Genomic DNA, 121,724 nt, shown 5'->3' on the forward strand with positions numbered 1-121,724 from the left:
TTTTAAAATTGTGGTGTCTAATCCTATCCTTAAATGGAGCAACACCATTTTCTAGAAAGGGCAAAGGACTTATTCCCCTGATGGGATTCAAATAATTTAACAACAGGTCCCGGTGGTGGGATTCAAATAAATTAACAACTGTTGTTTACAAGCACCATTTTAACAACTGGTTCTGCCGAAGTGGTGTGAACCTGCTGAATCCCACCACTGCCCCCATCTGGTTCAAGCCCTCTCCCCAGTCACCAACCCGGTACAATGTACCCCGTCCCCCCACCAGCTCCACCTCTGCTATAACCAAAAGGTTTTTCTCACTTGATTGGAGGGCTGCAACCTTTTCTTGTGTTATTAACAGCTATATGACAGGCAGAAATTCAAGAGCATCAATTTGTTTCAGTCTACAGACTGGAAAAGATTTCACTTCTTTTATTTTGGTAAGCAGCTGCCAGAGGAACAGGAGCTTAGGCATAAATGAAGGTGGCAACCCTTCATTCACCAGGTAAAGCTATCAAAGCAAGATAATTATCTAAAGGAGAATGTGGATACTGGCAAAATGACATCATTTCAGTCCTACTTTCTTCTGAGAGTGGATTATCATTTTTCAGCTAAACCAGGCTGTTTCTGGTTTGCAATTTTATAGGTTTTTTAAGTCATAAAGATAAAAAAGAAAGGCAAAATAAATAATTCTGGTTGGCGAGTTTGCTACTCAATTGAAATTATACACACCTGTTCTGACCTAGATCTATGGATGCAGCACTTCGGCACACTCCTTTTCCTGCTTTTAATTACATAGGTTGCCTCATTAATGAGAGACTCATTAATGAGAGAAAATGCCCCTCTACCCTTCATTGAGAAACAGTGCAGTGTAGCTGTTAAGAGTATCAGACTTGTGAGTCCAAAGTTCCCAGAGTCTCCACTGGACCATGGAAACTCACTTGGGTGACTTTGGGCCAATCTGATTGATTGTCTTGATAAAATATATTTATATTTTATTGCACTGTGCTTGGCTCTCATCAATAGAAAACTTTATAAGAATCCAGCACAGTTCAATAAAATGTATATTTAATATATTTTAACAGACATCTATCAGACTTCACAACCTCTTAGGGTTCCTAGTTTGTTTTTCAGGTTGGGTCTGGATTTTTTTCCCTTTTTATTTCTTTTCTTTGGCTGACTTTGGGCTTATCACACACTGTTAGCTTAACCTACCCCACAGGATTGTGGTGAGGATAAAACAGGAGAGGACGAAGCTCTATTGGGTCTATGATGGGGAGAAAGGTCAGTTGTAAATGAAGTAAATAAAATATATACATTGCAATTTATGCAATTACTTCCTTGTTACAGGACAAGAATAAATTGCATACCAGCGAGACTAAACAAAACTATATCTGCATACTTGAAGAACTAGAACAATTAAAAAAATTACTCTGAACATATTTTTAAAATGTTTTAACCACCTTTAATTACAATAAGTTCAGACACTGTACTTACTCAAAGTTACAAATATACATATGTAAACATTTACATTTATGATATCCAGAGGGACTGTAGAAAGACCAAAACATGAAACACTGAGAAAAGCATTTTTATATAAAGCTATTAACTAAGATTCAGTTTCTCATGGTTTTCCCAAAGCCAAGCGTGATAATCATTTAGTTTATGGTCTTGTGGCTGTACCTGAAAGGAAATCAAGATATCATCAATTTAATTAATAAATACATTTGCATATATGTTTAGAGTAATTAAGCATTCAACTGACATCCATTTTGTAGCTTATGGTTCATACGTACCTGGGAGTAAGTCCCACTGAACAAAGTTGAATGCTTAGGAGCAAGTTGTAGAGATACTGTAGGATTCTGGTATTGTATTGTAAAGCTTATTCTGTGATTTAGCAAATTCATTCAGCAAAACAAAAGACAGGTGCTGCAATAACCAAACTGGTATTCTGTCTCTGGGATATCTGCCCCGCATGCCGTATATCTGCCTTTCCACAGTGGTTTGTAGAGCAGCACATAACACATGATGCTGCCTTATAGCGAATCAGGCCATTGGTCTAACAATGCCAGTACTGTCTATTCTGATTGACAGCTGCCCTCCGGGGTCTCAGGCGGAGTTATTTCATGTCATTTGCCACCAAATCCTTTCAACTGGAGATGCCAGGAATTGAACCTGGGGCCTTCTGCATACAAATCTATGCTAATAATTTTTAAGGTAAAACTGAATGCATTGCTGATTACTCTGCTTTGGTCTCTTGTCCTACATTCAAAAACATTACATTCAATGCTGCTTCCTCCCCAATACAGAATAGGACAAACTATAGCATCACAGTAAGGATATATGGGATCCCTTTATACGAGTTCTGTTGCTACGAAGTGAACTGTGACTGCAGCTCATGCAGTATAAAAGCCAGGTCTAATTACAGCTGCCCTGTGAATAAACTCAGACCACAAACATCTTATTCAACAGGAATTAATGCTAAAATACATTAATCAGCACTTGACTCCCATTGTTTTTCACAGACTAGAGACACATTAGAGAGAGAGAGAGAGAGAGAGAGAGAGAGAGAGAGAGAGAGAGAGAGAGAGAGAGAGAGAGAGAGTATGTGAAGTGCTGCCAAGTCTCTTTCAGTTTATGGCAACCCTATGTATCAATGTCTTCCAAAATGTCTTATCATTAACAGCCTTGCTCAAGTGTAGCAAACTGAGGTTCCCTTTCTAGAGGCAAATCATCTCATGTTAGGTCTTCCATTTTGCCTGCTGCCTTAAACTTTTCCCAACATTATTTGTCTTTTCCAGCACAGAAGCGTACCTTACCTCCTTCCATTCATTGACACAGAACATTCTATAAGAATCATTTCCGTATTTTCCAATCCCATGCAACTCAATAGGATACTTCCACTGTTTGGTCAAATACTCATCTACGGAACAAATGCCCATATATTACCAAAAGGAGAGGAATGATTTAAGATTGATTGCTTTTACATTTGTAAAGCTCACTTTTCTGAATACAACAGAGTTTACAGTAGACTTTTTTTTAAAAAAAATGCACACACATTCAAAATGTTGCTAATTACAGGGAAGCACACTGTTAGTATTCTGGAGAAGCAAAGAAAAATGTATCATAAACTTATAACTGAATTAGCTGAAGTAAATACATCACACACAATCTGGAGTATTTATTTTCTGTGCACTAAGAACACAACCACATAGAAATTGCAAAACACAGGGCCATGGTTGCTATTATGAAGTCTCTTCCTATTAATCTCTATTCTATTTAGGGAGTGATCCACAGGTCATGCATGTAATTCCCACATACAAGGTGTTGTGGTTTCTTTTACTTTCTCCATATTACTTGTTTTAACATGCTTTAACTTGAATTTCTACATGAATGCTTACATGTCTGGTCAATTTTATTTTAAGGGTATCAGGGTAAAAATATACATGAGCACCAAACCCCCTTGTTTTTTAAAAAAATATGATGAATACAGGTTTTGGAGATTACTTCTGGGTTTAACCCCTCTGAAGCAAACAATGTATAGTTGTACATGGAACATGCATGTCAATTGCAGTCAATCGTAGTCTATACCAGGGGTCTCCCACGTTTTTGAGCCTGAGGGTAGCTTTGGAATTGTAACATAGGGTGGTGGGTGCAACCACATCATGGTTGCAACCACATAATGGTTGCACAGAGGGCAGAGCTAACCCAAAATGCACATACCAAAAATACCACAGGAGGCAGAGCCAACAACAAAATGAACCCGGGAGAGGTGAGGCATAATCCTTAAGCTGATTATTCACTGGTGCTCTGCCCCACAGTGAGAATAAGTTTCCTCCAAGGGAGAGATTTCTGTACAGATGCAATCCCATGTGTTGCACCAAAGATCCCAGAAGCCCCATGGTTAGTGAGAGCTGGGAAATCCTGATGTTTTTCCTCACTTTGGGGTTTCTCTCCTTCTGGGTTGCTCCTCCATCCAACACAAGATTATAGATTGCTGGGGGGGGGGGAGTTGAGCCCTTTCAATATAATATTGATATTCTTTATGTCAATGTTGAGCAGGTTGCTTTCCTTGTTTTTGTTCTTTAGGGAAATGCCGGCTGTTGATCCCTGCAAGGAGTGGGGGGAGGGAAGACCGTCTCCCCCCTCCCCCTCCTTGCAGGGAACAACAGTTGACATTTCTCTAAATAAACAAAAAAAGAGTAGCAGCCCATACAATATTGATACAGAGAATATTGATATTACATTTAAAGGGCTCAAAATCCCCTATCCCTGCAACCTTTAACCTTGTGTTGGATGGTGGAATGATCTGAAAGTGGGGTCAGGCATGTCACGCAGCAGGCAATGGGTCACCTCCTCGCATGTAAACGAAGAAACAGAAGGAGACCCCACTGCAAAGGCACTGTGGGGCAAGGAGCATCATGGGAAGAACACACATAATGGGCCACGATACTAGTTTTTCAGTATTTCAAGGTAGAAGCTGTTTAACAGGATGCCTTCTGAAATGAACGCATTGTTTAAAAATCTTTTCTCGCATATAAATAGCTTATTTTTAGTCACACCATGAAGATCCTTGTAACTTTTTAAAAATCTGCACAGCCAATCAGAAGCCCTGTTAAGCCCCACCTTGCCATCTAATAAACTTGTTGGGACCAGGGACCACGTGGGTACCACATCTGGGTCCCCTGCCCTGCACTTACAGCTAGTGAAATATTGTGGCTCATAATGTGAACTAAGAAGACCTTAGGCGCGCGCGCGCACACACACACACACACATGGGTAATAGGGGATAATTTTTTTTGTTTTGTTGGCATTCTCTCAGCAATCCCTTCCCCTTTCCCAGTGATCCGTTATTTTTATACATTGTTTTTTAGCTCTGGTTTTAGTGATGCGCTTTTGTTGGTTTTAATGCCTTTTAAGATGCAATTTTACTCTGTTAGATTCCTTGCTGGTTTTATGCAGGCAGACAGGGGGGCTGAAAGTTTTGTAACTAAAGAAATAATTTTAACTGCTTTATAGGGGTAAAAATAAAGATTAATGATAAAACTTATGCAAAGCACTTGGGGACAACCCACGATAGTGTACATTCTATGTGCTATTAGTATTGACTCATGTGGGAGAAAATACCTGAAAATTTGATAATAGTCTTTGCTCTGAGTTCATATAGACCAAGAGGTTTAAGTAGCTCTGACATTTCCTTGCAGTTGGCAGTTCTTGCTGCTTTAGGTGAAGGATATTTCTGTAAAAAATCCCAAAGAACAGGGATGGCCATCTTACCTAGGAAGAAGCAGCATGCTGTGAATGGCAATGTTTGCACTTTTTTTTAAAGTTGACATAAACAAGAGATATTCTAACCAGAGGTATTCAAAGTAGCACATCTTCACGCAATACAGGATTTCTTATACAAAAATCACTTTGCATTAATACTGGCGGCAGTGATGGCTTTCTCCAGGTGTACATACAGTGAAACTGACATGTGTTTTTGCCTACAAGCAGGATTAAATGACTTCAATTAATTAATCTCACATGGAGCGGTCCCATGATACAAACGTCACGATGCATTTTGCCAACTGAATTTTTAACTAGGTCCCATTATTTCGTAATACATTCAATAAATGGTGGCAATGCATCCTCATTTTGTGTATGTTAAAGTAAATATTGGCACTCAACTCCCAGCTGTATAAGAACTACGTGGTGGTGGGGTGATCCCACACTACTGGGGAATGTTCAGGAATCAAGTAATTAAGTGAGCACTGAAGCACTCCAAAGGAAATTGAACATAAATGCATTTCATGGATGTCTGACAACTCATAGTCTGAGATTATATAACAGGAAAGTGGCCCCAGGTTGTGGTGAGTCTGGCTTTGATCCAACAATGTTGGATGACTTCAACTTGTGGAGTGTGACTTCTCACCTTCCCCTACTCCCAACTACAGCCCAAAGTACCCCCCCCCCCATGCTGTTTGTTGGGGTTCCCTGTCAGTCAGGAGCAGAATTTCAGGGGCTGTGGAGAGGGAGAAAGTCACACTCTGTTGGTACAAATTGTTCCATCTGCAGAAATGCTCTGTTGGATCCAAGTCTCCCTGCATGAGAGAAACAAGGCCCTGTTTTTATTTACCTGAAGTTTTATTCAGAAATATGGTAGCAATTAAGAGTTTCCAGGGATTATGAAAGAGAGTTTCCTGGACCAAATTAAAGGGAGAACGAGGTGGAGTCCATTTCTGAAAAGCCTTCCTTCTTGGGGGGCTTGGAGCTGCTCACATACAAGATCAAGAAGAGAAAAAAGTAAACTGTTTATTATTGCATGTAAATACAGCATCACAATGTGTATCTGAATTTGGAGATGTGAAGCAATTTACACTGCCTCTTCAGGCTCTAGAGACCGGTATGTTAACAAAGCAGGCTTCCTAGGTTTCAGTAGCTTAGTAGCTAAGATTCAAAATATGTTTTTTGCTGGCCTCTATTTCCCAAATCTTCCTCTTTTGCTTGCCAATGGGAGTAAAGGGAAGAAGGGAATTTTCAGAAATGCTGCAGTTATTGATAACCACTTTGAACCCTTTGCTTTCATTTGATAGTGCAAAGGCAATGGGATTCCTCAATGCACTGCTGATCATTATTAAATTTCAGCAGAAAACACCTCCCAGAATTCATAGTGTCAATTTCTATAATATTGAGTACCTCAGCTTTGGGCTTACAGTTACCAGTTTTAAAAGGATTCCTTAAGATTCATGCATTATATATTCCCACAGTACTGCATACAGTAATTACAGACACATGATGGTAATAATACCATCAAATGATGGTAATAATACCATCAAATGATGGTAATAATTTGCTATACATTGGAATGACTATGGCGATTATCAGTATCATCTACCTAACAAACTCAAGAGTGTACATGACTTTTCAGGATTATGCTTTATGTCCAATCACTTCACAACTTCCAACCTCACAGGAATGGGAAACTGTTTAGTCCTATTTATTTTTACTTGGAACCAAAATTCACTTCGTTCATCAAGGCTTGTTTTTTTTTTAAAAAAAGTACAATCTTCGCCGGAAGTCTGATGGGACTTTGTTTTGAATCAACACTATTGGATGTGAGCCCTACAAAAATCACATAAGGCTTTTCCATAGGAAGCAAGTTACCTTCTTTGAGGAATCTACTGGAAAAATATGGACTGGTTTTCCTTCTCTCCACTTGAGTTCTTCGAACTTGGCCCTCTAAATGTTGAAAAATGAAGACAAATGCAAATATATGACTTGTTCCTTGGTGAATTTTGATTATAACACATGCTACTCTATGCTCTCTTTTAATGAATGCTAAACAATGATAATATTTGAATACGGAGGATACCCTCACATTAAAGTGTGTTGGGAAAGTAAGATTAACTTTCCGCTACAGTGCAAATACATTTCATAAGCTTACCTAAAACTGGTAAGCTTATGAAAATAATACAGAACACCATACAGTGACCTGACACTAAAGGCCCACTGATAAAATAACAACAATATAATCCTCTACAAATCTACCCGAGTCTAAGCCCACTGAAACCCAACAGGCTTAGACTGGAATGTATGGGATTGCTCTATAACAGTACCAAACTTTGGAGAATAAAGACAGATGCTTAAGATTCCTTTGTACCATCAGTGTTATATATCCCCATTAGAATTAACTTCCATTCACAATACATACCTTTTATTGAGGTAAAGTGTTTTTCATCACTGGTCTGTGAAACATTAATATTCTCCTTGGGAGCAAATTTAATATCTTGGATTTTTAAAGGCATCCAATTGTTCAGGCTTTCAGGTTTTGAAGGATTTTTATCAGTAGTTGTAGTCACAAACTCACTGGGACTCTTACCACCTTTTAAAACTTCTGCACCTGACTTGTATTCCAAGATAGGTACAACTGGATTAACATGCATCTCCACTGTTGGTTCAGAAATAAGCAGTTCATCCTTCGAGCATAGTTTCTTTCTTCTTGAGTCTAGCCAACACATTTTCTGATTATTTACACTCTCACCTTTCTTTTGTCTGCTTCTTTTAATACATCCCGTTCCTCGTTTTTGATGTGATGTTTTTCTCCGGCTTTTGTTTTGGCTATCATCTAAATTCTTAGTTTCACAGGTCTTTAAAAAACAGTTCTTTGAGTGATCTATCGTGGGCCCATCTTGCAAACAGATAGAAACATTTTGCAACTCCCTTGCATTAGTTTGCAGTTCCAAAACTTCATTTTTCAGAAATGTTCCATGTCCCCCCTCACTATTTTGCAAACCAAGATTAGAAATCTGGCTTTTTGAGTTGCAGATCTGTACTCTTGACTCCGTAACAGTTGATCCTTGGATTCTCAATTGTGCACTGTTCTGAACAGGAACATTAAAATCAAAATCCTCTGATTTAAGAACAATTTCACCATTCTTTTTAAAGTAATCTGAGAGAGCCCGTTTAGAGCGGAACTTCATTCCTTGAGGACTGAGGGGATAACAAAGCATTAACTATTTAGTGCAATATACACAAATGCTAAAAAAATGTACTTGGGGAAAAAAACAACCAACCAAACAACCAAAGCTCTCTAAAAATATTTAAGTAACATTTGCTACAATAAGAGGATTACATCCTTTTAAGTCTGTTGAAGTCAACAGGCTTAGCAGGGTATAAATCTGTTTAAGCGGCTTTTTAGTTATCATGTACACTTCAGTAGCTATACCTTTTTCAGCAAAAGGAAACAGCGCGGTTGTGCATTCTTTGGTGTAAGCCTTTGCAATTCCCTTTTAAGGCTAGAGAATTGTATTGAAGTACTGGCCACATCCAAACTGTTGCCCTTTGCAGTGGTAAACAAAGCACTTTCGTAAAAGAGCATTTATAGCGTTTTGGATGGCTTACAGCAACATTTCCGCTTTTCCACAGTTGTGCCTACCATTTTGTTTCCTGCGGCAGCACACAGTCTACAAAATGGCGGGCACAACTGCAGAAAAGCAAGAGTTGGTATAAGCCATCTGGAGCATTTATGAAAGCGCTGTGTTTAACATTGTGAAGAATAATGGTCTTGATGCAGCCGACGCTTCAATACAATTCTCTAGCCTAAAAGAGAATCAGAATGGGAAGGGAAAGCAAGCCCTAGGACCCCGGAGGCATTCCTCCAAGCAAAAGATGTGATTCCCACATCCCCTGTTGAAAAGGTACAGAAGTGCCAGAATAAATACTTCAGTAGCTTGCAGTGACTGTAGCATAAACTAATATTATATACATATACAGGTATGTATATATTTATACATAAATATAAATGAATCATAGTGTATCCATCTTTAATAATTTTGTTGATGCAATATAGTAAAAGTCAGACCTCCCCAAGGAAGAACACTGTACTTGCCAGGAAAAGAGGGGAAGGAAACTCTTCCTTGATCCAGCTCAAGTATATTTATCCTTCTATCCACTAAAAGCTACACCATGAACCCCTATGACAATCCAGAACTTGCTGCTAGCATACAAAAGATGTTCCGTTCCAAGAAGCAAGGCCGGGGTGGAAGGAACCACTAAACACAATGTTTATTCTTAATGTACATAAACTTCTCTCAGCTCCAGATTAGGGGAGCAAAATGTGTCTTCTAAGCAGGAGGACAACACTTTTTATACTTTAGAACAGCTTTTATTTTCCCTGGCTCCAAATAAATGAGGAGAACAAATGCTTTTTAACACAACCCTTCTAGACCTCAGTAAGTAGGATACATTTAGAGTTGTTGCCAAAGAAGCTAATGGATATAGTTTGAAGCTTTATCCAAAACGAAATATGATCATCTTGGAAAACTTAGTACATACTATATGGCTGAATAAATAATGTGAAACAATCCTATGAATATAGTGGATTATAATAATCAGATTCTACAGAGGCCATTTGTACGTGGAGTGTTAATATGCTATTTTAGCATATTCTTAAATGATACCCATAATGTCAAGTGTTACTTAAGCAAAGATAAAAGAACAAGCTTCAATCTGGACTCAAGAAACATTGCAAATTCTTTCCAAGTGTACACAGTAGATTAGATATTAAAAATGAATATTATATCCATCTATTTCAGGCAATATTTATTTTTTCTGTGCCTCTAAATAGCAGCTCAACGGGTAGAGCCCAAGTAGATGAAGTTTTTTGTTGTTAGAAAGATGAAACAATGGGAAAAGCTTCATCTGTTAAACTTTTCCATGCCAGGTCAGAGCCAGGAAAACTCACATATCAGCAATCCTAAAATTCATGTGCAAGAGATTTCTCTTTTCCTCTTTTTTAAAGTGATACTTTTATTCACATGAAACATTTTCTTACACCTATGGCCTGATCTCAGAAGCTAAGCAGGGTAAGCCCAGGTTTGCATTTGGATGGGAGACCAAGGAATACCAGAGCTGCTATGTGAAGGAAGGCAACGTTACACCATCTCTGAATGTCTCTTGCCTTGGAAACCCGGGGGGGGGGGGGGGTCACCATAAGTTGGCTGCAACTTGACATCAATCAATCAATAAACTGGCACACATCAACATTTTCTCACAATAAAATCCAATCAGTTCTAGTCCACAAAACCTTATGCCACAGTAAATCTAATGGGCTATGAGATGCCACAAGCCCTGATCTTGCTGCAGGAGACTAACAAAAGTATCCTTCTGGGATATGCAAATCTTGAAATATTACCTGATAAAATAAATGTCATATCTTCCTGCAGTTTTGCCTGCCTGCCTTTGCTTTATTATCTTTCCCCATCCTTCTGGGACACCTTTGCGGCCGAGAGAATCTGCTAAAGATATAGTTGCTCCATCCTCTTTGCATTGGACTGGGCTTTTGGCCAGGTTCTCAGAGTGTTCTTCGTTGGGACCAACATATTCTTCTGCTGCTGTCAGTAACTGACCCTTGTCTTTGTTTACATCTTTGGTCGTTTGTGTAGTACTTATATCCCTGAAATAAGATAATAACAAAATTAAGAGGGCCATGTCTCAGTGACAGGACACATGCTTTGCAGGTGTGAGTTTACATATCCTATCATATCCTGTTAAAAGATCTCAAGACAGCAAAGGTGGGGTAGATCTAAGGTGGCAAGTGTAATGGCAGACATTTCTGACTTTAGTAGACCCACAGATTTTTTTTGCTTTTTTAATATTGGGGGGGGGGGGGGGCATCCAATGTGCATTTCTCCCTCAGCTGCCTCAGTTTAAGGCAACTTTGTGCATTTTCAAATGACTCTCCTGTAAAATAGTTCCCAAGTAGCAAATGTATGAGAATTGAGAGTTCCTACTAGTGAGAGCAGGCAACGTGCGCCTAGGGGTTTATTCCTATGAATAATAACTGAAGAAAGTAACACAATCAATGTATTGTCGAAGGCTTTCATGGCCGGATTCAATTGGTCGTGGTGGGTTTTCCGGGCCGTGGTCTGGTAGATCTTGTTCCTAACGTTTCACCTGCATCTGTGTGTTTTCTCTCTGTGATACACCTCTGAAGATGCCAGCCACAGATGCAGGTGAAACGTTAGGAACAAGATCTACCAGATCACGGCCACAGTCTGGAAAACCCACCTAACACAATCAAAATTGTGGCTGATATACTTCTGTAAAGAACAAAAATTCAGCTCATACTCCTGGCAGGAGGCCTCTTTTTCATGCTCCCTAGAGCTCAGCGTTTTCCAAGGAAAATGATTGGCAGTAAGCTCCGATCCACCTAAAGACACTGCAAAGTTAATGCAACTTTAAGCTTCCTGGTGAATGAGACAGACGTGTGAGGTGGAGGAAGGAACACGATCACATCACATTTTTACTACTTCCTCCAGTGTCTACGGCTCTCCATTTTACCACTACAACAATTTTGTGGGGCATCTCAGGCTTGGAGAGTGATTGACTCCGGTCACCTAATGAATTGCCGGGCTAAAGAAGGACTGGAACCCGGGAACCAATCTGACACATTAACCACATCACCACCATCGCGCACGGTAGACAGGGTAATTGACTGGGAGATGGGGAAATGCATAAAGCACCCACTGCAAGGTCTCCGCTATAATACCCCCCATCCAGCTGGCAGCTCCCCACCTGCCCTGCAGAGGTCCCGACGCTTCCAGCGCTGACATCTTGCATAATCTTTCTCGCCCATCTGCCTACGTTCCCATCGCGCACGCGCATTCCTACCGAGAGTTTCAAGAACTTTCCCGCCAGAACGAAAATACGTCTACAAAGGACCTGCGAAATTAGGCCCTGCCTATGTTTTGCGCACGCGCGTTGTTAACGTAGCGCCCTCAACCCGGTAATGAGAGCCGAGAGTTAAGGTATCTCTGTCGTGTGCTGAACGCTATAGAAACCAGTACGCATGCGCAAAGGCTGGATTCGCGTACTCCTTATCGACACTTCCGTTGTTGAACAGATTTTCTACTGTAATATCAAGGGTATAGGGACCCCCACTATAGAGAGAAGAAGGCTGTAGAACGAAACTTCTCGGCGCGCTGGAGAAGCAAACCAACCGGCAGTTTCCCGTGGTTACCGGAAGTTTAGATTGAGCATCAGCATTTTTCCACTTCTATGTCTCTATATTCCAGACTACGATTTGGAGGGGAGAGAGCGCATGCGCGTTGCCCTGGCCGACTGCGTGGCGTCCTATGTAAATAAAAGTGGTGGGGGGGGGGGCAATAAAAGCAGCACCGTAAAGGGGGAGGGGAGAAAGGGGTGCCTTTCCACCCACCCCCGAGACGGGAGTGGAAGAGTACAGAAGGGGCAGCATGAGAGCCGCCCTGACCTGGAAGGATAAGGCTGATCAATGGTAAGAGGCGTTTCTTCTTTAAAAACATCGGCTGGACTATTTAATTTATTTAAAACGTGTTTTATTTTAGTAACATTTTGCATGTTTTTCAAGCAGCATCCATGCGTTTTAGTGTCCTTATACTGAAGTTTTACTTACCGGTATTTACAGATTTTAAATGGACGTTGCTGAGTAACGGTTACTCTCTAAGCAGCTTTGTAACGCAAAAGTGTGATATATGGTTTGATAACTATGTAGATTTGAGGGGCGGGTCAGCCAAATGGAATTGGCTTGAGCCATCTAAGGCTTCTTCTGTTCAGAGGTGATTCTCTGTGTGATTTTTGTTGCATTTGCACTGCCACCACGTGACAGTGTAGCGTGCACTTACCTTCAGCACCCCCTCCCCTACACACTGTTCCCACCCTCCATCAAAGGGCTCCTTTAAAAAACCCAGTGATTTCTAGATAGTGGTTATGTTGTATTGTCACAATCTATTCGTCCTGCTTTCATTTTTTTATTTATTTATTTATTTATTGTTTCGATTTATAAACCGCCCCATCCCCTGGGGGCTCTGGGCGGTGAACAACATTCACATATACAATTAATTAAATCGATAACAACAATATAATACTAAAAACCATTAAAAACTACTTAAAAACAGCGGTTAGCATCATAATAGGTGCCCTATTATGGCCAATTCAATTTAGATCACCCCAGTAAAAGAAAAGGGAGGGGTCAGGTTCCTCTCTGGGAGGATAATAGGTGGTAAAGTGCAACAGATGGTATGTGCAAGAAGATGCAGGGGGGGAAGGAGAGGGGGAGGGGAAGGCGGCGCCACTCAGCCACTGGACACTCCAAAGCGCCCGTGGAACAACTCGGTCTTACAGGCTCCCAAGGAACTCATCAAGGTCCCGCAGGGCCCGGGCAGCTGGAGGAAGAGTGTTCCACCAGGCTGGGGCCAGGGCTGTAAAGGTCCTGGCCCGTGTGGAGGCCAGCCGCATCATCGAGGGGCCAGGAACCGCCAGCAATTGGCCTCTGCTGATCGCAGAGGCCGAGTAGGGGCATATGGGGTAATGCGGTCTCTCAGATAATGCAGGGTCCCAGGCCGCGTAAGGCCTTAAAGGTTAAAACCCACACCTTGAAGATGATTCGAATTCCACTGGAAGCCAGTGCAGCTGGCGCAGCACAGGTTGAATATGATCACAGAAGGCTTCCCCTGTGAGCAAACGCTGCCGCTGCATGTTGGACCAGTTTCAGTTTCTGGAATCAGGCGCTAGCGGGAAGGCTCCGCCAGAGAGCGAGTTACAATAGTCAAGCCTGGAGGTGACCGTTGCATGTATCACAGTGGCCAGGTCTGCCTGAGAGAGGAAGGGGGCCAGCCGCCGGGCCTGCCGAAGATGGAAAAATGCAGTCCGGGTTACAAGGGCCACCTGGGTCTCCATAGAAAGAGACGAATCCAGGTGGACCCCCAGACTGCGGACAGAGGGGGCCGGCGCCAAAATGGTCCCCTCCCACTCCGGCGGCTGGAAATCCCCTGCCTCCCCCCTGCGGCCCAGCCAAAGGATCTCCGTCTTCGATGGATTCAGTTTCAGCCTGCTCTGCTGTAACCAACCAGCGACCGCCTCCAAACAATTTTAATGTTATTTTCATTGCAAAATTACAGAGGAAAGGTGCCAATTAAAAAAAATGAAAATGGCAATAGATGGTCATGATGCTATAGGGATTTAGCAGTGGGTGGAAACAAGGAATATATCACTAATGGGACAGAACCTGCAAAACATGCACTTTCCCATTCAAAGGGTATCCAGAGTTATTTTGCTGTCTTTCGTGAAGATAATTCCATGGAAGACACAGTAAAGCGATGGAAACACCAAACAGGATGCATCGAGGATGACACTGCATGAATACTTTTGAAAACTGCACTGCTTTCAAGGAAGACAACATGGATCAAAACATCATGTCAAAAAACCTTGCTCTCTGTGGGCAACTGCTTAACTGTCACAACATTTGTTGCCATAGACATACTAACGGGGAGATCTACTTGTAAACTGCTGTGGGCAGAGGTGTGCACATATGGCTCACTCTGCACAGTCAAGATCCCTACTTTCTGAGATTTCTCCATCACACAGAGAGAGCCCTGTGAAAAAACTGTCTGAGTCGTTTAAAAGATAAAACATCTTTGTATACAAAAGATCCCAGGTTCAATAACTGACTTTTTGAATTAAAAGACTGAGGCAGTAGCTGATGTTACTCTGCACAGCTTGAAACTGTGGAGAGTCGCTGCCTGTCAGAATAGACCTTACTAATCTTGGTTTGACTTAGAAGGTTAGATGAATGTACATAGCTTGGAGACTGAACTTTCTCCCATTATTCCCCCTCATCTCTGTTCACTGCATGCATTTTCAAATATCAGAAATGAACCTTCTTCCAAGCAATGTAGGAAGGCAGTCCAATTATGATTATTACTGATATGCCCTTCAATGACACCCACAGTTGATGTGGCTTTACTGGAAAGCAAATATACAATTGTAGAATTACAGTCCAGATGCCTTTTCAATTGACTTCATTGGTAGGTGACTGAATCCAAATTTTATCAAAGCATCAGTTTCTGTTCACATAATAGATGGTTTAATTGTGTTCATCACTAAAGCTGGAAAAAAACAGACTGATTGTCCAATAGTCTACATGCTGTCACCTAAATATTTTGATATTTCCCCTCTTCTATGCTGGGCTAGTAGCTAAACCTTTGGTGTGAGTTCTTTTAAAAAATAAACAAACCAAGAATTTGTCCCTCTAAGCCTGTATAAGGTAATACATTTTGACTATTTTTAATTTAAGATAAAATAGTATGTTTGAACTATCTTTTTTTGTAGAGCAGGGAACACTGGGACACGTATGTAAAATTATTGATTGTGTTCAGCATGGAGGAACAGACCCAGTTCTAGCACTATAAGCCTGACATATTGTGGACCCTTTTCTGATTTTTGTCTGGTCCTTCACGTTTGCATATACTTGCACCCAACCCAGCTAAAAACAGTAACTAACTATGCAATCCTAATGAAACTTTTGTTTGAGCAAGTAGGATTCTGATTGGACCTTTAGATTTGCTCTCTGAAATATCATTAAGCATCCATGCTTTGATTAAGGTATCCATACATTTCATAGCCTTGTTCTGACATGCCAAATAAAACATGTTGTGAACACCGTGGTATAGTGGAACTGTGCAAATGCCTAACTCTAGTATATAAATGTAATTTCTGAACATAAATGCACAAGTGAAATTCTTCTTTAAAACTTCCTGTAGAGTATTGTCCTATACTCGAAATATGGAAATATCATGTGGAAAAAATGTTGCTGATAGAGTCTTTCACATTTAAAAATCTTCCTTCATTTTAACAGCATTTATGATCTTGCATTTAAACCTGATGGGACTCAACTGATAATTGCAGCTGGAAACAGATTACTGGTATGTTGGAGTTTTGATACATTTTTTTCTCTAGCTTTTTCTCTAGACATTGTGGCATGTACGGTCGAATATTAAAAGAACTTTCATCCCTTCTCTGTTTAATTTTTTGTACAATGTCTAAAATCATGTCACTGTTGTAAACTTTGGTGGCTTAAGAAAACGTTTTCAATTATATCCTTTGTAAAGAGAGTATTCTTTCAGTTTTCATTGATTTGAGAAGATAGGTTGATGTTAAAACAGATGAAGAACTCTTTACAATAAATAGGCTTGGTTTATCTTTTTGGGCACATGTAAAATTTTAATTTCAAAGCTTATCTGTAATTTCTTGGTATGGATTTACAAAAGTTAGAAACTAAGTAAAACTGAGCCTACCACTTTGTGGGTGAGAGACTGTTTCCTTCCTTATTGACTGTGTAACAAGTAGTGCAGACAGCAAGCTGGAATCCTAAATATTCAAGACCTGAATGCAAGCACCACTGAAATAAGAATAATTTTTTTAATTTACTTCATTTATACCCTCATTTTCTCCCCAGTGGAGACCCAAAACAGCTTAGATCATTTTCCTGACCTCTGTTTTACCGTCACAATGAGGTAGGTTAGGCTGAGATTGTGTGTCTGTCACCCAGGAAGCTTCCTTGGCAGAGGGAGGGTTTAAACATGGGTTACTCAGGTGTGACACTTTAACCACTACACTGCTCAGGCAGCAGGAATGAAGTGCTATATTAACATACATTGATGAGATTGTGTAATTATAACTTTCACCCTGACGGTATTGATTTGTTCACTTAAGTCTTACAGTCTACTCTTTGATTTTGTTTGTACAGGTGTATGATACAGATGGAACACTAATTCAGCCCCTTAAAGGGCATAAGGAAACCGTATACTGTGTGGCTTATGCAAAAGACGGTAATTGAACATATTAAATTTCTTTGGCTGGTCAGTATTTGATCCAAGGCTTGTTGTTCCTCAGCACCTGAGTATTCAAGTAGGTCTAATATTATACATTAACATACAGCTTGTCCTTTTTCAGTCTTTTTGAAAGTGAAAATAATCAACAACATTAGCAACAGGCCACAATAGAGCTTGAAGTATGGTCAGAAGACAGGAAAAGAGTTTGCAGGGATGAGAGTTCTGATTATTGCTAACCTGATAGCCTGTTCAGAAAATAATGTCTTAATGTGTTCTCTTGTGATTAATAATAGTAGTAAACCTGTTTCATTACTTATGGGGGCTTCCACATTTCGTAGGGAAGCGTTTTGCATCGGGGTCTGCGGACAAAACTGTAATCATTTGGACGTCAAAGTTGGAAGGCATTCTGAAATACACGTGAGTGATTGCCTCATATTTGACCCATCTTTGTCCCATAGCAACTTTATGGTGATATTTGGGTGCTGTGTGGTTTCTGGGCTGTATGGCCGTGTTCTAGCAGCATTCTCTCCTGACGTTTCGCCTGCGTCTGTGGCTGGCATCTTTATGGTGATAAGTAAGTTGTTGATGTCCAACAGCAATGTTTAACAATAAATAGTAGGAATGTATACAAACAATATCAAATACCCAAACCTGTAGACTTCACTTTGATTTGCACACAATTCCTGATGATGCATCTGGCGAGGATGTTATTGAAGCAATGTCTGAAGTTCTTTGTTGATTCAGTCTGCCACTTTGCTGAATGTTTTGTTTCAGTTTTGTCTGTTGATCTCTTATAGGCACAATGATTCCATACAGTGTGTCTCATACAACCCAGTTACACACCAGCTTGCATCTTGCTCCTCCAGTGATTTTGGTATGTCTTCTGCATTTTTGATTTCTTAAGGCCCAATCCTGTGACTTGCCATACCAGTCAGGAAGGGTATGGTATTGCCATCAGGTTTCTGAGGCAATATTAATGTATAGATGGAAATGGGCAGATAAGGTGTATAGTATAAAGTCACCTTCTGTCAAGGTAAATGTAATCAAGAGGGTCATCTCCCCCCGCAAATAACTGTAAATAGAGGAGTTAAGCAGGATTGTGTCTTGGCCCCAACCTTATTCAAGCTGTTTTTAAATGATCTAGCTCTTGCTCTAATGGCAGTAAATGCTCATAGTCCCTCACTTGGTAGAATACCTATCTTGTTATTTGTGGATGATGCCATACTGTTATCCAGACAGAGAGTGGGGCTTGAAGCGCCTCCTTGATCAATGCTCCGAATACTGCAGTAGCAATAATTTGCACCTCAACTACTCTGAAACTGAGTCTATAAAGAGTTGTTACCTATTATGAATGAAATGTCTATTTTGACTTGGACAAAAGTATTATGAATGGGAATTTAGCTGTGTATTATACCACAGTAAAATATTATGAATGAGACCTGAAAATTGCTGTGTTACATTGTGACTAAAATATTGTTTCTCACCTAATATTTGTTGTTAATTATGAAATGATTTTTCTGTATATAATTCTTCTATGAAGCAATAGGTTTGTATAACTTTGGTACAAAGAAATTTTTGTTTATGTTGTTATTCCTATGAAGCAATAGGAAAATACATACATATGAAAATAATTTCCAAGTCAAGTACATGTTTTCATGTCATTATTTATTATCCTGTGGGTTCTGTTCAAATGTTAAAAAATATTAGATATTTCAAAACACATAACACCATTCAGTTTCTTAGGGTGTGAACTCGCTTGTGTTACTAGGGCCTGTATTGTAACCAAAATTGCGGACCTGGGTTTATCCCTTGAGGCACTAGCTTTGCTGCCTTCCAGTGAAATATTTTGTACCATCAAGAAAAAACTGTTTGATTTGGAACACCGGATGCTAATCAGCAAAGCAGAGACATTTTGCTCTCTTTTTCTTGGGATTCCCCTTAGTCCCTTTGCTATAGCAAAATATTTGTACTTATTTGCCGAACCCAAATTTCTCTCGCATGATGCAGTGTCTTACCCTCTGCCTTATGACAGGGGAGGGCCTTAAAACTTCCACATCTTGAAAGATACTGCATCTGCGCTATGAACTGTGAGGAATCTGGAATGCATGTCTTGTTCCATTGCCCCCTGTATAGTCGAGTTAGGGCAGTGATGGCGAACCTTTTAGTGACTGAGTGCCAGGGGAAGAGCGAGGGGAAACTGCACTCAGGGCATGCGTGCGCCCTGTGGCCCTGCCACACCACCATCCACCCCCGCCCTGCCCTGGAATGCCCCAAAATACCTCACCACACCCCCGGAACACCCTCACTACGCCCCCGCAGGGGAATGTGCCCAGTGCATAACGCACCCCTCTCCCCCTGGGCACTATGCCACTGCTGAGTGCCCAAACTGGGGCGACAGCGCACGTGCCCACAAAGAGGGCTCTGAGTGCCACCTCTGGCATGTGTCATAGGTTCGCCACCACTGAGTCAGGGCGAAGATATTACTCTCTCTACTTGTGGGCACTGATTGTTTAACTGAGCAGCAAAAGACTATTGTTTTACTGAACAATGAAGATTGGCATATCCTGGAGGCAGTGGCCGAGTTTCTTTGCTATGTTATTTCAATTCATTCCAAATGCCTCTAATCACCATTATACCTATGCTCTTATTTATAAGTGTATTATTTCCTTCTCAATCTGCTATTTTATCATTGATTTATTATGCCATTAAAGGTTATGTACTACTACTACTACAGGTGTATGGTAAAGGAAGGAGTAGTAGTGGAGATTTGCTGTTATTTAGGAGTTCTTATATTTCATGTCACTTTTCAAAATATAAATGCATCCTACAGTGATGAAATTGGTTTAACTCCTTCTTAACTACCGTTGTGTTTTTAAGGTCTTTGGTCTCCAGAACAGAAGTCAGTCTCCAAACATAAAGCAAGTAGTAAAATCACCTGCTGTAGGTATGTAAGTGCTCCATTCAGATATATATTTTATTTCTGCAAATTATAAATATTTATTATGAAATGCATTTGAATCCTATGTCTACACCAATGGCTTTATGTTTTAAAACACAGTAAAATTTAGACAAATATGTAAGTACAGTAGTATTGGACAGTGATGGCGAAGCAAGGAGAAACTATGTCCAGGGCATGCGTGCGCCCTGCACCCCTGCCTTGGAACGCCCTTGGAATGCCCCGAAACACCCCCACCACACCCCTGGAATGCCCTCGCCATGCTCCTGCAGCAGCATGCACCCAGTGCATTGTTCACCTCTGGTCCCCTTGGTGCTATACCACTGCAGAGTGTCCAAACTTGAGCAACAGTGCGTGTGCCCACAAAAAGGGCTCTGAGTGCCACCTCTGGCACGTGTGCCATAGGTTCGCCACCACTGGTATAGGATGATGATTGTCTCCTTTTTTTGCTGGTAAGTCACAGCTGATGAATGGTGAACTCATAGAATTTTTGAGACTTGAGAAAATTTGGAGGTAGTGTGCCATTGCCTTCCTCTGTGTCACAACCCTGGTGTTCCTTGGAGGTCTCCCATCCGAATACTAGCCAGGGTCAAGACTGAGAGTGTGTGACTGGCCCAAGGCCACCTTTGAACCTGGATTTCCCAGGTCCTAGTCCAACACTTTAACCACTACACCATGCTGGCTCCCTAGGCTAATGATACAGCAGTGAAAAAAGTGGTCTGTATCAAAAGTCTGTAGAATATGAAATGGAATCTGAGCTACATCAAAAGGTGCTGTTCTGCTGTTGTAACAGCACTTCCATTGGCTAAGGAAGGTCAGAGGACTGTAGATTTTATCAACTCACCCCTACCACACACCGTATCTCCTAGGTATTCCTGAGGGCCCTTTAATGCCCTGACCCCGACCCCCCGGCAAGAGCAGAATTTGGGAAACCAGGTTTAGTTGATTGCAGCAAGAAGAGGAAAGCAAGAAGTCCTATTCTGCAAGCTTCATCTCCCATGATGACCTGGATCCAACCCTCTATCATGAATTGGTAGAATTTCCCCCCAGATAATGATGAAATTTAAGATTGTAGCATTTTATGAAAGACTTTCAGGACTTGTTGTTCAGCTTAAACAGACATGTTCCTGTGCCACTACTCAATATATTTGCTTTACATATCCTCTAATGTTGGGGTCCCCAACTTGTGGGCACCTTGGGTATCAGACACAGTATGGTGGGCGAAACCACACAATGGCTGCCCAAAGTGTCTCCCTCAAGAGGCGGAGGCTGTTTCAAAACGACCTTCAGTCACACAGTGAAGATCCTTGTGATATGGTGGCACCTGCTGCCAAAGCAACATTTTAAAAAATTTGCACAGCCAAACAAATTCGCTGGGCAAAGTTCGCCTGGCCTCACCCATGATCTAAAATTACTTGAGCAGGAACCAGAAAAGGGGTCAGTGGGCACCCTGGGGACCCCTGCTCTAACCCATTCTTATCTATGCATCTTAAGGTGTAAATGAAACACATTCTGATCAGCTGGTAGTGGTGGTCTGGTGGCTCTTGTTCCTAACGTTTTGCCTGCATCTGTGGCTGGCATCTTCAGAGGTGTATCACAGAGGTGTGTAACAGACTTCCCTCTGTGATACACCTCTGAAGATGCCAGCCACAGATGCAAGCGAAACGTTAGGAACAAGATCCACCAGACCATGGCCACACAGCCCGGAAAAACCACCACAACCAGTTGAATCTGGCCGTGAAAGCCTTCGGCAATACATTCTGATCAGTTTGCGATCACATATGCTCATCTGATAAACAGTATAAAGAGTTCTCCCCTCACCCTTCCCTGGAGTCTTTTATTACATTGAATCTCAATAGGCCCCTGCAGTCTCTGTCAGGGTGAGGAGATGTTTATTTTTTTTCAGCCTGTTGTATGATGTTGTTTTTCTCCCCCCTCCTCTCACTTCAGTTGGACAAATGATGGACAGTACCTTGCTTTGGGGATGTTCAATGGCGTTGTTAGTATAAGAAATAAAAATGGTGAAGAGAAAGTGAAAATTGAACGGCCAGGTGGCTCTTTATCTCCAGTATGGTCTATTTGTTGGAATCCATCAAGGTAAACTTTTATTTATTTATTTTTAAAAAGCATTTACCATTACAAATGTTGGGAGGCCTCTAGAGTCTTTACTGGCTTCAGTAACTGCTTCTGCACCCTGATGTGTACATTTCTGAGGCTCATATCCTTAGTTTTCTGCTCAATTAAGCAAATCTGGATTTAATTCCTAAGAGCATATGTCATTCTTCTAGATTTGCCACCAATAACAAACTGCCTATTAACTCCTGTATCATATTTGTGTACATATGAGTAAAAGGGAATCCTTTTGTGACTCCTACTTTGATGAGGGGTAATCAAGAAAGGTTCTTTATGTTCCTAAGAGTTATGATTGGATAGCTGAAGTGTCCAAGATTGCTTTTAGCATCACCTTTATTTTCTTTGTGCATTGTAGAATCAGCTGAGCATGAAAGTTTCTTTTTTTGCATAGCAAAGGCTGATGTTTTTAATACATCTGGGCAACAACATGTCTCAATGTGGATGATTACATTGAAAGCTTAAGAGTGATTGCTCACAACTGATTGTGGAGAGATTTCACTACCCAAAAACTGACGCAGAAAGTTAATATTTTAGGATCATATGTGATATTTGATATATTTCATAGCACATCATCCTGTTTCAGTCTGGCCTTCTGCTTTAAAAGATGTCAGTGTGGCCAGTTTTTGTAGTTCACTTATTGAGATGGATACTGTAATGATAGACGTATTTCTCTACTAGCTTGGATACAAATGGTATAGACATTTCTTATCTGCCTTGCATTCTGTAGAACTTACTTTATCCAAGGTTCTCATGCTCCTATATCGTTTGTTGCCTAATTAATTAGGACTTCATTTTAAACACATTAAAGATAAGAATAAATTATGATGTGAGAAGAACTCGGAACATTGAGTTAATGCTTTTATTTACTTTCTGACAATATCAGTAAGATTTGAAATTCCCCAAAGGACAGTGGAGTTGGTGACTTTGGAATCATGAGGATTCAGTCCCAAATAAAATGGGAAGTTCTGCAGGGTTGGTGGTACTCTGATGTTTTGGAGTCCCATGGCTGAATCGCAAAGGCTGGGAGAGAACAACCCTATTTGAAAGGAGATCTCCCACTTAAAAGTAAATGAAAATAGCTGAAAACATATAATGCAAAAACTCCAAACTCTCTATCATTCCCCAAATTGATTGTATTAATTTTATTTCATTTCTACCCCACCTTTTCTCAGCACAATCTGGGCTCAAGGCAACTAACAACAGCGTAGTTTAAAATAGTTAATCAACAAAGTAAAAGTTAGATAGTAAAGTATGTGTGTGTATACACATTAACATTAAACCTTAAAAACCTAACTAAAAATGATGCCCAAATAGTGATTTCCTCTTGTATATAAGTTCAACCCCATTAAAAAAGGGGGAGTCAACCTTAATATGGGTGAAGATAATCCCAGGGGGTGATGACAGGGAGACCCTAGAAAATGACAGTGGGGAATCTAAGGATCTAATGGGGTCCAGCTGAAAAAAGAGAAAACAAAGAGAAAACAAGGGACGGGAAAATCGAGGAAAGGGGGCAGCAGATGTAGAATGTCACTGTCCTGAACCATAGGCTTGGTGGAACATCTCCATCTGTGGAACTGAGTCAGGCCAAACAAGCCCTGGCCCTGGTTGAGAAGACAGTGTATATTTCTTGGGCCAGAGAGCTCCTGGAGGTTGTTTCTGGTTGCTGTGTTCTGGTCCAGTTGTATTTTCTGTAGCAGTTTCAAGGATAGCCCTGAGTACAGTGAGTTGCAGTAGTCTAACCTGGAGGTGACCATTTCAAGGATTACTGTGGCTATATCAGGGCAGGACAGGTAGGGAGACAGCTGCTGGTTTGGCAAAGATGGAGGAATACAGTCTGGGCTGTGTTTGTGACCCGGGCTTCCAAGAAAAGGGAGATATACAGAGTCACCCCCAAACTGCTGACAGAAGGAACTATTGTAAGTTGAACACTGTCAAGAGTCAGGAGCTGACTTTCCTAACCTGGACCTCCATGATCCAGTCACAGGTCCAGATTCAGATGACTCTGCTTTAACTATTTCATCACAGCCGCCAGGCCCATGGTCAGAGCATCCATCCATCCATCCATCCATCCATCCATCCATCCATCCATCCATCCATCCATCCATCCATCCATCCATCCATCCATCCATCCATCCATCCATCCATCCATCCATCCATCCATCCATCCATCCATCCATCCATCCATCCATCCATCCAACCATCTGTACAACTGGGTGTCATCAGTATATTGATGACATCCCTGAACCTGGGCAAGGGGACACACATAGATATTAAAAAGCGTTAAGGAGAGGATCATAACCTGAACGACTTCAGTATCAAGGGGTATTGTGTTGAGACCTTTTCCACTAGTGACACCCTCTCTCCCTGATTCTGGAGAAAGGAGAGCAGCCATTGAAGGACTGTCCCACATAACCCAGAATTGGCATGCAAAGCTTCTGAAAGACGTTTGAGCTTTGCTGACTTTCTGTAACAACAGTGTTACTGTAGTTTATTAGGTAGCTGCCAAAAGTCTTTCTGTGTTTGCCTACATTTCCTGGCAGAAATGCCAGAGAGTTCTCTTGGTTAATCTCAGAGATAAAGTCTTGTAGGTCTGAGAAAATTAGGGATGTACAGTTAGATAACAACCTGCTGAAACCGGACTGAAATGAACTGTCTTTTCGTATCATTATGACTAAACCATGTCCATTATTCTGGTGCAGCCTGTCTGGCTTAGAGTCTGAGAATATGAAAGGGAGAGGAGAAAGTGAGGACACAGTTGCTGACAGTGACAGTTTCCTGTTAACAGAATTGCCAACAGTTGTTGCTGCTACAGTGGATTACACGGAGTAATTTGTGTTCCAAAAGGTTGGTTATACTTATCAGTGGCTCACAAGGAGGGCTTGGAGTTGATTCTGTCTAAGCAGAGACGACCTGTTCTCTTTTGGGCTGTCCTGGCAAAGTGCAGCACAGGGCTTTCACATGCTAATACCCGAGTACAGGTAGGCAGTGCTACAGAGCGGAGAAAGGGGTCAGTGGAAGCAAATGCTGCATTTCACACACACACACACATACCCCATAATGAAAAGCATCATTTTCCGCTAGGTAAATCTTCTTCTTGTCTCTGCTCGCACATAGGGAAGCATTGCTGCTGCTGTTGGCACTAAGGAAAAGGATAGAAGCACATGCCATGTTTGTCCCACCTCTGCTCACTACAGACAAAAAGCCTCTCCAGTGCTATCTTAGTGTGTATGCCATTCAATCAGTATCCATAGCACAATAGTAGTCCTAAACATAATTGCAACCTTCTAAGCCCATTGAAATCAAAAGGATTTAGCAGGGTGTAACTCTTCTTAGGACTGCATTGTACGTGACACAAACCCAGAGCCAAGCCAGGTAAAACCCAAGAAAGCAGTGAGGAGTTTGGATCTGAGGGGTCCTGATATTGCTTAATGTCATGCTGCTTTAATGTCAATCTATTGTCTGCCCCTCCCGCCTATGCCCTTTGTTTGGTTTGAAAATAGACCCTCCCCCAGATCCTTCTACTTCCATCCATTGTAGATATGAATGCTTGGTCTCTATTTATATACATATCTCCCTGTCACATATTTTGTGCCCAGTTCCTGCTTTCTTGGGTTGCCAAATATCTACCATTTTCCACACGGTACTTGAGAATTTTAATTGCCTAGAAAACAAAGACATTTCTCTTAATCTCCCTACAGCTTGGCAGGGAGGAAGCCTTCAGTGAGGAGTGCAATCCATGAGCATGTTATCTATGGTGGGGATCAGCTAGAGCAGAAGTATAGTTTCCATTGAAGTCACTGGGGGATAGGATGAAGCCTAGAACAGAGAAAAGAGATGCACATAACAATAGTCAAATAATAACAAATTTAAAGACTAGACTGAATTTTTAAAAAAAGGAATTAAAAAAAATATGCTTATCTTTACTGAGAGTAGTTTTACATAGTAAGCAGTGGAAAATGCTTCTTTACCGTTGTGTGTGCATATGCCAAGTTCCTATAGACGTTGCCAGGTTCGTGGCTCTCATAGTTGTACAATGTACATTGTAGGAAAAATATATCCTTTCTTTATGCATTTGTTAACCATCTTACGGGTACACAGGGAGAAAATCTTCGGCAAGCGCAAAATGTTTATTTCATCATCTTACTAAATTTGGCCCCTTTTTAGCTCTGGAGATAGATTACATTTTGAGGACTGGCAGTTAATGCTTTTGTATATTCCAAGACTACTATTTTCCTAAGTCTTAAAAAACAGAAAAAACAGAAACTTGCTCTGAAAAGGGATTTATCACTACCCTTAGTAACCTTAAGCAGAACTAAGTACAAAATGTATTCATCCACAAAAAGACCTTTCATGCTGACATAGTTGATCTGGGACTAATGTGTTTTGAAATCTAAATTCTGTCATAGCAGTAGGAAATGTGAATGATCAATTGGTATTTACAGTCGATGGGAGAATCTCTGGTCTACTAGAGAAAACGATGAAGAAGAGGAGGCAGTTCATAACTGCTTAGAGGAGCTACCAGTTCTGAAGTCCATCACGTGCTGTAGTCAGGGTAGTGAGGCAGAGGAAGAAGAGCATGAGGAAGAGGAGAGCCCTAGGGATGCCAGCTCGTGAGTGAAACTTCCACAAAATAAAGCTATGTTCTCTCAGAATTAACATATATTTCAGCACTAGCTCAGTGTTTCTCAAACTGGGGTCTGGGGACTCCTGGGGATTTACAAAGAGGCTCCAGGGTTCTTGAATGATTTGTAAATAACTAAGGTGATCCCTTCTTACACTCATCTGTCTACCATAAAACAGGCCTCTCTGTTTTTCTAGGAACAGGATTAGGTCCCTTCATGCTCTTCAAGGAAGGGACAAAGTCAGTTTCCCTCTCTTTTGGAGCTGCTGACAGCTGAACTCATCTAACTTGCAGGTCACCTCAGAGGGACTAGTCAGAAGATGTTCTGATTTAAATTCTAGGAACCAGTAACTCTGGTCTAGAAATGAATTGGTTGAATATCACCAAGCAAGTACACTTGAAAAGGTGGTTATTATAGTTATTTCTGATACAAAATCAAACTGGTTTTCATTTTGGTTTCCCCGTGAAAGATTTCACCATAGAGAGATGGCACTCTCTGTCCATAGACAATAATAGCCAGTGGTGGTTTTCAGTGGGCTACTGGAACGTCAGATTTTGAATGATGCTGGCCTAAATGTATTTCTGTGAAGAGCTCTGAAAGTTTTTTCCTCAAGCTCCTGCCTACCCTGTTTAGCTGGCCTCTGCAGCAGAGTGTTTAACCAAGAAGGAAATTTCTTCCTGATTCCAGTGCAATGTTTTTTCCACTCACATAGTGAAATTAATTCTGAGTTATGGCCCAGTTAGACATCTATGCTTTAAACAGGCGCTGTTTAGAGTATGGCACATGCTGGTAAGGGAGGAGGGTAAGTGTTGGGGAAGCTGAAGTTTGAGAACCGCTGCCCTAGATCATTTTGTTGATAATTTGTATTACTATCTGTAACAGTAAAGTGGGCAGCTCATGCTAGTCAGAAAAGCATCAAAGTCACAGACAAGTCTCTGTTTTGTGACTTTGTCAGTCAAAAGAAAATGAACAAAAATCTGAAGAGCGTGATGAGGACTGAACATATACCTGAAGGTATGAAATGTTGATGCTAATTAAGAGTCAGTGGGAAGGTTGGAGGGAGCTGGTGGGAGATAGGGGCTTCAGCGAACCAGTTTTCTCTGGCCTGGTGGTACATTATGTCTAGTGAGGCCCGGGTGCTGCAGAATTTGATGCGATTCTACAGGGCCTGCGAGTTGGAGCTGTTCCATCAAAAATATGTTTGAGGCTGCTAAGCTTTTCCATCAATCTGGCCTCCCCTCCCCCCTTTTTCTTATCTTTCTCCCTTTAATTTGAATAACTTTGCTATATTATTTGCTATATTATTGCTATCGGGATTTTATAATTAGTTTTAAATATAGAAGTTGTGATTATGTTTTTAGAACTGTTAAAAGCCGGCCTGGGGAAGGTCAGTGTATAAAACTAGTTTGGTAGACAGACAGAGTAACCTGGAAGACAGATTGTGTGAGGTGAAGGAATAATCACCCCGGTTCCTTATGGGTCTTAGTTTGTAATCTTAATTACATAATAAGCGGTATTACATAGGTTCTTAGAGTTGGTACTTGATCCAATTTTAAACCCAGATATAAACAGCAGCCCTACTATTTCTTCATACCATCACTTGATAGCAAGACCCCCACCAACCACCATATGCTGGGCCTTAAGTATTTTGGACTCAGCACAAATTCTTGTTATCTTCAGCAGGTTTCAGTCTATGATACTTCCCCAAATCTTGATGCTTTACACTATGTGTTCATAAAGCTTGAAGAAAGTTGTGGGCAGAACATGCTGTAGGGAGACGTGACAGATCCTCCTCTGTGATATGAACCAGGTGGAGGGATTATGCATGTCTGAAGAGAATTTTAAGTTGTGAACGCTCTTACTATGGAGCAATAGTAGTGGGCTGACTGGAAAAAAAGCCCACATTTCATACTAGGTATGGAATTTCTGTTGACCAGCTGAAATTGCATCCACATTTTCCATGATGTGACCTTGCTGAATCCAATTCATCTTTCAATCTGTTTTCCAACCAAACTACATCTTGCTCTTCTGAGAAAATCTGGAACATGGGCGAAATGATATCGAGTGAGCTTTTAAGAACAACAAATCTTCGCTCAGAAAATATTTTTGCTATAAATCTGTAGTGAGCACAAATTGCTATTTGATTCATCCATGAAATCTTGGTGATCTTAATATTGCTACTGACATACGTTATTGTAGTAGTGACAATTCCAGAGGTGATCTGGTGCTTATCTTCTCAGAATTGTTTACTACATTTCTTAATTGGCTTCTCCTTTTGTACTTGGTAGAGATGAACACAATGACATCTTAGCTGTGGCAGATTGGGGCCAAAGGCTTTCCTTTTATCAGCTCAGTGGCAAACAGGTAAGTTCTATGTTGGAAAGTACACCTGTTCCTTTTCTTGTTTTCAGGGAAATGTTGAGTTTACTATGGAAAGTTTTCTTTATCCAATCCCCAAATCTGTGAAACAGGTTTATATTTTGATTCTTTTATATTATTTATTTACTCCTTTTATACTGCACCTTTTTCCTTAATGGAGAAAGCAGCAAACATTTTTCTTCATTTTTCTATTTTATCATAATATGACTGGCACAAGGTTACCCTGGAAACTTCCATATCAAGCAGTCCATGATTACCATTTTTAAGTTGCTAGGAGATGAAGGAGGATTGTTGAACCAGTCTGTTTCTCAGACAGAATTTACAGTAGGTTGGCTGATGTGGGTTTTCTGGGTTGTGTGATCATGGTCACACACAGCCCAGAAAACACACAACAGCCAGTTGATTCAAGCTGTGAAAACCTACAACAATACAATTTACAACATGTTTACAACTGTGTTGAGTTGTGCCACCTATCAGTGTTCTAGTCTGTTACTGGCTGGGGTCCCTCCACTGGCTAGAAGAGCAAAAACGGCAAAAGTGTAGACTAAACAGATGTTGCTGGGCCCCAGCTCTGAGCCTCAATCTTTGATGTGCATGCATTAATTATGGCAAGAAAGCACTGGTAGATCAGACATAAACATCTGACAAATCAAATACAAGATTTCTAATTATGCTATGAACATTTATTGGTTTATCTTATTTTTAACCTTTCTTTCATATTCTTATAGATTGGAAAAGATAGAGTCCTGAACTTTGATCCTTGCTGTGTTAGTTACTTCTCAAAAGGAGAATACATCTTACTTGGAGGCTCTGACAAACAAGTATCCCTGTATACAAAGGATGGGGTACGCCTTGGCACCATAGGAGAACAGAGCACTTGGGCGTGGACGTGTAAAGCTAAGCCGGATTCCAATTATGTGGTAATTACATGAACATTTGTGAGAGCATTTTGTGTATGTTGCCTTCTTTTCATAAGGTCCTTGATTCTGTTGCCCAAAAGGTAGAAGATCCAAAATTTTGAGTCTGAGACAAAATCCCATCAACAAGTACACTACAAAATCACTGTTGCAGTGATAAATTCTTACAGTTTTTGGACCAACACCATTAGAGACCATTTCAAGGCAAACCCTGATTGAGTCAGGAGCCACGAGCAGTAATGAATTTCTGGGTTGGTAACACATTTTTGCATACGCTGTCATGCTTATATTTGTATTTTTAGAAGTCCACCTAAATCATTATCAGCAGAGGGGAGCTACCTATAGTAGACAAGGAAGTCTAGTAGTCCAACTGCATATACTCAGCAGCCTCCCTCCTACTTGGAATAAGACACATTTCACAAGCTGTTCATTCCACAGGAAGGCTTTACTTGATGGTTGCAGCATAACACAATACTATACACTATGCAAAGTTCTTAAGCTACACAGGACTAAGCACTAAGGTAAGCAAGAAGCCTAGAGATACATACAGAGTTCTATAAACTGCCTTTATAATGTTCAAGCTAGTACTTTGCCCAGCAACAGTCTTCCATAGGAACAGAGTCACAGTCTCTTGCACCAATTACATTTAAGGTCGACTATCACAAGTTGCTCCAGACTTTCTGGCTCCGATTCTGTTGCTGACCTAGGAGATGAACCCTCTTTTTTCATAACAATACCATAACAATCATGATGTGAAAAATGATGTGGAGGGAGAGAGATTGCTCTTGTACAAGTGAGTTGTACTCCAGAGGCAGGATATCTACCACGTCCTTCTCTGCTTTTTAGTTTGCCTCAGACTGCTGCATAGCCCCAAGTACCCTCTTCCTCCTTCTTATACCATTGCACTCATCTTGGTGCTCACACTATGGGCATTGCCATGGATGGCTTTCCTCCCCTTCAACTTTTGATCCTTTATAGCCTTCAGTTAAGATTATCCATTGTTGGGTTTCTTTTCTTCTTATTTCCACATGTCTCCCACAATGTAGCCCTTGAACCATATATTCATCTGCTCTGAACTATTGCAAAGTGCATGATGTATGGTACTGCACTGTGCAGATAGCAGTGAAATAATATGTAGCATCTAAGATTAACTCTGGTAAAAGAAGCACTGACTCCTAGGACAATTCCTTTGAATGTAGAACGGCTAGTCGGAAATTTAGCTGGCAAGTACATTAAAAACATAATGGCAGAATAGAAATAACTACTATGTCAGTTCTTTCCCAACCCCCATCTCATTTTTCCTGTGGAGGATTACAGTATTTGAAAAACAGATTTGAGACATTTTAATTGGCACATATATTTAACTAAAAGTCATATAAGGTCATTACCTTTCCCCCCATTTTTGGCACATGTTACTGTTCAGATGCACAAATGATCTTTTGGTGCTCTTTTGCCTTTTGCACAGGCAGTGGGAAGCCAGGATGGGACCATTTCGTTTTATCAGCTGATTTTTAGCACAGTCCATGGCCTGTACAAGGATCGATATGCTTTCAGGGACAGCATGACTGATGTTATTGTTCAGCACCTGATTACTGAGCAAAAAGGTAGCCTTCATCAACTTTATAATTTGGGGTTTGATTTTTTTTTTGCTAATTATTTATTTTTGTAAACAGCAGTTGTATCAAATTCCTTTATATGGAAACCTTGACCTCGTTTATATTTTTTAATACTCATGTTTTTCCAAAGGAATGTTGTGTTGGTCTGAAGTCTGCATTTCATTTTCACGCTACTTTTGTAGGCCCATTAAAATATGTAGTGTCTCATTTTTTTACGATATGGCAAAATGTGTATGCTTTCCTTGGCAATGGTTGACCAGATGTTTTAAGAATGAATAATTAATACAAAAGTAGCTATTAGAAGCACTAAGTTGCAGCAAACATCCACGAAAAGGTGTGGGTAGGAGTTAGTTGCTGATGTGCATTGTTGTGTTAACTTAATACTTAACACTGTCTTCCAAATCTGCTTGAAGCACCCAGTGTGGCAGAAATGATAATGCAGGAGGATGGAGAAGGCAAAAAAGAAGCACTGACTGTGTTCTTCTTTGCCTTCCTGTGAATAGCTGGGAGGTGGGTCTGAGAGCAAGTGGCTACTTCCACTGAGCTCCCTGCTTTTTCAATTACCAGAATCAGGGCCACTGACTGTAATCAATGAGGTGATGCGAGATGTAATGCTTAGAACGTCTCTGCTTACAGAGATGTTACAGCTGCCGCCACTTTCCTTGCTAAAATAAATGCATTCCCAAATTGCAACCATGCACTTAATTTTGAAAAGTTTGTATATTTTTATCTTTATCCTATCTTTCTGCTTCCTTCCACCTATTTCCTTTCCACACTCTCTTTGTTCTGTTTTGTATTCTAAAGGTGATTGTGATGCTCTTTGTTGTGGCTCATCATGACCCACCATTTGAAGATGAGTGGCCTGTTTGGCAGCTTTGTTGAGACTAGCTTGGTCTCCACTTGCAAAAACAAATGCTAGAGGAAGAGGAGTGGAGTCAGATAGGGATGTGGAGGTAGTCATAGAATGGGAAAAGGAGATTTAAAAAAGGCTGGTTGTGGTTCATGTGGGATTCATGAGCCCTTTGGGCAGGGGTAGGGAACCTGCGGCTCTCCAGATGTTCAGGAACTACAATTCCCATCAGCCCCTACCAGCATGGCCAATTGGCCATGCTGACAGAGGCTGATGGGAATTGTAGTTCCTGAACATCTGGAGAGCCGCAGGTTCCCTACCCCTGCCTTTGGGGGTAGGGCGGTTTACCAAATCGAATAAATAATAATAATAATTACTATTATTAGGAGCTGAGGGTGGCACAAAGAAGAACTCGAGCCTCCCTTCTCATACCCCACATCTTGCAGAATTTTCTATACCTTCAGTATAGGACAAAAGTAATGATTACTAAATTCTATCTGACGGAAAGATGTCAGGAGATGTGTCAATTAATCTGCCTAATGTCCTTTTGACTGCCTCCCCCCTCATTCCAGTTCTCTTTTAGCCTTAGAGAATCTTATTTAAGTGCTTCTTTCATCAAAACCATTATTATATGCAATAGGAAACATAGCTCTGTTAAAATAGCATTCATATTGCCCTGGTCAGCTATTAGCAAGACTTTCATTTTTATAAAGTTGAGCCCATTTTGTTTCCCATTCCTGCTGCAGGAAAAAAAAATGGTGGGCTTAACTTTACAAAAGGTGAGTCTCGCTAATAGCTGTCCAGGGTAATATAAATGCTTTTTTCCCCCAAAGTTCAGTGTTTAACAGTGCAGGCAATAATGGTTTAGATCAGGGGTAGGGAACCTGCGGCTCTCCAGATGTTCAGGAACTACAGTTCTCATTGGCCATGCTGGTAGGGGCTGATGGGAATTGTAGTTCCTGAACATCTGGAGAGCCGCAGGTTCCCTACCCCTGGTTTAGATGAAAGTGGCGCTTAAATAAGATTCTCTAAGGCTAAAAGAGAATCTGCGCTGTTTTCCCCAGCGGAAACAGGATCCTTTCACTTCTGTCGCACAACTGAACTGCCACCTTTTTCTTTAGAAATAGTACCACACAAAGGTGTCTGTACTTTAGCGTGAATCTAGATTAAAATGATCTCAAGTCTAATGCATTTGGGTTTTGACTCAGCAACTCGTTTTACTGCTTTCTTTCCAGTTCGAATAAAATGCAGAGAACTTGTAAAGAAAATTGCAATCTACAAAAACAGATTAGCAATCCAGTTGCCAGAGAAGATCCAGATTTATGAGCTATATTCTGATGATTCCTCAGACATGTGTTACCGTGTGAAGGAAAAGATAATGAAAAAATTTGAATGTAACTTATTGGTTGTATGTTCGGATCATATCATCTTATGCCAGGTAAGCACTGACAATCTGAAAACGAACACATGAATCTGCCTTATATTGAATCCGATCATTGGTCCATCAAGCTGCTGCTCTCCAAAGTCTCAGGGCAATTCTGGTATTCTCTATTATTTAAAAAAGCAAGAGTCCAGTGTTTTCCTTCAAAGCATGATAGACTATCTCAGGCACATTTAGTTTCATTAGTAGGTCCACACTAATTTTCTATGTGAGTTAGATTCCATGACTTTGTAAAGTATGCATCATTCTCCCTTTTATTTGCTTGCTTTCAGAATGAAAATAAAATAGTGTCAGTGAATCACCTGTCATTCTGAAGTGGTTTGTTGTGCTTGGTTTGGTTCTTCACTTGTTGAAATATCAGAAGGTTAAAGTAATGCACTTTTTCAATGCAATACAAATTATGGCACTTCGCATGTTTAGTGGTTGCTGCTTTGCAGCGATACACTCTTGGATATTAGTTTATAAAGTATGATTATAGCCGCTTGTGCTAAAGGGTGCTAGAAGAAACTTTCAGATTTTGTTTGGTTAAAGTACAACTTTGATAACTGCTTCTGTAGTTTATTGTGTCACTCAGTGAAAGTGCGTGGAGTCAGGTAGATGGCTGTGCCATGGGCACAAAGAACTATAGAAGTCTGTGTGTGCATTTCTCTCGGGCAGAGAGATCTTGAGGATTGCTTTTACCAATATGTGATGTCTTCCCACCCATCCTCCCTTTCTAGGAGAAAAGACTACAGTGCCTTTCATTCAGTGGTGTTAAAGAGAGAGAATGGCTAATGGAGTCTCTCATTCGTTACATAAAAGTAATTGGCGGACCTCCAGGCAGAGAAGGACTTCTAGTGGGTTTAAAGAATGGCCAGGTACGGTTATATGAGAAAGTTGTTCTTACAGTGCAGTGCTGATGGGTGTGTAGATGTGTCAGGGATGGCACAGCCACTAAAGAGACTTGCTGCACTGTGGCCAACCACCTGCGTGTGACACTTCCCCATCCCCTGTGAATGCGCCGTATGCAGTGCAGTGGGCTGTGCCACTTTTTTGCCATTGTAAGTTCACCCTGGCAAATGGGGGCATTCCTGGGCCAAAAGGACTCAGGAAGCTGACTAATGCTGTTCCCATCCCTGTGAATACCCCCTTCAGTGCCAGCAACAGCGCCTGCACTTGGAAGAGTAGTGCTGTCATGGCTGTTCTTGTGCATGGAAATTGCACTGCCACACGGCTCCCCGGTACTAGCGTAAATGCCCCTTACACTGGTGCAAGTGCCATTTACACCAGCACAAAGGTCAAAGGGCTCAAGAGCCAGACTGCTTCCTGAGCCTTTTTAATACCCCCTCCTTTTGGATTGCACTGGTAGAATAAAATATTTTGACTTGTATCTGTTAATCAGATAATAAACTGCATGTCTCAGGGTCTGAGTCAGGATATAATTGACATCTTTTATTGTTTTCTTTATTAAAACTATGTTTATGCCACTTTTCAGGCTCTTGCAGCAGTTCATATTACAGCAATCAGTAATTGATAAGAACCTTTATTAAAGTAATAAGCAGCAGTAAAAATCTTATAAAGAGTTCATTTATTAAGTAGGCCTTAATAATTTTAACACAAAACTGTCTGCATAGGTACTACCATCTAAGCCCATTCTTTTCAGTGACTTTCAGCTGGTGTAACTCTGCATAGGATTGCACTGTTATTATAAGAGCATGGAAGTAGCTATGTTTGATCAGACCAGTGTCTCGAACAGTCCAGAATTGTGTTTCCAACAGTGGGTAGTCAGATTCCAAAGGGTCTGCAAAGACAGCTTTCCCATGCTTGTCACCCCCCTCCCCCCAGCACATGACAATCAAAGGCATTCGGTTGCCCTGGCCAATAGTGAGTAAGAGAACCATCCTCCATAAATCTGTTCAGCCTCTTTTATATCCCAAATATTTCAGGATTATTGCTGTATCTTGGTTGGATTATGGGACTAGGACTGCGGAGTCCCAGTTTCAAATCCCCTTTCAGCCATGGGGGTAAACTGGGTGACCTCGAAGCAGTCACTCCCATTTGAGCTAACCTACCTCACAGAGTTACTTCAAAGATTAAATGAGCTAATCTAGCTCCTTGGAAGAAGGGCAGGATAAAAATGAAATAGATCAACAGATTTTAAAACCTACAACAGCAGAAAAGAACCCAAACAATTTGAAACAGATCAGTAATTTAATACAAAGATACAGAAGGCCGGTTCTTGGGGGATGCAACAGATGGCTGAATGCCTGAGACAATAACAGCATTTTCATAGGACACCTAAAACTTAACAAAAGAAGGCACCAGACATATAGCAACTGGTAAGAGTGTTCCTCAGTTGCGGTGCCGCTACAGGAAAGCTCCTGTTTCTTGTGACCAGTCATCTCACCTCAGTGAATGTAACACACATGACTGAGTCCCTCAGCAGATAATAATGTTCAGGCACAGGTTTGCATGTATTATGTTTGCTTCTTATTGTCTTAGCTGCTGTAACTGGCAAATTGGTTTGCAGGTTCGGTATTTGATAGGAACGAAAGACCAATATTCGGACTGAGTGGCTTTCTGCAATAAATCAGAAGCCTCTTTTGCAACTGTGTTTTCCCTTCATGGAAACTGGAGTTGATGAAATTGTGTAGTAAACTTGTGAAAAAGAATGTTCCAGTGAAATCCAGTGATACACAAGAGATACACTGCTTGCAAATATTACAAAGCTGTTCCCTGGATCAAGTCAGCACAGGGGCTTTCAAGATCCATTTTATTTTATACATCAAATCAATATGTTTGACGGAAACATGACTTAAAATTTGCTCCCAATTTTCCCAGAGCTGCCTCTTGTTTTCCCATCATCTTACTCGATTTTTTTTACTTCTACTATTTGTAATTGTTTTCTGGCATGTAATTGGGACAAAGTCACATGAACTGCTTTTAAATTTGTCAGATTTGTTGGGCTTTCATTCTCTGTAGCATCCATCTGTTCCAGCACATAAGGTTAGGCAATAAATAGTTGTTCTGCTTTTAATAAGTTGATGACTAGACTTTTTTGAATTTAACTGTGACCAGATTCTGAAGATATTTGTGGACAACCCATTTGTGATTGTGTTGCTGAAGCAGTCCTCGGCTGTGCGCTGCTTGGATATGAGCGCATCTCGCAACAAGCTGGCTGTGGTTGATGAAAATGACACCTGTCTCGTGTATGATATCAACACCAAAGAGCTGCTTTTCCAAGTGAGTGGTATAAAGTCTCACTTCTCCCCTTCTTTGTCCTTCCCATAAGTAACTAATTGCAAATAACTGTTGCAAGTAACTACATGGGAGCAATGGTTCTGTGAAGTAAATGTGTTCACTATACAATTGTTCCCTACCTGCTGGAGTAAGCAAATGCATTCTGATTTCTGTATCCTAGAGAAAAAAATAATTAAAATGGCTTTCCAAAACAGTGGGAAAGGAACCTTCCTCTGTGCTCTTGGCTAGCTGCTGGGAACTAGACATAATGTAGACATAATGAACTAGATAATGAATACTGTTTGACATTTCAAATAAAAGATTGCTCAGAAGATACCATACAGAGAGAGAAAATGCACATAGTGATGAATATGATTTGCCTTTTGGCCCTTGTCTATACAACTTTGTCCATTGTTACCCCAAATGGGCACACATGTGTATCCCCCAACGTTTGGTGCAATTGCCATGTGTATTAAGAGCAGGCACGTGTGTATCCTGGTAAAATTAAGTTATGGACTGCTGCTGTTTGCATACCAGGGTCCAGAATCTGGTAGTGGCACCTTACCATAGGAATGGGGAGCTCTGCAGAAAAAAAGCAGGCAGCAAATAGAATCAAAGTCTAAATCTTTAATTAGCAAAATAGATCATGGAAAGCAGGTTCCACTCAGAGAGCTGCAGGCTCTCACACAAGCAGCAAACCTTAACCCTAAACAACCTAACACATTAGCTCTAAAAGCATACAATAAAGGGGGTCAGATAAAAACGTAAGAGTCTGTCTGATGCAGTGAGGGGGTCCCGAAGATCCGGCGTGGAAAGAGAGCAAGGGAAGACACAGGGCTGAGACTGAGGCTGCCTCCAAGAGTCCTGTGTTCAAGCTACACAGGGGGAGTAGTAAGGAAGTCTGGGAGGAAGGCTGCTGCTGATACTGCAGAGTTCTGGGGTTTGGGGTGGGGGGTGGGGCTATGTTTATACTGTAAAAATGTGAGGGGTAAATGGGCTCCAAAACTGGCATTGGCTTAGAGTCAAAATTTTGACTCTTGCTGGCAGCTTGATTCTATCAGGTAGGAACATTATAGATGAAAAAGGTGACACACCAAAGGCGGGGTGAGTGAATAGATCAATCACTGTCTACTCTGGAGGGTGGACAAAGAACTGTATGCACTGATGATCATTTTGGGGGAAATAGTAGGCTTAAGGTAGGGATGACTGGATCTGTCTGTGCATTAACAATGTGTTATAACAGCTAATTGCCTACAGTTTTGAGTAGGGAAGGGACTAAGTCACTTGCCTCCCATGTAGAACTATTCAGGCTGCTTTCCTATTGCCAGGCTGGGAAGAGCCTGCAGGCTGAAAACCTTCATTTTATTGAAATATAAGGGTTCCTTTATGGGTGTCTGTTTGCCCTGCTATCATCCATTCATTTGGCAAACCTGGAAGATTCGAGGTCTGATCGGACCAGCAGGGTTACAGGTACTGAAAGGTGGGTTCTCATTCTCAGGTCATAGGGAATGTGTTAGGGGCAGACCATCTGGTGCAGTCCCACTTGGTTCCATTTGCAGTTACTTTTGCAAGCGGATAACTTTTGAACAGTTCAGTTATGTCTGTTGCATGCATAAACATGGGGCTGTAGAAAAGTGGGTCAAAATGAGACCGGGTAGATGTGTCTTTACTCTGCTTTTGAGAACAGCACTAACCGGTTGCAAGGAGCGCTGGGGGGAGGTGGGGGGGAGGGACGATCAGCAGCTATCTATAGCCTTCATAATGTAAAAAGTGATAAGTTTGTTATTTTAAAATGATGTATTTCACATTAGCCAAGCAGGTATACTGCATATGTATTTTAGAAAACCTTTTCACGCCAGAATCAAAGATTGAAAACAATACTGCTAGTTAGGGAACGATTTAGCATTGTTCCAACATAAGCAATATGCAATAACCCGATGAATTTCTGTGCCAATCCCGTAGAAATGGCAAAAGCTGTGTATGTCCTTAAACATATCCTCTTTCCAATTATCATTCACGTCACTGGAGCCTAAGCAGAAGTATCAAGTAAACTGTGTTAATGACTAACAGATTTATTGCCGTTTAGCAAGCATTTAATGAAGAGCTATATCTTTCTGAACACCCACATAAAAAAAATGCCCGCATGTACTTTTGACTCCAAGACAATCACTTAGCCTAAATGAAAACTGTCCACTTCTTATGAAAATGCAGTTAATTATTTATTGCATGTTGGTTTAATAATCTGTTCCATGTGCCCATTAGGAACCCAATGCTAATAGTGTGGCTTGGAACACGCAGTGTGAGGATATGCTTTGCTTCTCCGGAGGGGGATATCTCAACATCAAAGCGAGCAACTTTCCTGTCCATCAGCAAAAACTTCAGGGCTTTGTGGTGGGATACAATGGCTCCAAAATTTTCTGTCTCCATGTTTTTTCCATGACTGCTGTTGAAGTCCCACAGGTAATCTTGTTAATTGAACTGCTTTGCACTGCTGGATACCAAAATTATGTGGAGCCAATCAGCATTCTCCAAAGGTTTTGATTCATTCACCACAGTTTCTTGGCCCATCCTCATGATTTACATCCTGTAGTATTTTGTTTTGTGCATGTATTTACAAAAATTGTGTTCTGCCTTCCTGGCCAATCAGGCTAATGACACCTTCATTTTCATGCTTGAAAAGAATGGGTTGGAAGTGAAATTTGGATGTGATTCTTGATTAGCCTTTCATGCATATTCACAACTGATTAACATTAACAAAAGGAGTCCTGGGGGTGGGATTTAGTTCTCCTGAGTGTACATGATCAAAAGATATCAAAGAAAAAGGTATACTTCAGGGCTTTGTGGTGGGATACAATGGCTCCAAAATTTTCTGTCTCCATGTTTTTTTCACGACTGCTGTTGAAGTCCCACAGGTAATCTGGGTGGATTTGATTCAAATCACACTTACAATTACTAGTCAGTAAGACTTGATTTAAATCATGGTTTTCTACATAAGGACTCATTCTTGCTGGTATAATCTTAATATTTTCAACCAGATAAAGTTTTAAACTTTTAAAATTGGTTTTACAGTTATATAAAAAATGACTGACTAAGTGATACTATCAGAAGTACATGGACAGATAATTATGAAATCCTTGCAAGTCAAACTATCTTCAGTTTCATTCAGGCAACCAGGCCTTGCATTTCTTTGTTGTAGTGTTTGCATTTTGCCTGCCTGCCTTACGCATTGGTAGAGGGACTTTATTAAAATATTTCAAAACTGAATGGCTTGTTGCCATTATAGATTTTCTTCTCCAGTGCGTGAATAATATACAAAGATCCCAAGACGTGTGGAGTATTCTGCTCAAAAGGATTCACTTTCATTTTTCCTTCTTTCTCTTCCCCCCTCACACTTACCTCCTTGTGCAGATCTCTTCCACTCCAAACAATTTTCTATTTATTGAACTTTTTGGAATTTGCCAGTTTAAGAGGTAACGGGATGAGTCTGTGCTCCTAGATTTGCAAAAGAACAATGGGGTTAAAATCTGTATGTTTATTTTATAACATTTTTACTGTGGAGAAGAGGCATGTTATCTCTACAGATACAAATTCACAGTTTTGAGAACTGTAGAACCAAGCATCTGTGATAGTATCTTCTAGATGAAAAAAATGTCCATACCTATCTTACAGAAACCTCTGGACATGACATTGTGATTGGATTAATGGGATTAATTTACCAAAACTTTTAAATATTGCATGAATATACAGTCTCATGCTACACTATTAAAAATTAATCCTTATTTCATGATGAATAACCTTTGAAGTGTAATATATCTTAAATAGAAACTGTTTAAACTATCTTTAGACCCATTTACTCCAAAAAAGCATTTTATCTAAAAAAATTCCAATTTTTATTCTTTTAAAGAAAAATAATTTATTTTTATCCACCCTGGTCCTTTGGAAATGCTGTTTCTAGAACAAAAAGGGATTTGTAAGTTTTAACAGTTCCCATTTGGCTTTTATTCAAAAGAAGCAAAAGTGACCAGATAGAAAGTATGTAGTAGGTAGTGCTATATTCAAAGGTTTGGCTTGGATCTGGTGGTAGTCACTATTTGAAATAATAATTTGAGAACAAGCAGACAAACCAACAGGCATTCCATATTCCTCAGAGGGGAGAATTAAAATTGAAAATGAACTTGGCAAATTGGATTGCGGAATAAATTTTCTGAAAGGCTTGTTCAAAGGTCAACACACAAAAAGGAAATGCACAAATAGAATAGTCTTTCAGATCATAAACTGAGTTGACACTTGCAAAAACTATAAAATCCCATTTGGGATTAATTGTCAAGAAGGCTGTCTGGTGAACAGGGGTGGCAAGAAGATCACCATCTGGTATTAAGAAGACCTACACAGAAATCTTTTTCAAAATAAATATCTATGTACAGGAATAGATACATATATATATATGGTTCCACGTTTTATTTTGAATAATGCAATTAGGTTGTCACACTGTAGATGACAAAGTGCAGTCAAGACGAAATGGCCGAGACTGCAAGAGAAAAAGCTGGAATGTATTTGTTTTTAGTGCCATCTAGCACATTTTAATTCTCCCTTTCCTCCAGGGAGTTCAGGGTGGTATACATGGGTCTTTTTTCCAATTTTTTTCTCTTAACCCTGTGAGGTAGATTAGGTTGTGAGGGAGTGACCAAGGGACATCCAATAAGCTTCACTACTGAGTGGGGGTTTGAGTCTAGGTCTCTCCAGAGTCCTAACCTGACACTGTAACTACTACACCACACTCAGAGATTTCCTACCAGAGAAAGCATGTTCCCAATACCTATTTTTAGTTCATCTAGAAAGACACTACTTTGATCAGCTCTAGTCCTGTTTTAAAATTTTCATTTGTTTAGTTTTGCCAGGATGGGAATGAGCATTCCAACGAGCGTCCTTTTGGAAGTGATACCACAAGGACAGTAGCATGTGCACTTTGTGTCCCGCAAGTGACATGCACGCAGGTTTCCTTAATAGAATCAGGGAATGAAATGCAGAAGTGTCTTCAGATTCCACAGTCCTTTGATTTGGATCCTAAGATGCTAGTACAAGGAGCACTCCCACTGTGGCTACATTTTCATCAGTTCCCCTCCCCCTGCAGGGACCCAATGCTGTGCTTCAAAATTTTTGACCCCCCACCCCCCCTTATCGCAGGAGCTGTATTTTGAGATGTATGGAAGTGGGCTACACTGGGAAAGTAGGCAATAGGAAAATTTGGTGTTTGTGGTTCTGGGAATCCAGTCCCATAATTTTGGTTGTATGATAGGCAATATGTTTAGACTGGGTTAGATCCTACCAACTTTCCCACTGGTCCAGTAGTGAGGAAATGTCCCCATAAGATCATGCTGGGGTTGTGGGATCCGTGTCAATGAACAACCATGTGAGAGGATTGCAGCAAGAAGGAGATTTGGGCAAGATTGCCCCCTTCCCAATTGCAGCAACAGAAAAACTGGTAGGATCCAAATCATTGGTTTGGCAATTTCTACTATGGAATCTTAACGAAAGGAAACTTATTTGCGTGACATTTTTTTTTTTGCTTGAACATCATGTTCATAGGATAGAAACTAATTTTGCCTGTGTCATTTAGAAAATGTCACTAGTGTCATGACTCTTATCTTTGTTTCAAATACCAATTTACAGTCAGCACCCATGTATCAATACTTGGAAAGAAAAATGTTCAAAGAAGCCTTTCAGATTGCTTGTTTAGGAGTTACTGATGCAGATTGGAAAGAACTGGCTATGGAAGCTTTAGAAGGACTTGAATTCGAAACGGCTAAGAAGGTAAGGCTAGTTCATCTCTGTCTTCTGTAAATTATATTCATATGGTTAAGTAGAATAGTACAGACATGTTCTGCTTTGACACTAGGAACTGTGAGCTGTTCATTTTAACATGTTAAGAATTATTTCAAAATGTTTTGGAGTCAGCAGAATTTTGTAATATGTCCTCCTTTGTGTCCATTTCTGTTTGTTGCAGAATAGCTAATTCATTGACTTGAAGTTACAGCCGGTATTTATTTTTAATGTCTTGGTATCTAAAATACAGATAGACTTAATTCTTTTTCAACAGAAGACATAATTATGGGTCATAATTAAGTTCAATCAAAATAATACTTTCACTAGAAGAAAAACATCCTGTTAGATTTGAGTCCAGTAGGACCCTCGAGACCAATGAGATTTTCAGGATGTTTGATGGGGGAGCTTCCACTCTTGAAAACATATACCCTGAAAATCTGATTGGTCTCTGAAGTACTATTGGATTCAAATCTAACTGTTCTAGTGCAGACCAACACCACTGTCCCCTGAAACTAAAAAATCCTGTATTAGTCTTATATTGCCTGTGTTTACCACAGTGTGGCACCAAAGATTTGTTTTGCTATAATATGGTGTATAATATAGTATAAACTCATTATTATTGTGGTTTGCTGTTCTTCTCTCCAGTGTGAACCACACTGGCTTTGAATGCAGCCTTTGTATTCATTTTCTAATATCTTCTGCTTCAGAATAGTTTTGGACATCTCCTTTGCATGTTCTCCCACAGGAATTGGCTACACTAGTTTAATTTCAAATGTCATTGTCCTCGTGTACATCTCTCCTGACATCTGGTATCCACATGTCTGCCCCTTGGAAGGGGCATTTCTAGAGCAAGATGGCTTCAGTTCTTAGGACTGTAAACCAACTTACATGCATTTTTTTGCTTGAAAGTCTCTTAAATCCTTCCTTGTATTATTTTTTTAATATATTTTTTTATAAATCTTCCTTGTATTATCAAGTCATAGTAAAAAACTTTTTTCTATTTTCCATTGTTCTCCCCTGTTTTCAAGAGGTAGCGAAAGTCGATTTTGCACCGGAAAAATGAATGTAGATACTAACTGGTTTGGGAAAAACCAGGACTTTTTGAGCACGGTTTCAGTGTCCCCACTGCAGCTTCTGCCCCACAAACGATCCTTGTTCCCAGAAACACAGCAGCAACGAAGGATTCTCCACTGAGGTGGATTGAACACGCGATCTGCTCAGGGACTATCCTGATTGGCTGCTGCATTGTGTTGGGGCGGGATTTTTTTTAACCTTGCGGATCCACGTCTACGCGAGCATGCGCAGAACGACTCTACGCGGAGCTGAAGAAACGGGCGATTAAAGCAAAGCCCTGTTTCCACGCACCTCCATGTAGTTGGATTCACGTGGATACGACGTGTAGCACTGCTTTGTATTGCCTTCTACTCAGTCAATCAGTCAAAACTGGCCCCATGTTTCTTCGTATCCATGTGGATCTCTGGTCCGCGAAAAAAAAAAGGCTGCGTGTGCATCGCGCACAACCCACTGCATTCTCATTGGATGGGAGGCTTCACGTCACTACCAGAGGCGGGAAAAACTAATCCAGATTCACCGCCACAACTTCCCCACCACTCCAGATTGCCCACGTGTTTTTTGAAAAGGTCTACTTTCTTCCAGGTTCTAAAATAACACGTCACGCGGCGAAACGGGATGAAAGCGTGTTCAGCGCTTGTGCAGTGGGGAGTTCTGCTGGAAACCTGGATATTTTGTGTGACGAGCATGCATCTAATCCTCAGTGGGGAATCGACTAATAGCATCTAAATACCATTTGCAGTTGTACAGAAAAATATATTTATCTTTCTCCTTGGACAGTGTCCTATTAGTAAAAGGTGGCCTTTTGAAATTTTGCTTGAAATACAGAATTATGTACAATGTACAAGGAAGAAAATAAAATGTATGAGCTGGATTCAAAACCCAAGAGGAGGGGTACTTCTGCTCTTGTAAAAAAGAGGGAATAGTTTCTGCTGTCATAGTATAACCCCCCACCCCCCACTATCACCTTCCTACCTTGTATCTCAGTGTTCCCAAGAGTCCCCTAGACTTGCAAAGTGGATTTTGGATAGAAGCTTGGATCAAAAGTGATTGCAGTAGAAAGAAGGAAGTAGCAAAAATGTATTTTTGGAGTCAGCTCTGTAACCTTTTTAATACTCTTTCAATAAGCTGAGAATTTCTCTATATTTTGTACTATGTATGCATTTATAGAGTACATTTATACCCATTTGCAAAGAAGAGTTCACAAAATATATTAATTCCAATACTTATAGGGTACTTAAGTCCCCAGAACTAATATACTGTGTGAAATTTCATATGCAAATGGGTGCAATTTAAAGCAGTGCTTTGAAACTAAGAAGTGATGTCCTCTACTTAAGCATCGGAGAAGATTAATGTGAATGGAATCAGCTTCCGAGGCACCAAACACTTGTTCCACTCAGACTGTCCTTGTGTAAACAGCAAGAAATATTAAATATTGTCTACGCAAGAAATATTAAAATATTTATGTAAAGTTTTCAAGGCTTTAAATAGCTGTGATTAATTTATTGAGCTTCCATTTTAGTTGTTCTTACTTTGGGATCTGGAAGCTGAACAAATCCTCATTCGTTTATGTGTCCGATTTCCAGTGTTCAAGGTAACCAACAAAGGTTTTTAAAAGAAACAATAAAATCCTCACAGCCCCATCTAACCGGTTGGCTGCAGCTGCGCCAGCCTGCCTCTCCCAAGGAGGCTTCCTGGAGGCATGGGAGACTTAAAATACAAAACCCCCTCCCCGCTCTTGGGAAGACCTGTGCGGCAAACAGGACTTACGTCACCCAAAAGGCGGTATAAGTCTGAGGGCCAGGACGCCACGCTCTTGGCCCTCAGTACTGGGAGGAGTGCCCGGGGAAGGCAAATGCGCTGGTGTAAAGCCGCGCTGCTCCCTGAAGGCCTTTTGTATGTTAGAGTAAGAATGCAAAAAATGACCCAAAAAGTTTCATATCGGTAGCAGTATAAATCCAAAATCAGAAGGCTATGAGATTTTCCGTCTCAGATTTCTGAGGAAACAAAATACGGCACCTTCTGATAGCTAATGAAGATTAAATGGACCTGGTTCTCTACCCGAATGCAAATACCAGACTACTGAGGGCTTTCCCTGTCAGGTTCAGTTTATTGAATTGGGACCTGCTTCTCACAATCTGCCAGTGCATTTGTCACAAAGAGCCCCGGCTGAATATTCTCTTGCATTGTTACACATACCAAAAGCTGGATTGCTTCTGAAACATTCTCATGAAGACTCACACACATTATATTTAGGCAGTCCTCAAGGTAATAAAAGCATGAGTGACAGGAGTCCACTTTTAATGTTTCGTGCAGAGGGCTCTCCTGAGGCACAACCATCACATCGCTTTCCTGTAAGAAAGTTATATGGAGGAGAAATACAATGATTATTCTCGGTTGGCAGTATCTAAGAGGTCTCCAAAGACCAGGATTGCCCTGATTGCCCTCTGGAAAACGATTATTCCCACAAGGTTACCAGTGTTAACTCTGATCAAATTCTGTATTTCAAGCCAGACTGAAGTTGATGAAAGATGTGTTATCCAGAAAGCCTGGATTTTCTGTGCTGCTGCATAATTACTTTCTGAAAAAGCAAGGTTAGAAATTGGTCTAAAATTATGTGGATCAGCAGTACTTAATAGACGGATTTCTTGAGCAGTGATTTAAGAAGGCGGTAGTTAACCCTAATCCAGTGGAATGTGGATGGTTGTGGCTGAAAATTGCACAACTTACCCAAGCTGGCTGGGAAAATGCATTGATTTGCAAACAACAGTGCACTGCTCACTTCTCTCACCCTTGTTTCTCTCTCTTGATGCCTCTTTCTACTGTGTTGTGGTTGACTTGCTGAGTATGTTTCACTTGAAAGCCAGTTGCCGAAAACCCTTTTATCCACTCTAATCTTAAATGAATGTACTTAAACCATATTCACCCGCTTCAGTTGAATATATCAATCTTAACCTTGTAAACACACACTTGTGAATCAAAGGAGCCAAATCTGAGAACCGCACTGTGACATGCGCCCTTCATGTCCTCCACCTCTTTGATCTCCGCTGTGGTGTTGGTTGCCCTTTCTCTGTCCTCAGAATGGGGTCGGATCCACAACTGGGTATCTTGACTCTCCCTGGTTGCCTAGTTCTCTCCTCCTCAGGACCAGCCAGCTGCCTCCTCAGCTGTCACGGTGAAGGCCTTCTTATCCCCTCTTTCCACCACCAGTCCTGCCCCCTTCCCTCAGCTGGAGAGAAACTCCTTTGTGCTGTCTCTGCTGGCTTGCTCTCTGACTCTTTAATCTCCAGTACTGCCATTCCTGGCTTCTGTATGGGACTTCACCCCTCTTGGCATCTGGCTCCCCCCATCCTTTGCCCCTGGGCTTCTGTCTCTGTTGGCCCCAAGCTGAGGCTGGTTGATGCCTCTTTTTATCTGCAAGCCCTTTCCTCACCACACAGCCCTTCATTAGCAGCCCCCGCCATTGCAGCGCTTCTTCGTGCTACTGTTCACTGTCAGACCACCTCCTGCTCCTCCATGTCTCACTCGCCAGTCTCACCTGCCAGTAAATACAGTGTCGGCCAGCTTGGGCCATCTGGGGCAGACAGGAGGAGAAAGTCTGGGGAGGTCATTCCTAGACATGCACATCCAGAGTCCAGACCACAGTCCTCCTGTTTAAGATGAGAATTGATCCTTTTATCTTTTAATAAATATGCCTGTACTTAATTATTGTATCCAAAAGACCTAAGATAGCTATGATTTGCACCTACAGAACTCCCTTCCCCCCATCAGGGTACTTAGAATTTGGGGACTACGGAGGAATCAGCGAATATTGCTATCCCCCCAGTAGATAAATATTTTTCTACATGCGCGCAAAGACATTTTGAATGCAACTTTATAGATTTGAAATATGAAGTAGCTTAGTAACTTGTTATATTTTCAGAGTCTGGACTCTGTTTTTTGTCCCTTCCCCCCAGTTATTGGTATTATTTGAGTGGGGAACTAACATTGCAGTTTGCTCCACTGTGAATGACACCTGCTTGCTATAGGCAGTTGATTATGCCAGACGCTGGTAACCACTTGCCATAAATGATGATGACTAAAGCAGTTCCATCCATCACTTGCTGCCAAACTAAATGAACATAAATCAGTTGTCTCAAGGGGGCAGAGTAATTCTGGTGTGCAGGGACCCAGCTGTTAATAAGGCTGGACACTGTACAAACCGCAAAGATTTACTCTCTACTTGAATTAATATAGTACCTAAGCACATGTGCTGAAGTTTATTGCAGAGCTGCATTTGTTTAATGCATTTGCCATACCCTGATCACACGTTAGGTTAAATGAATTATACATATATATATTCTGTTTATACTGGACGTGTGGTTTGAAAATCATTTTGCCTCTTGCATGTACTCATTTTTGTCAGATATGGATTATAATTAACAAAACTCATTGCCCGTTGACTACTTATGCATAATTTATCTGTCTGTATCCTTTCTTCAACAGGCGTTCACCAGAGTTCGAGAGCTTCGGTATCTAGAACTGATCAGCGATATTGAGGTAAAGGGGAAAAATGTTAAATGGAAAGCGTGAATTTAAGAGAAAACCATTTGTAGAATTCATTCCACCTATATAAAGTGGCTATGTAGTATATAGCACCATCCGAATCTGTAAATTATAAACTAGGATTTCATAGTATTAGACTGAAATTATGCTTTTAAGTGTATGGGGGAAATTGTATATATTGACTGTGGGAAGTTACTCTCATCCCAGCTTTGCCCTGAAGTGTGTGGGGTAGAAATAAATAAAATAAAATCCAATAAATAAAATAAATATGGCTGCGTGTTAAAGTGACAGTGAATGTTGAATGTTTTGATTTAGACGTGATGACTGGTACATATTGACTTCTGATGGCAGAAATTTAATGAAGTCTTGGAAATGCCTTGAATATTCAATTGTAACCGTTATAAAGCTGTAGATTTCCTGTGACTTCTTTCAGAGTATTTTATAAATAGGAATTAATTAAATCTTACCTCATCCTCTTGAGATGGGTAATTATTTTTATCTCCACTTTGCAGACTGAGGGACTGGCACAGAGGTAATATGGCTGGCCCAAGGTCACATGACAAATCAGTGACAGCTGGGAGTGAAATCTGGGGCTTGCAGCTTTCATGTTGTGCTCTTAACCTGTTCAAATGCCTAGCCCATGAGTTGACAGATTTTTAATTAAAGAATTATTACTGTGAAGAATCTAAAGGAAAAGTAAATTTGTCACCACAGTGACCTTCCCATAGGATATTATAATAATGAAAAACATGTGGATCCACAATGAAAAGTCGAATGCAGATGTTAATTGGGGTTCCAGTCTTGGGACATAATCTTTGTTCTGCGGCGTCACCCCATGGGTTAGTAATGACCTGGTTCTTCCACAGGGGATTGCCTTTACTTTTTAGGCCCTAAGAGGTCATCAGATTTAGCATCCTGTTTTCCCCATGCATCCAGGAAGCCCCCAATCCAGACACTAATGTAACATCCCCATTGTGTTGTTTGATATATAAAAGTTACATTTCACTGATGAGCCATTCATAGATCTATGCTCCAAGAATCTGCTGGGTCCAGACATTTGTGTCACGATGGCATTTCAGTTGTAAAAATGTTGCATTTAGTTCCTCAGGATGGAGCATCCATAGCTGTTCAGAATGCGGTGTAGAAAGTAGCTACGTGATCTCACTAGTGTGTTATGCTTGATGGAACCAATGCCTCACCTCTAACCTTATGCTTATTGTTTGAAGGCTCTGCATTCCCTGTAATAACAGTCAGTGTGCTTCTCCTCCCCCGTACATTTTGTCAAGCTCATTTTGTTTTACTAGATTATTTTAATATAGCAGCTGTGTATTCTTTCCCCACCACTGTGCAAAAACCTGTGTCAGTTTTACCCCTCCACTTTTGATTAGCAGACGTAGAATAAAAAGAAACTCCATGGTACTCTGAGAGATCTGTTTGGGCAGATACGAAAAGGGTCTTCTAAGCGAAATACCCAGTAGCGTGGCAGTCCTTCCAAGGAAGACTGGCTCATTGTGAACAGGGTGTCACCCCCCCCCCCCCCCGAACAGTGGTCATGGAAACAAAGTACCAAAGAATTTTGGGAGAAGATCACACAAGAAGAAATATACAGTAGTTCAGATAAGCTTTGTAAGACTGGAAGGATACATTAAGGTGCATGGGGGAGGGGGGGGGGTGGATCCAGAGTTGGGATTCAGCAGGTTCTCACCAGTTCCTGAGAGTGGGTTACTAATTATTTGTGTGTGCCGAGAGGGGGTTACTAATTGGGTCTGCTTTTCTGTTAGAAATTCCATTAGGTCCAAAAATCATAAAGTCCTGTTGTTTCCTATGTGGCTGGTTAGCGAAGGTAGAAAACAGGATAATTCTCCCTGTTTTGCTGTTTTAAAAACATGTTTTAGAAATATGGTAAAGTTCCTTGTTTAAGGAAAGTATCCTTCTTTTGATTTCTAGAAACAAAATTAAGTATTTGAAAGTATTAAGTATTTGACAGGCAGTCAATTAGAGGAGTAGTTGTTTCTGTTGGCAGCAGACGATAGGACTTGCTATAATGAGTTTAAATTATGGACATAAAGATACCAGCTGGAAATTAGGAACTTTTTTTTTACAGTAAGAGTTTTTTACAGTAACAGAGAAATTATTAATGCCTCACCCCCGTCATGTCCCGTCCAGCCCCATTGGCGCTACGCCACTGTTTGAATCCCACCACCATAGGAACCTGTTACTAAAATTTTTGGATCCCACCACTGGGTGGATCCCAGGGAAGAGAAAACCTGGACAAAATCAAATCAACAAGCCTCCAGTACTGTGTTAACTGAAATTGAATATGGTATCTCTTAGCTGAGTTAAAGCACACATTGGAATGTATCACAGAAAAGTATATTTCTTCCTAGCAACTCCCCTCATCTCTATAAGGGAGCTCCTCAGTGGCTGTGTTCATGGGGTGATTAAGCATCCTACACCCGTAATTGTATAACATTAAGCCTTCCCTGCATTCGTGACATGCTACTGACTGCCGCTAATTAGCAAGAGGGATACCACTTCCAAATCTCCATGTCTTCTGTGTGATGTTCTCGCCAAGCTCAATGTACAAGAACTCAAATTAATCTTTTGGTTCATTCCTCTTTTATTTTGGATAGCGTAACTTTCAGCAGCAGCTTGATAAATTTCAGCACAGCAATTTATTATGATCTTGAAATGGAACAATTGCAAATGTTTCAGTCGTGTGTTTTTGCACATTTGAGAAGGCAAGATAATTTTTCCTTTTTTTTCCTTTGGGTAGTAGCATGCACCTGCTGTGTTTGCACATGTCTTTCGATGCAGAGCTAACTGGTGCCGAGTCTCCTCCTGTGCTGATTTCCTTGCTGACTAGAACACTTCTGTGCTGTTTGCATGAGGCATTTCCTTCCTGAACTGATTATTCCTGATTCTCTTTGGATTTTATTTACATAGTGACATGTGATACTGAGAAGCTATCCTTTTGTGGTATAATTTTCTCTGTATTATGTAAAAGTCAGCAAAAGAAGCCTTGACTAAAGAGACAGACCGAATGGCCCATTGTAGCAAAGAAGCTGGAAGTCCGACGATTCCACCACTAGGTGAAAATATTACCATGGCACATTTGGAATGGGATCTAGCACTGAAACTCATCTGAGGTCTGAGCTCAGTGTCAGATAATTCCCGTGTCACACTCACCCGCACCAGCAATTGAAACAAGAGTTCAGAAAATGGTTGGCATCTTGTATGATGCTTTAAAAAAACCCCAGCAGCTAGATTAACAAGATCCATCAGTCACTTTCATGTCTTCTGCCATTTATCTCTATAAAGCTGGTAGACATCAGACAAGACAGCGAAGTTACAACACTGTTTACTGCTAATGGCTGCCTTTTAAAGCTATCACATGAAACCCAGGTACATAACTTACTAAGGAAAGGAGACCATGAGGATATTATCTTGAGTTATTTATTGTTTTAAATGTCTTTTCTTTAGCACCCTGAAGAAGACAGGCAAACCTCAAGTTGTATTGCGTAGATGTTTTCTAGTTTTGCTCAAGGGCTTCTCATCTCTGCAAATCTTAGTCCCATTGTAGAGGTGCAGTGGGCAGAAACGGAGGAGAAGCAGTTTTCAGAATTAAATATTACTGCCTTGCACAACACTGAGAAATGGGGGAAAGGGGAATAGGACCCAATCTGTTCAGCAGATAATTAAAAATGAATGATATCCATTTCTGGATAATCTATGTGAAGGATTGGAGGGGAGAGAAATGGAGAGAAAAAGAGGGTACCAGGTGTTCACTGCCAGACAGATCCTGAACAAGGGAGATACGTGGTGAACAATGTACATATTAATCACTGCTCTGGCATCCTGTGTGACTTAAAAAACGTTTCACACAACCCAATTTTCAGCAAAGTCAGCTTTCAGTGTATCTGATGTAAAAAGCCAGAGGTACTGAAGAGTAAAACACTTGTAAATGGCACACTGTGCTTTTTAAATAACGTAAATATTCTTAGATCCTTCTGCCAGTTCTGACAGGAATGAAAGACAGAATGATACTTTGAGCAGCTAAAGAGGTAACCCAGGTGGTCTGCCCAACCTTCCCTTTCAGATTTTTTTAATGGCAAAATTTGTGAGCAATATTAAGGCCATTGCTTTTAAAGATGTCTGGTGTTCTTAGAACAGCAATTGATCTCATTTTGTTTCTGACAGCATGTGTGTGCAGGTGCATATACGCACGCACACCTTTTCTCAGAGCTGCATTCATGGCAGAAACCTGGTTTTGTTCCCTATAACGGGCCACACATTTCAAGGCAGGTGGCGACCAATTAAAGCCATCACTTCATGCAGGCGTACATTTATTTCATTGCGGGGTTTATTGTGCATTTGGTTCAAATTGATGGAAGATATTTTTATTTCTTCTGGTGTGGAGGCTTTGAAAAGTCTTCATTTGTAACTTATTCTTAGCTGTCTCTCGGTAATGACTTTTAAAAAGTTGTGATCAATGCCTTATTTCTTCACTGAAAGAAGCTGCATTTAAAATATGAAGCACTTAATTAAAAATTATAGGCATTTCTCTGGTGTTGATCACCATAACAACAAACTGGTAGTGCAGATGGTAGCCATTAATTTTTAAAATAGAAGTAAAAGATGCATCACTTTCTAATGTTTTGAGTCTTGCTTATTAAATCTGTAGTATGCTCTGAAATTTGAGGCCAGCAAACAGTTGAACTGACCTTTTATTTTTGTGTCTGTGTATTCTTTTCTGGCTGCTTCATTAACCTTGTCAAAAGATATAAGAGCTTGGCCAAGTATCACACATGTCGCCAAGCAGGGAAGAATGCAAATACACATTCTTAAAATTTGTCCAATTTGCATCCGTTTCCCAGCAGTACTGATGAGCTGAAGTAAGTGAGCCTGGGAGAAAGGGACCAGTGAATAGAGAGAGTTGAGGAAACGCTGTAAGAAGTTTCAGATAATTCTAGAGATCCATCAATGGTTTTAATGTGGGAAAGAAGAGCTGGCAGAAATTACTGGCCCTTCCTCGGCCCGGAGGAGGAGGAGGGGGGGGGAGGGGGGAGGAGGAGGGGGGAGGAGAGTAGTTTTGGATTTATTTCCCCCTTTCTCTCCTGCAGGAGACTCAAAGGGGCTTACAATCTCCTTGCCCTTCCCCCCTCACAACAAACACCCTGTGAGGTAGGTGGGGCTGAGAGAGCTCCGAGAAGCTGTGACTAGCCCAAGGTCACCCAGCTGGCTTGTGTGGGAATGCACAGGCTAATCTGAATTCCCCAGATAAGCCTCTACAGCTCAGGTTGCAGAGCTGGGAATCAAACCCAGTTCCTCCAGATTAGATACACGAGCTCTTAACCTCCTACGCCACTGCTGCTCCTACGCTAGCATATTGGCTGAGGATTGAACCCATAGTGTGGACAGTTTATGGCAACTCTCTGTCATCTTAGTACTTTCAAGATCCCCTTGAATCATTCGAATTAATTTCCATCTATTTGTCCTGGTGGCTGAAGAAACCAGGCCTGAACTGGCAAGAGCAGCTTCCTCTGCCTACTTCATTGACTGATGCCCTGCTTCTTACCCTCTCTGTTGTTGTGGTGTAGAGCCATTTTGCATAATAGCTTAGTGTGACAACCCAAAGTCTATTACAACAGATGCTGCTATTGTTTGCCAGATTTTCTTGTCTGGTGTCAAAGTTTCTTTAATCACATTTAAAAATGCACTTACAAAAGAGCTCTAGACTCTGTATTATCTGTCTCACCACAAAGCAGGCTTTTTGCATGGTCCTTCAGTATCTTATCTACCTTACTGATGTTCAGGCTAGCATGGCCATTTCTTTTTGCGAAGAGTCAGGATCCTTGATCAGTTGATCCTGGAGCGATCTGTCCACACTGTTGATTTTATCTCACCCAAAATGCCAAGGCTAAATCATTAGGGTGAAGGTGTTGAGTTTCTTTTCTTATCATCCAGAAGTGATTCATAAAAGAGGGTAATGGAATATTAATGGTGACTTTGACACTTTTCCAGGAATGCTTCTTAAGTATGCTGTGAATCCTACACAGTGGTTATTTCACAGTGCAAGTGTTTAATCCCTTGTTCAGTGACAAGTTACTCTTCGCAATGGATCCAAAGTAGCAGTTGAGGCATTTTCTTTAGAATTGTCCCAGTTGTTGTGAGTCACTTTTGAAAACAAACCTCAGGAGAATATCCCTTTCACATGTAGACACGCTGGGTGTCACTCATCCTGTATCTGTGCAATTCATTTTTTTCTGCCTAAGTGTAGTAATCTGTCCGAGTAATTTTGAATTCTGACTCTATCCTCTGGGGTATTAGCTGCCCCTCCTAATTTGGTGGTAATATTTTGCATTTGATAGAGGGTTGTACCAAGGGCTAACTTTGGTTAGATCTTTACCTTACATAGCAGGCATTTTTACATTCTCTCTTTATTTCTTACAATTGCACCCAATCTCATGTGGAGCTCTAAAATTTAAGGCCTGCTTATTATGTTTGCTTATTTTGTTGGTTAACAAATAAAAGTGTTGGACTAAACCTTCTATAGAAAATCTTATGAATTAGACTGAATCTTTGGAAATATTAATCTTTAATAAATGACAGCATGCAATTAAAAGAACTTCCTTAGGAAATGGCAGAGTTGAGTTTCAACCAGACTGTTTCCTGCCTTTTGACTGTTCTGTTTCCTGGTTTTATGGTGGGGCGTTCTCTGTTTTCTATCAGAATGCTAGGGAGGGGAAGGTATTTTTGCATTGAATGGTAACAAACAATGCCATTGATGTCAATAGGACTAAGCTGGTTTAAATGCAAGTAATCCATTTCTAAAAAGCTTTGTGAATCACAGCTTAATCTTTTCGGTGGCTGTAGCCAAACTTGTTTCCTGCCTGATTATGTTTTGTGCAAATATTTCCTGCCTTTTTATTATTTTTTAAGGAGAGGAAGAAGCGTGGAGAGAACAACAATGACCTGTTTCTAGCAGATGTTTATGCATACCAGGGAAAGTTCCACGAAGCAGCCAAACTGTACAGAAGGAGTGGCCACGAGACCCTGGCTCTTGATATGTACTCTGACTTGCGCATGTTTGACTATGCAAAGGTATGCAGATATTTTCGCGGGGGGGGGGGGGGGGTAGCGATTTAAATTGGTCCTGGTGCCCAAGGTTCTTTTTGTCTCATGCCTTTTTTTGTTTACTGAAGACTCTCCATGCACATCACTGACTCTTTCAGGAATCTAACTGGTAGTACTGTACCACGGTGTATGCAAGGCCAACATTGCCATTAGGCTATACAAGATGAGGCTGGTACTCTCTTTTGCCCATGGTACTAACTGTGGCTGTGTGGGTGATTGCTATTGGGAGAACTGAGTGGGAGGAAGCAATCCACTCTGATCCAATTTCTGTGGCCTTCCTCCTCTCCAGCTTCATTATAAAAGGAGGATACAGGGATATTCTATCACAGATCCTGTCCACATCCTCAGTCCACAAAGCAAAATGGTCACAGCCTGCCACTGAGAAAAACACACACACCCTCTCACAGGCCAGATCTCCAAAGCCTGACCACTCTATCCAAAATCAATAGTGGCAAAAAATGGTTTTCTTTCCTGCCATCACCATCACAAAGTACTCTTTAAAATCAGCTTGCCAGATTTGTCCCAAGTCCTTCTCCGCCATCACTCCAGAAGCCTCCCTTGTCTTGTCATCACAGCCCCTGCACAAACCAGGCGGCTACCTGGACTCATGCACTTGGGAGAGGGCAGCCTGGAGCGATCATGTCAATTGCTTCTTCATTCCGGAGGTCACCCAGGGCATCAACAGAAGCACCGGCCCTTCGGGGTACAGAATTTATTAAGGGGGGGGGGGGGGAAGAGAGAGAATTTCTGTTGCATGTGCAGGGCATTCCATGCTTTTTTTGAGTATTGGCATTCTAGCTTTCGTGGAGCTCTGTGCGTTGGATCTCAACTAAGTTTTTCATTCATCCGTGGTACTTCTGTCAGTGGAGCATAGCCTTCCCCCACATTGATCTCCCCTAAAAGCTGTGCCAAATGTTCCCTCCAGGAACAGCACCAGAGATGCACTGGAGTTCTGCTGGTGGAAAATTTAGTCTGGATCCAACGCTATGCAAGCAGTAGGGTCTTTGAGTCTGCATTAGAGCTGCTGTACTGAGTGAGGCACAGGCATGTGGTGGGAGACACTCTGGGATTCCCAGAGAACCTTAACGAATGTCTTTGTATCCACATTGAGTTAGCAACTGATGAAATATCCTTTGGTTCCTTTGATCATGCAAGCAGGCCTTGAAGTTGTTTTTGTATATGTCTGAAAATTGAATTCCCGTGGAGAAATAAATTGTTCTGCATTTGAAGAATACGACAGGTTTATATGTGGACAAGGGTTCTTTTAAAGTCTCCCGTGGTATTTTTCTTATCAATATCTCTGAAAAGCAGTGCACTGCGGAGTCTTATTCATCACTCTTTGCAGACATATTCTGTCTATTACTGGACAAAAGATTTGCTGTTGACACATGTATACATTTCTGATCCCCCCCCCTCCTCGGTTGGTGCAAGGAAACCTTATCTAAAATGCAGACTGCATAGCCTGTGCTTAAATTACCTTTTGTGTGTCTCTTTCAAGTGTGACTTAATTCTGTGTTTCACTGCAAGGTCTTAAAAGAGTGGGGGGTGCTTAAAGTCTCTGAAACATAAATCTTATTCATGGACTCGGAAATTTCATCTCTCTAATATGCATTTTGGCAACAGTGAGGCTTGCTTAACTAGGGTAGAGGAAAATGAAATTTTTTCTGAGTTGTTGAGCAGAGCTCAGCGAAGGGACCCATGAGCAATAACATGGAAACACTAGGGCTGTTTTGGAAAGGAGTGGTTTTGAGCAGAGAAGTGGTGGTAGGAGATGCTAGTGAGCCCCTCCCATCCTTCTTGCTGCCCTGAACCTCCCTTTCTGAAGTCTCTCTTCCTGTTTGTTTATAATCCTGTTATTATATACGTTTACATGTAACATGTAACGGAAATTAAATTGAGGAAATTGTATTGGTTAGTTGAGCTTCAGTTTGTCAATTACTCTTTCCAAGATATTTTTTTTCAGAAGATTTTTTTTTTGGCCTGCTAGCTTTAGGCTACTGGACATTTCCAGGGCTCATCTCGGGAGCCTTGATGATTGCAAATGACCCTGGACAGTTTGCAGGAAGGAACTCCATGCTGTGGGTACAGTCCTGGAAGCCCTGTGAACATGTGGCCCTGGACTTTTTATCAATACACCGGATCACGCTTTACTGTCAGCTCACAAGTAAATTGATTGCAGATCAGGAAACTGAACTTTCTGCTTCTAATTTGTTTCTGTGATCTAAGTTACAAAACCCAATTACACAAAGCAAACACTGGCTCACTCATTTCTTGCTTCAGCATCTGAACAGTCTAACAAGACAAAATGCTCTTATCTTTAGCTGTGCCCCCAGAACAGCAGGATCTTCTGAAGCACAATTGAATCTCATGTTCTACAATTACTGTTCTAGCCTTACCTCAAGAGCAGAGATGCTATCCAGCAGTAACACAGCTGGCTAGCTCAGAGGTCTGAATTTCACCCCTGTTGTAGATTCAAATTATTTACTGTCTGTGACAAACTAGTCCCGTTCAGAAGAGGAATTGGCTTTTATATTGATTTTTCTCTACCTGTAAGGAGTCTCAGAGTGGTTTACAATTGTTTTCCCTTCCAATTCCCACAACAGGTGGGGGCTGAGAGAGTTCTCAGAGAACTGTGACATCCCAAAATTACTCAGCAAGCTGTTCGTGGAAGAGTGGAGAGTCTTATCTGGTTCTTCAGATTAGAGTCTGCCATGGAGGAGTGGGGAATCAAACCCAGTTCTTCATAGTAGAGTCTTCCACTCTTAACCTACGCTGGCTCTCAGGCAAAAGTACTTTCACTGATTCACAAGATCAAGTACCACAACATCCACTTCTCTTACAAGGCAAGAAATGGGAATAGGTCTGATCCAACTTGGCAGGACTTGCTTGTGCAATACTAGAGGCTGAGCAACATTTTTTCACTAGACTCCATTGTCATTCTGACTCTTTGCTGTCACGTATGTTGCATGTACACCTCTAAAATATCCCATGCCTGCAGTGTGGTACCCCACATGTTGCTCCTCTCAGCTAAGCTGCAACTTTCTTTAAATACTTATGCTTTGGGAGCAGCAGTGGTGTAGTGGTTAAGAGCAGGGGTGCTCTAATCTGGAGAACCGGGTTTGATTCCCTGCTCTGCCACTTCAGCTGTGGAGGCTTATCTGGGGAACTAGATTAGTCTGTGCACTCCAACACATGCCAGCTGGGTGATCTTGGGCGAGTCACAGTTCTTCTGAGCTCTCTCAGCCTCACCCACCTCACAGGGTGTTTGTTGTGGGGGAGAAGGAATGGAAAGAAGATTGTAAGCCCTTTACAGGAGAGAAGGGGGGAATATATAAATCCAAACTCTTCTTCTTTAAAGATGTATGTACCATCTGGTTGATTTTTCCTTGAATAATGGCATTACCCCTATCTGCTGGATTGGAAAAAATCCTGGGTCGGGCTGGTCACTGTCACAACTGATACAAGAAGTGCCATACTGAATCAAGTAGTCACACTAGATGCCTTGGAAGGCCCTCAGCAAAGGGCCTCCCCATCCCCCCAAGTAACTTTTATGTTGCCATGAACATACAGTTCCATTTATCTTCCATGGCTAATAGCTACTGATGGACTTATGATCCTTGAGTACTATATCCACAAGCATAAACAGTTGTGTCCTATCCTTAGTATGTATTTTCTGTATGCTGAGCAGCTATATTCTATTTTTTTAAACCTAATTTGCCAGACTTTTCACACATTTAAAATATACCCAATAGTTTTTAAGCTCCCCTGTTCTTATACATAATAGTGATTTTTTCTATGTATAAGATGTTTGGGACAGCACAGTTAGATTGTAGCAGTAGAGAGGGACTGGCAGAAATCTCCTACAGATGCAAGTTCCATTTACCACAAGAATAAGGCATAGGATCCAACCCTCTTTCTATAGAACTACTCCAACTTTTCGTGCCAGTGGGTATGAATTAGTGTAATGGGTTACCTGGTACTTACTCTGCCAGTGAGTCTCACCCACTGTCAAAGGGATATCTAATGATACTAATTGATATTAAAATCAAAAGCACTTTGTTCTCTTTATGATTTTTGTCTTTATAACAACTATTTGACTTTAGCCCATTCTGGATACCTTTCAAAGATGGTAAGCAAAACTGGGAGAAAAGTCACTCAGTGAAACCATGGCTGAGGAGAAATCTTCCCTATCAGAATCCAGCATTCTAGGTTTGTTCTGATGCATTCAGCTTGCAGAATAGCACTTTCTCCTCTTCCCACTGCACCGTTCCTCAAAATCCCTCTTATGGAAATTGATGGATCCTCAGGAACAGCAGTGGGGGTCTGTGGCAGTAGAGAGGGACTGGCAGAAATCTTCTACAAATGCCAAGTTCTATTTACCACAAGAATAAGGCGTAGGATCCAACCCTCTTTCAATAGAACCACTCCAACTTTAAGGTGAAAGAAGATTAATAAAACATGTTTCATTAGTTGAATATTTGGTACTAACTTTTCTTTTCATCTAAGCACTGACAAAGAAGGAAAATAACAAGTAATTCCTTGTGCAACATGTCTTTGGATCGGACTTCAAAATTAAAAGCTTGCATTGTAGGGATAAAATCGTGAGGCTGGACTCTACAGAGTCTACAGAGTTCTGTAGTTCTACAGAGAAAACTGTCCTGTGTCTTGACATTTATTTATTGCAGAACTTGTATTTGATGAGCCACCAGAAGTGGGCAAATAATGAAATTTCACTGGCCAGCAAAAATTCAGATTTGGTGTTTTTTTCCAACGAGCGTTGTAAATTTCAGTCCACGAGAGTCCTTACTTCTGTATGCTTTGTAATACCATTCACAATTCTGTTTAAGTTAATTATTTCTGCTTTTATTGTTTCTTGTTGATAATATTATGTCAATTTAGTTATGAATTGCAATTTAGTTATGAGAATAATGTGATTTGGTAGGGAAATGTGCATTTGGAATTGGCCTCTGTTAACAGTGATTACAACGGAAAGCATGATGCAGAAAGTCATATTTTGCACTTCCTCAGGATTTCCTCGGCTCCGGAGACCCCAAAGATACAAAAATGCTAATCACAAAACAGGCAGATTGGGCCAAGAACATCAATGAACCCAAAGCAGCTGTGGAGATGTACGTTACTGCAGGCGAGCACCTGAAGGCCATAGAAATCAGTGGCGATCATGGCTGGGTTGATGTGTAAGTCTTGCCTGCTATGATACTTTAAATAAACAATGGTGACTAGGAATTGCTTATGTTAGAAAAATCGCTCAGAAGAACACTGAGACTGAAACTTCTAAGCTGTGTTTTCACGGGGTAGGCCAGAGTGCCAAACTCCCCACAACATCTACCTGTGAAAATGTTGGTGTGCTAACAGACAAAAAGACAGGGGAAAGACTGTACTGGTTGTTGTGGGTTTTCCGGGATGTGTGGCCATGGTCTGGTAGATCTTGTTCCTAACGTTTCGCCTGCATTTGTGGCTGGCATCTTCAGAGGTGTATCACAGTGTATAACAGACTTCTCTCTGTGATACACCTCTGAAGATGCCAGCCACAGATGCAGGTGAAACATTATGAACAAGATCTTCCAGACCTTGGCCACACAGCCCGGAAAACCCACCACAACTAGTTGAATCTGGCCGTGAAAATTTTCGACAATACAAGGACTGTAGTTCATCAAATATACCAGGAGCAAACTTAGCTTCAGTGGCACTGCTAGATCACTGGGAGGTCACCTCGGTCCTTTAAGTATATAACCATCCCTGTGAGCCAAGCAAAATAGTCTGGTGCTGAATACTCTGTGCAACATGCATGCCATTGGTTTCCTATCTAGCATTATTTGGATAGTGCTGTGTTTTTAAAAAGAGAGGGCGATCTCAGAATTGAATCTAGGTTCAGTTGGGCTAGATGTTGTACAAGTCTACAATAAAAGACAGCTGTAAATGATGGCCCTTGTCCCTTGGTATAACTTAAATGCCTAGAAGGTGTTACTGATACAAACATATGCTTGTACAGAGTGGAGGTCTAGTAATTTCCATGGATTTCCTCCTTACAGCTGCAGCCTGCTGTGCCTCTTCCCACCACAACCCCTGACAGGAGCAGCTTTTGGGGAGGTAAAGCAGAAAGGGGTGGGCTGGAAATTCTGTGAGCAGGTGTTTTATCATGTACATCTGTTTCCCCAATCCATTTCCACAGGCTTCCAGCTGCGGAAGTGTACTGTGAAGGTGAGGTGTTTTATCCTGATCTTTAGTTTGTCAGTTGATCAAGTGGTGGTTATTTGGTATATTTGGCTTCATGGTCTTAATAGCACAGTTGTTTAAAGGCAAAGCCTGATTTTCCCCAGAAAGCTTTGATTGTTAATAAAACCCCAGAGAATACATGAAAAGGCCTCTGGATCTACGCTAACTATTGGATTTTTATCCCATTGTTCCACTAGTTTTTCATTTTTCATTTCATTATTCGATTTACAGCCTGCCCATCCCCGTAGGGCTCAGGGCGGTGAATAACATAATATAACAGTATACATTAAATAGAATACAAACTTGTAGAATAACATACATAGAACTGTAAAATAAAACAAAGTTACAGGTTGTTGTTGTTGTTGTTATTATTATTATTTATATTCATATTACCGCCCTCCCCCGGATGGCAACTTAACACATCAAACCTAGCATTAGCCAGTTACAATAACTGCAATACTATATCAATACATTAATGAATTCAATACATTAGCAATAAATCAATACATTAACAGCGCAGCAACAATAAATCAATATCTCAGCACAGTAACATATTAGCAATATGTATCAATACATTAACACTATAGCAGTGTTACAGTGATCTTGGGATGGTAAACTTAGTATGGTCCCATTAACCCCCCTCCCCCACAACCATTTTACCCTCACAATAATCCTGTGAGTCTAAGAGAGAGACAGAGAGATAGAAACTTGAGCCTGACTGTAATTCAGAACTACACCATATTGTCTCTCCATGTTGATTGTGAAATCCACTTAGCAAGAATCTAGCATGCACACTGGAGGGCTGAACTTATACAGCTGGGAGCTTTCATTTTATTGTTTTGCTCCAGAAGACCTGTCATAAACAGGCAAGTTTGGCAGGAGATTGCTGGAACACAAATATAAATAAATGTGCTCAACCTCACACATAGATATCTGCCTAATGCCTACATCATTTTTGTTGAAAAGGTATAGCAAGCATTCAGAGGAGTTGTAATCCATCAATGAGTTTGAATTTCTTCTTGGATTTTGTATTTAGGTTAATCGATATTGCCCGGAAGCTGGACAAAGCGGAGCGCGAGCCGTTGACAAAATGCGCCTACTATTTCAAAAAGCTACTCAATCATGGCTATGCTGCGGAAACCTACATGAAGATTGGTGACCTGAAGGCCTTGATACAGCTCCATGTGGAGATCCAACAGTGGGATGAGGTAAATGGGACTTTCTGCAGTGAAGCCCATTCATCATTCCTGCATGTCAGGACCCACTTAGCTTTCAGTCTTGGTTGTTAGATGGAAAAAGAAATTCTAAGGAGCAGCAGCGGCGTAGTGGTTAACAGTAGGTGCATTCTAATCTGGAGGAACCAGTTTTGATTCCCCGCTCTGCCGCTTGAGCTGTGGAGGCTTATCTGGGGAATTCAGATTAGCCTGTGCACTCCCACACATGCCAGCTGGGTGACCTTGGGCTAGTCACAGCTTCTCGGAGCTCTCTCAGCCCCACCTACCTCTCAGGGTGTTTGTTGTGAGGGGGGAAGGGCAAGGAGATTGTCAGCCCCTTTGAGTCTCCTTACAGGAGAGAAAGGAGGGATATTAATCCAACTCTTCTTCTCTTCTTCTAAGTTGACTACATGTTTTTTAATGTGCTGAAGTATGTTTTAAGAACAGCTTTTCTCGCTTAGGGTCCTGAGAACAAATTACCCAACTGAACGGGAAGCCAGCCATCTTGACGAGATCTTTAGTTGCAGTCTGATCTGCAGAGCAGACACTCGGCTGATTTTTTTCCTGATCAGTCCTTAACCTATGTTTAGCTGTGACATCACTGTGCTAGACATGATGGCTCACTTTGTGTCAAGGCAAAAAAAAAATTTGCCTCAGGCTGGGCTGATACCTTGAGGGCATATCAGGTTATTGAGTGATGTCTGCAGTGTTGAAAAGTCTTTTGATATGGAGACCAGTGTTACACTGAGCTGGGGGAGAGTCGCTTGTTCTGCTTTCTTTGCATCAATGCCCTTCTTCTTCATTCTTGGGAATTTCCAGTGTCGTGGCTCAGGCCCATTGTCTTATGAAACTCTCCAAGTTTCAGATCTCCTGGCACTTGGGCTGTAAAAGGGGATGCCTATTAAAACCACCAAGTTGTAAATATGAGGGGTCTCGGTTGGAGGAGGGGGGGAAGGTCCATGTAGTGTTCAGCAGGGATCCCTCCCAAGTAAAATTATACAGATTTACCTTTAAGGGTTATCTGGTACTGTCACGAATGTACGTTGACAAATGCACCCGTTCTTGGTATTATTTGAGTTCGGTCTTAATCTGCTGCATCTTAATTTCAGTATTTTGGATATCTTCCATCAGGCTTATCTTTGAATATGAAAAGCACTGAGAGAACTGGTGTCTTTTGCAGTGTGGTGAGAATGAACTTATTCTGTATTTCAGGCTTTTGCTTTGTGTGAAAAGCATCCTGAATTCAAGGATGATGTTTACGTTCCCTATGCCCAGTGGCTGGCAGAGAATGATAGATTTGAAGAGGCCCAAAAAGGTAGGACTGCAGAGAGGGGATTGGGATGTGTCTAAGATTGTGATAACAGTGTAGTGTAGTGACAGGGAATGGCCCCCTTACACACTTGTATGTATGTATGTATTTATTTATTTATTGGATTTTATAGACCGCCTTATCCCCGAAGGGCTCTAGGTGTTTCACAATACACTATCATCTCCAATAAATTACGTAAAATACTTTTAAACATTTAAAATTCAGTATGCAGCATAACAAATCAACTGATGGCAGTCTAAAAAACCATGTTGGTAGCACCTGGACTTAAGGTCGGGAGGAGCTGGCAGCACCTAAGGATGAAACCAATATAGGGCACTGCCAGGGATGACAAAATATTGCAAGGGTCTCACGAGGGGGCAGCCAATCTGCGGCCAGCCTCACCAAAAGCCTTGTGGAACAGCTCAGTCTTGCAGTCCCTGCGGAACTCACCAAGGTCCTGCAGGGCCCAGACAGCTGGAGGGAGAGTGTTTCATCAGGCAGGGGCCAGGGCAGGAAAACTTTATAGCAGGAAAACTTGCCCAGTTGAATGCATATTTTTGCAGTTTCTCAGTTGCCAGTTCCCCTTCAGCATTTTGCCATTTTTAACTGGGATTTTCTTCAAAGTCCAGCAAGCAAAATATGGATCAGCTCTTGTGCATGAAGACATTTTTTCAACTACAGTTGTTCTGCAGTGTGCAGATTCAGTGGTGCAGCATATTATTACTGGATGCTATCCATGCAGGATTTAGATATTGCTCAAGGTAAGAAACAGATTAGCCAGACAAGTGTCCAGCCATGTCTTTTCTGTCACCCCCTACTGCTAGAACACTGCAACCCATCTAGCACTGCTGCTGTAAAACCTCCATTCATTTCAGTGGGCCCACTTGGAAGCCCTGAAGAAGCACCCTGGAGATGAAGAAAGCACCAGTGTCTCATGGATTGTGACATTAGAATGTATTCTTTGTAATATTTATCTCCATCCTTTCCCCAGGGCTCAAGGGAACTTACAAACCCGAAGTTATAATGTAGACTGAAAGCCATGGCAAATAAAATCAGATAACCTCCTAATCACCTCTACTGAGGGTTCTCCCCTCAATCCATTCCATAGGGTGGGGAGCCATGGTGGTAGAAGCACAGGACAGGTGGGCCAGCAGGCAGGTGGCAGATTGAAAACCACATTTGGCACACAAGGATATATGGAGAAAGGCCGTCCTTTAGATATGCCTTTAAGAAGCTTGAAGCACTACAAAAGCCACAATGTACCTTTTCTGATTTTTCTTTTGTTAAATAAACCTCCCCCTTCCCCAGTCATGTTGAAGAATGCCAGGATGTAATCCCTTTCATCTATTGCTGTTTGAAGGCAGGACCTGTTCTTATTTCTAATCAACTTAATTGGTTTAATCACTCTGTAAAATCTTCTTTGTTTTGGCCCCCTTTCAAGCATTCCACAAGGCTGGCAGACAGTCTGAAGCTGTAAAAGTGTTGGAACAATTAACTCACAATGCTGTGGTAGAAAGCCGATTCAACGATGCAGCGTATTATTACTGGATGCTGTCCATGCAGTGTTTAGATATAGCTCAAGGTAAGGGAAAGCGAGCATGTTTGTAGGTGACCAGTTCGTGCATAAAGGCAGAACATTTAACAGATCGCTTCGTAAATAAGGGTTTACAAGGTTCTTTCTTCGTTGTATTGTGATCCCAATATTTTATTGTTTTACGTATGGTTAAGAATAACAGAAAAGCGCGATGGTCAGTTCACTGGGGTCACATGATGTCTTCCCAGGTGACTAGACACCCTCCGTATCCCTTGTATGTCTTGAAATAAGGAGGGTGGCCTTCCCAGGTTACATGTTGTATGTGTTTTGATTTAATCGAGGCCTAGCCCATGCGCAGCAGCCTTGACAGGGATAGGACACCAGCTTGGTATGCAGAAGTTCCTGGGTCCAGTCCTTGGTCTCTCCATCTAAAGGATATAGCAAGAGCTGAGACCCTTAAAAGCTGTTGCCAACCAGGGTAGGTAATATTGAACTTGATGTGCTATGTTCTAGGCAGTTTCATACATTCAGTTATTTCACTGGAAACCATTTTTCCATCGTGGGTAATTTGCTCTGTGGGGATTCTGGAACTTTAAAGAGTGTTGTGGCCCCGATTCTGCTCTTTTTCTTGCAGTGGTTGATCTCTGCAACCTCCCCCTGTGTAATCTTTATTTTGTCGTTATTTGAAGTTGTGGTGGCTGAAGTGTAGTTCTTCTTTACTTACAAAGGTTCTCAGTGATTCAGTATGAACCTCTCTGGTGGACCCCATTCATCAGCCTGCCACTGAACCAGTGGCTGGAGTGCAAAAGTTTGCAGCTGCTAGTTTTAATTGAAGAAGAGAAGAGTATGGATGTATACCCTCCCCCACCCCTTTCCTCTCCTGTATGGAGTCTCAAAGAGGCTTTCAAACTCCTTCCCTTTCCATCCACACAACAGACAGCTTGTGAGGTAGGTGGGGCTGAGAGAGCCCTGAAAGAACTGTGTCTAGCCCAAGTTCACTTCAAAGGCTTAATCTATAGGCGCGGGGAAACAAATCCAGTTCACCAGATAAGAGTCTGCTTCTCATGTGGAGGAGTGGGGAATCAAAACCTGGTGTCCAAATTAGAGTCCGCTGCTCTTAACCACTGTACCATGCTGACTCTCCACACTATGCTATGCATGACATTTAGAGCAAAGAGAGATTTGCTGTATGTGATGCCTTCCATGAAGATAGTTCCAGAGGGTAGCCGTGTTAGTCTGCAGTAGGATAGCTTGTTTTGAGTCTTTCAGGTATCTGATGAAACAAACTTTGGTCCTCGAAAGCTTATACTTGAAAATCTTTTTGGTCTTTATCATGCTACTGGACTTGAATCTGGCTGTTCTGTTGTATCCTTATAGCTAAGGAAGCCAAGTCATGACCCTTGGCCCTAATGGGCATACAAAACTGTGATTTTGCAGAGAGTTTTCCCACTCTAACAGTGCCATCCTTTACAGAAAATCTCCAGTCTAGATATATTGATGTCAATGGGCTTAGACTGATGTAATTCTACAGAAGTTTTCTTTGTTAACGTTATTGGTCAGGGATCTCAGAGTGCATTCATAATAACTGATACTGCACTGTTAAGTCTCAATCAAGAGTTTCAAGCACAGTTGGCTTTGCTTAGGATCATAGATTTAAACCCCAGTCCTAGAAACAGTCAAACATTAAATAAATCCTACCAAGGTCATGACATAGTATATTTAGGACAGCATCTTGTACATGTAAAATCATTTCTATTCGCTCATACTCAGAATAATCTTGTGAAATAGATCATTATTTGTCCTATAGCATACAGGGGTTTAGAGCAGGAAAAAGCCATTGGCAAAGGACCACTTGGTTAATCTGAAGCTGGTCTGAGGTTTAAATCCAGGTCCAAATCTGCTCTTCCCATCTCCAAAGACATCAGTTTACTGAGAATAACACTAAAATGCATGCTAGTGGATTTTTTTTATTGCATGACACCCTACAAAGGCCAATGTGCCTAAAATATTAGTCTGTGCACTGAACCAAAATACTGTCTGTGCACACTTATTAGGGAGTAGGCATCAATCAATAGGACTCGGCTGAGAAATTGTCAATTACTCCTGTTTGCTGCTCCGGTCTGAATGTACACATGGGAAATCTAGCCTGATGGTAACTTCTACAGATGGGAACCAAGTTTCCAGAGATGGAAGGCAACTGCTTTCATCCCTGGCTGCATTTAAGATTATCCATCCCTGCCATTTATCTTCTTAATTTCCCTGCTCTTAAAGCCCAGAATCACATGTGAATATCAACAAACCACATGAGTTATATTTAGGTGGCACTTTTATCTAGCAGTGCTGATCTCCTAGGGTTGCTAATGCCGTAACTAGGATGGTCTGCAAACTTTCTCGCATTAGTCTCTCATGGGTAGCTGGCAGCTGATCAGAGCTTTTGTGTTAATACTGCCTTTCTCTTTCTCAGAGGACCAGCAGCAGAAGACTGAAATGCTGCAGAAGTTTCACCACTTCCAGCACTTGGCAGAACTTTATCACGTCTATCACTCCATCCACAGATACACTGTAAGATGTTCCCGCGGCACTTCTAAATTAGCTCACTCTGTGTCTTTTGGATTATTCGGGAGGCTGTTAGCTGATGTAATGTGTGTCTTGGGACCGCAGAACATTGGGCGTCTGCTTTCGTAGAGAGGCTGATGCAGGATTCTCCTTTGAATAGCTTATCTTTGTGGCTTCTTTTTTCATCTGCCTCAAGTTTAAATCTAATCATGGGGACTATCCTGGTGGTGTTGCTGTCTGACTGAATGAAAGGCCTGACAGAGGAGATAGAAGAAAAAACCAAATGTTTTAATTCTGTACATTCTGATTTGGTTTAGCCTAACTTTATTTTTCTTTTTAAACTACTGCAGGAAGAACCCTTCAGTTTCCATTTACCTGAAACACTCTTCAATATTTCTAGATTTTTACTTCATAGCCTAACTAAGGAAACTCCTCCGGGGATCTCTAAAGTGTATCCTTTCAATAGACTACTACAGTCAACTCCAAGAGCTCTTTAGTTGTGAATCAGAAGGAATGCAGGCTGAATACTGGCTTGTTGCAAGAATATGCACAGTTCTTTTTATAAGAGACACTTTACATAGATTTTTATGGACTGGTTCAATGTCTAGAGTGCTAAATAGAACCTTTTAGCATTTGGAGTCACACAGCAGTTCCTGCAGATTCCTATAAATGCACAGGTACAGCGTTAAGAAAATGTCCTTTGCATTTGGTATGTGGCCACTGGTGCTAGTCTTGTTGGGAAGATTCTTCCAGTTCACTCCACAAGTGGAACAGGCAAATACTGAGAACAGTCAAGGGGAATGTCTGGGATCTGCAGGTCACTGGGCTGTTCCCTTTTTCTATTCCTCTTATGAGAATGTGGCACAACACCTCCTTTAGCCAGACTCCAGTGATCAAACCACATTGAACACTGCTCAAAGTTGTCTCCCTGTTGTTTTGACCATGGTCTATTATTTGTCCTATAGCATACATATATGTGCCATCTGAAGCCACATCAAGTCAGGTTTCATTATTCAAAGATGTGTAACTCCACCTGACCTTCATAGGACACATTTATAAATGCCCCTGAAAGACACAAACCCCTCTGTTGGATAGGCAATGCAGAGGTTCCAGAGTAACTTAATTTCTCATTCAGAGACCAGGCCTAGATCCCTTTGCCTGTCTCTGATGTTGAAAGCAAGGGGTTGAATCCGGTGGAAGAGTTTGTGCATGGAGTTGATGGAAAACTCTTTCCCCACTATCTCCAAACAACCTACTGTTTGTTACAAAACCCCAGAGGATTGAGAGAACCGCACAAGTGAAATGTACCATAAAGTGAGGTGCTACATCAGCAGGGCAGAATTGGACGAAGTTCCTCCTTGTTCTCTTTTCTGCTTGTGGCTTGCCTCTGCAGAAGAGGGAGAGGGGGTCGATCTTACTCAGCTTCCTCTCCCTTGCTGCAGTTCCTGGTTCTTTGATGCTTTCTGTTTGCAAGGCTGTCCCAGTCATCAAGACAGACTGCCTTTCATCCCTAAGCTCCTATTTTGAGGAACGGGAAGGAGGGGAAAGATCCATTCCACCAACTGTTTCCATGAACTCTGGATCCAGTGCAGCTCACTCAGGCGCAGGCTGTTTTGGCTTAAATCTGTTAAATCGTATCCCAGAAGTTTGGCTTCTCTAGACAGCAGGTTCAGTCTCTCAGTAGCTGGGTGATCACTTATCTGTGGGGAAGAAGGCCTGTTCTGTAGTGCTTTGGGACCAGAATATGAAAAACAGATTGTTTGTTTTTTTTTCTTTCTGTCTTCTTCACTTAATATCTTCTGCTGGAAGGAGAAGTGCAGATGTTTTGGCCAAAGACAAAGGAGTTCTTTAAGAAAGTCCATTTTGATGCCTTTCTTGCCAAGACTGATGGGATATCTCTCTCTCTCTCTCTCTCTCTCTCTCTCTCTCTCTCTCTCTCTCTGTGCCATCCCCATCAGCTTTTATAGCTGTTGTTTCATATTTTGTTTATATAAACATGCTTATGTAAACAGATGTCTCCCGTGGAGGCCTTTTCCAAGCCCTGGCTTTAGTTGTGCTGTGGCGCATAGCTCCTCTGATGGAAAGCAATGATGTGGTTTTTCCTGCCTTCCATATGTATGTTTTGTTCCTTAATTTGATTACAGCAATACATTATTTGCCCTGGCAAAGCAGAGCAAAGCTCTGGGCGCCTATAAATTGGCTCGTCACGCCTATGACAAGTTGCAGGGGCTGCAGATCCCGGCTAGATTTCAGAAATCAATTGAGCTGGGAAGCCTGACAATCCGATCCAAGCCTTTTCACGACAGCGAAGTAAGTCCCTGCCTGTATTGTGCTCATTGCTTTGTAGCTGCTTGATGCATAGCTGCTCGTTGACACATGTGCAGAATTGAACAGGCATCGTAAGGAACAAATGTTGCCTTTCTGCAGAAATATGTTCTGTCCCATTTTCATCTCTCTATTCAAATGAAAATGAGTGGCTTGCATTTTCAGATGCCTGTCTTTCAAAAAACTGCTTCACCCATTAATTGCCAGATGCTGCTGCCTGTTACCCGTGTTTGGATAAAATGCTTCACCTTTCCTTTCTAAGCACTATGCATTCCCATGAGGGTGTGTTAATGCATCTAGGGGTCTTCCTCTTTATTTGGGCCTGCTCCCATTTGTTTGTTTAGATAAAGTAAAACATTTATATTCTGCATTCCCTACAGAATTCTCTTGAGGGGTATTCAACACAAAACTTATTCTTAAAGTAAAAACAATAAATAGCAACATAAGAGCCCACATGTAAACCATCAAATCCAGCTGCTGAAAAGGCCTTTTAAAACAATTTTGTCATAGATCAAAAGCAAGTCAAAGAAGCAGAGTATGACGACACCAGAGGGACAATGTAAACAACAGTATAAATGGAAGAAGAGAATCCCTCTAACTGGCACTGGGGAGGAAAGATCAGCTATATCATCAACAAAATTAAAAGGGGCAAAGAAAAAAAGCAACAGTCTGGGAAAATAGAAATGTTTTTTGTCTGGTACTCAGAGGCCAAAGGTTAAGTGCCAGGTGATTCAACATGGGATAGGAAAATCTACAGCTAGGTTGCCACAGTAGGTCGGGCTCTGTCCTTGATGAAGAAGAGGAGTTTGGATTTATACACTTTTCTCAACTATGGCTCATTCCGCACATGCAGAATAATGCACTTTCAAACTGCTTTCAATGCTCTTTGAAGCTGTGCGGAATGGCAAAATCCACTTGCAAACAGTTGTGAAAGTGGTTTGAAAACGCATTATTTCGCGTGTGTGGAAGGGGCCTTTGAGGAATCTCAGAGTGGCTTCCAAACTCCTTTCTCTTTCCCTCCCCCCAACAGACACCTTGTGAGGTAGGTGGGGCTCAGAGAATTCTGAAGAACTGAAGTCACACCGCAGGCTTCATGTGTAGGAGTGGGGAAAACAAATCCAGTTCACCAGCTAAGAGTCCACCACTCATGTGGAGATGGGGAATCAAACCCCGTTGTCCAGATTAGAGTCCACTTCTCTTAACTGCTACACCATGCTGGCTCTCACACACCTTATTTCAGAGGATGGAGGCAAATGAAGCAGCAGAGCTTAATGCAGAATGTGCTCCTTTATATGCCTGCATCCCTCACAGCTTATGACTTCATAGGTCAGAGTCAGTACATTCCATTGTGTCTGGAAGTGAATTGGTAGGCCGATGAGACCTTTACATTCCAGCATAATATAATACACTCTAGCAAGTAATCATGCTATAATGTTGTGCACTGAAGCTTTTGAACCATCTTCAGAGGCAGCCAACATCGATCGTGAAGTGGTAATCCAATCTGGATGTATTCAAAGCATATCTAACTGTGGCAGGATTGTGGTATGTGTCTGGATTCTCCTTTGTGCAGTACTTGCGACCTGCTTCTTTTTTGTAAATTACATTTTCAGAAGTTGCCTTTCTCTACCTAGTAGGATGAGTTTCACTGGTGCTGTCTGCTGTTGAATCTAAAGGGGTGTACAAATCAAAATAAATTTTAGTGTGCAAACACTTAACCTCAAACGAGCAGGGGGAAACTGCACTTCATCTGGCCACCTGAAATAATATAAACACAATAAGACCCTGGAGATCCATATGGCTGCCGGGAGTAATTGTGTAATTTAAAAGAACATTTAAGGGGATTAATCAAAAGTCGTATGTTTCATCAGGCCTCTGAGCCAAAAAACCTGTTTCAGTAACCTTTGTTCACATCTATCTGGCAACGAGTTATGCCTCATAGTGCTCATCCAAAACTACAGCAAGTGAAAATAGAATATGTAATGTCTCAAGCTGTCATACTAATGAGGGAATATTTGTGGATGTTAAAAGGGTTTGAATTCTTATGCAGAAGTAAATCTTCTTGGTATAAAAGAACGTGAGGAAATGAGAATTCTCTGATGCAGTTCTATCAACTAGGCATCCATTTAAGCTCTGGATTTCAACTAGCCAGTTGTGAGCAGACAGCTATTAGCTGCTTCAAGGAGGTTCACAATCTGGGTACAATGGTGATATATGTCCACTGCTGTCCTCTGGCAGTCATGTGCCTGCAGACTCAAACAAGTCTTTTTCCCCCCTTCTGTATCCTGATGGGCAATGACAGATCTATTCAACCCTTAATGATAGCTGCTGTCACATCACGTGGCAATACTTTCCATAGGCTGTTCCACTGAGTGAAGAAAAGTTTCCTCAGATAATGTCCTGTGCATGCTGCTTATCGTTTTATGTGGTGGGGTGTGTGGAGAGTGTACACATTTTCCCAGTTTTATTTGCTTATATGGCATTCATGGGTTTCTAAACCTGTGGCTGTTATTAAAAGAATTTGAGAAACAACAACAGGGAAACATTGATCACACACACACACACCCTTCTTTTTCTAAGCTAACAGCCCAGGCAAAGCCAGAATAAAGCTCCAGATCACAGCAGTTCTTCTCTGCCATGTTGCATCATGAGGGTGTTCTCTTAACACTGGCCTTCCACAATCACATATAAAGCACCAGTTTTGGGATTTCTGCTTCCGACTTCAGTTGCTTGTGCTACAATGGAGGTTGCTTTTGAGAGGGAGCAATTGGGAGGGGAGGGGGGTGGGGTGGGGTGGAAAAAGATCAGCAAAGAGGCCTTGGAAAGTAGGATCCTCTCCATGTTGTTCACCTTGTTGTGCACGTTGGTTTTCAATGACCTTACCTCTCCGTGTGTTTCTTTGTAGGAGCTTGTGCCTCTGTGTTATCGTTGTTCTACCAACAACCCTTTACTGAACAACCTGGGGAATGTCTGCATTAATTGCAGGCAACCTTTTGTCTTCTCGGCATCCTCATATGGTGGGTCGCAGTATTATAGCTCACATGCATAAAATTAGTCTGCTGAGTGTCTGAAATGCCTATTAAGCAGTGTGGTTAGTAGCCTGGGGTGCCACAAATCTAACTGTTCTGACCATCCTGGGAATAGCTCTTGGAGAAATAGACGAATGCATCTTAGTGATGCTGCTAAATAATTGGGGAGGAAAAAATTGGCAAGCATAGCTTCTGCAAAGGGAGGTCTTGCCTTACCAAGAAGCAAGTGGATAAGGGTGATTTGGTGAACATTACTACTTGGACTTTCAAAAGGCTTTTGACAAAGATTCCTGAGTAAGCTTAGCAGTCATGGGATAAAAAGACAGGTCCTCTTATGGGCTAACAGTTGTTTAACAGGGAGCAGATAATGGGAATAAATGGTAAGTCCTTGTGATGGAGGGAATCAAGCAGTGGGGCCCCACAAAGACCAGGACCAGTACTGTTCATTTTGTTTACTTTGTTGGGGGAATGTTTTGGTTTTTTGGTATGAATCTTATGACTGCATCCTCTTAAAAAGTGGATCTTTCCTCTGGCTGTGGTGGAACGCATGTCTTGCACTAGAGGACACCTCCTCCCTAAGCAGATATAATTCCTAAGATCCAACTCATTGTTTCTTATGGGTGTACTAACAACCTATTGAAACGCCACTAACTAAAATCATTGGTGAAGCATTCTTGTGTGGAGGATACAAGTCCTTTCAGCTGAGTGTACTGAATGTAAAGAAGGTACGCAGAACACTTACATTCACCTGCAAATATTCAATCTGCCTTGCATGCATTTAGACATGCAACTGTTCTCTCCTCTTTGTTTCTACCTGTATCCTTTCAGAAGTCTTGCATCTGGTGGAGTTCTTTTTGGAGGAAGGGATCACTGATGAAGAAGCTGTTGCTCTGATTGATCTGGAAGCACCAAGACTAAACAAAAGTGACGATAAATGGCAAGAGAAGACAAGCGACAGTATCCTTCCATCCCTGGCAGTTACCTGGGAAAAACTGGTTACTGTGACAACCAGATAGTAGCAGCACAGAATCCCAGCATTTGAAAGCTTTCTTTTTTTAATAAACATATACCAAGTTTAAAATAAGTGTTTGCTTTACTTTCAAGAAACTGGATTTTTGTTTTCACTTTTACAATTTCCATCCCTTCACTAAGGAAGACCAGATTGGTCTCAGTTTGAAATCCATCATTATTGATTGCATTGCCAGTTGCTGTCATGTTTGCAGTCCAAGGGCTCTAGTCGCTATTGGGAGTTTCATTGTCCTGGCTGCAGTGTAAAGAATGAAGCCAAAGGGGCTGGAATGTGTTTTAAAGACCGGATATCATGTTCAACAGTGTGCAGAAGAAAACTCTGGAGTGGAACGAATGAAAGCAACAGCATTAATAGACGTTCAGTGAGAGGATGAAAATGGCAATATTCTATTCTTCGGGTGATTGTTAATTTCTGGTTATGGATCTAATTTCTGTAATCTGTTGGCAAGTTGGGACAATGCTTTTGAACTGTATAAACCATTTCATGCTCTTCCTTATGTGTTCAGAATTGCAATTACTATTTTGTGATCCCTAGAGGTTTTTACAGTTGAATGTAGAAGAGCAGGAAAGAATGATTACTTACTGGAATATCAGACCAGTTCTGTTGTTTTGGTTTTGCACTCGTGTAATTGTGTAACATTTGTATTGGCAAACGTTTCTTTCCTGACACACGTACCTAGATGTCCAGACAATGAGGCTTGTTTATGAAGCAGATGAAGTTGACGAAGATGATCCTTTTACAGCAAAATTGAGTTTTGAGGTTAGAAATCATTTCTTATCCTTCTCCTACAATCCTTTCCCCAGCCTCTTTCTTATGTTCTGCAAATATGCTAAAGAGAAGACAAACTAGGGAGCTACTGCCATCAAATATTCCTTTCATGCCAGAGATGCTTCCAGTCAATAAATATTTCCCATTCAAACCTTGCAATGACCATTTTAGCCATCATATTTGTTGATACAACCAGTGTAGCATAAGACTGGTTGGCGATGTGCTACTCAGTAGTTGGCTGAGAGGTTACCTGAGCACCTGGAAACAACCTATTTGGTCAGATTCCAAGGAGACTCCCTAGGCTTTACTAAAAGGAGAATTGTTAACCTCTGATATGCATCAGTATGTTTTTTTTTGAAATAGTGCTTAATATTTATATAAGAACTGCTCTTCCACTGCAGTGGTGAATTTGAACATCAGCGAAGGGATGTAGAGGGGGATCTGAACAGCCTTTTGCTAGTTTTTGTTCCTGCTAGAGAGATGAGTTGGATTGAGATGTCATCTGAGAATGAAGTAGGTCAGGAAGAGTCTTGTTTTCTGAAATGGAACTTAAACTGCGGTTCAGTTTCTCGAAGGAAGCTGGGTAGTTTGGAGATAGAAGTTCAGATGGATGTAGACTCAGATGCAGGGGAATATTCCCGCAGGCGAAAGACTTTCTTCTGACAGAGTGCCACTTTCTCACCTCCCGCCTCGGTGCCAACCCTCCAGGAACAACATTCTTAGCTGCAACTGGGTGGAGTTGTACTCTGCAGGTGGAACTGCTTTTGCCTGCAAAAATGCTCCATTGGAAGCCATTTAAAGGTCAGTCTGGTTTGGGTTCAGTCATCTTTTAAATCTGTGTCGTATGGTTAGGTTGCTTCAAACAAATGTCTTTCTGGTTATCCGGCAGGGGGCAGGTGAGCATGTCCATGCGGTTAGGAAAAACAGAAGCCTCTTTTTCAGCTTTTGATGAGCATGTAGTTTTTAAATTGAGGACTGTAGTGCTTTCCTGTATAAAATGTAGCACTGTTGCTCACATTTGTAATTACTTGGTTCAAAGCATGAATTTGCATAGCTTGTAATAATTGCTGGCTCAGTTCCGGATTGAGCTGAGGGGCGCTTGTATACTGCTAATACAAAATGCAGCACAGTTTTGATCAATTTTTTTCTCCATAATAACCCTGTGAAATAGGCTAGTCAAAAAGCAGGGGCTAATTGGCTGTTAAGGCCTCTGGGAAGAATCCTTGTGGTGGGGGATACCTCCTTTCTGCCAGGGCTACACTGGCCCCAAGTGAGGGGTAGCCCTCATAGCCACTGCTGTGGTGAGCTGGGAGCCCTAGTAACTGCAGCTGCTGTTAAGCCACCTGCCATTGCCCTGTGTGGGAAAGCTGCCCCTGTTGGGGTTGGGCAGCTGGTTCCCTTGCAGCAGCAGCAAGAGAGACATTTTTTGCTCTTCCCTTCTCCATAGGGACAGGACACTTTCCAGAGACATTTTTGCTTCTTAATTGGCCCATCAATTATTTATTTATTTACTTACTTACTTACTTACATTTCTATACTGCCCTCCCCCGAGGGGCTCAGGGCGGTGTCCAATATTAAGCATAAAACAATTAAAAAACAATTTAAAACAAATACAGTCATCAATACTTAATTAAAAGAGTATAATACCTTACCATTACAGATGGCTGCAACTCTCATCCTTCCCCCCTTTCTCGAACCCACGGGAGGCCAGATTTTTATTATGGTGGGGGCCGATCTTACCCCAGCTGGTCAAATGCCTGGCGGAACAGGTCTGTTTTACAGGTCCTGTGGAAACTCTGTATGTCCCACAAGGCCCTGATCTCACCCGGGAGCCTGTTTCACCAAGTAGGGGCCAGGACTGTAAAAGCCCTGGCCCTTGTAGAAGCCAGCCGAATCACCTTGGGGCCAGGGATCACCAGGAGGTCTGCCTCCGATGAGCGGAGAGGTCTAGAAGGGCGATATATGGAGAGACGGTCCCTCAGATATGCAGGGCCAAGGCCACGAATGGCTTTAAAGGTCAAAACCAAAACTTTAAACATGATCCGGTACTCGATTGGCAGCCAGTGCAGCTGGTTCAGGACCGGCATAATCCGGTCCCTGGATTTTATCCCTGGAAGGAGCCTGGCTGCCGCATTTTGCACGAGTTTCAATTTCCGGATCATGGCCAAAGGTTGTTTTTATTAATTTATTAATACATTTATTATTATTATTAATTTATTAATTAAGGATGATTTGCCAGGTTGTTTAGTTAAGCAAGGATTTCAACTTGAGCATTTCGCATGTCCATTGTCTTGCCACTAAAATGGCATTAATTATCTTACTGTGTTTGTTAGTGTATTCTCATATTCCATAAATAAGAGAACAGTTAGTACTTTGACCGCTTGGTTATGGTTATACTGGTCCTGTAATTCACCAGAAAAATTTTCAGTGAGTCACTGCCCTGCGCCTAGCAACAATGACAGTGGGCCCAGGTTTGCTATCTTCTCATTCCCTGTGGTGATGTTGGCCTGGTCTACACCAAGCAGCCCCTAGGTGGTTACCAGTACTGGAAGTGCTAATTGGCTTGGCTTAATGATGGGTTATTTTTTTGCCCCACTCTGCCCCTGCACTGAATTTCAGATTTCAGTGACACAAAACCCGTTGCTTCCTATGGAAGAAACCCAAACCATGCTGATTTTTCAAGTGCTGAGGCATTCTGGGAGAAGGGAGAACCTGGCTAATTCTCCCTCTCCAGTAATAGATGGAATGCCTTCCAGCACTCTCTTGCAGCAGACACACACAAGCTCTTCAAGACCAAAAATATTTCCAGAGCTAAAAATAGACCAGAAAGTCAACTGAGAACTCCTTCACTATATGAAAAATTAATTGTTGAAAAGATAATCCAGACATATTCTTTGAAAAGATGTTGTTTTGCCAGTGGTTTGCCAAGTTCAAACCATTTTTCTTTTTCAATTGCTTTCTCCCTACAGCAAGGGGGCTCGGAATTTGTGCCTGTGGTAGTGAACCGTGCCGTTCTCAGGTCAATGAGCAGGAGAGATGTGCTGGTTAAACGCTGGCCGAAGCCACTACAATGGCAGTACTTCCGGTCGTTGTTACCTGAGGCCTCCATTACCATGTGCCCTTCCTGCTTTCAGGTATGAGCAATGTTTGCTTTGGGAGAAAGGAAGCCTCTGAATTGTCAAAAGCAAATGGGAGTTTTATAAAGTACTCCTGTTTAATTTTAAGCACTACCCATGAGAGTTTAACAATTGGTGTTAAAAATAAAATTCTGTTGCATCTGAGGGCGTTACTGTGGGGTTGCTGGGTAGTATTTTGAAGACCTAAATGAATCATCCACCAGTGATAAGGAGGTAAGTGTGGTGTGCCTCCTGAGCTTGGTCAGCTCTCTTGCCCTCTACCATGGTGTCAGTCAACCTTCCTCAGGCCTCAGAACAGGGCTGGATCCCCAACTGAGTGTCTCAGTTCTCCCTGGCTGCCTGATTCTTTCCTCTTCAAAACCAGCCAGCCGACTTCCACTCTGACCATCTAAGTGCCAGCCCTCTTATCCTTCCTCCTATCATCAGTCCTGTTCCTAAATCCCCCACCTTGGAAAAAGCGCCTTTTGGCGCTCCCATCACCTATGCCACTCCCGGGCTCTATCTGTCCCCTCCCTGATCCTTGTCCTATCTCCCTCACTATCTGTATAGGGCTCTATCTTCCTCCGGCATTTGGCTTCTCCAGTGAGTGAGGTGTTTCCCAATCTTGCACCCTCTCATCAGCTGGCCACCGACAACCAGGCTGGAAATTTGGGCATTCCAGCTTGGGCTTGGCTCATCCCCCCCTTATCTGGCCCCAGGGATTTGTCCCCTGCCAAGGCACTCTCTGAATCTAGTCCTACGAACAAAACTCTCTGAATCTAGTCCTACGATCTAGATTGATCTGGCACTCTCTGAATCTAGTCCTACGAACAAAACTTTTTTGTGGAATTTTCCTCCACCATTTTTGTTACTGTTCTGCGTGTAGAGCCAACTTTCATAGAAATACAACAAAAACTTCATGATCCAGCACTTGATTGTCCAGAATGTTCAGCTGTTTGGCATCACCCAAAGGCAAGCTCCTCCTCCACCCCTGTACACCTGCATCTCCAAGTATGTAAAACAGAGTTGTTCCACCGAGCCTTTGGGGGAGACGGCTGCTGGTGTGTGCGTGCCATTCCCTATATAAGGGTAGGATGGAGCCACCCCCGGGGAAAGGTTTAGCTAGAGCTTGCCATCTGAGTTGTTTTAACTGTTTTAACTTTTATTATGTTTTGATGTTTTACTATGGCTTGTACACTGCCCAGAGCCCTTCGGGGGTGGTGTGGTATATTAAATGTGATAAATAAATAAATGTATTCACTCCCTTGATGCCTCTGGCCACTGCTGCACTTCCGGCAGCCAGTACCACCAGCTGACATCAACTTCAGGTGCCTCCATCTCCCTCAGTCTTGCCTCAGTCAGAAGCCTGCTGGGCCAGAGAACTCTCAGGTACCTGGTGTGGCAGCTGACCTGCCGCGCAGGGTGGCTGTGTGGTTTTGAGGAAAGGGAAGAAACCCACCAGCTGTGAAGGCTGTTGCCATGGTATGCCCAATGGGCAGGGGCTGCTTATTGCAGATACCTCTGGATAGGGGACATAGCAGAGCAGTAAGCTTGTGTTTGTGGCACTTTTGTTTAACTGCCAGCCCCATTCCTTATTGCATTTAAATATTTAATAGTTTGTTTTCTTGGGGGAGGGGAGGCAAGATTTCATTGGGAAGCCGTGGCCCTAAGGTTTGTAGTGAAGCTGGGGAAAGTACAACTTCCTGACCTTGTTAAACTAAGGAGACATTTGACTGTCCTTAATGTTTAACTGTCTTCCTTCAGTCTTCCTTCAGTGATCTTGTTTATGTATCCTTCACATTATTGCAGAGTTTGCTCAGCTCTGAATCTTTCAGAGGGGAGTTGGGCAAAATGTTCAACAATCCGTACTGAAATTGTCCGAAATGCAACCATTCATTCTTGGAGAATAGCAGTTGAATGAACTGAAAAACCGTCATCTAGGTGATATCCACAGTCTTGCAAATTATACGTTATAGGTTCCAGCGAGATATGTGTGTTAGTTGTTCGTATCAAAAGCATCCAAGAGTCCTGTGAAACCTTTTAACGATAGCAATTATTGTGACATAACTTTTTATGGGTTGAATCTCCTTTTATCAGGTATGTGAACAGTAGCCTCATCTGCCAAGTGTGTATGCGTGTAATATATGACACACACAGGAGTACACTAGAGAAAATTTGTAGATATTGAGGGCCTGGAATGTCACAGGCTAGCATTCATTCTATGGCACTTCTCTGTGGAGTCCAAATATATACAGTGGAGGAACAGAATGACCAGTTCAGAGCACCAAGCTTCTTATCATCAAATTTTCTTTCCATGCAAATTTAAAACCTGAAGAAAGCCATTTAACTTTCCGTAGGAGGAATGATACCTCATGTTTCTTGATTTCAGCAAGATCAAATATACGAGCAAACTCTAGACCAGCAATTCACACTGCCGTCTCCCTTTTGAAGCCTCTTCATTATGATGGAAGCAATCCGAAACACATCTACTCAGAAACATCCTTTTTATTCAGTCTGGGTTAGTGTTCTGGGAAATGGCGGTGTTCTCCCTTGAGTTGCAAATGACAGGCTTTTTATTAGCAGGTGTGTCAAGTCTGAGGTGCTTCTCCAATATTAACTTCAGAAGGGCTACTGTTGGCAGTAGGATGGGCACAGAATGGGCCCCTAATGGCAGGGCTCAAGTTATCGAGATCCTGTGACACAAAGCAAAGAGGTGTCACAGATAGTTTAGGCTTAATCCTGGCCCTTTACACTGTGACTTCTGTTGAGGCCTACCTGTTCATTTGCCTCCCTCATTTTACAGATGTTTCATTCTGAAGATTATGAGGTTGTGGTGCTCCAGCATAACTGTTGTCCATATTGCCGAAGGAAGATAGATGAATCCTGCCAGTGAGTAAGACCACCTCCTCAAGCAGGGGGCAAGCCTGCTGCTGTCATGCTTGGAAGTGTGGGAGGATTCTCAGGCTTTCTTAACAGTCTGTTCCATTGTGTTATAGCAGACAGAGATTCTTATTTTTCTACCTTTTGTGTATTGAACCAGTAATTGAGGAGAATAAACTATGAAAAGCCACATTTTGTGTTACTTCCAAAGAAAATATGTGCATAAGTTATATATATGTATGTATGTATAAGAAATGAAACTGCAGAATATGTATGACTGCTATACAATTTGTGTATCTGAAGTCAAATAGAAAAGATTTTGTATGTGGGGCTATATTAATGAGAAGAAACCCACTATGCTCTTGACATTTTCATGACAGCCTGTCAATTTGTCACAGACTGAACACTAGCCTTTTAGAGTGAGACTTTGCCTAGAGAAAACTTGCTGGTGTTGCACCTGCTAGCATTCATTTTGAGTCCCAACCCCCTTTGCAATATTTCTAAGAAAATGTATTGATTTATTTTTTCCCTTTAAATTGTTTCGCTTTTGAGTTTTTAAATAAATATTGTAGACCTCTGTGGAAACTCCAGTTGTGCAAACAAAATTAATAAAAGACACTTCCTAAAGGTCTTATTTCTTGAGAAATGTCTTCTGAAATTTATTTTCAGATTGTTAGTGGAATGTTAATTTCATCGAATGTAATACAGAAAGGCTTCTCAAGGATATTGAGATTGTTAGCATACTTTTGCATGTGTAGTATGAGGTACCTGCTTCCTGGAAGAATTTGAAACAGAAGAATTGACAATGAACCTCACAGAAGATGAAGCTTAAATACATCCACCTAATTTGATATTATGATTATTAAAGAAATTTAAATCCCTTCAATTATTAATTGAGAGTGAGTGTGGTATAATGGTTAAGAAGAATGTGGTTAGCATGTGGAAAATGTACGTCCGAATTCTCACTTGTCAGATAGAAGCTTGCTGGGTGATTTTGAACCAGTCACTCTCTGTCAGCTTAATGTTGTTGTGAATATAAAATAGAGGAGACGAGAATGATGTAAGTCACTTTGGGTCCCCATTGTGGAGAAAGATGGGATATAAATGAAAAGTACAAAAAATGTAGAATTTGTATATTCCTGCCTCGGGGGTGTGTGTGTGTGTGCATGACATGTACCTCAAAATAGATAAGTCAGGTCATGGACTTTGAGCCCTCATGGAGCCCAGATTGTCAACACAAAACAGGGAAAGTTGCACCAAGCAGAGGGTATTGTGCTGTGGAAGTTCCACTGCTCTTTCACACATTTGTTTATGGCAGTTTCCAACAGCAGTCTGAAATGCGAGCTTGTGTGTTACCAGTCCAAACCGGGGTGTGTGTGTGTGTGTGTCTGTTTCTAAGACAACAGTGTCTCTACCTATGCTGCCAACCCGTGGGGTGTCTAGCAGTGCAGTGCCAAGATGGGATGCCCATTCTCTGCATTGGCTCAATTACCCACAAGGACAGAAAACCTGTCTGGACTTTCCTTTGCCCCTATCTGCCTTGCAGAATAGCCTACCTCTCCCTTCCTAAAGGGATTAAAGTTAAAACAATACCTTCTGCTAGTAAAAACGGTTTCCACCTCCAGCTAAGATCTATCTGCCTCACTGAGACAAAGAACATGATAATGTAGTTGCTCAAAGGTGTTCCAGTTAGCACAGTACTAATCTTAGTTTCTTCCTCTTAACTTCTTTCCAAGACTACCTTATCTGCATTGCAATTGTTTTACACCTGTGATTGAGTCAGTTCCTTCCCCACCTTCGGGTACTCCTGACCTTAGCCACTTAAACAGCAGTGGCGTAGTGGCTAAGAGCAGTGGCTAAGAGCAGGTGCACTCTGATCTGGAGGAACCGGGTTTGATTCCCAGCTCTGCCGCCTTAGCTGTGGAGGCTTATCTGGGGAATTCAGATTAGCCTGTGCACTCCCACACACGCCAGCTGGGTGACCTTGGGCTAGTCACAGCTTCTCGGAGCTCTCTCAGCCCCACCTACCTCACAGGGTGTTTGTTGTGAGGGGGGAAGGGCAAGGAGATTGTCAGCCCCTTTGAGTCTCCTGCAGGAGAGAAAGGGGGGATATAAATCCAAACTCTTCTTCTTCTTCTTAAGCCAAGTGCTCAAACCATTAGATTAACTACCCAATATTTAAGTGTAATGTTCTTCTTTGTGTTCCCCAGGAAGTCAAAGAGACTTCTTTGTCCAGTAAGACTGAGCTCTGTTAGCATGGCTAGAGGGCCCAACCTTCCCTATAAATTAACGCATCACGTAACACTCAGTGCCCAGTACTTCTGAGCTGGCCTTTGATTCAGTTCTGCTGCATGCCATCTGCTTTCTACCCGACTTCCTTGGACCTCAGTGTGGACTGCTGGACTCTGTTTTTTGGACCCAAAGCCTCTTCAGGATCTAGTAAAGTATCACCCCTAAAAATCCCCCAAACCTTCTGCCTATCTCCAAACCTATCCACTCAACTCTCTCTATATCTTAGGCCTGTGTGAATTCTCTGCTGCTTTGGTTTGTGTGCTTGTATGTTTATTATTCTTTTTTTAATCAAACTTGTTAAACTTTACAAAGTTCTCCAGTGGATTTCTTGTGAAAACTGATCTGTGTAAAAGTTGGCAACAAAGATTCTGAGTTTGCCCAACTTCTCATTAAGCAGGTCTGCCCTTCTTTGAGACTCCCTAAAGGTAGAGGAAAGGATCTAAAAGCCAACTCTTCTTGTGTTGATCCTTCTCCATCTCTGCCTGCAACAGGTCAGTCAGGGAAGACTGTGGAACTCGTACATGCATGACAGAAATTAATGCTTTCAGCTCCTGAGAAAAGGCTTTTGCCTTATTGAGACATTATGTCAATCTAGTTGCCTGCAATTCAATGGTGGAGCAGAGGAAAAAAGAAATCCCAGCAGTGTGCAAGAGGCTACTACATGGAACCGCTCTGACTATTTTAATATGGCATGAGTTCTTCCTCAGTTAACAGCCCATATAATTGTTTGTATGAATTGGATGGAGAAGGTAGCGGGTAAATACATAAACACACGGTTGCTGTATACTGGGGGGTTAGTCAAACTAGCAAGATGAGAATTAAGGTCAGCAAGAGAGCAGAACGTGTCCTGGTAGCTCAAGAGTCAAATACAGCATGAATAAAATATACAAGCAACTGGAAAAACAAAAGGGAATTCGTAATCTCTTAAAGGCTAACAAATTATTGCAGCACAAGCTTCTGTGGGCCATGAATCTTCAGTTCAGTGAGATGTGCACAGAGAAAATGGGGAATTGTGAATGGCATATTTAGAAGGCTGCAAAAATCTACAGTTGGTGATTGTTTCTCAGCAGAACTCAAGAGAATGTTCTAATAGTGAGAGAAACACTTATAATCCTTTTTCAAGGCCTTTCTGTGAGCTCATTTAAGAGCTGTATTTAGCCGCCTTTCATTTGGAATAGTGTTTTTCATCAAGTTTCAGTGCTTCAGAGTCAATCACTGCAAAGTGGAGAAAGAGCCATCATACCCAAGAGTAGTTGTGACCTTGACAGATGTTTTGGCAGCAGAACTGCAATATGACATCAAAGAGGTCTTTATTTATCCTCATGATTATTCAGGACTGTCAGAGATTCGGCTCAAGAAAAAAAGTGACCCTGATTATTCAGGACTGTCAGAGATTCGGCTCAAGAAAAAAAGTGACCCCAGTTAATGTAGACATGGTAGCTTACAGATGGTTACAAAAATAACCATTGATATCTTCCCCTTCCTTGTGTAGGGTGAACATGCAATTTCAGGAGGCTGTCCTACCCCACTTCTTTTATTTAATACCTTGTCACAGTTTCTTTCTTCTCCCAGTCAGGGGTGACAAACTCAGGCCCTCCAGTTGTTCATGGACTACAATTCCCATCAGTCCCTCCCTTGCCCCAAAATACTGGCAAGGGCTGATGGGAATTGTAGTTCATCAACATATAGAGGGCCTGAGTTTGATCCCCATGCTAGATGATGTAGGCGACACACCTTTGATTGTAAACTGATAACTGTACTTGCTACTTCAGCTGTGTCTTATTGACTCAGTGCATAATACGGTCCATGGACGTAGCTGAAGCTTTAATCCTACAGTGCCAGATTCAGAGGTGGGATCCAGCAAGTTCTCACAGGTTCCCGAGGGTAGGTTACTAATTATTTGTGTGTGCCGAGAGGGGGTTACTAATTGGTGATTTTGCCACGTGATTTTTGCCTTAGTTACGCCCCTCCTCTCAGCAGTAGCGCGCAGAACTTGAAGCAGTCTAGCAGGAGGTGCACCGGCGAGCATGGCAGCCTGCGCCTGTGTGCATTCGTTTCCCGCCCAAGGACTGGCGCAGTGGCTGCATCCTTGCCACAGCCCCGCCCAGGAATGCCCTACCCCCGGAATGCCCGGCCACGCCCCTGTTGTGCCCCGCCCAGCCCCACTGGCGCTACGCCACAATTTGAATCCCACCACCATGGGAACCTGTTACTAAAATTTTTGGATCCCACCACTGGCCAGATTCATGTTGAAATGTAACTATCAACTGTCTAGTTCATGTCCACCTAGTGCCTTCCCATGCCCTTGGACTGATTGTGAAGCACAGGAAGCATCTGGCTATTACCGGTTTTCCAGACAATGTGACCATGGTCTGGTAGCTTTTGCTCTTAATATTTTGCCTGCATCTATGGCTGGCATCATGACATTCCTCTGAAGATGCCAGCCATAGACGTGGGTGAAACATTAGGGGCAAAAATTGCCGGACCACAGCCCCACAGCTCAGAAAAACCACAACAGCCAGTCTTATCATTCTGTTTGTAACTTTAGGAAACAGAATTTTCAACCAGAGCCCTTCAGGGGTGGATGGCATAACAAATCTAATAAATAAATAAACCATTTGCAGCTATTGAATTAACAGCAGCTTTGTTGTTATAAGGCATCTTACTTTAAGTTCTCAGCATTGAATGGCTTTCTCTAGACAATTATTATAAATGATATCTCTTGCTGAGATGTCTGGAGCAATACGTGTTTTTCTTTTCCTTTTGGTAAAACAGCTTTGAATGTTCTGTATGATCCGTGGCCGACAGAACTGTGGAGTTTGGTATTTGAAAAATATATAGGAGCCAATCTAAAGTGACTTTAGACTTGTGACTCAGAGATCCCAGCCAACTGGAATAGGCCCCTAACCCTGCTCTACAGGTGCAGTGGTTCGAGTAATTGCTAGCACCACTTCATTTAAACATTGAGGAGAGGGAGAATGGCAGGGCATAGCTACTATACCCCTAATGCTTCCTTCTCTCAATCTCACATAACCCAGACTCTCTTTTTCCCCTCCCCCCCCCCAAAATGGAACTATGACTGGTTTCAGAAAAACATAACTTCCACGTCGCAACTGTAACTTTCACATTGTAATTTGATAGTCTCATATTTCTTTTACTTCCCTGGCAGAAGGGTGAGGAGAAGTTGCAAGTGAGGGTTTATGCCATGTCAAATGCTGTGCAAAGTAAAACCCTCTTAATGTTTGCCTACACAACTCTTTTTGTGTGCTAAAAGCAATTGTGTATAGAATAGAACTACATATGAAACTCCTGGAAATCCATTTTAGTTATAAAAATTGCGTGAAATTTATAAATGTAAAACAAATATTTTAATGGGGGGGATATGATTAAATAGAAACAGTTCTTACAAACATTCAGTTTCTTTTGGCCATAATACATCAAATAACTCACTGTGTTTTACTCTACACTGGATTTGATATTTCAGCATAATTTTTACAAACTCCTCCATACTACAGGAATCCCCAGCCTTTTTGAGTCTGTGGGCACGTTTAGAATTCTGACACAGACTGGTGGATGCAGGGAGAAAATGGCTTCCACAGGAGGCAGAGCCAGCCACAAAACGATTGTTACTGCTTAACTTCAGTAATACAGTGTTGATCCCTGTGCTGTGGTGGTAGCTGCTACCAAAGCACTACATTTTAAAAATCTGTACAGCCAATAAAATCTCAGACAGTCAGTCAAAAGTCTAGCTGGGCAAAAGCCCTACCTGGCCCCACCCATATCCTAAAAACACTTAGTGACCACCACAAAAGGTGATAGAGGGCACTATGCTAGGCATAGGCACCACACTGGGAACTCTGGCATTAGCATTTTTAGTTTGAGAAGTAAGATAAACATCTCTGGAGAAAAAGTCGGTGCTTCATTATTTATGAACCACTAGGGACACCAAACACACATGGTGGGTCCCAGGAAGAATGAAGAGAGTTCTGTTGTCTTCCTCTGAGTAACCTGCCGCTCAGCTGAATGGGACTGTCAAATGTGCACACAAGACTTCCCATTCCTTCTGATGCTGTCTTGTGCTTCTTCCACTCATGTATGCGTATATCTTGGTAGAGGACAAAAAACACACCGCTACTGTGCCCTGATCATTTGGAACAAAAATGTCTCACAGTCGTTCCAAAATGGTTCCAACCCCAGTTAAATATGTGGTAAAGATGTTATAACCAAAAGAGACAGATGTGGAAAGTGCTGAGTGAGAAGACCTTGTCTGAATTTCCGATGCCTTTAACAAGCGTGCACCTACAAGTTCTTGATGGCAACCTCTTGGTACTGGAATTGCCTCTCAGGGATTGCCTATCAAGATCCTAAATGTGAATGCTTCTTAGCAGCTGCCTATGGTGTTTCTATTCTGTCAAGTGTGAAAAGGTAGGGAACAGCATCTTGAAATGGACAGAACTTGCCAGGTCTTGTATGTTTCTTTATTTTGTACCCACTTTCTATATCCCCTGACTATATTCTGATATTGTTGCAGCTACTTTTGACTATAGAAAATGGTTGCCTCTTGAATGTTATTCCAACAAATATCTCAGCCTGGATTATTATGATTGATGTAGGCCTAAATCTAAAACATGCTGATACCATCAATACAGGTTTATGTAGGGTGATATTTTATAAAGGTAGTAGCAAGAGCTTAGAAATGCCCAGTTAATCAGAAGAACAGAAGTCACATACACAGACACACTTATGGGCAACAAAATTCTACTGAGTTGCAAAAATAAATGGATTGGAAGGAAATAATTTCTACGCTCCCATGTCCAACAAGATCGGTCTCAACGGACAGCATTCATTTAAGTACCCACAATACTACTTAGCAGAACATAACTGCCTCCTTTTATCCTGATGCTCTTGGGGTTCCCTATCAACTACTTGGCTCTCTTGTGCCACCATCCAACACAAGGATTTTGGCACATTGCCAGACAACATGCTCTTAAATCTTGTCATGGTTTTAATAGGTTTCACAGCCATCATGTATACACCCATGAGTGATATTTTTTTTCATGACAAGGGGAAACAACACTGAAAGCTTATTTGCCACAATGGACAGTAAGAGGCTTCCCCCCCCCCCCTCCAAACATGCCCTTATACCACGGGTTCGCTGTCAAGCATATATGCCTATTTTAGATCAGTGAATGTCAGGTTTCCAGGAAGTTCTTCAGAACTTTTGACTTAATCTGGAGATTCTATTTAGGTAAGTTAACTGTACGGTTACTCTTGCATGTTTGTGGAAGGAATTGGGAATGAAGTGGTTGGATATGTTGGCAAATGGTTAAATCAGGCTAAATATAAATGCAGTGCAAAGATTTTTCAAAATATATAGCTTTGTGCAGTTCTCTGATTCTTTGTGCCAGGCTTACAACTGTGATCTTTCTTTGGTTCGAATGGAAGACTTCAAGATAGCTTCAGGAAATGTTTCTTGCAAACTTTGTACAGCTTAGATAAAATTGCAAACTTCAGGAATCAGGAATTAAATTGTCATTAACAAAAAGCAGAGGAAAAATCCTTGTGAACTCTGATAACTTTCAACACTCATCTTTCAATCATTTTGGTTATGTGCTGTTCTAGTTTAACTTGGCCTGCAAATATTCAGGATAAAGAAGATCTTGTTTGAAACAAAATAAACAAGAATAAACAAAATAAGAACTGCTCTCAGACTGGCTCATTCTCTTTAGGCCATCTTTATCCATGACCAAGAAGGGCAGAAATCCAAGTTTTATTCCCTTCATGGTTCCACTCTAGGCAAAGTTCAGGCAGTGTTCTTTCCATACAACCCCCACTGTGGGCTTTATGAAGAAGCAAACATTCAAAAAAAAAAAAGGTCTATTCCCAGATTGCTGAATAATTACAGTCAGTCATCATTGAAAATAAACTCTTGACATAACTGAAGCACAGATCTCTCGGTGTCACTTGCCGGAAAGAATATTCTGCATTCAACCTGCTCTCTAAGGACCTAGTAAACACAAGGGTGGAAGACTGGAACATCCTTTTTTAAAAAAGATCAAAACAAATGTGGAATGTGCATAAAACTCACGGCACATGTGTCAGCGACAAAGCTGTGCCAGATCTCTCCCAATTGTGTAGTCAGTGGGTGGTTTAGATGTAATGAGCAGAAGAGGTACACGGGGGACGAGGCTTCCTCTGCTTACAGCTTACCATCTTGATGTTACTTTTCAGTTTCAGCCAACTTAGATGTGACCGGGGTGTGTGTGTGTCTACATGTATTTAAGCATATGTCACATGGTGCCTGTTGTAGTTGGGTAGGGAATGTGACTGTAAGCCACTTTGAGACTCTTCAAAGGTTGAGAAAAGCAAGGTATAAAAGCAAGGCATAAAAACCAACTTTTCTTCTTTTTTTTGTTGCCCCCTTTTACTCTTTTACAGGTGAAATAGCCCTGTGACCTTTGATAATCTTGGCAGTGGAAAGGTATGCAGTGGTTTGCAAGCCCATGAACAATTTGTTTCATTGAGACCCATAGCCTTCCTTTGATCACAGCCTTGTCCTGGCCATGATATTCTCTTGGGATGGTCAGAGTAGGTGTGCATCAAGCCCCTGACATGAATAGCTAGTTAATATTTGGAATTGCAGTGTTCCAGCTTTTGCACCTGGATTGTTCTGTGTGGAGAACAATCTCCGATCTGCTAATACTTTTGTTGTTTATCTATAGACATATACCAGAACTTCTGTAGTGTTCATGTAGAGCTGATTATTGTAAACCAGTCCCAGAGGTCCATAGTAAGCCCTTTTATATTTATAAGCTCATGTTACACTTTGTGAAACCAATGACTATTCTTCTGCTACAAATGCCTTATCTATTCTGTTAAATAGGTAGGTGAGCCTACAAAAGATCTCTCCCCCCGCCTACATTCCCTGCTCACCTTTTCAGATGATAGTCATCACTCCCGGCTCTGTCAATTTCAGCTCAGTTCAAGGGGGATTTAGCATTGAAGAGTATTAGGATTCTGAAAATTTGAACTGTGTAGTTTGGGTTCACTTCAATTTGTATGTCCCCTGGAGTTTTTTTTCCTACTCAGCTGTGCAGAGCCAATGCTTAATAGTTCAGTGTTGTCATGTTGTGTCACACTAAGGCTGCAGCTCAGCTACAATAGTCTTCTTCCAACCAGAAAGCTGAGCAAGAAGTTACTTGTGGGGTAGTGGTTAAGAGCAGCTGCATTCTAATCTGGAGGAACTGGGTTTGATTCCCGCTCTACCGCTTGAGCTGTGGAGGCTTATCTGGGGAATTCAGATTAGCCTGTACACTCCAAAACATGCCAACTGGGTGACCTTGGGCTAGTCACAGTTCTTCTGAGCTCTCTCAGCCCACCTACCTCACAAGGTATTTGTTGTGAGAAAGGGGAAGGGAAAGGAGATTGTCAGCCCCTTCGAGTCTCCTTACAGGAGAGAAAGGAGGGATATTAATCCAACTCTTCTTCTTCTTACTTACATGCTTGCCTTCATGGTCACTTCTTTCTCTCCTCATTTCCTTCCTCATTCCCCAGTGTTGCTTTCTGCATCTTCACTCACCTAAGATCTGATGTCAGCCCTGTCTTCATGACCATCCCAGCCTTCTTTGCCAAGAGCTCAGCTACCTAAAATACAATGATTTGTGTCTTCATGAACAAACAGGTAACTTGGCTATGTTGCCCTAGCTTTCAATAATACAATAACATTTAGTGTTTATAGTACTCCTCCTAAGTGACTAAAGTGCTTCATGTACATTTTCTTAATTCTTTTATTATTCCTGTACATTAGGCCAATTTTATTATCTCCCTGTAATAAAACAGGAAGTATGGGAGGTGAAAAGACAGTGGTTTCTGTAAGTGAGCTCAAGGTTAAATCAAGATTGAACAAGGATCACAAGGAAGAAGCCACACTACATTTTGCCTCTATGCTTGAATCTAATGGATTTTCCTGTGTGTTTTTATTTTTTTAAAAACCCTTAATCACGTGTTTAAAGAGGGATGATATGGTGAGTGAAAGGAGAAGATGTTCTAACACTCTCTCCAGGGTATGATGCTTGTGCTCAGCCAATTGCCAAAAAAGTCTTCCTCCTTTTTTATTTTATCAGAGCAGCAACCTGTTAATGACTTTCATAGTTTGTGAGCCAATCATGGCAATAAAACTAATCCTAACTATTTTTCCAGACTGTGAATTACAGTCTTCTCAATTACCGTACTTCTCTACATGCAGTTTGTTCCAAACAATCAGCATGTGAGCCTTGGGGAAGGAGGGGTCAGCTGTTTTGAAATGTTACATAGTCCTTGTTATCTGAAAGGGCCATGACAAGAGTGCTTGTGGAGAACTACAGTGTCAGAGCATTGCAAGATACAGTGAATTCACCATCAGGCCATCCATGTGGCTAATGTTAAGATGGTCTAAATCTTGCTGGCATGCCCAAACGTACTTCTGACTTTTTGATCTGACTTTAAAGGAACAAATGCTCGAGCTTACTGCTAATTTGTCATGATGATCTAACCCTTTTTCTGTCCGGTTCTGTGACTGCAGGATCACTACTCTTTGCTGTGAAAAAAATGTTAATGAGGGCACTTCTGCAAAGATGTTCATAATCTCAGCAACTCATAGATCCACTAGAGAGCATTTAACCTCAGAATGTCCAGGGGCGAAGCTACAGAAAATGATACCCAGGGCAAGCTGTCAAATTATGCCCCACCCCATTTCTCCCAACATTACAACTGGTCTCTAATTTTTATAAGGTTGCCAACCTCCAGGTAGGGCCTGGAAATGTCCCAGAATTACAAGTGATCTCCAGAAGACCAATGTCAATTTCCCTGGGGGGAAAATGCAAGCTTCAAAGGGTGGGTTCTTATGGTAGACAATTATTATCACCTGCTTCATTGCCCCTTTGTGTAGTAGAGATAAACTAAATGCTACTGAATACGTGTCACAAATCTGCATTGCTAGATGAAGGATATAATTGGTAAAAAACAGGATCTGCAAAACAAAAATTCTTAGAATCAAACATGACAAGACCTCGAAGATCCAAGACTGGATGTCTCATTTTGTTAAATGTCTGTTAGTAGAACCACAAAAGAGTCCAAACTGGACCATGACTGTGGTGCTGGGGGAAAAGGAGATTAACACCTTTCTTCATGCCATTTCTCATGTCATTTTCCTGGTGTACCATATATACTCGCATATAATTCAACTTTTCCAGCACATTTTTGTGCTGAAAAAGCTCCCCTAGACTTATACGCGAGTGAGGTGTATTTTAAAATGCCAGGGGGCGCAGTTTTTAGGCTAGTGGCACCAAAATATCAGGGATTTTTCAAAAGACTCTCCTGATGATACCACCCAAGTTTGGTAAAGTTTGGTTCAGGGGATCCAAAATTATGGACCCCCAAAGTGGGTGCTCCCATCCCCCATTGTTTCCAATGGAAGCTAATAGTAGATGGGGCTACCCTTTTGAGGGTCCATAACTTTGGACCCCCTGAACCAAACTTCACCAAACCTGGATGGTATCATCAGGAGGGTCTCCTAAAGATACTCTGAAATGTTGGTACTGCTAACATAACATTCCTCCCCTGACCAAAAATCCAGTTTTGAAGGATTTTAACTCTTGTGTTTCAGATTGGTTGCTGATTGAGCTAAGGTTTTTGTACTTTTAAAGTTATTGTTAAGACCATATTGTTTTTGTTGACCCTCTTTTCCACTTACAGAGCTAGTTTACTGTTTTTCTTTGAAATATATATTCAAAAACATTTAACCTACTGATGCCTCAATTAATGTAATTTTATTGGAATCTATTTTTATTTTTGAAATTTACCAGTAGCTGCTGCATTTCCCACCCTTGACTTATACGTGAGTCAATACGTTTTCCCAGTTTTTTAAATTAGGTAAAATTAGGTGCCTCGACTTATATGCAGGTCGACTTATACATGAGTATATACGGTAACTGTCCAACAGTGATGCTATTTACCCAGTAATAAAAATACCAGGAAACAGCAGAGAAGAGTTACTCTCCTCCAACTCCCCAAAAATTATGGTCCTGCTCCAGTGCAGAACCTCCTACAATTACTGTTCTATAAAAACTTAAAGAGATGGGAGAACCAGCTACAGATCTCCAACTTCACAGCCAAAGCTAAAAAGCAAACACAACAGTTTAAAAGATGCAGAGGTTTTTTAAAAAGGTTTTGTATTGCAGGCTTTATGAACTCAAGCTAAATCCCATCAGAGTGGGAAACAAAAGAACTTAAACTTAAACTTAAACAGATCACAAAATCAAGCAATCTGCCACAGAATCCACATTTTTATTTTTGAAAGGAGCACAAGTTTGGGGCCTTGCATGTGCTGTGCTCTTGTTGCTTTTTTCTATGGTGGTGAACAATTCCTTCGGTCCATTTTACAGACTGCTTTTTCACTCTCACGAAACGCTTTAGAGGATTCGGAGTGAATTATTACCTCAGTTTATAATTGCTTTGAACTCCTGACTCCTGTCGTGCCATTACCAGACTGCTTGTGAGTAGCAGCAAATGGGTGCTTTCCAGGGGCGAATCTAGGCAAACTGGAGCCCGGGGACAAAATCTGAGTTTGGTGCGCCCCCCCCCCCCCAGGTATGGACGACCACCCTCCCACACAACGACCAAACAATGATTTTTTGTGCTCCATTCCCCCCCCCCCCCATATTAAGGCTATTCACAATTGCAAACCAAATTTTAGGAATAGAACAGCAGTTTGGATTCATACATTGCCTATAAGGAGTCTCCAAACAGCTAACAAACACCCCCCTTTCCTCTCCCCACCACAGCAAACACCTTGTGGGGCAGAGAAAGTGGGGCATCAAACTCAGCTCTGCAGATTACAGCCCAGCCCCACAGCAAAAGTTAAGAAGCCAGGCGTTCCACCCCCCCACCCCCCCACCCCCCCACCCCCCACCCCCATATTAAGGCTATTCACAAATGCAAACAAACTTTTAGGAATAGAACAGCAGTTTGGATTTATACATTGCCTATAAGGAGTCTCCAAACAGCTAACAAACACCCCCCTTTCCTCTCCCCACCACAGCAAACACCTTGTGGGGCAGAGAAAGTGGGGCATCAACACACACACACAATCAAGGCCATTCACAATTGCAAACCAGATTTAAGGGATAGAAGTGCAGTTTGGATTTGCACATTACCTTTAAGGAGTCTCCAAACAGTTCACAAACGCGCCCTACCTTCCTCTCCCCACAAAAAACACCTTGTGGGGCAGAGATTGCCTCCCTAGCCGGCCTATGGACTTCTGGCGCCCCTCTGCTTTGGAGAAGGCTAAAGAGCAATGGCAAGGACTTAAAGGAGAATAAGGCACTGAACTCTGGGTGAGAGGGAGGGGAGGCGGAGCTCCCCAGTCCTCCTCCTAGAGGCACAGTGGTATTCCCCCCCCCCGCCCTCTGGACACTCAGGGCCACCGTAGAGAGTGGGCGGGGCTATGTCAGGCTTCCTTAATTCTTGCTGTAGCCGGCTTCCTCAATGCCGGGCTTGCTGGGGCTTGCAAAATCAGATTGTGTGAGGGGATGCTTTGGCGCCCCCCACGTGACTGCAATGGATGCGCCCGAGGACAAGGGGTACCCCTTGTCCCTAGGCAAGTACGCCAATGGTGCTTTCTGCTTCTTTTTCCCTTTTGCTACGGAGGCAAGTCAGAAACAAACAAAAAAACGCCACATGCCTCAACTGCATGCGATGTGCTAGTTGTGACAGAAGAGTAGAAATGAAACAACTGAATAACTGCGGGACAACTAAAGTTTGCATTGGTGATAGATTTGAAAGTGTGTGTGTATGTGAGAAAACAGTGTGCATGTCTTTAATATGCCTTGGCCTCACAAAGGTCTCTGTTGAAACAATATTATGGAAGCAAGGCACAGAGTTATAATTGCAATTATTCCCAACAATTCACTGAGCGGGAAAGGGAGTAGGACCGTGGTGGCGAACCTTTGGCACTCCAGATGTTATGGACTACAATTCCCATCAGCCCCTCCCAGCATAGCCAATTGGTCATGCTGGCAGGGGCTGGTGGGAATTGTAGTCCATAACATCTGGAGTGCCAAATGTTTGCCACCACTGGAGTAGGGTAACACTTTACTTACAGAAGCAAGTTGATGAGTGAGGCTACACCACTCTGTTCATGATGTGGTGGGAGTGAGGGGGGCCGGGGAGAGTGTGCCTGACACAGATTATAAACGCACAGGTTCTCAGGCTTTCTCCCTAAGGTGAATTCCACACAGCAAATGTATAATGGGTTGCAGTAGTTATAAAGGAACCTGTTTTCCTTTTTCTTATTCACATGCATGCTGCTCAGGCAGCGATTGGAAGCAATGGAAACAATCCGGCTTGCTTTCGCACCTTCGCAAGGAGACGCTTTTCTCTCTCTTTTTTAATGTCGTACAACACTTGTGTAGCTGTGCAGGCATACAGAAATGAACCTCTGCAGCCATGCTGATCGTCCCACAATACAATTGGCTGCACCTGTGTAGCTGCATATGTGCAACACACACATTTTTTAAAAAAGAAAAAGGGACCTCCCTGCAACAGCGGGGCAATAATGAACATGTTGCGGTAGGTTGGTCATAGTTAATGCCATGGGGAGAAAACATGCTTGTGGGTCTTCCATTATACATCTTCCACAACTCACCTGGCAAGATGAGCAATTGATTTTTAACCTGGGCTATCATCTGAACAAAATACAGTGTATTGTTGAAGGCTTTCTCGGCCAGATTCAACTGGTTGTGGTGGGTTTTCCAGGCTGTGTGGCTGTGGTCTGGTGAATCTTGTTCCTAACGTTTCACCTGCATCTGTGGCTGGCATTTTCAGAGGTGTATCACAGAGGGAAGTCTGGGCACAGTGCAGACTTCCCTCTGTGATACACCTCTGAAGATGCCAACCACAGATGCAGGCAAAACGTTAGAAACAAGATCCACCAGACCATGGCCACGCGGCCCAGAAAACCTACCACAACCCAAATACAGTGTCTTTGTAAGAGCATATAAGTAGGTGCAAACCACAGAGGTTGGTTATGACATCTGTATCTGTGTATGCATTCTGAGGCATCTGGTTGTGCTTAAGAATCTGGTGGTATTATTTATATATTTATTAAACTTATTGATACCCCACCTTTCTATAGCCACATTTAAGGTGGCTTACAAAACACAATAAAATACCATATAATGAAATAACATACACAATAACAATGTAATAACTATAAAACCCAATAAAACACAACAAAATCACGTCATACCACAAAGAAATCAAGCCTACAATAAAATACACCTAAAATCTTGTTAAAATCCAGATGTTAAAAGCTGTTTGAAATAAAAATGTCTACCCCGATGACAGAAGAGCAAGAAGGTAGCACACCAGGCTTCCATAGGAAGAACATTGCAAAGTCTGGCCACCACCACTAAGAAGGCTCTCTCTTGGATTCCTACCAGATGTATTAATGGGATGGAGAGATGAAGAAGAGAAGAAGAGTTTTTGATTTATATCCCACCTTTCTCTCCTGTAAGGAGACTCAAGGTGGCTTACAAGCTTCTTTCCCTTCCCACAACAGACACCTTGTGAGGTAGGTGGGACTGAGAGCGTTCCAAAGAACTGTGACTAGCTCAAGTCACAGCAGAAGTGTAGGAGTGTGGAAACTCATCTGGTTCACCAGATAAGCCTCTGCCACTCAGGTGGAGGAGTGGGGAATCAAACCCAGTTCTCCAAATTAGAATCCAATTGCTCTTAACCACTACATCATGTTGGCTCTCCCTGGATGATCTTAGTAAACAGGAAAATTTATACTGGAATAGGAGAACTTCAGGTAACCTGCCCCAGTGCAGTGAAGGGCTTTATAGGCAATAATTGGCACTTTGAATAGGGCTCAGAAGTGTATTGGTAGCCAGTGTAATTGTTGTAGTTAAGGATACACAAGGTCCCTATACCTGACTCCTGTCAGCAGTCTTGGTGCTGCATTTCGTTCCATTATTTGGCTTCCAGTGCCTTTTTAAAGTTCTTTCCCCAGCTTTAGAACATGAGATATTTCACATTTGTGGATAGTGATCAGACCTGTTTTTGTTACAACTTTTTATATGAAGTCCAGTTGAAGCTATCTTTACAGAAGTAATCAAACAAAAATGTACCACTCAAACATCACATTTGTAGCAGGGAGAATGGACAAAGATGACCAGCAGGATACGTAGTTCATTATCGTACACTTTTGTAGCTTTTGTTTGCTTTTCTTTTCTTTTCAATGAAATAAAGCTGCTTCATCATGCCTACATCAATTCCCAATTGTTGCCATTGTGGACAAGACATGCAGGGCATTTCATAACAGAAGTGCATTGACAGTAAAGGAACACAAAGTATTTGCAAAATAAAAAGATTATGTTCCCCTTCCATACAATGAAAAAAACCCTCATTAAGCATCACCAGCATGTGGTAGGATATACCGGAACTCTAGGCCCCCTGAGAATCACAGAAATATTTGGTAAGCATTTTATATAAGGCCGTGTCACAACTACAGGAAAAAGAAAGTGAGCTGAACCATGTGGTTATATTAACACTTACATATTGTACATGATAGGAAATCTATGTAGGTAGGATAATGGTTTAAGATAGAGAGATGAACAGAACTGAGTAGGAGGCAAGACCAGATATTAATGAAGTTGCTACTACATGGCCAAATCTCCATACGCTTGCCTTTTAGGGTTGTTACTTCCCTGAATTGTTTTAGTCCTGTGTCAGTTGGTATCCAATCAACTATTGTGAAGTTACATAAAAACTACTGATTGACAACATCATGTATCGGCTGAATTGTTGTGATGTCCTGGAACAGTCACAAAACCCCTAACTGTTCAGTAGGGAAATATCAGTGAAAATATTCACAACAAGGCTGCTTCCATAAACAGAAAGATGAGAGTTTTCATATTGTTTTAAAGTATCACCTGTTTTAAGATTTTCATGCAACCCATTGTTGGCTAGTTGGTACATTTACAGTTCACAGTAAATAACTAAAGACTTGGCCAGTATGGCACATGGACCTTCAGGCAGATGGTTAGCATGTTGGGGACGCAGTAACAATAACAGGAAGACTGGGCTGGGATGATGAAAGAAATAAAGCACATGAGAACAAAGGGAAAAAGGAAAACCAAAGAGGTAGAGCTGGCAATGGAACCAAGAATAAGAATCTAGAAGGAGTTATGTAAGTCAAGGAAGCATAATGGTGAAATAAACAAAGACCAAACAAGCAGAGATTTGAGGGAATGTGGGGTCAAAAAGAAGAACCTGAGGAGAAACATCAAACTTTGGTAGGAAGGGAGATGGACAGATAAACAAAAATGCTGGGGAGATTTGTGGACACTGATCCAAGTACAATAAGGAAGCCAGTAAAGTGGGAGGAAGACTTCATTCTAGACACAGGCCGACTATACACGGGTGCTCTACCCTGCAGCAAGCCTATGGCTCCTGCAGGCCAGAGATTCTTGTACTGATGCAATTAAAGTTGTGTTGCTGGTGACCCCTAACGCCCCGCAGTTGTGAGAGCATGGAAACTGCAAGGTGTCGCTCTGGCTGCAGGGCTTTCCTACTTTTGGATGGCTCTGGAAGGCAGAAGGAAGGTTGGTTGCTTTTCAAAACCCAATTAAAGGTAATATCAAGGATTCCCCCCCCCCCCCCCCCGCTCTCAAGGATTGATGCCAGGCTTTTCCTTTCAAATTCAAAAGCCACAAAACCAGCTTCCACAACATTGGTATAACCAACATCATTATTACCTTTAAAAGGTATATCAATCTTTCCTTGATCTTTCCCTTTTGCTTGATCTTTCCCATTGAGCAATGTGGAAAGCAGGCCATAGCAAACTGTGCAGCACTCAGTGGGGCAGATCCTCTTATTTAAACAGGAAAAGGCAGGCAGACCCCACTGTGGAGGGACTGTGGGGCTAGGAGCCCCATGGAAAGCAATTCATGCATAATAGGCCACTGATTTAAATAGTCATCTGAAAATGTGCTTGTGCACTGCATTCCTGTAATACGAGTATATTAACACAAAACAATTAGGAATGGCCATCTGTTTGCCCATGTTACTTTTCCCTGTTTCCTCAAACTCTACAAATCAGCCATTTAAGCAAAAGCTCAGGTTAGTCTTCTCCATGCCATGTGACACGTTTCCATAGTAACATACCTATGCTGTCACATGGCCTCATTTCTTTCCCTTCCCCTCAGGTTTACACACAGACCACACAGCTTCTGACCTTGAGTTTCTCAGCAGTCTCTGTTGGGCACCATCTAGTTTCCAGCTGCAATTCCATTTGGCTTCAGCCCAAGTAGGAAGTTTTGGGCCAACACTCCCTCTTCAGAGGATTAATGGGATTAATGGACAGCTAGTGTTTTTCCCCCCTTCACTCTATAACAAGCAAACCAACTGAGCATATGGCCCTGAGAATTCAACATATGTTTGAGGAGCTGCAAGATGGCATAGTGTAATTGTACTGAAGTATTCGGTTTTTATTTTTAGCCCACTTATTAAAAAAATTCTATTTCTCTTTGTTCAGCATTATGCATGTTGGAGACTATTTCTGTACAGCATGATCAAGCTCCAGTTTTTAATCCCAGGCAGCTTTGCAGCGAGTGATAGGGAAGGTAGCAGTTAACAAGAAAGTTAAATCTTCAATAAGGAGCTATTTGCAAGGACAGCTCTTCTCATTAATTTCACTGACATTTCTACAAGTTAAGCTCTCAGCGCTTAAGTTGGCACCTCATTACTTTTTTGTACATGTAAGAAGCATATTTTCTGAAAGGAATGGATATGGTGGAAACTTTTCAGTTTCTGCTCAATATATTTTATCTGTAATTTCATCATATATAGACTCTTAACATAGGTAAATGGAAGTATAAACCCATTTTCTGAGGTCTGATGGATTTGTTTTTATGATTAGATATTAACAATTTTTACAGCCTTGTGGATAATCTGTGGTTGATAGAGACTGCTAGTAAATAGTAGGGAGTACTCTGCACTTGGAGTACTGTGTTCAGTTCTGGTCACCACATCTCAAAAAGGATATCGAAAAAGTGCAGAGAAAAAGTGCAGAGAAGGGCAACGAGGATGATTGAGGGATTGGAGCACCTTCCTTATGAGGAGAGGCTGCAGCGTTTGGGACTCTTTAGTTTGGAGAGGAGACGTCTGAGGGGGGATATGATTGAAGTCTATAAAATTATGCATGCAGTAGAAAATGTTGACAGAGAAATTTTTCTCCCTTTCTCACAATACTAAAACCAGGGGGCACACACTGAAAATGCTGAGGGGAAGAATAAGGACTAACAAAAGGAAACATTTCTTCACGCAATGCGTGATTGGTGTTTGGAATATGTTGCCACAGGAAGTTGCCACAGACAAAAATAATGACTACTGAGGAATTAGTCAACTCCATTGCTACCATTGCTCTTCTTCCTCCTACTTCATGGGGATGCCACCCCCTTTCACACTACTCTCACTGGGGCCAGGGCTCTGGTTCGGGGTGGTGCTATACTTACCCATAGGGTTGGATTGGGAAGCAAGAACAGATGTAAAAACAGGGTTGGAGGAACCAAGGCTGCAAGCAAGACACTGTCTGAAGGGTTCCTTAAGGAACAGGGAGCAAATTGTCCAAACAAAAAAAGAGTAGTCATAGATGGGAGTGCTTCAACATCACAGACTAGTCACTGGAAAACATAAAACCTATTCCTATTACTGCAATTGACTAGGTCGAGCCTGTCCATTCCTCCCTGATTTGACTTCTTCTCTCAGGCTTCACCCTCATTCTTACATAGCAAAGAGCCTTGAAAGGATAAGCCACAGTGTTGAAATATTTTTTAATCTTTTCATTAGTGCCTGACAGGGATCACAGAGTCCTTGGCAAGGTGGGTAGTGGCCCCTCCTTGAGCAGTGGGGTTCTGTCTCAGGGGGAGCCATCTTCTCTGAAGGCACTATTGATCATGGCTCCAGTTTGAGAGGGTCCAGACTCTTCCTGTCCATACAGGAAAATCCAGGAAATTGTTCTACTTTGTTTCTTGCTTTCTTATTTCTCCAAACCTCCTCTAAACTATATCCTATGTAGGTCCTCAAATAAGAAATAATGCTCTCCTGCTGCAATCTTGTATTCCATTCCAAAGGAAAAGAAAAAGGCTTTGATGTTGTTATTCTGAATCTCCTTTTTTCTGAGGAGTAAAGACAAAGATGAAATTGATGTTTAGACAGAATTATCAGTGGGTTGCTTCGCTGAACCTGGCTTCCTACTAGTTTCACAATTTGCATGAGAAACAAACATTCTGTTAAGGGGAACGCTGACTCAGGCGTCAGTCTTTCCTCTTCACATTTCAGAGAGAGGACTGCCTGCTTTTTAAAAGTAGTACCTGTATTTGTTTATACAGTCTTCCTTTACCTGACAGTGGTCTGGTGCTTGAGAGGGACATGTCCTCATGATAGCGCAGGCACTAACCAGTTGGAGCTACACAGAACCATGTATTCCCTCCAGAGATCAAACTCTGCAAGGAAAAAGTATATTTACATGCTTGCAAACCAAATGTTTCGCTTGCCTTCACCTGGAGATGCTGTTGGCTGTGAATGTTGTATTTGATGGTTTCTAGCTGTTTGAATCTCTACTTCTTAAATGTTTCTAGTCCATTTTTCTGCTCGGCTTCTTTCTCAGCCTGTTAAGATGTTTGAATTGGCATGGCATGGCTTTCAAAAGCATTTTTTTAAATTCTCGGTCCTGTCTCTGTTACTGGAGTTCCAATCTCCTAATTTCCAATTATACTTGTAATCCTGCCAACATTTCAGCATTGTTTCTAGAATCTGCTAGTAATTTCCCTTCTCCTAATGCTTCCAAGGGTGACAGAAACATGGATTGGTTGCTTGGAGGGCATTTCCTTGCCTGTTCTAATGGCTTCACTACCATAAAAGGAACACATTTAAACCAACAAATACTTTCAGTGAAATTATGCCATTGTTTCCCTTTACAAAAACTGTTTAGTCCACCAAAGTGCTTATCTTTTCAGATACTGTTTGTTGCTAATCTGCTTCTTGCACGCGATGTAGCCAGCTAAGATCTGTAAGTACTTCAGGATGACTAACAGCCATTTTCTGATCATACACTCAGTATAATTCCAGTTAGTCTTTATGTGAGAGAAGATACTGCTGCTCACTCTATCACAGTGGTGGTGGAAAGAGCCATCAAGTCACAGCCAAATTATGGCGACTCCGTAGAGTTTTCAAGGCAAAAGATAAACAGAAGTGTGTAGCAACCCTGGACTTTCTTAATACTAACGACGGCTCACCTTAGCTTCCAAGATCTGACAAGATGGGGCTAGACCAGGGCATATCCTATTTACTCGATATCAATAGATTAAAATTCCATCTCTTTAACATGGTTTGCATAGGCAGTCTATCAAAAGGAGGCTTTTGTATGAGCATTAAGGAGGTTGAAATTAGAGGTGAGCTATGGTTCAGTGGCAGAGCATCTGCTTTTCATGCAAGAGGTCCCAGGTTCAACCCCAGACATCTTCCATTAAAAGGCCAGATTGCAAGTGATGGGGAAAACTCGAGACTCCGGACAGTGGTTGACAGGCAGGGCAGGCAGACAATACTGACCTTGATTTGACTCAATATATAAAGCAACTCCATGTACTTTTGTGAGTTCATGCTATAGATGACAAGAAGCATGCAAAGAGACAGGAAGCCTTGATCACAGAAGTTGCTCCTCTCTTTTGTACATCTGTGCTTGCATTTCCAGTACAATGCTCATACACAAGGCTGCCAGACCAAACTTTCAAAATTGCTGCTTTGGAGCTGTGGGGTCCATAATAACATCAATTGCATGTCATGGATGCACAAACTGTGTGTTCTATAGGACCAAGATGTTATGGAAGGAGGGATTCTTTAAAATGAGGGACATCTGGCAGCCTTATATCAACCAATTGGAACTCACAAGTCGAGGAATGCTGCCTGATTTGGGACATGCCTGTTGACCCAGAAGTTTCAGCTCTATCCTCTTGTTCTGCAACCTCCTGCCTGTTTCCTGGCAGCCTGACAGTCCACCCACAAGGCTCCCACGATCCAACCAAATTGAGAATCTCTCACATATACAATGCCTGCTGTGACTGTGCATTCCATCATAAAGGGAGAGCCTCTGGCTCTGATCTCTTTTTTAGCATCTAAGCAAATAACCACCCTCCCTTTCCCACTACTATCCTACTCTTCAAAGCAGCAGGATTAGTAGGAATATTGCCATTGTATCGTATGATGTAAAAATCCCACTTACAGCCCAATTCTGTCAATGTTTCCTTGAAAGCATGTCCCATCTACTGCCGAAGTCTATGTGGCTTATTCCCAAGAAATGTGGCATAGGATTGAAGCCCAGATTTTTCATTCCTTTCACTTCAGTCCAAGCACTTTCATGGGAAACAATGCTATTAAAACTTAATTCAGCTAGAAACTGGATGACCTGGATGACCCAGGCTACCCTGATCTCATCAGATCTTGGCTGTTGAGCAAGGTTGGTCCTGGATAGTACTTGAATGGGGAACCAACAACGCAACAAAGAAAAAGAAGAGTTTGGATTTATACCCCGCCTTTCTCTCCTGTAAGAAGACTCAAAGCCACTTACAAGCTCCTTTCTTTTCGTCTCCCCACAACAGACACCTTGTAAGGGGCTGAGAGAGCACTGAGAGAACTGTGACTAGGCCACGGTCACCCAGCAGGAATGCAGGAGTGGGGAAACAAATCCAGTTCACAAGATAAGAATCTGCCACTCACATGGAAGAGTGAGGAATCAAACCCGGTTCTCCAGATTAGAGTCCACCTGATCTTAATCACCACACCATGCTAGCTCTCTCAAATGATCTTGTGCCCCCATCCATTATGACATGTAAAAAAGCACAGGGGGCAGGAACAAGATTACCTGATACTGTTGCACCAAAGGCCCAATCAGGATAGGGCCTTCACAGCAAGCTGGAGATCTGGTAACACTCATAACTTCTATTAAGAACATAAGAAAGAGCCTGCCGGAACAGACCAGAGTCCATCTAGTCCAGCACTATGCTACTCGCAGTGGCCCACTAGATGCCTTTGGGCAAGGAAGTAGGTAAGGGGGGGGTTCCTCGGGTTCAACCCCCCCATTCATGTCCGAAGCTCCGCCCACCCGTTTGTGGGTTTTAAAAACATTTTTAGTGTTTTTCGGTTTTTGGCCTGCAGGGGGAACATTGTTTAGGCTAGCAGCACCAAACTTTCAGAGATTGTTTGGGGGACTCTCCTGAGGATACTACCCAGGTTTGGTGAGGTTTGGTTCAGGGGGTCCAAGGTTATGGACTCCCAAAAGGGGTGCCCCATCCTCCATTGTTTCCAATGGGAGCTAATAGAAGATGGGGGCTACACCTTTGAGGGTTCATAACTTTGGACCCCCTGAACCAAACTTCACCAAACCTGGGTGGTATAATTAGGAGAGTCTCCTAAAAATACCCTAAAAGTTTGGTGTTGCTAGCTCAACAATTGCACCCCTGACAGCAGGCACCCCCCAAATTTCCCCAGATTCTCCTTTTAAATCCACCCCCTTCAGCATGGATTTAAAGGGAGAATATGAAGTCCTCAGTTTAGAAGAAGAGTTTGGATTTACATCCTCCCTTTCTCTCCTGTAGGAGACTCAAAGGAGCTTACAATCTCCTTGCCCTTGCTCCCTCACAAAAACACCCTGTGAAGTGGGTGGGGCTGAGAGAGCTCCGAAAAGCTGTGACTAGCTCAAGGTCACCCAGCTGGCGTGTGTGGGAGTGCATAGGCTAATCTGAATTCCCCAGATAAGCCTCCACAGCTCAAGCAGCAGAGCAGGGAATCAAACCCCGTTCCTCCAGATTAGAATGCACCTGCTCTTAACCACTACGCCACATTGAAAGTGATGCTGTTTCACGGTGGGTGATAATCCACCCGAAAACAGCATCACTTTCAATGTTGTTTAACTGGGGACCCCAGATTAAGGTGGATTTAAAAGGAGAATTTGGGCTCTCTAGTTTAAACACCATTGAAAGTGATGCTTTTTTGGGGTGGATTCCATCATCACAGTGGCTTCCCGGGGAGGCGGGGGGGGGGGACAGGACGCAAAACTCAGATTTTGCACCGGGTTCCATTTTCCCTCCAAGCCTCTGCCCAGACGGGAGGGCAGAAGGAACTGCCAGCTGCCAGCTGGGAGCCCAGCTGGTGGGGGGCAGGGGAGGGAAGGGCGGGGAAGTCTGCCGTCCCTGGCTTTGGAGAGCTGCTTTTATAAGCGCTAGGCTGGGGGCGGGGCTTGGGGAGGTGTGGCCATGCCCTAGGGGCGGGTGGGTGTGTGGTCCCACCCCTGAACACCCCCCATAAAAAAATCTATACCTACGTCCCTGCCTTTGGGAACTCACATGCAGGATGTGAAAGCAATGCCCTTCTGCTGCTGCTGCTACTCCTGAGCACCTGGTCTGCTAAGGCATTTGCAATCTCAGATCAAGGAGGATCAAAATTGGTAGCCATAGATCGACTTCTCCTCCATAAATCTATCCAAGCCCCTTTTAAAGCTATCCAGGTTAGTGGCTATCACCACCTCCTGTGGCAGCATATTCCAAACACCAATCACGTTCTTAGATCTCTTCCCAACTGCAAACTTTCACAGACAAAATACTGACAGGAGTGGATGAATCTTTTCAGTTGAACCAATTAACCACTGAAAATGCACATTCAGATGCATACACCCTGGTGCATTCATCCAGTATTTTGCAACAATCCAGTATTTTGTGTTGCAGTATTAGGGCCACTATCATGGATGCTGACTGTCTCAGGGACACAGAGCGACCTAATGTGTTGGGCCCATCTGAGAAATGCTTATTTGCTACAACATCAATCCCTCTACTCTGGGACTATAAAAGTATGTGTTAATTATTCTATTTGGGTAGGGAAGTCTCCCAACTGGATGCAACATATATCTTGTCCCACTGGGACAATTCCCCAGTGGTTTTCAACAACCTGGGGAAATGATGCCCTATCCCTCCAAAAATCTTCATATATGGAAATAGGCAGGTGAAGCTTTTCACGACATGGAAGTAAATAACATTTTGTTAAACCTATTGTTAAGGAGGCAGGAAATTTTCCCATGTTGTTGGCAACCTTATACTCCATGGTTCTTTACACTGCTAGGAAGAAGCATCTCCTTTCAAGGATGAACTAAGTTTGTTGAGGAGGGAATGCCTGTAGTTTGAGGCCCATTTCATCCCTGTCCCCATAGGTTCAAGACTGAAGATGCTTACAAGCTCCTTGCTTCCCTTCAACCTGACCCATTCCTGCATGTTGTCAATATTAACTGTCAACATAAAGCAAACTGCATGCATAGCTGTTGGCCCCCTGTAAAACTAAATTTGTCATTTTAGAAGGTTTTTAAACCTGCAGACCCCTTCAAATTACCCTCCCCATTGCTGTTTACCCAGAAGCCGCTGTTCTCTACACCTGTGTGCTGCCTGTTTTCCTGCTGCATGTTTGCATACAGGATACTAGCAGTATTCTTGATACAACAGCTACAGGATGTTGCACTGTATTTGTGTCAAGGGGCCATCTTAGCCAAAGAACCACAGATGCTTTAAATATACAGCCAATGTCAGCCAAACAGCCTGTCAATGAGTGTTGACAAGACATGTAACTTGCTGAGACAGAAAAGGTGAAAGGCCTGTAATGAAAAAGATGTACTTTGAGTGAAGAGCTGGTTTAGAGCATGCCCTGGAATAAAGTTGGAAGCCCTTTCTCAGAAACATTTTTCAGTGAGCCAAAATAGATTTATCATGAGGATATTGCCTTGTTTTTCTTTTGTCATTCTAAACCACCTAAAGGGAGGCTAAGTATTGGCAGAAAAATACTCTTTAATATACGCTGACGGGATTCTATTTACCAAATGATGTTATTTAACCCAATGCAATATGTGGAGACATGTCCTCCAACCCAAAATTCACCCCTACATTTTGACAATTGGGTCTGTACTCTGTCCATGAACTCCAAGCACGGAACACGCAAGCTCTTGGTAATGCTGATGACTGGCTGAAGCAGGACAATGGTTTACCACCCTACACCATGCTGGAAAGGGACACAGAGGGAAACAACCAAATAGTTAGAATGCAAGATGACACAGGAAGGTCATTCTAAGAGGGGATCACCAAATCAGGGATTGTTCAAACTCAGTACATGCAAAAGCAGCTCACTTTTTATGTTTCTGACCAGGGAGCTCAGGTCTAAGTGTAACCCCTACATAGGAATGGGATGAGCCAGGAAGAGATGAAGCCTCTAGAGGCAGAAGGGTTAGGGTTAGGTATGGAAAGCAGAAGAGGTAAGCAAAGCTGCCTGGCTGGGAGCTTGAAGCTTAATTATAGGCTCTTAACACCTTGTTTAAGGTAAGTATGATATTCATATGGGAACTAGTAAGGGAGGGAGACTTTTGTTATGAATTGTAAATTTTATTGTTTATTGTTTCAGGCTGTGTTTATTTGGTGCGAGTTCTCTTGGGACCTTCACCTCTGAGGCCAGTGCACCAAGAGTTCACATGGAAATTTCTTGGGCCACCTGCAAGAGGAAAAAAAATGGACTTGGGGTTGGCAAGCTGTGAAAAAGAGAAAAGTTAATTGTCAAATTTGAATGAGGTTGTGGGTTTTGTTGTATTACTAAATTCTAGGTTGATATATGATTTGTTAAGCAAAAAGTAAAAAGAAAATTGTTTTAAACTGTTTGCAAGATTCATTTCAAGGTCTGCCCCACACAACCCACAAGTTGAGGTTACACATGCCTTTAGGAAAGGCACTGCATTTTGCCCTTGCAGTTGGGACAACGGGGAGAGCTCCCAACCATTAGAACCAAGATAATGCTGAACATCAGCTACTGCTAGTCTATCCTACTTAAAGCTAGCCTGTTCTAAACTTAAGCAAGTACCAAGTCTAGGATAGGAAAAGGGAACTGCGTCTTTTCACCTTTTCTGTGTACCCTTACTCAGCTTGAACAGAACATGTTCACATTTTTAATTATTTATTAATCCTTCTTCTGTTTTGATGCTCTGAGCTTGAACGCTGGAGACACAACATGCCTATTTGGTCTTGGAATCTGGAGTGTGGTAACAAGGAAAGGCTAGCTGGATTTTGTCAGATCACAGAAACTTAGCAGTTTTGGCCCTGGCTAGAATTTGGTTTTTGAAAAAGTTTTATTTATTTTGCATTTACAGATACCACATACAGAAAAAAAGAAAAAGTCCACATCTTGTCCCCTCTTCCCCCCCCCCCTACAGTTATAATAAAAGAAAAACACACACACACATCCCTACACATCTGTATGGTGACTTCCAGCTACCTCACTATGGATCCAAACGTGAATCTAGTTCCATGCTTATGGTTAACATGTATATTTTTCACTTTTAGTCCTTCTTGTAAAACTATTTTAGTCTAATATGCTGTTTTCATTTAAGTCTCAAATCCTGCTGTTATTTATCTATTTGTATATGTTTTCAATAAGTAGTCTGCAAAAGATTTCCAATCTTTAAGAAAATTGTCCATATTCTTGTCTTTTATAAATGCCATCAGCCTTGCTATCTCTGCATATTCTGTGACTTTAAAAATCCAGTTTTGTTTTGTTGGAGTTTTATTGTTCCTCCATTTGTATGCATATAAAATCCTTGCTTCAGTTGTCATATATATATAAAAAAGGTTCTGTATTGATCAGGAATACCTTCTTCCATCAACCCCAGCAGCCCTGGCTAGAATTTGGATGGGCAACCAACAGGGTTGTGACCCAGAAGCAATGGTAAATCACCTCAACATCTGTTGCCTTGAAGATCCTATGGGGTGGCCATAAGTCAGCTGGGCCATGATGGTACACACACACAGTGGAGAAAGGAGAGGGTAAACAGTCATCTGTAGAACACAACAGATTGAAATTGTGAAGGTGTGATAGATTGTCCATGCTATATCTTGCAGGAGCAGGCCAACTGTAAAGCCTGTGAAAGCTAGCATGGGGACAGAGAGCTAGACATGCAGTTCCATTCAGCAGGAGATAGTCTCTGAGTTGCTGGAGGCAGTGAGAGTTGCCCAGTTTCTTTCTGGCACCCCAGGGAGCAAAAGAAAGTGGTGATGTCACCAAACAGGATGGCTGCAGGGCTTTCTGATCTCTTAGGGGACAGCACAAAGGAACAGGGAATGGCTTATAAGTTCTACTCTTCACACCCTAAAAAGTTTCAGATGCCCATTTCCACAAATTAAAGGGAAGGACTTTTTTTCCCTTTCAGATTGTTGACACCTCTTGTCACTAGTAACAGACAGAAACATCAGCATCACACATGGCTCTGGAGCCAGCATATTAATTCCCCTTGCTGCTGTGGTTTTGATACAAGAGCCAGCTCAAACATACTTGCTCTGGATGTGAAAATGGGCCAGTTGAAAAGCACTGAAAACCACAGTGGCACTGAGGTTGCTAACAATCTGAAGGGTTAGAAGCTTAATAGGATGTTATTTATCAGATAATGCCAGGAACAGTTCCACCTGCTCATTTCCATGCATTAAGTCTCCATTAAAAGGATGGAACGTTTTTTGCAAGGCCACTGGCAAATCTACACAGCATTGGAGTCGGATTTCAAAGAACCATGTTCAAATTCCCATATCTGTTATGCAAGCTCATTTGATGGGCCTTAGATCAGCCATTTTTTCACCCTCACATACCTTACAAACAGAGGAGGGATAGAATAGGGGGGAGTATGATGTTGTAGACCACTTTAGGGCCCCATTGTGGAAAAACATAGGGTATGAGGTTTTTTTGGTAGTTCTTGCAATTTTGGGGAGGGTGGTTGGTGTTTTAATTTTGATTCTTTTTTATCAGCTGATGTTAACCTTTGCTCAGTTCTTTCACACTTTTTCTCCTGCCCTTCGGAAGAGACTCTATACTGACTCTCCCTCTGACCCCTGGTGCTGTAGCTGTGCCTTCACAAGCAGCCGAATAGGCTGAAATTGTGCCTGCGAAAACTTCAGTGACATTTTTCTGAATCACACTGCTGAGAATAAGGTGGAATTCTGACAAGGTAGCTGCTGGCACAATATTTTTTCCTGGTTTAAAGGTGACAGAGGGAACAAGTCCCTGAAGAATTCTGCCTTTTTTATTATCGAAACCTCTAATTATTCTTCCTCTCCCCCCCCCCCCACTGCCGCCCCTCCTCTTGCTGGCAAACTCAACCCAGCCCCACTGCCACCTGTTCTTAATCATGCTGGCACTATGACTTGGAGGAGAATAATTAACAGCTGCCACTGCAACCCTCTCAATTAAGATGCTAATCAGAAGGATTAAGAGGAAAGTGAGGTAAATGCTACAAATGAAAGTTGCTCTGAAGTGAAAACCTTTTCGAGGTGATTTTTTAAAAATTAAAAACAAAAGACTAATTGTATTAAGGTAGACAAGAAGGCACTGACTCTCATGACAGTGAGGGAATAAGCGGAACCAATAAAAAAAGGCCATCTGAGGTGGTTCAGCAATCTGAGCAGTTTGCCAAGTGTTGCTATTTCTTGGAACGGTTATGGCGCCTACATAATAGGCAGAAGTCCCAAAAGTCCAACTTTTCCCTATGTGGGGATGCAGTTTAGAAAGCCTGGCCTGCTAAATATTTGGCTTGTGGCTGCCAAGTCTGCCTTGTGAATTGGGGGTGCAGCCTTGTGGCGGGAGGATGAGGGGAGGGACTTCAGTGACTTATAATTCCAGAGAATCCGCCTTACAAAACAGCTGTTTTCTGCAGGAAGACTGATCTCTGTAATTTGCATATCACTTGTAATTCCAGACCACCACGTCCTACCTGAATGTTAACAACTTTAAGACTAGGATTCAAATCTATAACTCACCACCAACTAGGAAGCTTATTGGGCAGGCAGGCTTGTCCTGTCTTCTGATTTGATGTGAGACCTGTCCCTTGACTGGCCCTTTCTGCTGCTAGCCAGTTGGGGTTATGTGAAGACTTGATGGTAATTTGTAACTTCCAAATGCCATTGAATCATTCCACTGTAGTCAGAAAGTGGTATTATTGTACAAGGCTAAGCTGTACAATAACCCACATCTATGCTGTACATTACCCACATTCTATTAGCTATATTTAAACATAAAGTTCTGGAAAACTGCTACAGCATTGCTGGTGATGTCCCAATACTTCTGTCAAGACCCCCTTCCCAAAATGGTGAGTCTCCTTTCCACTGGATAACCTTAGGGCCTTGTCACTGTCTCACATCTAACTTTCCTCATAGAATTGTTGTGAGGATGAAATGTGTGTGTGTGTGTGTGTGTGTGTGTGTGTTAGTTTTGGAAGATGGATTTTATGGCATTAAACACCACTGAGGGCTCTACCCTACCCAAACCCTGGCCTCCTAAGACTGTATGTATTTCCCAAACCAGAGCTGGCCACTCTAGATTGTGTAACATTAATTTACCCATTTTATGTTTTCTATTAGTTCCAGGATATTAAAATTGTGAGCAGTTCCAGTCCAGATTTTACTCAGAGTTCTGGATAAGCTGGTTAGAGGCAGTGCCCCAAAGGACTCTGGTAGACCTTGTGTTCCTTTACTAGTTTCTGATGAATAAAAGTATTATGTGTTTATTTTTAAAAAAGACCACCAGAGTCTTCTTGGATGATTGCAACATCTTATTGGGGAGGGGGTTCTGCCTTGGGCTCCTACAGGAAATGTATGATAAAAATCAAATAATTTCAGAATAAATAATGTTGGGGACTGTGTTGAACATAGAACCATGGAGTTGGTAAGGGCCATACAGGCCATCTAATCCAAACCCTACTCAATGTGGGATCAGCCTAAAGCTGACAAGTGATTTCCAGTCTCTGCTTGTAGTCAGCCAGTAAGGGGAAGTTCACCTCCCTAGGCAGCCAATTCCACCCCTGAAATACTGTTATTGTAAAAAAAAAATATCCTCTTATATCCAGCCAGTACCTTTCTACCCATAATTTATACTCACAGTTATTGTGAGTTCTATCTTTTGTTCCCTGCCCTCCTCTAAGTAACAGCCTTTCAAATACTTAGAGAGTAATCCTGTCTCTGCTCAATTTCCACTTTTTCAGACTGAATGTTCCAAAATCTCTCAGTATTTCCTTGTCGGGCTTGGACTCCAGGCCACTATTTATACTATCTCGTGATTTGGATGTTATGCCTCTGTTGATACACTTCAAGACCACATTAGTATTTTTTGCTGCTGCATCACATTGACTTATATTTAGCTGACAGTTCACCTATACCCTCAGATCTTGTCCACACTCTCTGCTAGCCAGAAGTGTATCTCTCATCCTGTTGCCCTTCAGATGCTTGCAGCTTGACCCTCTTAAAATCTCCTCCAGTGTCGTCTTTGGGACAGAGGTCAGACTGACTGACTGTAGTTTCCTGAGTCATTCCTCCTCCCTTTTTTGACAATTGGAATACCATTTGCTATTTTTCAGTCTTGTGGCTCATTCCCATCCTCCAGGAGGTCTTGATGATAATAGACCTCTGAAGTTCTTTGAACACTCTTGGGTGCACACCATCTGACCCGGACTTGATGTGTATTCTACAGCAAAGTGCCAAAGATTGAACCAAGCGCAAGCCTGTTAGATGCATTCTAGTGCGGAATTCTTTCCTATGAATGATTTTCCTATTGCCACTTCTGGAGAAGTGCAAATGACTGTGACAACCTGACTTGACCAACAGAAATCCTTCCCAGGCTTCTCCATTCCTTCTGATGCCTTTTCACTACGTGATCTATGTTGTTTGTTTATTGTTTATATTTATACACCACCCTCCCCTGTGCAGGGCTCAGAGCATATCACAACAACATATGAGACAATAAGTAAAACTGTGAAACACACAATAAACTCAGTATATTATGTTCAAACCATCAAAGATGATATATTAAGATCAGCATCCTAGATTAAAATCAATGATGACCCTACAAAGAAACTGAGGTACAGTGTCAGGTGGAAACCCAGGTGATAACTGCGAGGACTACTGAGTGGAGGGACCAGGTGGCAAACAACAAAGGGAGGCCCCACAATCCAGACAGGCATTTGATGTTAGCCACATAGAACATGTAACTGTTGCTGCTCTCAGCTATAGACCTGGAAAATCTGTCTTGCAAGTCCACCAGAATTGTGCCAGATTTTTAATGGCTTGGGTTTCCTTTCACAGAGTTCCAGCAGGCTGGCACTAGAAACCCTTTTTTTTTAAATTAATGGAAAATAAAGATTGTTATATTCTTTTCCACTGCATGATTAAAATGTGGTCATTTCTGGTGCGGAAGTAGAGAAAATAGTATGCTTCCGCACTGGAAAATAGTTCTGAATGAATATGAAAATTATCAATTATTTTTAAGCTCTGCCTTTGTCAAAATCATTATTCTGTGTATGTTCTTGAGGGAAAAAAGCAAATTGCTGACTGGATGCTCTCATGAGTACACTTGCTTTCCATCTGAAGAAGGGTGCCTGGAGCCAGTGTCCCAGCCAGCTTAGATGTCCCTGCCCTGCCTGCACTCATCTTGGGGGGGGGGGGGGGGCAGCCTCTGAGGTCCTGAGCTGACAGCAGGAATTGGAGCCTGTGGGGAGACAGAGCCTCAGGCTGCTTCACTGATGAGGTGGGAAACAGATATGGCAGTGAGGCTTGGTGAGAGGGAGGAGCAGGAATCCAACGGGGAGAGAAATTTTCTAGCCTTCTTGCTGGTGATGAGATGGGAACCAGCAGTAGCAGTGAGGCTCAGTGAGGTGGGGGACCAGGAACCCATTGGGGAGAGGAATCTTCTGGCCACCTTGCTGATGAGGCGGGAAGTGGTGGGGGAGCACGAGGCTCGGCAGGTGTGGGGAGCAGGAACCTTCCAGGGAGAGGAATCTTCTGGCCACCTTGCCAACATTGTGAGAAGCAGTGGTGGCACCAAGGCTCAGTGAGCGAGGGTAGCAGGAGAATGAGAGGGAGCACATAGGCGGCTGCAGATGGTAAAATTCATGCACAACCAGCCCCATGCTATGGCAGAACCAGGTGACGCACCATGCCCAGCCTCTTCAAGGGGAAGGAGGGATGGCTGAAGATGGAGGGGTGGGGGAGAGCAGAATTAGATAGGCTCTAGGACCTAACTGGAGCATTCTACAACAAAGAAGGTCCAGCATGTGGTGGATGAATATACAATTCTACTTTAATCTTTCCATGGAGAAGAGTATAAGATGCTGACACCCAGTGCAAATTCTGTCCTAGTGCAATGCAGTTGCTGTATACACATCTGTACTGACTTTTCCTCTTTATTCTAAAATTACCCACCAAATTCTGAGCATCAGTTCTCCATCTTGACTCTCCATGGCAGCGGTTCTCAACCTGTGGGTCACGACCCCTTTTGTGGTTGAACGACCCTTTCACAGGGGTCGCCTAAAACTCTCTGCATCAGTGATCTCCATCTGTAAAATGGATAAATGTTAGAGTTGGGGGTCACCACAACATGAGGAACTGTATTAAAGGGTTGCGGCATTAGGAAGGTTGAGAACCACTGCTCTATGACAAACTTTGCACATGGGGGATAATGCATTTTCAATCCACTTTTCATGCACTTTGCAGCTAGACTTTACTGTGCGGAATAGCAAAATCCACTTGCAAACAATTGTGAAAGTGGATCGAAAGTGCATTATTCTGCGTGTGCAGAAGGGCCCTAAAAGGTTCTGACTGTAGACAAGAGCAAATTACTGTCAAATTGCTACCCATATCGTAGAGCCAATAAATGGTGCAAATTATTCAGGCTAACTCTGATTTCAAAGAATAGAGGCAGGATCCACATCATATCAAAGGCACTTGCACATAGTTAATGAACCCACCAATTTGCCTCCCCTTTTGCAAACAGTGGGACATTCTGGGCAACTTTTCTAGGAGTGGATTCATCCAGAGGAAAATGCTGGAGTCACATGGTATCTCTGTAGAAAAATATCTGTTTACAGATTGATAGACATGAGAAGAAATGTCTGGGAAGCAATCCAGGTTCTACCAGTGCCAAGGCAGAACTGGTACAGGCCCAGAGTTTGCAAGAAGCTTAGAGCATAACAAACTGATTTTTGCCAACCTTGCATGGCCCATGTGGCTGGCCAGCCAAACAAGTTGGCAGAGCAATTTCCTTCAATTAATCATTCACTGCCACCAAAAACAGAGAACTGTGTTCAAGTCACTTCTCTTTCTGTAACATTTAGGTTGTTTACCTGCAAGGCAGCCATTTATGTGGAGCAGAAATTTATTATGTGATGGCATCATGACCTGGCTTAATATTACAGGCAAAGTGGAGACAACTTGACACCAGCCTGCCACTTTCAATGGCAGCTATGTAGCAAGTGTCACATCTAGGTTTACTTTTGAAACCAGCCATTCAAGTTATTGGTTCTGCATCGTACAGCTGAGCCTCTGCTATTTATTACTAAATTAGCCTGGGCATAACACCAACATGGAAACGCTCCTTAGTTAATGTCATACAATGCATATTTACTAACCATGCTACAGAACAGTTGAATCATTGGCCGGTTGTAGGTTCCCTTTTTCAGGAACTGTTTGCATACTGCTGAGCATGATCAGTGTCACTGGGCTGATGCATTGACCTCATCAAGCTCCTGTGTTATTCAGAGACTGAAATTTGGCTGCATTCATGATCTCTAACTGTGGTAGTTCATTAACCTCCATGAGTCTACATGAAAAAAAAATCTCTGGCTAAGCTATTGGAGGCAAGTCTCATTCCATTGTCAGGGGGCTGTGGTTTTGACGGACAAGTTCAGCCTATCGGCTGCAGCACAAAAATGGAAAGAGCTTCATATTGCACAGCTCTTCTTGCAAACAAAAGTAAATGACTCATCTGTATTTCTCTCCCCGCTTCCCATCCCCAAATCTTTTCAACAGATGCTAAGGAGGAGAAAATAAAAGCTGCAAGCGAAAAAACCTGAAGGCAAAATCCAGCAACATTCAGTCTTGGACGCCCAACGAAGGCCTCCCATCTGTTTGCCTTGCTCAGAGCTGTAAGTGCCTTGAATTGGGATTTCAAGGAGCTGCTTTGCAACTGTGTTTAGAACTTGACAGTATGGGGAGTGCTGGAAAGAGACCAGCTTCCTGCGATGGCGTTCTGAAGTATTAACTTTTTCTCAGAGCTGCAAATTAAAGCAGGAAGTGCTTGATCTGATATTTCCATAATGACTGGATGACGACAGAAGGAGAGCTTAAATTGATCCAATGCAAATCTGCCATGTGTTAAAAGCTCTGAGCCCCTTTGGAAGCGAAGCCAAGCTCACATGTGGGCAAGGGCTGTTGTGATGATGTTGACCACAGTGTGAACGTGCAGGCTGGCCAATGCTCATGCAAAGCCAAAGAAAGCCTGCTGAAGGGGAAAGATGCCAAAGCAGACAAGAAACAGATCTCAGTAAAACCATCCTGGTTCAAACTGGCCAATGGGACACCCTCCCCACCCGCCTCAAATGTCTCTAACTGCTTAGATTATTGACAGCAGCAAATGGTGAGAAAGATGCCATTTGCTGGGAGGCTGAAATAAACCTCCAGTATTGTCCAAGCATGGTGTATGTGTATCTAACAGATATGCTTCATTTTGTCCCAGAGATTCAGTGGCAGTGCCAGTGCTAGGCTCCAAACTCATTTTATTGCTATGGAATTGGATCCTGCCAAACTTCTCTAATAAGCACAAGGAATGGGGTATTTTTTTACCCAATACCCTGCCTCTGGTGTCAGCTCCAAATGCTGCTCAGTTGGAGGGGGGGGGGCAGGGGGAAGAACCCCAAGTGTCGCCACCCTCTCCTTGTGCCTGCAAAAATCTAGGTAGAATTTAAGCCTTCCTTTCTTTTTATGTTATTTCTGAAATAAAAATCCATATTTCTTTCATAACTCATGAGACTGTGTACAGAGGATAGAATTTCTGGTGTTAACAACTAAGGCATAAAGGAGCCCAAGCCAATCAGCGAGAAGAGGAATCCAAATAAGACATAACGTTCTTCGCAGGGAGAAATTAATGCATGTAAGTGGGTTATCAACATCAAAGAATACAAATTCTATATGGAAAAATTATCTGAGGAGGTACAGGCAAGGGTCTGCTATAGCGGTCATAACCCTATTTCTTTTTTAAAAATCACTTTTCGCTTTCTACAGAAATGTATTTGGTAAGCCTTCCTTTGTGGAGGGCAAGTCTTATTTCAGAATGAGATTGTGGGGCTGCAAAAAGCTGCTGAGTTCACTTATCATTATGAAGAAGCAGTGACTGCTAAAACAGGTAACAAGCCAAATTTGTGTGCGATGTGTCATCAAGTTGCTTCCAACTTATGGCAACCCTCTAAATAAAGGTACAATTTCCCCTTCAGTCGTGTTTGACCCTGGGGTACCACTGCGAGCAGTGATTTTATAGGCAAGCCTCTTTTGTGGGGTAGTTTGCCATTGCTTTGCCTGGCTATTCTTTACCCTATGAGCTAGGTACTCATTTACCGGCCAAGAAATGGATGGATGGCTGAGTTGACCATGAGTCAGCTGCCAGGATATCTGACCCACCAGGGGCTCGAACTCCTGACTGTGTGAGTGGCAGTGCAAGCACTTAATCACTATGCCGCATGGCTTTAACCCTCTAAATAAATGACTTCAAAAAGTGTCCTATCATTAGGGTTGCCAACCTCCAGATGAGGTCTGGAGACCTTGCAGAATCATAACCAATCTCCAAACAACAGAGATCAGCTATGCTGGAGGACATGGTGGCAGCTTCAGAGGGTGGACTTTATAGCATCATTTCCCTGCTGATCTCCCTTTCCCTCTCCCTCTACCCTCTTCAGGCTCCACCCCCAACCTGGAGTTGGCCACTTTACTTATCATTGACTGCTTTGGTCAGGTCTTGCAAACTGAAGGAGAATTCAGGCTTGATTTAGTCCAGGACCCACTTATCTAAATCCCACAAGCCAAGTAGGTTAGTAAGTTATAGAGCTGAGGATGTATTCAAAGAAATCATGACTTGTCATCTCAAGAGCACAAGCCTCAGGAGCCATGAGTAGGCTTCCCATACATGCACTTGAGAGTTGGAAGCTTTCCTTGCTTGCCACAAACCATAGTTGCCATGTCTGATCAGAAACAGTGGTTTGTTTCTTGACTATAAAACAGAATCCAGCTGGACTGTTTATTATATTCTCTTTCACAATAATCCTGTGAGGGTGACAGAATTCTCACAATGAATCACTGGTAGAGATGTATCGAACCCTGGATTCTCATACCCAAATACCACATTCCATTCACTGGGGCTTATGGATAATTGTCTGCCTGTTTCTGAATAATAAAGCCAGTTCTAGCTTGCAGAAAGCCAAGGTGACACTCCTAGGCCCTTACAGAAAATCACAGACACACAGCTCCATTGTCATTCAGTAGCTCTAGCAATATCAAGTGAAACATTTTCTTCTTGCCCTAGCTTTTCCTTGAAAGCTGGCTTGAAACCTAAACACGGGCCCAGCTGTGATGCATTAAATCTTCCCTTGCCCTTGCTAATTAGAACAATGATAAATGCCAATTGGGTGAAATGGAGCTAAGCTGAAAAGTGTATGGCAGTCTTCCAGTCCTAAGGAAGAATAATATGGGACTAATTAACAAAACTCAATCACTGGTGGTGCAAGGGTAGTATATTGTCCTCTGCTTGGCCGAGTGTAGAACACCAAGACAGAAAGTACTGCTGATTAATTTTATTAAAACATCTGATTTGAGGCCCACACTTTCAGTTTTCAGCCTCCTGCTAGACCACACTTAGCTGCATCAGCTTTCCAGAAGCTGGTTTCTTTGGCCATAGCTATGTCTTTTAAAGGGGTTGTAATCCAGATGGCTGGAAAATCACGTATGCATTACAGGTAGCCGTGTTCATATTTTTTAGAAGCAATTGAGTCTCTCTGCCAAAGAATTGACTGGGCTACTTCAGAGTGTATAGATACTTGACAATTTCAAATATACAGCTGGGTTCAAAGCAGTGCACTTGATTTAATGAAAAAGGAAGTAAATGTGTATGTGCGTGCATGCGTGTGCATTTTTATTTGCACATATAAATATGTTAAAGTTGTGGTTGAGAGAAGGGAGACAATGTCAAGGCATTGGTTTCACATTCTCTTTGAAAAAAAATCTTGGGTTTCGGGGCTGGTTGATCCGTGCATGATCATTCTGATGATCCCGGCATTGCCTAATGCCATACTCTGTGAATAGATCATCAGGGATCAAGTAGAGTGTATTCCGTACTGTTTTTTTAATTTCATGGTGCCTAATGGTTTTCATCTTTGAAGCCATTTCTACTGACCTGGAATATCAGTTGCTAACTGACTTGCAGAAGTGTCTGTGGCATTCTCTCCAACTGGATGAATCCACAAACATAACAGACACATCTCAGCTGGCAATCATTGTGAGGGTAGTGTTCAGTGATTTTTCTGTCCAAGACCAGCTCCTCAAAATATTACCTTTGAAAGGATGAAGGGATGTATTTCAGTTTCAAAAAACAGAAATAAATTTGCCTATCCGTCGCCACTGTTTGAGCTCTAGCAATGGTGGTCTGCATCAATAGATTCATTGCCCTCAGCAAAAAAGATGAATCTTTCCCAGAACTTGTTTCTTACTATTGCATTATTCATCAAGAAGCTCTGGGTGCTGAAGTACTCTGTTTTAAATATGCTGTAACTATGGTCACAAAAATAATCCACCAAACTTTTTTTGGAAATGGGTGTGGCCATGTAGGGCTTTTGCCCAGCAATGCTTCTAACTGACTATTAGAGACTTGATTGGCTTTACAGAATTTTTAAATGTTGCTTTGGCAGTGACTGCCAGAACAGCATTAATGAGGCCATAAAATTAAACAAGTTAGAAAACATCAGTGGAATTAACTCCTCAACAGAAGCAATATGAGTGGAAAAACTTGGCCCTAATGGTTACATAAAAGTTGGGGTGTACTGTTGCCAAGCTGGTCAAACCCTTGAGGTAGAGAAGGAAATAAGGGAGGTGATTGCAGCTGATAATGTTATGATACTGGGAGACTTCATCTGCCCTCACACTGACTGGGTAAAAATATGCTTGAGTAATGCTGTAGAAATGTGATTCCTAGACATTATAAAAAGCTGACAGGAAGAAAGTAGATTATTTTGAAATGTGGTGTTGGAAGAGAGTGTTACGAATACTGTGGAGTGCCACCCCTCCCCCTGCCAAATCTTCAATCAAATTAAGCCTGAACAGGAGGTGGTGCTGTGGTAAAACAGTGGCGCTGTTCCCGATCACTGGAGCACTTTGGATGGGACTGTGAGAGGGAAAGTGATATTGGGGTCATAGTAGTAGATAGTTCAATGAGAAGATCAACCCAGATTACTACATCAGTGAAAAAGACAAACTCAATCTTAAAGATTATTAGGAAAGGGATAGAAAATAAATATTATGACGGTCCTGTATAAATCTATGGAGCTGCCTCATTTGGAATACTGTATACAGTGCATATCTTCAAAAGGACACTGCAGAGTTGAAAAAATGTACAGAAGAGGGCAATCAAGATGATTAGGGAGTTGGA

General features: G+C 42.0%; 2 protein-coding genes across 4 annotated transcripts; one reads left to right on the forward strand and one right to left on the reverse strand.

Annotated features, from left to right (window-relative positions):
• Positions 1 to 1,433: 1,433 nt before the first annotated feature.
• Positions 1,434 to 12,232, reverse strand: MBD4 (methyl-CpG binding domain 4, DNA glycosylase). Of its 3 annotated transcripts, XM_048487973.1 has the most exons (8): positions 12,049 to 12,227; positions 10,667 to 10,927; positions 7,685 to 8,463; positions 7,138 to 7,212; positions 6,110 to 6,244; positions 5,119 to 5,268; positions 2,811 to 2,914; positions 1,434 to 1,674 (listed from the first exon to the last, which is right to left on the reverse strand). In XM_048487973.1, exons 1-8 carry the CDS (start codon positions 12,084 to 12,086, stop codon positions 1,597 to 1,599), a joined length of 1,620 nt encoding a protein of 539 aa, XP_048343930.1. In that variant the 5' UTR covers positions 12,087 to 12,227; the 3' UTR covers positions 1,434 to 1,596. The 3 variants fall into 3 exon arrangements, with proteins under 3 accessions (XP_048343930.1, XP_048343932.1, XP_048343931.1); XM_048487975.1 differs by lacking the exon at positions 5,119 to 5,268 and having other exon boundaries at positions 12,049 to 12,232; XM_048487974.1 differs by lacking the exon at positions 6,110 to 6,244 and having other exon boundaries at positions 12,049 to 12,231.
• An 89-nt stretch (positions 12,233 to 12,321) lies between these two features.
• On the forward strand, positions 12,322 to 82,466 carry IFT122 (intraflagellar transport 122). The gene is made up of 29 exons (XM_048487972.1): positions 12,322 to 12,769; positions 16,148 to 16,214; positions 17,039 to 17,120; positions 17,462 to 17,540; positions 17,921 to 17,997; positions 20,001 to 20,067; positions 22,030 to 22,176; positions 29,123 to 29,198; positions 29,942 to 30,133; positions 31,596 to 31,734; positions 33,832 to 34,034; positions 34,757 to 34,894; positions 37,095 to 37,259; positions 39,519 to 39,716; positions 42,927 to 43,067; positions 48,636 to 48,689; positions 55,638 to 55,799; positions 60,861 to 61,027; positions 63,103 to 63,274; positions 64,493 to 64,595; positions 66,031 to 66,171; positions 68,588 to 68,685; positions 69,030 to 69,130; positions 70,824 to 70,989; positions 73,907 to 74,018; positions 74,859 to 74,987; positions 75,740 to 75,819; positions 78,798 to 78,962; positions 81,748 to 82,466. The coding sequence occupies exons 1-29, from the start codon at positions 12,729 to 12,731 to the stop codon at positions 81,835 to 81,837; spliced, it is 3,552 nt and encodes a 1,183-aa protein (XP_048343929.1). The 5' UTR covers positions 12,322 to 12,728; the 3' UTR covers positions 81,838 to 82,466.
• The last annotated feature ends 39,258 nt before the right edge of the window (positions 82,467 to 121,724 follow it).

Source organism: Sphaerodactylus townsendi, linkage group LG03 (assembly GCF_021028975.2).
Source record: "Sphaerodactylus townsendi isolate TG3544 linkage group LG03, MPM_Stown_v2.3, whole genome shotgun sequence".
Taxonomy (NCBI): domain Eukaryota; kingdom Metazoa; phylum Chordata; class Lepidosauria; order Squamata; family Sphaerodactylidae; genus Sphaerodactylus; species Sphaerodactylus townsendi.

Bases quoted from the DNA above. Each gene is read 5' to 3' on its own strand.
- IFT122 (XM_048487972.1), top strand. From the start codon at position 12,729: ATGAGAGCCGCCCTGACCTGGAAGGATAAGGCTGATCAATG. The intron at 22,177-29,122 runs GTAAACTTTTAT...TGTACTTGGTAG, and splicing joins ATTTGTTGGAATCCATCAAG to AGATGAACACAATGACATCT. The intron at 78,963-81,747 runs GTATGAGCAATG...CTCATTTTACAG, and splicing joins TGTGCCCTTCCTGCTTTCAG to ATGTTTCATTCTGAAGATTA.
- MBD4 (XM_048487973.1), bottom strand. From the start codon at position 12,086: ATGTCAGCGCTGGAAGCGTCGGGACCTCTGCAGGGCAG. The intron at 7,213-7,684 runs GTATGTATTGTG...TTCAACATTTAG, and splicing joins ACACTTTACCTCAATAAAAG to AGGGCCAAGTTCGAAGAACT. The intron at 2,915-5,118 runs GTATTTTCTCCC...TTTGTTCCGTAG, and splicing joins GACTATTATCAAATTTTCAG to ATGAGTATTTGACCAAACAG.